This window comes from Arvicanthis niloticus, chromosome 24 (genome assembly GCF_011762505.2).
Source record: "Arvicanthis niloticus isolate mArvNil1 chromosome 24, mArvNil1.pat.X, whole genome shotgun sequence".
Classification (NCBI taxonomy): domain Eukaryota; kingdom Metazoa; phylum Chordata; class Mammalia; order Rodentia; family Muridae; genus Arvicanthis; species Arvicanthis niloticus.
In genome coordinates this window covers 21,340-155,403 of record NC_133432.1, presented here as the reverse complement: position 1 = coordinate 155,403, position 134,064 = coordinate 21,340, and the positions used below count along the sequence as shown (strand labels likewise).

Genomic DNA, 134,064 nt, shown 5'->3' with positions numbered 1-134,064 from the left:
GCTGTGTGCTCAACTTGTTTGTTTAATATTTCTTGAAGAGAATGTTATAACACCCAACCATATTTGACTTAGACTGCCCATGTAATCAACTTTTACAACCTAAAATAGAGCATTAATATTAAGTTACCTAAGCTGACATGAATCTGAATCAAGGGGAGCATGTGTGTGTGTGTGTGTGTTTATATGTGAGTATAATATGGTAATGTTTAGTCCAGTAAACACATTGAAAGCAATCCTAATAAGAAATATCCACGATGGGTACTGCATGCAGCATATAAATATTGCTTGACAGCACATTGCTTAATCATTTGTTTATTATCTGGACAATGGGGCCACTTGGAGTCAGTAAAATTTTCCTAAAGACTTCTGTAAAGTATCCCCTGTTCTTCTAAATGTGATCATTTTTTTAATCTGTTCAACAAATAGCCAAGCTTTTTACTAGGGTCATAGGCACAGGGAGAGACACATATACATTTTCATGTTGAACCACTTGAAATGCGAATGAAAGCATTGACAAACACTTCCCATTATGAGTATCCTCAAATGTAATTGTTGTCCATGAAAGGAGATCTCAGACTAATGGGGAGTTCAAGGAAGAAGCTGATAGAGGAATGTGGGACTGAGGTGAGTTCACAGGTGCCCCCCTGCCCTCACCCATAAAGTAATGTCTTTGCTTAAACCAGTGAAAGAGACAAGAATCTATTTTCCTCTTATGCTTGCCTTCTATAAATCAGTAAACCCTGATTCCTTAAATGGTACAGAATTTACTTTGATTTCAAATTTAAGGTTTTCATTGGTATGAGCTTCTTATTGATATAAAAGTGAGATAAATATTGTTACTCTCATAGTCATTGTGCCTGTATAACACATTTAGGAATACAAAGGTTTCTTTAACTTGTTTAACTGATTTGAGATGGTTAGACTGTGAGTTAAAGGCCTATAGCAAATTCATGGCTTTGAGTTTACTGTTAGGATGTTTTCTATATTTTATTTACAAATAGCTGAGAGAAGTTAACAGAGAACAGTACAGATTACCTAACATGGATAGTTGGTTTTCAAAACATCAGAAGGCCACAGAATTGATGTTACAAACATTTCTGTATTAATGTTCATTTTGATTAGAGACCTGTCTGCTCCTGACAGCTTCCTGTCTTGGATTCTAAGAAGAAATCGAGCATCTTTGGAGTTATTCCAATTGTGGTGAGACAGCCACTAGGTAAGAATTGCCTTTTTCCATCTACAGACAGATTGCTGTCCAGAAAAGGACACACTTGCAGAATAGTCAACTGATTATATCTGCCAAGACAGAGTATTCAGCCCTTAATAATTCTGCATCACTCGGTCTGTCAGATGATCCTGGGCCAGAAGGCTGAAGATCAGATGCTCCAACATTTTATAGAATAGGGACTGTTTATGTGTTCTGCTGTTCCTATAAATTGGGTAAGTTTTAGAAGCTATGCTTTGTACTTCCCATAATTTCAGTTAACTCAGTCATGTTGGATTTCTGATGTGGTTGAAACTTATAGTCTCATAGCCAATCCTGGCTACTTACTTTGAGAGAAAAGATTTGAGAGGATGGTTTTCAGCTGACATTCATTCTAAAACCAAGAAAAAAGCCAGGTTCAGAACTAAGTCTGACCTGGAGAGATGACAGAGTTTCTGCTTAGTCAACAAAGTGATGGACCAGGTATTAGGTCTATCTCGCACCTTACTGACACAAATTAGTATAGTTATTCTCAAATTTTATTTTGAGAGAAAAGTTTCATTTTAACAGGAAGGGTGATATGTAGGAGGAACTAAGGTGGGAGGAGTATGGAGAGGAAGAAGGAGGAGTAAGGATAGGAGGAGGAGAAAGAGAGAAGGAGCTAGGTGATGAGAGAGAGAAAGAGAGAGAAAGAGAGGGGGAACATTGTGGCAGACGTTCACATGTCTCTGCCAGTCAAAAATAGTTGATATATCTAGGCTGGGTATTGGGTTACACTTCTGATTGATATTGAGCACTACCAAATTTATAAAGCCTTTGGTTAACATCAAAAAATTTATATAAAAGCAAAAAAGAGAAGGGGGCATGGGATAGGGGTGTTCTGGGGAGGGGAAATGGAGAAAGGAAATGGCATCTGAAATGTAAATAAAATATCCAATAATAAATAAATAAATAAAAAAAAATAAAACTTACATACACATTAAGACTAAAAAGAGGTCATAATTCTCAGCACTTTACTTTTTATTTTATTCTAGACATTCAAAGAAATTATTTAGAATGACAAAAATTTTGGTGTCCAACCAAATTTCATTCAAAAATGTAATAATAAAAACTAATTCTATTTTATTGTATGACATTAAAAATGTTGTCAGAAAAGAGGCAATGGTAACACACCTTTAATCCCTTCACTCTGGAGATAGACATAGCTTGATTTATTGTGTTTGAGGACAGCTGAATCTACAAACTGAGTGTTCCAGGAAAATCAGGGCTACACAGACAATCCTTGCCAGAAGAAGAAGAAGAAGAAGGAGAAGGAAGAGGATGAGGAGGAGGAGGAAGAGGATGAGGAGGAAGAGGAAGATGAGGAGGAGGAAGAAGAAGATGAGGAGGAGGAAGAAGAAGAGGAGGAGGAGGAAGAGGAAGAGGAGGAAGAGGAAGATGAGGAGGAGGAAGAAGAAGATGAGGAGGAGGAAGAAGAAGAGGAGGAGGAGGAAGAAGAAGAGGAGGAGGAGGAGGAGGAGGAGGAGAAAGAAGAGGAGGAGGAGGAAGAGGAGGAGGAAGAGGAGAAAGAGGAGGAGGAAGAGGAGAAAGAGGAGGAGAGGAGAAGGGGAGAAGAAGGAGGAAAAGAAAGAGAGAGAGACAGAGAGACAAACAGACAATGTTTGTTTGTTTGTTTTCCAAGGGTTGGAGAGAAGACTCATTAAGTCCTTTGCAAGCAGGAGAAACTAAGTCCAGATCCTTATCCACATAAAATCTGATAAAGTGCTGCACATTTCTTTTTAACTCCAACATTTTGTCTCATAAGACACACATCCTAAGAGTCAGCCAATCATGCAAAATGGCAAGCTCGAGATTAAGTGAGAAATGTGGACTCAAAATTAAGGTAGAAAGCAACTGGAAGACATTGAACATAGACCTCTGGCCTCTACACAAAGAACAGAAAACTCAGACCTATGTTCTTTAACATGAATTAACTCAATTACTCACTGTAATGCTATGACATAGATAATACTATAGTTGTCACATATAGCTGAATAAAATGAAGCACCAGAAGTCATTAACTGGTCCAGGGTTGCACAATCAGTAAATTGTAGCAGGCAGGATCTTGACTGAATATGTCAAATGTTCAAATCAACTACACATAAGCCTAATGGGCACATTTCACACTCAAACAATAGGCACAGTTTGAGATTTTGATAGAGAGATGGATAGATAGATAGATAGATAGACAGATAGATGGATAGATAGATAGAGTGCTGGATCTACCTGTAGCAGTGATTCTCAACCTGTGAATTGTGATCCCTTTGGCAAACTTCTGTCTCCAAATCCATTTATATTATGATAGTCAGGAAAGGAAATGATGGAGGGGTGCCCTAATGGTGATGGTCAGTCACTAAGGAGTCCCTACATAGTCACAAACTATCACTGCTAGGAGCATAGTATATACATAGCAGTGTTTTAGAAAGTCCAGTGTGTAGCAACTACAGTAAGCATTAACCTCCAGAGAAAGGGTGCAACCCAGCTTGGGGTTCAGAGCAAGACTTGGCCACTGATCTAAGCAGTGAAAACACTTTACTAAAAAGCATTATTTCTACAAGGAACTCTCTTTTATTTGTTGTGCTTACTTAATGGAATTCTAGAAATAAAAATGGAATACAAAGAGGGACATTTACTATACTTGCAACATTAGAGAGGTCTATAGCTGCTTTCTTCTTCCCCTTTCTCTGGCATTTTCCTTTGTCCTTCCTCTTTCCCTGAACTCATTTACAGACTGCCTAGATACTGGGATAGAAATGCAAATAAACAAGATAAAGTCTTTCTTGTCCTTGGAGTCCAGCTCAGCCTTGTATCAGGGAGTACAGGAGTGGGGCAAATGAAGCTGTGAGCAAAGCACCTTACCAATGTAATGGTTGATTTTTCACAGCTTTACTGGATTTAGAATCACCCAGAAAACATGGCTCTGGACAGGTCTATGAGCACTCCCCCTGAGAATATTAACTTAGTGGGGATGACTCACACTGAATGTGGCTGGCACACTGAATGTGGCTGGCACCTGCCAATGATCTGAAGTTCTAGAATAAACTGTTCCAGAAGCTGTCTTCTCTCTGCTTCCTGCAGTGGATGCAAGTGAGCAGCTATCTCACAGTCCTGCTGCTATGACTCCTTCCTCACCAAGAAGGACTTTGATCTAACAGTTTCCTTTGAGATTTAAGCATAGCATGCTCCAGGAAAGCACTTTAAACAGGGAGGCAAACAACTCAAGATAACTTCAGGAAGTTCCTGAAACTAACCAGCTTCACTAGGCCCCTGCCTGCCTGAATAATAAAGATTCTCTCTTAGACCAGTCAATCTGCAAAGTAGACTCTGAGACCAGATCAGCTGCCTGGAAGAAGCAGTAACAAGTCAAGCTGCCTGGAAAAGGTTTAGGTCAACTGAGTCACTTGGAAAGGGCACTCTTCAATCAGCTGAGCCTGGAGGCTGTGTAGTGTGCTTCAGGTTCCTAGCTTTCATAAGCTGTCCCTATGCTGGGGTAGGCTTTGGTGGCAGAGCTGTCCATGTGTCATTCCTGCTCCTGTAAGTAATCCCTCTTTCTTGCTCCTATAAATAACACTAATAAAACCCATTGTCTCAACAACTATGATTTTGATGGTACCCACATTTTGATCTGTTGGTGTGCTCCCTATCTGAGGAAAGTAGACACATCTCCCCAAAAATGTTTTGTCACACAATGTGAACTATACCCTTCTGAAACCATGAGGCAAAATAAACCATTCTTGGGACTGGAGAAATGATTCAAGAATAGGGAGCTAACCCATGGCAGCGTCTCCTTCTTTCTTTTACCTTCTTCTCTTTGTAGTTCTCCTCTTCCCTCAAGCCTAAAACCCAGCTATGTCTCTTAAACCTCACCTATGTCTCTTCTGCCCACCTATTAGCTGTTGACATCTTTATTTACCAATCAAAAATAACTTCAGAACAAGGTCATATAATGCCACTTGGGTCTATGTGCAGACTCCAGGTCTAGGGGACCCATACTTAGAATTACAATACACAGCAATACCAAACATTAACAACCATAAAGGCCTCTCCTTACAGAGTAAGTTGAGCAGTTCTTAACCTGTGGGTGAAAACTTCCTTGTGGTTTAATGACCCTTTCAACAGTGATTGTTTTAAGACTATTGAAAAACACAGATATTTGTATTAGAATTCATAACTGTACTATATTCACATTTATGATGTAGCAATGAAGATAATCTTATGGTCGGGGGTCACCACTGCAGGAGGAGATATATTAAACTGTTACAGCATGAGGAAATTTTAGAATTACTGGCTTTCTCAGTTATAAGTTTAACACATTACTTTTCTGCTTTCTTTGTCACTGAACTTTCATGTACCATGGGTCCACTAGAATTCTGTGCTCATAAGACACTGACACACTTACCAGTTTTCAAACAAAACAGCAAGGATCATGGCCATGACTATCAGATATGTGACCTGCTCATAGACATAACTCTTTTATCCTCCTGTATTTCACTGACAAATTTAAAGATCATTAAGAATTTCAAAATAATGACAATGGAGCCTGTAAAGTGTTACAGATCATCTGGGTGTAAGGCCTTGTGGGACTACATAAGTCACATGCCCAGGAACCCAGCCCAGCATCTGACCACAAATGCCAATAGTGCTGAGGTTGAGATTTCCTGCTCCTTGAGTTGTCTCTGTTCTAGTTTTGGTTTTGTGCATATCCAGCTGGTAGTCATTGCCCCCAAATTATCCACCTGATGAGTGTCTCCTTTTCTTAGGTCTTGTATTTTTATTATAGTTTCAACCTATGATCATATTATATTATTGTCATGGGAAGTTTTGAAGATGTGATTAAAAATAACAATGACTTGGCATTGAGATAATCAAAGGGGAGGTCATGCAATTGGGCTCAGCCTCATTATGTTCTATTAAAAGCAGAGCATTCTTTATGGCTGGTGACAGATGGAGAGAGGTCAGAAAGATTCGAAGCATGAGACTGACTTAGAGTGCCCTTGCTGACTTTGAAGGTGATGAGCTGCAAAGAAGGGCTTGAGAGAAGGCTCTTCATGCTGAGTGTGACCTCTGATCAACAGCCAGCAAGGAAGCAAGGCCTTTGCCCTATAGCTGCATGAAACAGTTCACTCACTGCCCACACCCAGAAACAATTTAGAAGTGCCATAATCCCCAGCCCTGCCATACCAACACTAGATTTCAGATCACAAGTATAGAACACAATCATCTGTATCGACTTCTGACTCACGGAAACATGAGATGATACAAGGGTGCTATTTTAAATCCTTCTATTTGCAATTCATTAGCTAAAATTAGCAAACAAATATAGCCTATTGAAGTGCCAGCCAGTAACTTCTTAAGTATTTCTTAATTCAGAACTCTGGAGGTAGATGAACCAAAACATGAAAATACATAAGTGTGTGTGACATATAATATAATATAATATAATATAATATAATATAATATAATATAATATATAAGGCCTTGTGGGACTACATAAGTCAAATGCCCAGGAACCCAGCCCAGCATCTGACCACAAATGCCAATAGTGCTGAGGTTGAGATTTCCTGCTCCTTTAGTTGTCTCTGTTCTAGTTTTGGTTTTGTGCATATCCAGCTGGTAGTCATTGCCCCCAAATTGTCCACCTGATGAGTGTCTCCTTTTCTTAGGTCTTGTATTTTTATTATAGTTTCAACCTATGAGCTATCTGGTGGTAGAGGAAAATGACTTGACTTAGAGGATGTGGTTAGCACCCCTTTCTGACAGTTTTAGAAGATATGGGATGCCTCATATACATACAAAAAAGCAAGGAATTTTTTTAAAAAATCTGTCTGGTTGTGATCACTGTTAAGGTTTTAAAAGATCATCTTTATCCTTTTCTTTTTGCTTTATATTACAAGTTCTGGGAATTTTCCACACTATATTTTAAGCATGTGTGAAAATTCACAAACTGTAAAGGGTTTTGTTAAGAGCCATACATAACTCTCATAGGCAAAGGGGCCTGCATATGAGAAAGATGCAGAAAGATGCCACTAAAAATTGTTCTGAGCTACCTAATGACCATCTAAGTGACAAAACACTACACTAGAAGCCGAGTAAATTTAATCTGAAATTCATATTTCAATAGAGACATGTAAAAATGATAACTCTATCAACCAACAGGGAAATGAAACATGTACTGTGGGCTGAAGTTACCCTGGACAAAAACCATTCTGCTTGAATTCAAGAACATTTAGAAAACAGCTGGGATAGTATAGGACAGCACATTCATTCACCATGCCCCATAAATGAGTCTGTTTTCAGGCAAGAATGACAATCCTGTAATCCTTGTGGACTGAAGAAAGACCACAAGGGGAAAGAGAAGAAGGTAGAGAGAGGAAAATATGTCATTGTCGCACCCCACAGGACCAGCAAGGAAGACGTGAACAACTGGATCCTTCTCAACAGCCTTTATTGTAGAAGTGCTTCATCATTCAACAGGGAACCCCAAGCACCCAGAGTGAGCTGCTTATATAGGCTCAGCCCTAGTCGGGGAATGTGCATGGAGGTGCGTGATTGGTCAGAATTGCAGTGCTTCATTAACATATCTCGCTCAGGAGGGGTTGGCACCAAAACTGAGTTGGCCCAAGGGTGATCGCATGCACAGTGCACTTGTTTACTGGTAGATTATACTGGAAGCCGGCGCCATCTTAACCAGCCAAGTCTGGTCAGTGGCCTACATATCCCCCTTTTTAGTTTTATTGTAAACCCTGAGTCACAGAATGGGTACATGATAGATGCCCTATGAGTGTAGTTGTACAGTGAAGGAAAGCAGAGGCCTGATCCCCTGTGCAAAATGAGATATTGTAATGGGTTTCTTCTCTTGTTGTCATGCAATGAGTAATACTTCCCATCCCCATCTCGATGCCTTTTGACAGGGAAAGGAGTGGTTTTTTGCATCAAACCTTTATGCAATCAGACATACTTTTGGGAAATCTATCCACACTCGGGGAACATTCCCTGTCGAGTGCCCACTCGAAAACACCTCAAATTGCCAGTAGTGCATCCTCATGGGCTCGTATCTGCTGAAACCCGCTCATAATTCCTTTAGGGTTGCAAGCCAAACATGGGGAGGTTCACCATCCTCCATGACAGCCAAGGCTTGGTAGATTACAGTTTTGTGCCTGGCATGATCTCTTTGAAGAAAGAAAAGGGATTAGTTATCCAGGAGGTGAGGTTGCCCAGAGAGAGAGGCTCCCGTCTGGTCCCGTTCAGCTGGGCGAACTGAGCAAATAATCTGGTCGTCAATTCTTCTGCTTGTAACTGTTCCAAGCCCCTCCGTGTCCCCTTCGCCCACGAAAAAGGACACGTGAGGCAATGTTCGGGTGGTTACCACAGCAAGGCTTTACTTCTTGTATAAGCAGAAGCAGAAAGACGGAAAGTCTGGAAAAGGCACTGCTTAAATACACCCTAGAGTGACATGTTCACTTCTGATTGGCTGTTCACTCATTACCCATAATACGCCCCGGGATGGGCAGTGACTTTGGCGCGCTTTTTGCCTTTTGCACCTGCGCAGTCAGTTGTTTACTTGTGGAGACAAGGGATGTGAGCGCCATCTTGCAATGGCAGATGTTGACACACTCAATGCGGCTCCCAACATCTCCCCCTATCTATATATTTAAGATGGAACAGCCTATTGCCTATCAAGCGCAGCGCCAACTCAGTGAGGGAAAGCAGAGGCCTGATCCCCTGTGCAAAATGAGATATTGTAATGGGTTTACTTCCCATACTCATCTCGATGCCTTTTGACGGGGAAAGGGAGCCTCCACCCTGGGGCGCCACCAGGGGAGGTTTCTTGGCATTAAACCTTTGTGCAATCAGGCATACTTTTGGGAAATCTATCCACACTCATGGAACATTTCCTGTCGAGTACCCACTCGTAACACCTCTAGATATTCAGGTACCACAGTTATTCAGGCAAGGGCTGGCTGGACTTAGACCTCTCATTGACCCAGTGCAATGGGCTGAACCATTGGGGTGCATCGACTGAGGGTCTCAGTCAACGGCTACTTTCTTAGCCTAGATAGTCAAATTTCAGGGGGAGATGCTTGTTCAAGGCTACAAGTGCTTGGGTGATGGCGACCTTGTCACGTTTTTGTTGGGCTCTGAGCTTACAGACCAACCATCATGAACACTAATCCACAACATAGGGCTGCATCAAACAGGCCTATCCCCACCCTTTAAGAAAGAAGGAAAAAGCAGAGGTAGGCCAAGAAGTAAAATCGCCAGGGGTAACGGGGTCCACTCGTGTTCCATTAAGGCTCAAAATCTGGATCTGCAATTGCTGCTGTATCTGGTCCAGCTCCCTAGTCCACTTCCCTTGTAAATAAGCAGAAAGATTATGGCTTTGAATAAATGTATCATTCACAAATCTCAGAGGTGTAATACCTAGATGTGGGGTTGCTGACACACAGCTCATTTGAACCACATCCGTGAGCTGCTCCACATGGGCTTGGAGCAAATCAACTCTCTGATTTACCAACAGGATGCCTGATATGTATCCACTTTCTGTAGAATGGTCAAAGCCTCAGAGGTCTTTTCTGAAATTTGATTAACAACAGTAGCTGCTGTAACTTTATTAACCATGCCTGTGTCGGCTGTCACAGCTGTAGCTGTGGAGATGGTAATAGCAGTGATAATGGCTACAGTAATGCCAAAGTCTTTTTTATGTCTCAATAATGATGTAGTAGGGAAAGTTTCAGGATCAGCTTCTACTGGGATGGGCACAAAGGTAGGCACGTGCACAACCAAGGCTAGGTCTAGTGATCCATTCCAGCATTGTGCCAAAAGGCATGTAACATTCTTACAATCTAAGATATCAGAATTATTCTGAAAGTTGGTTAACAAAAAGAAAAATTGGGGGTCCACACACACCAACACCGGTTGTGCAGATGCATTCCTAAACACCTTATTAATTTTAATGTTATTCAAATGGCTAGAGATATTAGATCGGTAGCTGAAACATTTTGTACTTCATGAAATATACCATTCAACAAGACAAAGGCAGATATACCTTTTTTAACATTCTAAACAGTGGCTACAACACATAATTTAATTGTGTTGAAGCAGGGTAAACTCAAGAAAATACACATATGATTTAATTACATATACTGTCTTCTCAATAGATGAGGCATCTGTAAATATAGTAAATATAGCAAACATCTTTTCTACGGTCTGCATGCATAGTAAACTTTAGGAAATATAAAAGCATGTATAGAGAAAAACTGTAACATATGATTATCAAATTTGTCTAAAATGTTTGTCATGTAATAGGCCAAATATCACTATTTTTCAATAACCAATTTAATTGCTATTTGGAATAAAGGAATATACCTTTTATCCAAAATGTTTTTAGGATTTTATCATATAATCTTGTATAAATCCACATTAATGGTTTCTTTTATCAAAGGGCTGTTGTGGACATATGAGTAGTAACAACACAAACAGCCAACAATTTATCATAGTCTATATAATTTATCTGTTGATAACTAACAGCTTACTTTATTTTCAGCAAAGCTATCTATCTTTAATTAGTTAATTGTCAAAGGGAATTAGGACTTGCATCCCTTTGAAAATATCAAACAGAGGTTTAAATCCTCCTATGGTAAGCTTAAGATGAGGTTTTAGCCAATTAATATCTCTAAACAACTTTTAAAAATCACTAAGAGCAAATCAAGATTAAAAGTAAACCATTTTCTTTTTGCATGTACACTCACAAGCCTGAAGATGGTGTTAGATCCCCACCACAAATGGTTGTGAGCCACCATGTGGTTGCTGGGAGTTCAGCTTTTATATTTTAAATTACAAGTCTAGCCTTTAACGGCTGAGCCATCTCTCTAGCCCCAACTATCTATTTTTATTAGAATTTTCTGTGTCACAATCTGATTAGGATATAACTGAGGTCTCAAATACTGAAAGACACTGTCTTTGAATCATTTCTGGAGCAACAAGTAGTCCAAAAAAATTTTAAAGCTCGTTATATTGGAGCAATGGCTTGCAGAAAAAACTTCTTTAGAGAAATCCACTAATAAAGTATCACACAACGAATAATATACACTAAAAGATTTAACCTCTTAATTTTTTGTATTAAAGCAACAACATTTATATATATAAAATGTAAAACAATTAACCATTTTCTGAAGCAATTATTTCTAACAAATATCACTTCATGGGCTCTTAAAAATTATGAATAAATTTACTAACTGTAAACCTCTCACCTTTACCAGAAATGGTATAAAAACATCTTTTATATCTATAATAATTCTATAAGCATTTACTGAAATGGCAGCTGGAGTAGGCAAGTTAGGCTGTATAAATCTTAAATTTGAACTTTATTTTGGATTAATTTAATAACCAATCTTTTTTAGTCCAATGAATATATCGGATAAAAGCCAACCTTATTCTCTAATAATTGTTACATATATTAGAGGAATCCAAAGCATCTCATTTTTAACAACTTTGAATATAAAGAAATTAAAACAATTTGAACAATATTTTATCAGCAGGTACAGTTATACTCATGGAGGGAAGTAGACATAATTTTAATTTCTGCAGCATAATTATAACTCTCAGCCCACAGACTGTTATAAAGTCTTTGGGTCTTAGATTTATCCCTCTTCTCACAAGAAACAATGAAGACAAAAGACGGATTCTGGTAAGCATACCTCCAGGACCTGGCAGTGAAGACCCAGAATAAAAGGGATGCTTAGCACCTGGGCTTCTGCAGCTCAGTTTGCAATTCAAATGTAAATGTGCTTAACCTCCCTCCGGCCTGTTCTCTGAGGCTTGGCTAGGCCTGAATTGTGCGATTTTGACTTTAACTTTAACCTTAAACCTTAAATTTAAACTGTAAACCTTAAAAGACACGTGTTGTATCTTTTCTCTATAAACATAGGCAAATCAAAAATTTTCAAACTCTCGGTTGAACTACCAACTGTAGTCAATGGAATATTGGCAGTTTAACTATGTTTTTAAGCCTCTTTTGTAATATTAGAGTATAATCGTATTTTTGAGAAACAAAACCAATCTTTAATGATGTAAGCAATCTATTTTCTCTAAAATCAACACCAAGTAGATTACCTTTATGCTCTAAAGTTTTGCTGCCACAAAACAAAGTGTAAAATTTAATGGAAAACTTGTAGCATTATTTAACTCAGGCTGCTGGCGGGTGCGCCGTGAAGACGGGGCAACCAAGTAACACTCAATAGCTGTAAACAACGGCAGCACTGCAGAATTTGAATGTACTGGCATGGGAACAGGCCAAGATCTAACTATGGCCCATAGTGGTATACTTATCCCCAAATCGAACATCAGTATCAGGAGAATCAGAGCCATAATCTTGCAATCTAGCTTCATTCTTCACAATCTGCACCAGCCACGTAGGGACCCAAATTGAATTGTCTTCACCTGTGGAATAAACACAAACATCTCCCCTCCCTGGGCCACAACAGGCTCTCAGGCAATCTTGTAGCCTCTTGTTCCTACGAGGGACAATGGCTGCACGGCATTCAGCTGTGGCATTTTCAAAGATCATCTGTTCTATCCCTGGCATTGCTTGCTCTGGTTTCCCAAAGATTCTGCCATAAAGGAGGGTCCTTTTGTCCTCCACTCTCTCTCCACCAGCCGGTGGAGGGTCCTTAACCTTAACAGGCCCTGCAGTGGCCCCTGTTCCTTTTGAGTACTCTTTCCTTTCTCCAGGCTCTTTGGCCTGATCTCCAGGCTCCTTGGCCTGATGCCGGCTAACACGCTCTGGTTCTGGTATGCTAGGGTGGCCCTCTCCTGAAACCTCTTGACTTGCACTAATAGCTGAAAGCAAAAGCAATGCGAGCAAGAGGCTAGCTAGTGGAGCTGCAGTGGTGAGTGAAAGTCCGCTTGCAACGAAGGCTTCCACCCCAGGCATATCTCCCAGAGACGAACCTTGTTCCTGTAGTCTTTTAACCCGCCCCAAAACTTGGGGGTTCTCCGCTGCGCCTTGAAATTCCCAGGTTTCGGCGCCAGATGTTCTGAGCCCCTCTGTGTCCCCTTCGCCCGCGAAAAAGGACACGTGAGGCAATGTTCGAGTGGTTACCACAGCGAGGCTTTACTTCTTGTATAAGCAGAAGCGGAAAGACAGAAAGCCTGGAAAAGGCACTGCTTAAATACACCCTAGAGTGACGTGTTCATTTCTGATTGGCTGTTCACTCATTACCCATAATACGCCCCGGGATGGGCAGTGACTTTGGCGCGCTTTTTGCCTTTTGCATCTGCGCAGTCAGTTGTTTACTTGTGGAGACACGGGATGGCAGTGCCATCTTGCAATGGCAGATGTTGACACACTCACTGTGGCTCTCAACATGTAACGACCAATTGCCTCAGAGGTATCCTGACAGCATCCTGGATTGATTGACAGACTGAGAAAAGTTAGCTTGTAGGGGGGTAACACAGAGGCCTCTCATAGAGTATACACAGGAGGCCTGAATGACCCTAAATAATTCTTCCACTTGGTTTTGAACTATATCAATACACTGGTTGGCCAACAGTATCCCAGAGGTAAGATGGTCATTAATTTCCCTCTGGGTAGCCAGTGCAGTGGCTGTCTGTTGCACAACGAAGTTGACTATCTCTGCTGTCTCTATTTGAGAGGCCATAGTGACCGCAGCAGTAGTGGCCACGGCGGCAGACACCACAATAGCAGCCATTATTGCTGCTGTGATACCAAAGTCATACTTATGGCACAACAGGGTAAGTATAGGAAACTATATTTACTAAAACTATAGGAAACTATACTTACTAAACTATCAACTTCAACTGGGATGGGTACAAAGGTTGGTAACCGCACCACCAATGCTGTGGTACTTGTCCCAGTCCAGCACTCAGATATTAAAAAAGCAAACCCAGAGGCATTGCAATTTAGCACTTCCCTTGAGGCATTGGTCAGAATAAAGAAGAAGGGGGGGGGCTTTACACAAACGGGAGCCCCCGTGTAAGAATGGTTCCGTAATTGTTCATTAATCTTGATACCTGTTAAACTCACATTAGGGTGCCTGGTGGCACTAATGTTGACCAAAGAAAAATTGCCCCTTCTCAACCTAGAAAATGGGGTGAGAGAAGTAAAGGCTGACTTATTGTTAGAAAGTAGCCATTGATACCAGGGCCAGATATTACCTGTCCTGGTTGAAATCTTGGACTTATTGATATACTTGGCTTTAAACAAAAGGGGGCTAAATTCAAATCCAGAAGATATCTGGGTGTCCCGATAATCAGGACTCTGGCAAGGGGAATAATCAGGGGGAAAATCTTGGTAAGGTGGACAATTAGGCAGGACTTTACATTTAGTGAAATTGTCTTTGGTGGAATTACTATCAGAGGGTATAATTAGGTACTGAGACATAAGTAAGGTGGTAATATTAAGGGGGGAGCTAGAATGAGTACCCATCTCTCCTGTACCCTGGCTAGAACCGGAGCTCACTTGTGATAGAGCTGCATGTAATACTCCGGTGCTCACTCCCCCTAGATCCATGGGATCTAGCCAATTCACTAAATACTGGGGTGCTAGGAGAATGCATGGAGAGACACTCTTATTAAAGGTAAAACATAAGGTGCCTGCCAAGGTATAATTGGTGGCTGTATAACTTTCGGGGGCCTCCTGAGTGGGAATAGTGCAAGGCATATCTTGCTCACAAGAGGTGGAGAAAAAGGTGGGCAGAACCGGGGAATTACTATGAATGGGCATGGGAACTGGCCAAGTTCTGGCTATTTCCCACAGTTGGATGGCTAATCCCTGAGTTACCAACAGCAGTAGACTTAGCGTCTGGATCCTGCATGTCTAACACATTGTCCCGGTCCTGGGATGGTCCGATGCGTCTGGTGAGGCGTTCAGGGACCCAAGTCAGATCTTCCTGGTCCTGTGGAAAAACACAAACAGCTCCCCTGGATCTGGAAATAACTGGATCCGGACCATGCCATAAGCCTGTTAAGACATCTTTTCATTTCACTTCTTGTTTAATGGTCAGGGTAGACAGTGAATGCCAGTCGGCCGCTGAGCGTCTGTCCACATCAAGTGTCAAGAAATTTAGAGTAAAGAGGGCTAAAGAGAGTTGGTCCTTTGGGAAGTGTCCATGAGCTATTCTCCTTTTTTGTTTTTGTAACAGTTCCTTTACCATACAATGGGCACGTTCCACGATACCTTGACCTTGAGGGTTGTAGGGCAAACCAGTGATATGTTTCACATTCATATTTTGACAAAATGTAGTGAAGGGCCTGGATGCATAGGCTGGTCCATTGTCTGTTTTAATGACATCGGGCTTGCCCTATGCCACCCAGGCCGCAAGGCAGTGACTTATCACGTTGCGGACCTTTTCCCGGCTCAGAGGAGAGGCATAGACAATGCCCAAGCATGTATCTACAGAAAGGTGAACATACTTAAGAGTCCCAAAGTGGAGTATGTAGGTGACATCCATTTACCAGAGTTTGAGAGGCAACAGGCCTCTAGGGTTAATGCCAATATGCGGCGGATGAAGAAATTGTGTACAATCTGGACAATTAATTACAATATCTCTGGCTGACGCTCGCGGCAGGTGGAACATATGACGGAGTGTAGTAGATAGTACATGAAACTGCTTATGAAAAGCAGAGGCTTTGGTGATTGCATCTGGATGGAAGACAAATTCCATGTGGGTAGCGGTGTTACGCTCTGTCATAGAACCTGGCAGCATAGTATGGGCTCTTATGTGTTGGATGAAAAACTTATTTTTCCCTCAGCCAAATAAGCTTCTGGATCTGTTGGAGAAGGTGGCAGACAGGACTACTAGACTTAATAGGTCCCGCAAGTTCCAAAGAAGCTACAGCATTGACTACATAACTGGAATCTGATACCAAGTTAAATAGGCCAGGAAAAGTTTGGAAGACCACCAAAATGATCTGGCACTCCACGAGCTGTGATGTTCCAGGAGTGAACTGGATTTGTACTGGGGGTTCAGAACCAACAACATAACTGCCAACCCCTGTTTTGGAGCCATCCCTGTATATGTGTATGAAGTTTCAAGGAACCCTGAAGTTTTCACTTTAGAGGAGCCAAGGACTTTAACTTGAAAATTCTATGACACATGCCTTTCAAGGCAGCTAGACCAGACTGACTTCATGATTCCCTTCAACTACTTGCACAGCATGCATATCAAAATCTGCCTTAGCCTGGAGAGGCTACCCATTCCTTCTTAAAATTATTCAAGGCACTACTCTGGCATGCTAGCACATGCCTCTAATCCCAGCACTTGGGAGAGAGAGACAGACAGATCTCTGAGTTTAAGGTCATTCTGATCAATAAAGTGAGTTTGAATCTATAGGTACCTATAAAAACTTTGGGGGTGGAGGGTAACAGGGCCCTTAATAAGGTTTAGTTGAATTTCTTGATTTTCATACAAAAGAATTAAGAAAATGGGTGGTCCTTTCTCAGATCCCAAATATATTAATCAAGCAATTGGCTTTTGAAAACACTAATACATTAAAGAAAACCTGTACCAAAAACCAACCAACCAAACAAACAAACAAACAAAAACAAATGAAAAACAGAAAACAAAAACAAAAGAAAGTGTCATGGCCCGAGCAAAATATTGAGGCCCAGGCTGCCCCGAGTTTGGGGGCCACTGTATCCTGGTCCAAGCTGCCTCTCCGGTCTGCGGGTAGGGGTTCAGCAAGAGAGAGGGTGAGGGCAGACTGGAAGAATGGAGACCAGACAGAGTGTGTTTCAGTCTTATTTATTCTTCCTCTCTTCCTCTAAGTGTCTCCTAAAAGTGTCTCCTCTGCTGTGTCTGATTCTCAGTTCTGTTCTGTCTCTGCCTTTTATATGTCTCACTTCTAAGTCATGCCTCTAAGTCACACCTAATCATGCCCTTAGGTCTTGTCTCTAAATCTGATCTCTAGGTCACTCTTAAGTCACACACCTTTAATCTCACACACCTTTAATCTCACACACCCAAGGTATCTAAACCAAGATTATCGGAGTGTGCTCAGCTGTTGTAGGCTATTGTAATCTAAGTCTCATGTCAGAGTATATTGCTCAAGATGGCTGCAAAGCTGATAGCTGCTTTCTGCTAAAAGTTGGCCCCCAACAAGAAAGAAAACACTAATACATACTCTAAACAGGAAAGCAGGTAAGCTAACTGCAGATGTTCACCTCATCTTCTGCTCAAGAAAATCAAAATCCCAAGTCTCATATCCAACGTTGTTACAGAACATCTGCTGCAGCTCTTGTCCTCCCCTGTTTCCCAAATCCAATGGATCCCATCTATCTTCCTATACTCATCTCCATTCTCCAACTTGTTGGTTTGTTCCACACCCAGCACAAGCTTGCACTCCCTGGGATGTTATGGTAATTTCTTACCCCAATGAGCCTGTATTAAAAAACCACATAACCAGCAATTTAATTTATAAGCTATATGCCTAGATTGGGCAGATCTATCACTATACTAATTTATTCCTCTGTTATGAGACCCCCTCTTGCTACTTGTGGCTTCTCTGGGCTATAAGGTTCTGCTTCATCTTCCTTCCACTTTGTCTCCCTCCCTCCTTTGAGACCTCCCCTCATACCTTTTCCTTCCCCTCCCAAATCATTGATTCTACTCTTTGACCAGTCAAATACACACACACACACACACACACACACACACACACACACACACACACACACACACAGTCAAACACATGATAAAGCACTCTGCCATCTGTCCTAATTTAGAAATTTTACAATTTATGTTCTGATTTTTACTTTGCATTACCATCTGAAAACCATCCTTTCAAGTCTGTATCATATTTCTCAATACTAAACAACTTAAGTTCACTTATGAGACTATAACTAATCTACTACAACCCTGTCAGAAATACAAGAATGAATTAAATACTCTCTGAGTATATAACAAGCACAAAACATGGCTTCTAAAACTTAAACAGTCTGTAGAGACAGCTAATGACCTGGAAAACTCCTAATGTCTCATAAGACTGGAGCATCTGTCTTCAACTTTCTGGCCCAGAACCACCTGTTAGAGCTTGAAATGAAGCAGGAACCAGGACTAGCTTACCCTGTTTTGGCAGAGCTTACCAGTTGAGTATCCCACATCTGTTTGTTTTGGACAATATTTTGTCTGCAGATGATATAGGCAATTTCTGCCCAGTGACTATATTGCCATGATAAGCAACCTCTCCTGGAGGTAAAGATGCTCAGTATCTTCTTTGAACCATGAAGGGGAACTGTCAGAGCAGACATGTCTCATGGTCAAATGATCCTTAATAATTAAATACTATTCAATGTCACATTCTGTAATTTCTGTTTTTAAATACTGCTTATCTATGTAAAGTATATCCGAACCTTTAACCCTTTAACTACTCTTAGCCATTTTTATTTGAATAAAGTAAAAATAATTTAGCATAATTAAATCAGAATCTAACATAACCATGAGTTTGCTATCTGGCCCTTAACTTGTGTTACTAATCATTCTAAACAGTGTGTAATAACAGCTATTAGAAGGACTGGGACAAAGCCTCATATTTTTAAATGAGTTGCATAGGCACAGTGTCTAACTAAGAGTTACAATATTAATTTCAAATTTTATATTGAAATATTTTATATTGAATTTTTATCAAATTTTATATTGAATTTTATATTGAAATCAATACGTAGATTTATACCAATGAAAACTTTAATCCTATACCAATTTGAAAATTCTGTACCAGTGTAAGAAGGTATAACTTTAATTTTGCATCAATTATAGAGATTTCTATCAATGTGTAATAATGGCTGTACAATGTTTTGTTTAAGAATAAATTTGATAACATGATATAGCTGTCTCCTTAGAGGTCTGCCATAGACTGACACATTCAGAGGATGATGCTCACACCTAACCACTGATATGATCAAGGGTTTCCCAATGGAGAAATTACAGAGAAGACTGAAGGAGCAGAAAGGGTTTGTGACCCCAGGAGAAAAGCAACAATACCAAACAACCAGAGCCCCCCAGGGTCTAAACCACCAGCCTGGGAGCACATTGGGAGGGACCCATGACTCCAGTGGTATATGTAGGAGAGGATGGCCTTATCGGGCATAGGTGGGAGAGAAGATTCTTGGTCCCATGAAAAAGAAACACAGAGTGGGTGGGGGAATGTGATGGTGGGAAGGGGCTAGTGGAGGCTGGGGTAGGTGGGGGCACAGCCTCATAGAAGCATGAGGAGAGGGGATGGGATAGGAGGTTTCTGGGTGGTGGGAGGACGTGGGGTAAGGGGATAAAGTCTGAAATGTTAATATAATACCCAATTTTTGAAAAAAAAAGAAAAAAGAAAGAGAAAGAAAAGGAAAAAAGGAGAGTTAATAACACAAATGGAAGGATTTAGAAATTTAGGAGGCAGTTTATGTTAATGGAAACAGATCATAGAATCAGGAAAATCACACCCTCATAGAAGCACAAGGAAGGAGGATGGGATAAGGGGTTCCTGGGTGGTGGGAGGAATGGGATAAGGGGATAAAATTTGAAATGTAAAAAGTATAACCAATTTAAAATGGAAAAAAAGAAAAGTTGTTAGAAATAACATCTTTAATAAAATGTCAGCCCTCTAAAAAAAGAATACATTTGATAACCTATCTCTACTTGTCTATTCCTCTAATTTTTATGATATTACTATATTCCCCCTTTTCTCTTCCACTCCTTTTTCCTTTACTTAAGAAAGAAGGATAGAGAAGAAGAAAGGAAAGGGAGAGATCCCTGAGTCTGAGCTCTCTAGTTTCATTCCCGTCCAAAGTGGAAAGTGGAACGTTGGATGTGAAAAATATAGGAATGCAAATAGTCCCTCAGAGGTAGACCTTGACAACAGATTACAACAGATAGAGAATCTCAGACATTGAAGAGATGATAGAAGGAATAGATACATAGATTGAGAAAAATGTTAAATCCAAAAGAAAAAACGTGGGAGGATATAGAAAGGAGCAAAAGCAAGCAAGCAAACAAGAAAGAAAAAAATCCTAGAAGAAAAGATGCAAGAAATATATGATATTTCTACAGAAATAACAAATATAAGAATAATAGCCGGGTGGTGGTGGCACATGCCTTTAATCCTAGCACTTGGGAGGCAGAGGCAGAAGGATTTCTGAGTTTGAGGACAGCCTGGTCTACAGAGTGAGTTGCAGGACAGCTAGGGCTATACAGAGAAACCCTATCTCAAAAAACCAAAAAAAAAAAAAAAACCAATAATAAAGTATAGAGGAAGGAGAAGAAGAAACTCAGGTCAAAAGCAAAGGAAACATTCTCAACAAAATTATAGAAGAAAATAGGTCCTTAACCTAAACCAGAGACTTAACAAAGTAAAAGAAGCACACAGAGTATGAAATAGACCTGACTAGAAAAGAAAGTCCCCTTGGCTGTATTACCCATGACACTAAACCTAGAGAACAAAGAGAGTGTATTTAAAGCTACAAGGGGAAAAAAGCCAAGTAACATATAAAGGCATACCTATTAGAATTACATGTTAATTCTCCATAGAGACTCTAAAAGCCACAAGCGCCTGGACAGATGTGCTGCAGACTAAGAGACCACAAATGCTAGACCAGACTACTAAGTCAGGTGAAACTTACAATCACTATAGATCGAAGAAATAAGATAGTACATGATACAACAAAATTTAAGCAATATCAGTCTACAAATTTAGCTCTATAGAAGGTGCTAGAAGGAAAACTCCAAACTAACAAGATTCACTACAATCCTGAAAAGTCAGGAAATAAATAACCTTAGACCAGCTAAGTCAAAGTAGAGAAGCATACATGTAACACAACAATAAAATCAAAATAACAGGAATCGACAATCATTGTTCATCAATAACTCTCAACATCAATGGTCTTGATTCCCCCCCAAAAAAGATACAGACTAACAGATGAGATATTTAAATTGGATGCATCATCTGGAGTCAGCTGCACTGAAGAAATGCACCTTAAAATCAAGGATAGCCATAACCTTAGGGTAAACAGTTAGAGAAAAAATATTCCAAGCAAATAAACCTAGGAACCATAGCCATTTTAATGTCTGACAAAATAAACTTCAAACCAAAAGTAATGAGAAGAGACAGGGAAGGATACTACATACTCATAGTAGAAAAAATTCATTAAGAAAATGTTCCAATTCTTAAAATCTATGCCCAGTCCCAACTACAGCTCCAATCACATATTGATTGACACTCACACTGAAAGCAGAGACTTCAATGCCCCATTCTCATCACTAGATAGGTCATCTAGACAAAAACTAAATAGAGAAAGGTCGCTGGTCTTTGCTACTTTCTGGGTTCTTTCCTCCACCTTTCTCCACCACCCCCCCTTTCAAGTTTCTAACACTAGGATAGAAGGGAGAGAGGAAAAAAGAGATCCCAGAATCTAATTACTTTTCTTCTTGTTTCTTCATTCAGCATGACAATTAACCAACCCATAACCACAACCAACCCATGTGAGAAAACAACTACCAACAACAAACCAATTCTCACCCTGCCTCTTGGGCCTTGGCATTTCTATACCCTCAGAAAAGTTCCCAGTTTTCCAAACATCACACAACTGAAGAAGTTACCTGCAGTTGGCAAAATCATGAACCTGCTATAGTAAGAGTCAAATCACATTTAGCTGCTGTGGACAATCTGAGGTAGCCCCATATCTTGGACATCTGGGATTAAACTAAAAGCACATTCTTATAATATTTCTGTGTTTTTTAAAGAATTCAGCCAGGCAGTGGTGGCATATGCCTTTAATCCCAGCACTTGGGAGGCAGAGGCAGGCAGATTTCTGAGTTAAAGGCCAGCCTAGTCTACAGAGTGAGTTCCGGGACAGTCAGGGTTACACAGAGAAACCCTGTCTTTAAAAAAAAAAAAACAAAACAAACAAACAAACAAAAAAAAAAAACAAAAAAAAGAAAGAAAGAAAGAAAAAGAAAAAAAGTAAAGAAAAGAAAAAGAAATCCAAATTCCAAAATTCTTCCTACAGAGAAATGCTGTAGTTAACTGATGTGTCTTCTGTCTAGTCCAATGGAAGAAAGCCTCGAAATACCCAGGTAAAAGAATCTTAATTTATAGGTCATGTCAGAGGTCGTGAATCATCTGAACTAATAGCATATTTTATAAAATGCCGTAGTAGGCACTTAATTGTTTGTGGTTGTAGGACATGAAGAAGAAAGTGCCTGTCATGTTGGTGGCCCACTGTTGTTTCAAGAGCTCAAGCAGGAGGGCAGAAGCAGGTAAATGTCAGGGAGTAGAACATCCTTGTTTACATACAGAGTTCCAGGCTAAGTACAAACAGAAACAAACCTTCCATTACCAAATGCCATTTTCAGTAATTGACACCAAAATGACCATGTCATTGCAGATGTGTGTCCATTCTGAGTGCAAAAATGTAAGATTAAACTTTATCCTGCCAACATTCATGAAAAAATAAACTGGAGACACCAGGCAGACTAGAAGAGCAGTAATGGTGCTGGAGAGATAGCTCAGAGTACTGGCATCTGTACTAGAGGTCCTGAGTTCAATTCCCAGGAACCACAAGGCGGCTCACAACCATCTACAGTGAGATCTGGTACCCTCTTCTGGCCTGTATGCATGCATGCAGACAGAATGCTGTATGTGTAATAAATCCTAAATAAAATAGGGCTAAAGAGATGGCTTGGTGACTGCTCTTGCAGAGGTCCTGAGTTCCAGCAGTCACATGGTGGCTCACAACCATTTGTAATGGGATCTGATGCCCTCTTCTGGTGTATCTGAGACAGCAACAGTGTACTCACATATATAAAATAAGTAAACAGTTAAAAATGACTGAAATAAAAATAAATTTGGAATGCTATGTGTATCTAACTCAGAAAGTACAATGACTGCTATTCTACATAGATATCCAGGGTGGGTCCTATAGTGTCCTTCTATTTCTGATAGTCTACCTCTTCAATAGCTGTGATCAGTCTCACTTATAAAATAACTTCAAGTAAGATATATATGTAACATTGTCATTTAAGCCTAGAATGAATAACATGTTTAAGGATTTTATAGAGATTTTTAGTCAGTATGTAGCTTTTCACAAGAAGTGCAGATTTCCCTTCCTACTTTCTATTTTTTTAAGATAGAACCTCTTTGTGTTAAAGAGATTAATCAGTAGTTAAGACTACTGACTGACTCCTTGTTCAGAGGTACTGTGTTTGATTTCCAGCAACCTTAGGGTGGCTCAACACCATCTGTAATGGGATCTAATACCCTCTCCTGATGTGTATGAAAACACTTATAGCATATTCGTTTAAGTAAAAAAAATAAGTCTCCAAAGAAAAAGAAAGGAAAGGAGGATCTCAGTGTAAACTGGCACACATGAACGCCACAAACTTACTATGGGAACAAAATTAACATTAAGCACACAGAGATCAACCTACTTTTTTACCCAAAGTTTTGGAGTCAATCTTTCTCATCACTATGCCCAGCTGTGAAGAGTCATTTTATGGTTGTGGTGAGCAACTTTGCTTATCATTTCCCATAAGTCAGTTCTTTCTATTTAAATACAAACATTTCTGTAGTATCTGATTACAATTAATTCTGACTGGCCTTGTGATTCTGACATTTTTGTTGCTCCAGTTTTCTAGTCTCTGAGTGTTTTGCCTGTTGATTGGGTAGGTGGATCACAAGGTTGTCAGGTGTGGACAGTCCAGAAGACAGCTTTGTCTATCCGGGTGGGTGTACTGGGAGTCAAATCCAGATCGTCTGGAAGAACATCAAGTGATTTGAACTGCTATGATACCTCTCCAGCTTCTTCCTCTATACTTTGATCTTTCTGTAGTCTCTCTGACTTTACCTGCCATTAAAAAAATTCTTCCGTGGTTACAACATCTATTTTTAAGCAATGAAACAAACCAACCAACCAAACTAACTGACTAACTACCCCAAGGAACATCCCTGTAATGCTGGCTGACTCCAGAAATAACTATGGCTGTACATCCATACCATTTCTGTAGAAGGGAGGCAAGTGGAAGAAGTGGAGCTATGGCACTGGTAAGCACACAGATGTCACAGCTGTGATTCATTCTAAGTTTCTTCTTTTTTAAAAAAAATTTCACTGATATTTGACAAACGCCCATACTGCTGAGAACAACATTTACTCATTAAAAATGCATAAAGTTGAAATTGCAGGGGCAGTGGCTTTAGATTTCATTCCTTGAATTGAGACCTTTTGTTTGTTTTCCCTTGTTCATTTGTTTTGCTGATTTTTAAAGTAGTTGCCCTGAACTGACATTGTAAACCAGGTTCTCCTTGAATTCAGAGATAAGCCTGCCTCTGCCTTCTGTGTACTGGCTGCAAAAATCTGGTTTTCGGAGGGTCTAAACAACCACAATGAGAGCTGCTATCCTTTTTTTGGTCAATGTTATCATCAGATACCTCAAGCATGTCAGGAGTTACTCATTTGGAAGGTGTTCAGCAGCATCTGGTTCTATCTGTGCCTATGCCAGGCAGGGAGCACATAGTGGCCATGGAATACTTTCACCAAAGATATATTCCCAGACAATCTATAAGATAAGACAGGTTTTGGGGAGTTTGATGTCGTTGTTGGCATATCTACCTATATCAATTCCTGCCTTTGCATGGTACATTCCAAAATCAGAGAAAGGCAGCACATCTGGAAAAATTAGAGCTATACATGGTATTCAGCTGCTTGTTGGACTAAAACTAAGAGATTGTCTCTGATTAACAAGTTCTAGAGTTTTGTTTTGGTTTCTGTTTTGGTTATTCTCATCAAAGAAAATTGATTTGGTATGGATTAGGATTGTGAGTTTCTTGTGCTCTTGATCCATGGCCACTGTCACATTACATTTAGCAAGCAAAGACAGGGTAGACTCCCTACTATGTGTATTTATATCTTCAGTAAAATACAGTGTAGTAAATAATCCTGGTCCCTGACTCTCCTTGTTTTTGTAGGATCCACTGCTATAGTTTTCTCCAATCTTTCCATAGTCAGACTACTGAGACATGCATAGAAGGCTGTTGAAATTGTTTTGAACTTCCTTTGGTCCTCTGAGGGGAGAAATTGTTTCCAGTTTCCATGTGTCCTCATATGAGAATCCAGTGTTTTGAAAAATAATTAACAATTTTACCCTTAAATGATGCTTGGAAAAAGCAAAACTTCAGTGGACACAAGTCTTCCTGTCTCCTGGTGAATTGCTTCAAGTTTTTCTCAATTTAGGAAAATTTTGGCTGTCAGACTCTCTCTGACTTTCTCTGTCTCTCTTTCTCTGTTTCTATTTCTGTACAATGCCCCTGGTGTTATACATGCACCTAGGACTTCTTGGTACAGGCCCTATCATCAAGTGACTGAGGAAGAAATAATTAGGTCCTGCATTACTAAGGGTTCTGCCTGTTATGCAGACCCTACCAAGAAGTGAACAACTGCAGCATGAAAACATGTTTCTGGAACAATCTTGAAAGACACCAGTAAAGGGAAATCATCACAGTTCAAAGCTTCATGCAGTAGTCATGCTCATACATTTGTTTGGAAATGTGTGATTATTCATTGAATCATCAGCTATAAACAGTGGGATGGCTTAACTGTCAGAGACTTGGAAACAGAACAATTAGAATATTGTTGAGAGAGACTTAAAGGGAAAAATATGTGGATAGATCTCTCACAATGGTCAAAGGCTGTAAAGATATTTATGTCCCATGTAAATACTGATCAAAAGGTAAGTTCAGCTGAGCAAACATTCAATAATCAGTAGTTAGGGTGTTCTATTCTGTGGGAAGTCAGCCATGTCCCCAGCTATATCTGTCATTTTCCAATGGGCCCATAAACATAGTAGCCATGGTGGATGCAGTGGGGTTTATGCATGGGTACAACAGTTGAGTTGTCCTCTCACTAAGCCTGACATGGCCACATCTGCTGGTGACTTCCAGATCTACCAGCAGTAAAGACTAACACTGAGTCCTAGATATGGAACTATATCCTGGGTTGACCAGCCAGTGACTTGGTGGCATGTTACATTGCATCATTTCTCTTGGGCAAAGGACAAAACTTTCTTCTTATTGGAATAGATACATATTCTGCTTGTGATTTTAACCTTCATGCACATTTTGTTTGTGCCAAATCCACTATCCATGGACATATCAAGTGCCTCATTCACCACAATGGCATTTCACACAGTATTGCTTCTGACCAAGGAACTCATTTCACAGCAGAGAGGTAAAAGAGTGGGCCAATGATCATAAATCATAATGATATTAATTACCATTAATACCATGTTCCTTGTTACCCTGAAGGTGCTGAACTGATAGAAAAATAGAATGACCTTTAGAAGGCCCCTTTACACAGCCAATTATGGGACAGCCACCTGAAGAGCTGGGCAGGGTCCTAGGCTGAATGTATTTTGAATCAGCTTCCAGTATTTGGTACAGTTTCGCTCATAGCCAAGATCCATCATTTAAAAACTCAAGGTTGTTGGAAACCTGTGTGAAGGTTGCAGTCCCCCAAATCTGAGTGGAACTAAGCTCAAAATGGAGGACTCCCTTTATTAGAAGGGCTTCAATTTCTCTGCCTTGATTTTCTAGACAATGTCCCTGATCATAGGTGGCTGTCCTTTGTAGGAGGAGCTAAGGTGAGTCGAGAGGTGGAGAAGGGGGGTGGGTAGAAGGAAGAGGTAAAGGAAGATGGGGAGCTAGAGAGGCTGGAGATGTAGGAACCATGGAGAGCCATGAGGGTATGGAGAGCAGTCATAGGTAACAACTTTTATTTAGGTTAGCTAATTGGGAAACAACTCTCTTTGTATGGGAAAATTGTTATTGAGAATTACTAAAGCCTTTGATTAATCTTTAAGCATTAGAGTCTCATTTTCTTACTGGGCCCCCATAGATGGCAGGATGGTCTGGGCACTGCCCAGTCTTGCAGAGACAGCATGGAAGATTGGCAGAGACATCTCCCATGCTGGCATCTCATGGGTGGCAGGGCTGGTTTCTCTGGCTGGCCAATTCTATCTGCAGTGTGCACATGGCCTCTGGCCACAGAACATGGCAGCTGAGCTAGGCAGAGCCATTGCAACCTAGACAGTTGGCGTGACCAGCAGCCACTTTTTAAATATTCACTTCAACAGACCTTATCAAAAGAATGTCCCTGTGTGGAGCTACTTAAACTCAGCACACAAGTTCCATTCTGGCTTCCCTGCCTAGATGATACTTAGATATGCTATTATGACCAATTAATCCTTTCCACCTGTACCCATTAAAACCCTTATATACCTTATTTCTGGAACAATAAAGTAGAGTTGACTCACTGTGCTGGTCTCTGGAGTTAATTTTATAATACTCACAGCCATCTCAAGCCAAATTGCCATGGCTGCTCCATTTGTCCTCATCATTTGGTGGCTAACAACCACCCAAGAATAAAGAAGACCCACACCAAAGCTACCAACCTTAGTGGCCCAGTAAGGAAAATTGCTTCATATTTCACTGATCTTAAGGTCTGTTGGCCTGCAAGTATTAGTTATAGAGAGGTGAGCTCTCCTTCTAGGAATTACAGCAAAAGTTCAGTCTTCCCAGTGGTCAATTTAGGCATCTAAGGCCCTTAACCCAACAAGATAAGAAAGTAATAACAATGTTAGAAAGGCTGATTAATCACCATGGGGAAGTTAAATTGCTTCTCCAAATGGAGTTACAAAGGCTCATGTCTAGACTGCAGAATCTCTTGTGGTGGTTCTCAACCTTCCTGATGCTGGGACCCTTGAATACAGTTTCTCATATTATGGAGACACCCAAAGCATAAAATGAATTATATTGCTGCTTACTAATTGTAGTATTGCAACTGTGATGAACTGTAATACTAATATTTGATTTGCAGTTGGTCTTAGGCAGCACTTGAGAAAAGGTTCTTAGATTCCCACAGGAGTTGTGACCCACACGTTGAGAACTAGTGTTTTATGGTATCCCTTGATGATGCAATGTCTTGTAATTAAAAGCAATGGGAACCTATAGCAGCCTTACCCAGACAGGATGACAAAGGTCATAGACCTATCAAAAATAAGGTATGAATCATTCCTCCAGGAAAAGTTCCAGATCTGCTGAGGTTATTATCAAGGTTGGGGGAAGTACAGCATGGGTAGTAGGGGAAGGTCATTATAAATATAAACAAAGGCCACATGAGTAATTGCAGAAATGAGGATTATAAGTGATGTGAGTGTTTCTGTCATATTTTGTTAATGTTGTATTTCTACAGACAGTTGTGATTTCTTTTCTCAATTTCAGGAAATTAATTAAGAGAATATCAATGATTATCACACTTGAAGATGCTGCACTGAAAAATGTTCCCACAATGCATTATAACATTTTTATGTGTCTGTGCTTGTACAAGGAGTAGTTCAATTGTTTTAGGCATAATTATGACCTGGTCCAATACATAATGGTTTGCCTTTTTGCTGAAATTGTAACATTTAAACATTATTATGACACGTTTTTTTTTTTTCATTTGGAAATTAACCATGACATAAGAAGATATGATTGTGTGTAAAGTTGACATGGGTAGAGTTGGATTGCTGCCTTCATTGTTAACTCTATTACATCTGGAATTAACTAAAACCCCAAAAGTTTCTTTAATCTGAGTCTGGATAGTGGAAGACACAGCATTAATCCAGATGTTTGAGCTGCAAAGCCCCAGCTCTAATCTGAACCATGACTTGTACTGCAAGCCTCTATAATGACATGGAAGGAGAAGGCTATAGGAGTAGCTAAGGTGGGAGGAGTAAAGGAGAGGAGGAGGAGAAGAAAGAGGAGGAGCAAAGGGTGAGACAGAGAATGAGAGAGGGGCACATGGAGGCTGATGTTCCCTTGTCTGTAGCAGTCAAAGGTAGTTGGTATATCTAGGTTGGGTATTTGGTTACAACTTTGATTGTAAGAGCATCTTGTTATTGATAATTACCAAATGTATAAGCCTTTGGATAATCTAAGCATTAGAGTCTCATCTGTACCGAGCCCTCGTGGTTGGCGGGATGGTCCGGGCAATGCCATTCCTTGCTGAGACAGCATGGAAGAATGCAGAGCCACCTCCCACACTGATGTCTCATGGGTGACAGGGCTGGTGTTTCTGCCTGGCTGTGTCTAGCTGGCTATGCAACATGGCAGCTGAGCTAGACAGAGATGCTGCAGCTTAGCCAGTTGGCTTAACCAGTGGCTGCTTTTTTAAATTAATTACTACAACAGAAGGTGTTCGCTCTTTAGCTGCTTGCTTTCACCTTGATAGCAAATCCATTCCTTCACTGACATTAGGGCCACCTTGTTTGGAATTCCAGCTTATTCTAAACTTCTAAGCTGAGACATCAGGCCTTGTGGACTGAGCAACTACTGCATCCTTGCATTTTGCCTTCATAGCTAGTTATTGTTGAATTAACTAGACCATCACAGCCTCTAAGTAATTTTAAACAACACCCTTTAAGTAAAGAGAAATTTATTCTATTAGTTTGGTAGTCTATAGAACTCTAATATACTAGACAAGTACTGAAAACTTTTAGAGCAGTTTGGGCCTCACAACCATCTCAGCTCAGATACAAATTCAAAATGTCCACCTTTCCTTAACCTTTTGTTCAGGTGATGCTTTGATGCTGGGCTTTTACAGCTATTGGAGAAGAAAGTCATTAGCAAAAGTGTAAAGTATCACAATTGTAACACAAATAATACAATTATATGAGGACCTCAGATAGAGAGATTCAAGATTAAGTGAGGAATGGAAAACCAAATGTCTTAGCTTCTGTAGGCCAAGACCTGGCACCCCTACTCACATGAAGATCAGGTGACAGGAGATTCTTTTAATCCTTGATTTTACAGCACCAGTATGGAGACCCATACAGTTTTTTGTCATACACACTGACTTGCTGATTCGATGTCAGGCTCAGAAATCAGATTCTTTCTAGAGATCTTCACAAGAGTAAAGCACTGAAAGAAACAATCAGTTACATCAAAAATATTTTACTTAGTATGTCAGGAGACAAATTCATATTACCTAAATAGTTATTCCACTTCCATATTGTACAAATACTGGACAACCATCTTCATTCTCTCTCTCTCTCTCTCTCTCTCTCTCTCTCTCTCTCTCTCTCTCTCTCTCTCTCTGTCTGTCTCATAGAGGTTTAGCAATATTTAAAAAGCCCTGCTGTGATTATTTTAATTCAACAGAGCCGAAGATATGAAAATGGATGTGGTTTAATTTAGAAGATAAGATAAACCCTGTGCTGGATCTTCCTATCTTTGTGTATTTATCTATTTTTAAAGAGGTTTTCCTAAATGTAAATATCTTTTAAATTATTAACATGTTTATGCCTCCATAAAATTTAAAATATGTATATATCATAATTAAAAACATAGATATGTTATTCTTATATGAGTTAGAACAATGTCTAGTATTAATAATGTCTTCTGGTCTAGGAGTAGTAAACTCTTTAAAAGTAACTTAGAATCTTCAGGAATAGAGACCACATTGTGTAGTAGAAGTAGGATAGGGTTCATAGAGATATCACTGTATGTTTACATGTATCATATTTTTAAAAGTAGATGTTAAAATTTAATTATACATCCTCATGTTACCTATTCCAAGAAAAGATTCAGACTCATATTACCATTATATATTTATTGTACCTGTGTAGATATATTGGCTAAATATATGTGTCTTTTCATATCAATTTTTAAGTTTATTTTCATTAGGAACAAAATGAACTAGGGTCAAGTTAACAAGTTAATTTATTTGTAATTCATTTGCTATTAAGTACATGATGTGAATAACAGACCATGTCTCATGAGTATATTCTACATGTAATTAATAAAAAGTCATTTTTTAATAAGCCATGAATTTGTGTCTATTGCTTCTCTGGGATTCCTGTTTCAGAATTTTCATTGTCAAGTGAAAACTGCACATAGAAACCTTTAGTAAGCCAGGCAGTGGTGGTGCATGCCTTTAATCCTAGCACTTGGGAGGCAGAGGCAGGAAAATTTCTGAGTTCGAGGCCAGCCTGGTCTACAGAGTGAGTTCCAAGACAGCCAGGACTACACAGAGAAACCCTGTCTTGAAAAACAAAACAAAACAAAACAAAACAAAAAAAAACCTTTAGTAAGCATATTTTGAGGTTGGGAAGAAAGTAAACCAGATATGTCTAGAGCAGAAGAGTACTGAGGACATTTTATATCAGAGGAAAATTAACTGCAGAAATAGATGATGGTGAGACTCAGCATAGGGTAGCATAAATGTGCTTTGCTGGCAGCAGTCAGTCTGGCTCTTAACAATTTATTCTTTGATTATCTGTAGAGTTCTGTGAATATCAAAGTCTTTGCTTTTTTGTTAGTATGCTAGTTTTGGAGGCAAATGGCTAGAAAAAACTTTTAGGTTATTTTGAGAAGCCTTTCTATAAGTAAGAGAGAAGCTATCAGAATAAGAATTAAACAAACCATTAAGATATAAAATGAATACCTTGTAGACCTGATATTTCTTCTTTGTGTAATAGGGATAATATTGATTCAGTGGGACCATCAAGAATAATGGTAGCCACCTTAACCTTAACCCTGAATCTAACCTTATCCTAACTCTCACCTCTTAATTTCCAAACCTCCTAAAGCTAATTCTAAAATTCATTATTCTAATTCTAACCATGACTGTCTAATCCCCTAACCCTAACTCAAATCCTGCTTGCTCTGAGGCATATTTTTTAATTACAACTTTTGAAGTGAGAAACCCTTTATTAATCGTGATCTTTTGAGATGTTCAGAGCCACCTTTAATCTGGGCTACAAATTCATTTGACAACATGCATATATAAAATACATTGAACAGGGTGGTGTTTTTGTTTTTTGTACTTGCCCTACATTTTTACAAAACAAAGGTGATTTGTTTGTTTATTTGTGTTTTAAAACTGGCATTAGTAAAGACTTATTTCTTCAGAATCCTGGTATATACTAAATATCAGCTGTAATATCCTGCAACATGAAAAGAACCAGTCCTTGTTTTTCTAATTTACCTTGTCTAACAGCCTTTATTGGGACATTCTATTAAATAGCCTTTTTGTATACAAAGATTCATTCTCTCTATGAATTGAGATATGTTTATCTAGAGAACCTGTACTAATCCAACTATGATTTTTTCTTCACTTTGCCATTGATGAAGATATGCTGGCTAACAATAGTGCTCAACTGACTTTCCCTTATGATTCTGGATTTTTTCCAGGGTTGATTGATATCTATCATCTGGTGAAAGGGAGCTGTAGCTTCCCTGAGCCCAGCATGAAGCTTGTTTTCTAAAACCTCTCTTTAATGTTAATGGTGTTAGCATTCTGTCTAAAACTCTACCTCACAGTTATCTGGTCTCCTCTTCCCCATAGCTACTAAAAGAAAATTTTGAAATAGGCCCAAACTAGTAAGAATATCAGGGCCCTGTGATTCCTTTTCCCTAATCTAAAAAGTTAAAAATGCCTGCCAGCAGGTTTGGGCCCAGTTAATTAGTTACAGAGGATGTAGAGTTACAAGACAAAGGTCTGTTGAATCATCTAAGAAACTGGCTGGACATGAAAGATAAAAATTATGCAATGACATCCTTAAAAGAACAGAGATATGTCCAAATGAGTAATGGGCCATCTGGTGTTCTTCCATCTTTCCTGTTTTGTGCCTGCCTGCACAGCCTACTGATGTTCAGAAATGTAAAGCAATGTGGGTACAATCATGTGTACCCACATGAAAATTTCCCACTTCCCCCACCCCTTGCCTATAAAAGCCCTATTTTTTTTGAGCCTCAGGATCAGCTCCACTGTCTCCTGAGTAATGTACGTGCTGACCCAGAGCTCTGATATTAAACTGCCTCATGTGTTTACATCAAGCCAGTCTCTTGTGAGTCCTTAGGTGTGTGCAGTCCTGAGACTTGAGTGGGGATCTGCCTTTGGAGGTCTTTCACTACCTCTCTTTAAAGACAGATGGAATATATTCTATGGGTGTGGGGGGAGGTGTGGGGGAAGGGGATGTCTCAGCAGGCTCATGCCTCCACTGAGATATTTCTTCCCATGGAGGGGGCATGCCTCATACTGAGACAGCTCTTCCCCAGGAGCAACCCACCATGAGACAGTATAGTATAGAATATAGTTTATTCCAGACATGTGGAGGAAAGTTAAGAGGGTAGTAGAAGCAGAGAAATACAGAGAGAGACAGAGAATAGAGAGATAGAAGCCCAGCATGAGCATGTGGAGAGAGAAGGGGGAAGGGAAGAGCCCAAGTGGGCAAGAGAAAGAGAGAGCAAGAAATCAAGAGTTCAAAAGAGAGAGAAAGGGGCAAGCAGCCACCTTTATAGTGGGTCAGGTCTACCTGGCTGTTGCCAGGTAACTGTGGGGAGGAGCATACCTGGCTGTTGCCAGGTAACTTGGGTGGAGTTTAGACAGAATGCTAAGAAATAACCAGGGTATCCTTCCACTTGTGGGTCAGATTGATACCTCCACTGCACCTTGAGTAATGGGCTATGGAAGCTATTCAACTTGATTATAGGAAGAAGGCAAGTGCTGTGAAGAAAGCTCATACAAGGTCTGAAGTCAGGTCCTGGTAAGTGTAGGATCTTTGCTCTCAGAGGGGAGGAGCAGGCAGCTGAACAGCCAGAGCTGGATTGGTGGGTCCTCCCCCAAGTCTGGGTGGGGTGAGATTTCTCTTTGAAGACAGAAACAAATGCTAATGGAGTGAAAATCACTCCTGAGACCTGAAAAATATCTGACCCTGACCCAGAAACACACTTTAACCTTGAGGAGTAGTAAGACTCACTGATCTATCAAGGCTTCCAGGCACACCTGCCAATCAGACAATGAGGTGGGTTCTTTTAGGTGCCATTCTGCAAGTTCACAGTATCTGTGCAGGCTTGAATGATCATCTGTGCCCTGCTCTGAGCTCTGCTGTCAGGTGCTGTGTGGAGACCTCAGGGAAGCTCTTAAAATCAAGTCATGGTGAGCACAGGATCACTGCTCACAGTAGGTAAGGGCAGGCAGCTGAGAAGTGAGAACTGGGATGCTGGGTCCTCTCTAGGGCTGCATGGGAAGCATCAGCCAGATGTGACCACCTGTGAGGTCCCTGGTGATGCTCCTCACTTGTTAGATCAGGCAGTGGCATCTGAGTAGTGTCACTATCTTGGCTGATTCTGAATCTGCCCAAATCATTTGGACCAGTTGTTTTCTTGTAGAAACACAAGAAATGGGTGGTTTCTCTGACTCTGCAGCACATTTGTCCAAACCCTTTTGTCTTTTATAGTATACATTAAGAAGACAGGTATAGCCAGGCAGTGGTGGTGCACTCTTTTAATCCCAGCACTAGGGAGGCAGAGGCAGGTGGATGACAATGATGCAATAATGATCAATAATCATGTTAATCAATAATCAGTACTAATCAATGGTCAATAATCAATACTAGTCAATAACCAAAAGTGATCAATAATCATGATAATCAATAATTGATAACCAACAGCCAGTACTAATCAACAATCATTACTAATCAGTAGCCAATAATGATCAATAATTGACGGTGCACGCCTTTAATCCCAGCACTTGGGAGGCAGAGGCAGGTGGATTTTTGAGTTCAAGGCCAGCCTGGTCTACTGAGTGAGTTCCTGGACTGCAGGGCTAAGAAGAGATAGCAGCAGGCCCGAGACTACATTTCCCATAAGTGCCAAGATGGTGGTCAGAGAACTAACTGCGCATGAGCAGCAAACTCAATCAAAGATGGCGGTCTGCCTTCAAACTACATATCCCATGATGCCGCAAGGAAAAAGCAAGAAGGCGGCCGGCCTTCAAACTACATATCCCATGATGCCGCAAGGAAAAAGCAAGAAGGCGCCGGCTGGAGACTACATTTCCCATGAAGGATCTGGCCTAATGTACGCACAAGCGTGATGTATAGAAATCCCCACCGGAGCCAACTGACTTCACTGAGGGCCTGAGAGACTGCACCAGGATACCGCCACTGCCATCTCAGTGGTTCAGGAGGAGAGCACCTCCATCTGGGTGGCATCAGTGGGCTTCTTGTGACATCACAGACCTCACACTGCAATCTAATTGTCTGCTGCTGTGCCGTGGCAGACCGGGGAGATGACTGGAGCTTCCAGGTACCATGGTGGGCGGGTGGAAACAGTGGCCCTGGGATGCCCCTGAGCCGGTGGCAGCACCTGTGAATCTGAGGCAGGGGCGTGACAGGAGATGCTTCCAGGTGCCATGAGTAGGGGACCTATGGACATGCCCCCAGAGTTGTAGGAAAGAGAAGTGTATCATGTTGGGTGTTGTTATTGAAAGACCCCCAGGAGGGGAGACCCTCATGCTAGTCTCTAGTAACTAGCAAGACAGCAAGAGGCTTTATTTCAGGAATCAGGCAGCTGAGGTCGAGACTCAGAGCAATCAGTATTGACCTTGAGGCCAGGGGGAGAAGGGTATTTAAAGGAAAAAAAACACAAACCAGAGAAGTTAGGGGGAAACTAAGGAAGAATATCATAAAAATAGTTGAAAGTCCCAGCCCATCATTCAGTTGGTCATGTGGGAAATATCTTGTACGTGTTTTCCTCAGGAATTGAATCTTGCTCAACCATCTATTTTGTGGTCAGCCAGTTCCCAGAACGACCCAGCTGACCTGTATTTTTAATTCTGCTTTCTTTGTGGTCAGCCAGTTCCTGGAACCTGGAGCTAGTGAACTGTTAGGTCTACATTCTTGGTTCAGCTCTAGGGGTCATATAAACTTTCCATACCCTTTATAAAGTTTTATATCTTTCAATTGTCACCTGGTCATCATTTTTATGAGGATACAAGGGTCACCAGTATGTGTGAAACTGACCATCGATGGACTGTGATTACTATTCTGGGCTTTGATTTTAAGATCTAAAATAAAATACTTAAGTACAAACACAGTGGTACATGCCTTAAATCCCAGGAGATGAGCACCAAGCAGATTTCTGATTCAAGTCTTCCTGGTACAGAACATGTTTTAAGTAAAGAAAAGCTTAGATACAGGCAAAGTGTTACACACATATTACCCAGCATTCAGGAGACAGAGCCATGCAGATCTCTGAGTTCAAGGTTTATCTAATGAGTAAGATCCAGGACAGCCAAGCTTAGGCAGTGAAGTTGTTGAAAAATATAAAGCTGGTGATGATGTAATAATAGAATAGGCCATGTTCCAGCCCCAGCAATCAGAGGAACTCAGCAGCTTTGTCCATGTGGCTCTGGGAGGAAAGAATAGAAGGAATGACTGACACAATTGATGCTGGTTAGCTGTAGTTAAAAATTAGTGGGGATGAAGAAGAAACCAGCATTACTGAGGTGAAATCTTCTGGTGAGTGTTTTCTGAGAGGACAAAGAAGCTGTGTTCCAAAGATAGCCAAGGTTGTACCTTGTTGTCCACCTGGAGTTGATCATGTGTGAGAATCACTCAGGTGGTATTGGTTTTTAGACATAAATGAATCTCATGCAGAGCAGCTAAGGCTTAGCATGGTGAAGGGAGTGTATGACAGGAACACAGTGAATCCTAGTCGCAGGGGAAGAACTCAGCATATTGAAGATGTCAGTCCCATGGGATGAGCAGAAAGAACAGCAGCAGCAGTAGAGCAGAGTCAAGCAGAACCTAGAGTGTTATAGATGGAAGAGCTGAAGAAGTGACCCAATCTCTTTTGAGGAGCAAAGATGATCATGTGTGGATCCCAGATACTGGAACAAGAAGCTGTAATATTGAAGTTACCTTTGAAACCCTAATATTTGAGATTCCAGAGCTGTGGAGTACCTGCTCAGGAAAACAGTTTCAGATAGTACAGTAACAGATAGTGAGGTAGGTCTTTGGATGAAGTACCTTTTCAACTGCCATGCATGGCTTGTGCTTGAACAGGAGTACCTTTCAATAATAAGGACCTCAAGCACAAAGATGAGTTTGTAAAGCCCAATCAATTCTGTTTTAGAGAGCTCACAAAGACCACTTGAGAAAACATTCTATGACAATACCCACCCCCTTGTCAACAGCTAGTCAAGGTACAACTTTAGGGTTTAAATAACTAATACACCTTACAGAGAAAAAGGTAGCCTACACATCATGGTTCTCAGATGATTTTGCCACCTTGATTGGTTCCTGCAGATTATGCCAGACATGCAGCTTTTAAAATATTAAGTTGCTGGCCTGCATGTTAATGTCCCAATCTTGCTGTAACTGCAATAAATACCCAGCACCCCTAGACTTGGTCTCTCAGATTCGATCTCATGTCAGGCAGACTGGTGAGAATCCTTATTACAGAGCTCATAATAAAGACCTCCATGTGTTTGCATTACAATAGGCTCCATGTTGGTTGTTGGGGTCTCTGTGACTTGGACATAACATCTTAATGCATTGACTGGAACCCCAAGACCCTCAGAACTCCCAACTAAAAAATTCAAAGGCTGGCTGTTAAGAAAACCATTGTTTCTATGTCAGTGGCTTGTCTGCCAGAATTGTGTCTGTGTGCCTTGGTTTTCAGGCTTTTCTTGATTATATGTGGAGGGAGATGACTAAATTGAACGTGGAACCCTGCTACAGTGGATACGCTGGAGAGTGATAGCCCTGAAGTGCTTTGAAGATGTTCCAGAGCCTGGTATAGTGGACAGATTTTCTGTGGTCTTAATTTCTGGGAAGGTTAGAGTAGACTTGGAACCCTGACAGGGCTCACAGCTGCTGCCATCCTGTCTTCATTTTCTCCTCTGTCCAAGTGGAAGAATCTGCTGGGTAGCCTTTACTGCCCCCTTGTGGCTGGCTATTTTGTGTGTGGAACTTTGTTATTCTCTTACTGAGGAAATAAGACAGATTTCATCCTAATCAATTTAGTTACTAGCCCCACACCTTAGGTTAAATCCTTCTTAACAACAGGACTTAGACCCATTGACTAGTCCATGACAGAGAGCTCTTCCAGACAGCATCCAGGGCAAACTCAGGCTCTGCCTACCTTGATTTACAGGGTAGAAAAACAAAGACCTCATTTTCCACCTCCTGAACTACCCTCTGCCCAGTTCATATGTGACTCTATAGTTTTGAACTTGGAGCTGTCATGAGATGGAAGATCATTCTTCATCGATTCTAACAAATTTAGCATATTCTCCTTGGGTCAGAGATACTGTCCTTTGTGGTGGTCATTTCCAGGTCTGTGAGACAATCTGAGTTTCTGTCCACCTTCCAGCTGTTTTAGTCTCCTCTTTGGTAGCACTGGCTTGAGAACCCGGGGTTAAAGATGCCTCACCCCAGGTCAGCACAGCCTCTCAGCTCCCCATACCAGTATATCCTTCCCTGCTCTGAGCCAGGTGCCCTCTATTTTGTTCTGGCTCAGCCACAACTCCAAGTCCCTCATGGGGTGGCAGGAGCTCCTGTATTGATATGGTTAACTTATTGGTTTGGGGTTTTTACAACTTCCTCATTCATTATTGTGTCTGTGTCAGTTGTTTTCAGTTCTCAACATTTTAGAGCTTAAGTCATCTGAAGGAACCTCAATCGAGGGTTTGTCCTCATCAGAACGGCTGGTTGCTATGTCTGTGATATATAGTTTTGATGATTGATTAGGAAGACTCTTCCACTGAGGGATGCAATATCCCTAAGCAAGTGGCCCTGAGTTGGATGAGAGAGCCAGCTGAGCTTGAGACAGTGACCAAGCAAGTGAGGAAGCCAGGAGACAGTGTTTATCCATGCTTTTTGCCTTCAGTTTCTAATCTTGGCTCCCAAAATGATAGACTGATCTGACAGAACCATGTACATCAACCATTTATTACCCGAGATGATTTTACTTAGAGGATTCAATCACAGCAGCAGAGTAGCAAGTTAGAACAACAACATGGTATCAAAGGCTTATTTTGCTGCTGGACAGAATCTATGTAGTAGATTGCATTCTTGTGGACAGGAACAAATTTTGGGTAGAAAGGTTTTTGGATTGGTTGGTGTCTTTAACTCTCCACTGGGGGTCCTGCCTGACTGCAGATGTTGCCTCTTCAGCATCCACATCTAACTGCTATGAATCTCAGCTAAGATCAACCTCATAGATTCCTTGTCTCCCTCCAATTCATGGTCTCTGCCACATCCTAAATGTAACTCCTCCCCACAGCCAGCTGCAGATTTTGATTCATTTTCCCCCTCTGGCTGTCTCTTTTCTCTCCCTACACCTGTTGCTGGTTCTCCCTGATTCCCCTTTCTTATTTGCTCTCCTATCCAGTGCTCTCTCTTCCATCTGCCTTCTATGACTGTTTTATTCTCCCTTCTGAGTGAAATTCAACCATGCTCATTTGGGCCTTCATTCTTATACAGCTTCTATGGGTCTTTGAAGTCTAGTGTGGGTTTCCTTTATTTTATGATTATTATTCACTTGTAAGTGAGTACATACATGCATGTGCTTTTAGGTCTGGGTTACCTCACTCAGGATAATAGTGTCTAGCTGTATCCATTTGTCTGAAAAATTGTGATGTCCTTGTATTTCATAGCTGAATAGTTTTTCCTTTTGTAAATGAACCACATTTTCTATATCCATATTTTGGTTGAGTGACATCTGGGATTCTTCCAGTTTCAAGCTGTTATAAATAAAATGGCTATAAACTTTGTGAAGTCCCTACTCTAGCTCCCCTGCCTGCACAGAATCCCTCTCTCCAATATCCTCTGTTTCTCTTTTAAGAACGTGTGGGCTCCTGGGTATCTCCACACCGTGCTGCATCAAGTCTCTGCTGGGTTAAGTTCATCTTTTCCATTGATCCAGACATGGCAGCCTAGTTCAGGGATCAGATTCCAAAGATAGAGAGCAGCTTTAGGGACAGCCCCTGCTACATTTGTTGGAGACCATCATGAAGACTGAGCTACACATCTACTACATATGTTCCTGAGGCCTTAGTCTAGACTGTGTGTGTTATTTTGTTTGTGGATCGGTCTGTGAGTGTCCCCAAGGGTCCAGGTTAGTTGGGTCTGTTGGTCTTCCTGTGGAGTTCTTATCCTCTTCAGGGTTATCAATCATTCCTCCAACTCTTCCATAACAGTCCCCAAGGACCAATCAGTGTTTGACTGTAGTTCTCTGCGTCTGTTTCAAGTCAGCTGCTGGGTGGAGCCTCTTAATGGACAATTATGCAGGGCTCCTATGTGGGAGCATAACAGACTATCCCGAATTAATGTCATGGATTCAAGCTTGTTCATAAGGAGGGTCTCCAGTTGGGCAAGTTTTCATTGGCCATTCCCTCACTCTCTGCTCCAGCTTTCCCCCTGTATTTCTTTTTAGACAGGACATATTTTGTTCTGTGTGTCTACTGTGTTGTGGTTGAAACTGATCCTTCAGCTTTCTTCTCATGCTCCCATACATTCCCCATTTGGTCTCAGCCCCTAAATCACGTAAGATACAGTATAAACATTTGGTATTCAATACTAAGTTATTTTGCAAGCCTGGTGGTTTTATATTTTTAACTTTATATCTTTTGTTTATTGTTTTCAAGACAAAATTTCTCTGTGAAGCACTTCCTGTCCTGATTGTAGATATAGAAACCACAGAAGCCACCTGACATGTTTTTGTAAAATAAGTAAAATAAGCACATGCTTCTGTGTACCTCTTCATCCACATCTTTAATTTTAAAATTTGGCAAAATTATATATTATATTATTTTATATTTCTCCAAATGGAACAATGTTGGCTCCTAGGCTGGCCTACTTTGGGTGGCCTAAAATGTTGTGGCCCTCTTCACTCAGCGCTTGGTTGCCACTGTTTCCTGGCCCAAGCTGCTGCTCCCGTCTGCGGGTCAGGGTTCAGCAAGAGAGAGAGTGAGGACAGACTGGAAGAATGGAGACCAGACAGAGTGTGATTCAATCCCACTTATTCTTCAGTCTCTCTTCCTAGTCTAAGTCTTAAGTCTTGAGTTCCTAGTTCCTAGTTGTACTCCTGTTGTTCTCTTCCGAGTGTCTAATGTCTACTCCTACTCCTAGTGTCTTAATCTCTGTTACTCCAAATTGTTCTCTCTAGAGCCAAGTGTCTTCTACCTAATGTCAAGTAATCTGTTGCTTTCTCTGTCTGCCTCTAGCCTTTTATATGTCTCACTTCTAAGCCACGACTTCAGGTCACGCCTTTAATCATGCCCTTAGGTCTTGTCTCTAAATCGGATCTCTCAGTCACACCTTTAAGATACACACCTTTAATCTCACACACCCAAGAAAAGTCCTGGGTATCTAAAGCAAGATGTTATCAGAGTGTGCTCAGCTGTTGTAGGCTATTGTAATCACATCTCTTATCAGGGTATATGGCTCAAGATGGCTGCAAAACTGGTAGCCGCTTTTTGCTAAAAGTCGGCTCCCAACAGAACATGTTCATGATAGCAATACTGCCTGAGGCTTCAAACTCATTGGATTCCAGGTGTATGTGTTTCTGCCTTATTCTTGTGTTTGTTTTAAAATTTTTGAATAAATAAGAGTATTGTGCCTGTGTGTATGAACATGAATATCATGTGTGCCTCATCTTTACTGTTGTCAGAATATGTCCTCAGTCCTCTTGATCTTGAAGAAATGGGTAGTTGTTGATCCCCGTGTAAATACTAGAAATTGACTACCATTATGTGGAAGACCAGCAAGAGTTTTCCAATCCTGAGCTATCTTTCCTGCTCTATGTTCCTTATTTCTGATCAACATATGTATTACTAATATTTTCATCTGTCCATTTTTAACTGTTTAAATATGCATTCCCTTCTAGTAAAATTTATTAATGTTGCTGTTTAAACTGGTTCACTTCATGTTTTTGTAAGATGGATACAGAACTGCAGTGAACGTATATTTCTTTGTAGGAACTTCAGTAAAGGACCCTGAATTCTCTCTATCATTTTTGTTTCCTTGGTAGATTTTTACAGGGGAGTGAGGGTCTTAATATGTAACTTTTGCTATCCTGCAACACATCACATAGACCATGCCAGCATCCAGTTCAATGACATACACCTGCCTGTACCTCTGTTATTAAAGACATGAGCAAATACACGCCGCTTGCTCATCATTTTTGTAGTTAGTAATTGTTCATACAGCTTTTCAGATGTTTGCTGAGTACAGATGATCTGTTTCCCCCTGTATATCCCACTCAGTTGCCATTTGTGTTTCAAGGCTATATCCTATTCCAAGGGATCAGAAGCAACACAGGTGAAACTTATATTTCAATTTCCGTCTAAAATGACAGCATAATTAGATTATAACTTCTGTTTCAGGAAATAAGTAGAGGAAGCACCAGAATTACATTGTAACATTGTCTAGAATGTATCCATTTGTTTACAGTGATGTCACAATCATGCTTTCTCTTGTGCACATGTATGGGGTATTTTAGGATATAGTGACTTATAATGATGTGCATGTGAACTTCACTTCAGAAGAGTGGAATTTGCTGGATCCTTCCCAGAAGAAACTTTATAAAGATGTGATGCTGGAGACCTACCAGAACCTCACTGCTATAGGTAAGACTGTGAATTTTTTTTGCTTTTCAAAATAATGGAACAAGTTATTCTTGGTTATTGATGATCCTCTGTTATTTCAATTGAGAAAAAGGAAGTTTGAGCTGAAGAAATCAGGTTCAGTGATGTCAAAATTTACAGTAACTTGAATTTTACCTAATTTCCAATACTATGTCATTCATTTTCTGGTACTGTGTTTTAGGTTACAGTTGGGAAGATCATCATATTGAAGAACAACATCAAAGTTCTAGAAGGCGTGAAAGGTAGTTTTCATGTGCAAGCTAATACAAATATGCCTGTGAGGAAATTTTAATGTGTTCTGGAAGCTCTAAAGAAAAGCAAGTGTGTTAAAAAAAAAAAAAAAAAAACAAACAAACAAACAAAAAAACCAGTCCTTTAAGTATAGCTATGATTATAATATTCTCAGAAAGCCATGTTCCTCAATGTCAGTTATCTGATTTATGTTTGTAAGGCATTCCTGTAAGGAAGAAGACATGGAAACAATGCCTTAAGAGATACCTTCAATTGTTTTGTAGCTCCATTAGAGCTTTGCTGTGGAACTACCAATTTGAATAGTCTCATAATATTTAGATGTTGCACGTTGAATAGTGATAAATATGTATCCAAAGGCATCTAATAAGCAAATAGTCCATGATAAATTTGGTGATGCTCATATTCTTGTAGTGACATTTCTAAGTTTATTGAGTGGTCAGTTAATGAGAGTGAAGAAAGTCGTTGAGAAACCTTAATCTATATACCACATGTCTACAAAGGACAAATTGTCAAATGATGTAAATTCATTATGGAAACTTTTCACTCGTCCTTCTTTTAATGGGTATATCAATTGTCAGAATGAATAAAACCTTGTGAGCATAGGAATGTTGAAAGAAGCAATGTATCTCTTTCTACTCTAGAAAAATGAGAAGATATGTAGTATTCTGCCTTTGGTAGACTTTCTGAATACGATAGACATTGGCAATTAATTGGTTTTCTGACAGTACTGGGGACATCCCCAAGTCACACTGCAGAAAATCTCTGTGGGTACTAGAAGTTTGGAAATTCTTCTGTTAGTTCTGGCTTACAGTGCTGCTGTGGTGTGATGCACACTACAGGAAAAACTAAGAAAGCAATCAGGGTTTTAATACCTTGATATCATCAGAGATGTGAAATACATCATATAGAAATCTCATATAGAAAAAGTATGTTAAAAATGTGAGACAAATGATCTTACTGTCACAGGTATTTTCAAAGAGGTAAAGCAACCCATAGTCAGCGAGTACAACCATGAACATCAAAGGGATAAAACCTTACAATCTGAGTGTTATTATTAGACCAACTGCAAAATTTATTCATATTGATAAAATGATTAATCCGGATAATGAATGTGGTAAAGCTTTTAAATGTGCCCATTATTGTTGCAGGCATGGAAGAAGTCATACTGGAGAGAAACCACATGAATGTAATCAATGTGGTAAAGCCTTTTCACGAAAGTCTCATCTCAAAATCCATAAAAGGACACATAGTGGAGAAAGACCATATGAATGTAATCTATGTGGTAAAGCCTTTTCACATTGCGGTCATCTCAAAAGACATAAAAGGACACATACTGGAGAGAAACCTTATGAATGTAATCAATGTGGTAAAGCCTTTCCAGGTCACAGTAGTCTCCAATATCATAAAAGGACACATACTGGAGAAAAACCTTATGAATGTAATCAATGTGGTAAAGCCTTTTCACATCAGGATACTCTCCAAAGACATAAAAGCACACATACTGGAGAGAAACCTTATCAATGTAATCAATGTGGTAAAGCCTTTTCACATCAGGATACTCTCCAAAGACATAAAAGCACACATACTAGAGAGAAACCTTATCAATGTCATCAATGTGGTAAAGCCTTTCCATATCAGAGTGGTCTTCAGTATCATAATAGAACACATACTGGAGAAAAACCTTATGAATGTAATCAATGTGGTAAAGCCTTTTCATATCATGGTAGTCTCCAATATCATAAAAGAACACATACTGGAGAAAAACCTTATCAATGTAATCAATGTGGTAAAGCTTTTTCATGTCACGATAGTCTTCAATATCATAAAAGGACACATACTGGAGAGAAACCTTATCAATGTCATCAATGTGGTAAAGCTTTTTCATGTCACAGTAGTCTCCAATATCATAAAATGACACATACTGGAGAGAAACCTTATGAATGTAATCAATGTGATAAAGCCTTTTCATGTCAACGTCGTCTCCAATTACATAAAAGAACACATACTAGAGAGAAACCTTATGAATGTAATCAATGTGGTAAAGCCTTTTCATATCATGGTAGTCTCCAATATCATAAAAGAACACATACTGGAGAAAAACCTTATCAATGTAATCAATGTGGTAAAGCCTTTCCACATCAGAGTGGTCTTCAGTATCATAATAGAACACATACCGGAGAGAAACCTTATCACTGTAATCAATGTGATAAAGCCTTTTCATGTCACAGTGGTCTCCAATATCATAATAGAGCACATACTGGAGAGAAACTGAATGTCATGAATGAGGTAAAGCCTTTCCAGGACACAGTCATCTCTGAATACACAAAAGAAACGTGCAGGAGTGAAACCTTATGATTTTAATGAATGTGGTAAAGCCTTTGCATGTGACTGTACTCTCCAAACACTTAAAGAACCACACGCTTTAGGGAAACCTTACAAACGTAATGAATGTGGTAAAGCCTGTGCATATCTCTGTGGTCTCCAAAGAGCACAAACTGAGTAGAAACTTTTGATTGTACTAAAGTTGGGAAATTGTTTACATGCCACAGTGGTTTCTGAATACAGAAATGAACACATATGAGAGAGAAACCATCTGAAAGTAATCAACATGTTAAAGTCTCTGCATATCATAATCATTTTTGTTTTGTTTTGTTTTGTTTTGAAGCAGGGTTTCTCGGTGTAGCCCTGGCTTTCCTGGAACTCACTCTGAATACTAGGCTGGCCTCAAACTCAGAAATCTGCCTGCCTCTGCCTCCCAAGTGCTGGGATTAAAGGCATGTGCCAACACTGCCCGGCTATCCTAATCATTTTTAAAAGCATGAAAGAATTTATAGTAGAAATAAAGTGGTGATTTAAATATTCTTAACTCTAAAAAGTGGCAATGTTAAGAGATGTGTCTTATGAGAGTAGATGTTACCTTTTTGAAGAAATTGAATTACTATGGTGGTGGTTTTGGAGCTCAGACCAGTACAAAACAGACCCTCCTACCACTTGGATGGAAGACAGTCTCTTCCTGAATGCCTTCTCATGAAGATGCAGAACTCTCAGCTCCTTTTTTAGCACCATAGCTGCCAGCATGTTGACATTCTTCCTGCCATGATGGTAATGGACTAAATATTTGAGACTGTAAGCCAGGCCCAATTAAGTATTTGCCTTTAACACAGATGCCTTGGTTACAGTGTCTTTTCTTAGCAACGGAGATTCTAAGATACAAGTTTGTACTCCAGATTTAAGCATTGCTATAAAAGGCCTGACCATGTTTTGTTTTGTTTTGTTTTGTTTTGTTTTGTTTTGTTTTGTTTTGTTTCATGGAACAATGTGGATTTTTAGATTTGGATTTGTACATGCATTAAGTGGAACTTAATGCACCGCCCTAGTAGAAATATCAAACACATATGTACTGAGGGTGATTTGAACTTTGTATATAGTTTTTATGATGTTTTGCTGAAGAATGTTTCTGTCTTTTGCCCTTGTCTATAGAGTATCCTTGAAGATAAGGTAAAGAGGTTGATCTTCCTTACATTGACAAAGGAATTCTTAGTAAAGCAAGCAAAGCCTTTGACCTATGTTTACTCTTATGATGATTGTTTTGATCAAGCATAGTAATCTTAGAAAGAAAAAATATAAAATGTTAGGTCAAAAGAGAAAAGCCTCACCAGGAAGTTGAATGGAGCTAAATCCTGTGATTAATTATATTAAATGGTATTAAAGGAATGGTGACATTAGGGCAAGATTCCATCCACCTAAACTTATGGATTTGCAGTTGTGCGAAGGAGAACTGTAACATGTTAAGCTTTATTATCACCTGGTTATTGTTTTCATGTGGATGCAAGGGTCACCAGTATGTGTGAAATTGACTACCGATGAACTGTGATTAATATTCTGGGCTTTCATTTTAAGATCTAAAATAAAATACTTCAGTACAGGCATGGAGGTACATGCCTTAAATCCCAGGAGATGAGTGTCAAGCAGATTTCTGATTCAAGTCTTCCTGGGACAGAACATGTTTTAGGTAAAGAAAAGCTTAAGTACAGGCAAACTGTAACACATGTATTACCCAGCATGCAGGAGACAAAGCCATGTAGATCTGAGTTCAAGGTTAACCTACAGAGCAAGTTCAAGGACAGCCAAGCTTAGGCAGTGAAGTTGTTAAAAAATATAAAGCTGGTGATGATGTAATAGATGGGGCCATGTTCCAGCCCCAGCAAGCAGAGGAACTCAGCAGCTTTGTGCATGTGGCTCTGGCTTTAGAGGCAAGAATAGAAAGGACAATTGAGACAACTGATGCTGGTTAGTTGCAGTTAAAAAAATTACTGGGGATGAAGAAGAAATCAGCACCACTGAGGTGACATCTTCTGGTAAGTGTTTTCTGAGAGGAGAAAGAAGTTCTATTCCACAGATAGCCAAGGTTGTCCCTTGTGGTGCAGCTTGACTCAGTACTGTGTAAGACTCACCCTGGTGGCACTGGTTTTTAGGCATGAATGTTTCATGCAGTGTAGCTAAGGCTTGGCACAATGAAGTGAGCATGAGAGGAACACAGTGAAGACTTTGTCAGAGAAGAACCCAATATATTGAATATGTCAGTCCCATGGGATGAGCAGAAAGAACAACAGCAGCAGTTGAGCAGTATCAAGCAGATCCTAGTATACTATAAAGGGAAGAGCTGGAGACAAGACCCTGCTTCTTTCTTTTGAGGAGCGCAGAAGATCATCTCTGGATCCCAGATACTGGAACAAGAAGCTGTAATTTTGAAGTTACTTTGAGACCCCAAGATTTTTAGGTTCTGAAGCTATGGGATACCTTCTCAGGAAAACTACTTTCAGGAAGTAAAATCAGCCAAAGAGAAAGAATTGTGCTGCAGTGAGCAAAGCAGGAAGGAGTTGGAGATCTGAAGAACCCTTTGACATCAGACATGGAGATGCAGAATTTGGAGATTGCCTTGTTGGATTTTGGTCTTCTTTTGGCTCAGTATGTTCTCACAATGGTGATTAGGAATGGGGAAGTAAGTACTGTAAATTTGAACATATATGACGTGCTATTTGTTTTGGAAAGTATAAGGAATTATAGTTACATGATTGGATGAATCTCAAAAGAGACTTTGAACTTTGTAGGGTGATGGACTGTGAGAAGCAGCTGAGTGCTTGGTTGAGACCAAGCTTGGAACTAGGACCATTATTGAATGGTAGGAGTTCCCTCTGCTCCCAAGCCCTAGTTCTTTTCACTTAGCTTTATCCCTGCAACAACCCCTCCCACAGAGAGGTTGCTGACCATCAGTCATGAGGACCAGTGCCTCAGGCTCTCCCACATGCAGATGAGGTATCTCCAATCTCTCAGACTGAGCCAATAGGCATTATCTGATGCCAGACCCTAACCCACCCCAAAACTGTATATAAGGGCTCTAGGGGGGAGTAAAGTGGGTGCTCAGAAATCATCCTGGTGTCCTAGAGTTTTTGACACAAGGGCTGTAACACTTGGGGAGAACTCTGCTCTCCCAGAACCTGCCTGGATCACCAAGTTGCCTCCTTGCCAGATAGCCAGCTCCTTATTGGCCCAGCCCAGGCCTGGACCAGCTCAGTGTGGAGAGACATGTGCAGCATCTGGGAGAGACCTATCAGTGACAGCAGCGGTGGGCAAGCAGAGGCAGCAGCCGGGGCAGGCAACCTCCCCTCCTACTTGCACTCTGTGTCCTTTGGCCTCGACCTCCCACATCAGGCCAGGCCGGAGACCTACAGACAGTGGCGATGCAGGCCGGAGGCAGCACAGAGACAGTAGTGAGCACTTCCTGCTCTCAACTTGTCCCTGTCCCCAGTCAGGAGATCATCGTGAGAAACCCTCCAGCACAAGGGACCCACAGAGCTTTAGACTTTTAACATTTTGAGAATGCTATAAATGATGGAACTTTTTAATTTGAATCTCACATATTTTGAATTGTGCTGTTTTTAAATATGGTCCCCATATACTCATATGTATGCACAATCATATGGGGTCTAGGCAATGGAATGTATTAGTATAAATATGCTTGGCTCAGGGAATGGGAGGAAGTTATTATGAGATGTGGCCTTGTTGGAGGAAGTGCATCACTATGGGACTGGGCTTTGAAGTTCCACCCAGTGCAGAATGGACCCTCCTACTAGCTCCCTGGCAGGCAGTTCCTGGCTGCCTTTTGATCAAGAAGCAGAACTCTCTGCTTCTTCACCAGCATCATGTTTTCTTGCATGCTTGCCATGGTTCCTGCTATGATGAAAAAGGACTAAATCTCTTAAACTGTAAGCCAGTCCCAATTAAATTGTTGCTTTTATAGGAGTTGCCTTGTTCATGATTTCTCTTCATAGCAATGGAAATGTTAAGACAGAAACCCTATGAGTATATTTAATATGGTCAAGCATTTGCACAATTCTCTAGTCTTCATTATTGTGACAGAATATGTGCTAGAGAAAAACCTTATGAATGTGTTTAGTATAATGAAGCCTTTGCACACCTCCGTAGTCTTCATCATTATGAAACTATTCAAACTGGACAGTGGTTATATACTGTGCTAAAATCTTTATGTTATGGGGTCCACTGAGATCCAACACAACTCAAACACATGGCAAGGCAAATGATAAGAATTTATTGCAATCTAGTCACTACTGATGAATCAGGGCCACAAAATTATACTCAGAAGCTCAGCTGTAATACCCCAGCCTCACACCCACCCTGAGCCAGAAAGTTATATATCTTCCAAAAGTCAAAACCACAAAGTCCCGTGCCAAGTTACAGTTACATTTTTCTTCCAATCAGGTTTTTTTTCTTTTGTTACTCTATGTCAAATGATACAAAATATAGGTTGTGTGGTCTACACTATCACAGCCATTTGTTCTTTTGTGGTTAGGAACATGTATTATATTTTGAGGAATAAAACATGAATAACAGAAATCATGGTTAGGAATAGTTGTTATGTTTTAGGTAACAAAACATGAATGATGGAAGCTGGTCAGATATTGTTAAGTACACACGTCCCCTATGACCGGGACTTGAACTTAGTTTCAGTTTATGATTAAGTGGCGGTTAATAACAAAAAGGCAGTCCTTAGGGCAAGTTTCTTTTGCTTCTTCCCAACACTTAGATATCATGGTCATCTTCGAATACATAGCAGAACACATTGAAGACATATCTTACAAATGTAATCAATGAGATAAAACCTTTTCACAACACAGTTATCGATGAACATAAAAGAATACATCCTGGAGAGAAATGCCATGAATAAGCAATGTGGTAAAGCCTTTGCATGTGGCAGTTGTCCTAGAAATGGTGACAAAAAGTCATAATCTGAGAAATCCCATAAACGTAGTCAATGTGTTAAAGTTTTGTACTTTCTGGTATCTTTATAGAAGACTAAACTCTTTGGTAAGTAATCAACCTATTAAAGACTTTGTATATTACAGTAGTCTTTAAGCACCTTCAATAATGTCAAATGAAATCTGTGACTACAAAGAATTTGGTAAGATCTTACCCAACACACTGACACTGAGTTACTCAAGGTTATTTATTATGAGGAAAAAAGTGTGACAAGTATCAACAATCATTTCAAACTTCACGATGTCTCTGTATTTTGTTTGCACTTGCAAACTCATTTGTACAAAGGCCACTGTTTTTTCTTTTTCTTTTTTAGTTAATCATGTATCCAACAACTTTGCTGAAAGGGTTTATAAGCTCTGGGAATTGCCTTTGGAAAGTGTTGGCCCACTTATGCATACTCTCATATCATCTGCAAATAATAATACCTTTACTTCCTCCTTTCTAATCTATATTACCTTCATCTTCAGTTTCATTGCTCTTGCTTATCTTTTAGATGGTATTTTAAATAGATGCAAAGAGAATGGATCAACTTGTCTTGTTTGTGAATTAGTGGAATCAATTAGAATTTCTCTTCATTTAATTTAATGTTGGCTATAGGTTTGCAGTAAAGTGACATTATTATGTTTAGGTTTGTTCCTTGTATCCTTAATCACTCCAACAACTTTATCATGAGGTGTGATTAAATATTGACAGAGAATTATTCATCATCTAATGAGATGATGAGTTGTTTTATTTTCTTACATGTTAATAACATTATGTTAAGCCATTCCTGGATCTCTTTAATGAAGCCCACCTCATTGATCATGGAGGATGATCTTTTGACATGTTTTGTATTTTATTTATTTTTAAGGGAAATTGGTCTGTAATTCTCTCATTCTCTCTCTCTCTCTCTCTCTCTCTCTCTCTCTCTCTCTCTCTCTCTCTCTCTCTGTAGCTGAGTCTTTATATTGATTGGCTATTTGGGTAACCATGGGTTCACAAAATAATCAGCTAAGGTTTCTTCTTTATTGTTGAATACTTTGAGGAGTATTTTTGTGAACTCCTCTTTGGATGTCTGGTAGGAGTCTACCTTGAAACTCATGGACCTGGGAAGTGTTTGTTGGCAGACTTGCAATGACTTCTGATTTCTGGGAGTTTAGGTCTCTTTAAGTTTTTTACCTTAGTTTGATTTAACTTTGGTAAGTGGAACCTATTGAGGAGATTATCCATTTCTTTTTGAATTTCCAATTTGGTGGAGTACAGGCATTTTAAAACTATGTCTTTACTATTCTCTGGATTTCTTCATTGTCTCTTATTTTGTCAACATTATCATTTTAGATTTCATTAATTTGGATATTCTCTATCTTTTAATAAATGTTTTCATTTTGTCTAATTAAAGGCTCAAAGGACCAATTCTGCATTTCATTACTTCTTTGTGTTCTCTTTCAATTTTATGGATTTCAGCTCCCGATTTGATAATATCTTGATGTCTACTTCTGTTCTTCATTGCCCACTCCCTTCTTTCTGTTCTAGACTTTAAAGTGAGCTGTTAAACTGCCAGTGGGAGACCTAGCCAGTGTTTTCATGTAGGGATTTTGTGCTATGAACCTTCATCTCAGAGACAGTTTTGTTTTCTTTTTATTCCATAAGATGTGCTCACAACAGTCTGTAACTCTAGTTCCTGGAATCTTATATCCTTTTCTAGTCTCCATGAGCACCAGACACACACATGGTACAGATATGCATGTAAGAAAATACTCTCATAAACTAAAAGTAATAAAGTCTTGACTCAACCCTTAAAAGTACTTGTCACTCCTGCCAAAGACCCAGGTTCAGTTCCAAACACCCACATGGCAGATAATATTCATCTGTACCTCCAGTTTCGAAGAATCCAATTAATGCTCTTTTCTGACCTCCATGGGCACTTCTTACACATGCTACACAGATAGATATATGTGCAGGCAAAATACCCACACACATGAAAAAAGTAAGTAAACCAATTTTTAAATAATAAAATTAGCCAGACATAGTGGCACACACCTTCAATTCCAGCACTCAGGAGGCAAAGTCAGTCTAGCTGACATACTGAGCCCCAGGACAGCCAAAGCTATATAGTGAGACCCTGTCTTAGAAACTGATAGATAGATAGATAGATAGATAGATAGATAGATAGATAGATAGATAGCACTTGTTCAGGCCATACACAATCTTGTGTTCAATCATCCACATACATGTGAGTATAAATAAATGTCCATTTCCACCCTTTACTTTCTCTTCTGTTTTAAATTATTTTTTATTTACTCTTTGTTCTAGAGACCAACCTGAGGACCTTAGACAAGTTTGCTACTAGTGAGCTACAATCTTAGTCTAAGCCCTGTTTTTTTTCCCTTTTCATTTTTATGTGATTTAAAACAAATGCAAAAACAACTTTTATGGAGACGAGTGATAGCACAGTTTTTAAAGTGTTTGCCCTGCAAGTATGAGGACCTGAGTAATATCCCCAGTACACATGTGAAGAGCAAACAGTGCCTATGTGGGACAAAGCAGAAGACTGGTAAGGAGGAGAGATGACCCTGTAATTAGGAGTACTTGCTACACTTCCAGGGGACCCAAGTCAGGTTCTTTAAAACAAAACAAAACAAAACAGAAAAGGTGGGCATGGTAGTAGGCACACACCTATAATCACAGAAGTGTGGAGACTAAGACAAGCAGTTCCTTGGGGCTCACTAAACAGCCAGCCTGTCCTACATGATGAGTTCCAGGCCACTGAGAGACCTTCTCTCATTAATAAATACAGAAAAGAAAAGAAAGAAAAAGGAAGAAAGAAAGAGAAATGGTGAGAGGCCACTGAGAGACCTCAAATAAATAAATAAAGAAGTAAATAAATAAATAAAGTGGATGGCCAATGGGGAACAACATCAAGGTTGACCTCTGGCCACATGTATACGTGTACATAAATGTTTATACATGCACACACCTAACAAAACAAGCAGAACAAAACCAGCATTTATGGGAGAAGTAATGTTTTGTGTATATTTCATAAAACCCTAAATAATTCTAACTGGCCAGTAAATGGACTTTTAAATGTTTTATTGGCAGGTATTAGTTATACATAATGATTGGTTTCATTGTGACTTTTTATGTGTAAATGTAATGTGTTTTGTTCATATTTATCATTCATCACCCTCTCCCACTGATACTTTCCTCTTCTCAACTAGTTTCTCTTCTACTTTCATACTGCTCTTTCAAAGATTTACTTACTTTATCTGTATGTGTGTATGTACTTACGGGTGCGTGAGCTTGGATAATATATAAAATATATATATATATATATGCACACACATATACAATACACATACATCATGTATGTGCAGATGCAGGAGACAAGGGCATTAGTTCCCCTTGAATTGAAGTTACAGGCAATTGTGAGTTGTCCAATGTGAGTGTTGAAACCTTGGGACCTCTGAAGGAGCAGCAAGTGCTCTAACTGCTGAGCCATCTCTCTAACTGCCATATCTTCTTGTGTCTTTGGGGTTGTTTACTGAGGAATGGGCAATTTACCAATGACTATAGGGCTGAAAAAAAGAATTCCTCTCCCAGTAACTAGCAACTGCCTATAGATCCTCAAATAGGGGCATCCTCTTTGTGAGCTCCTCCTCCTCTTGCTTTTTTCCCAGCATGTTTGTTTTTGTGCTTTGCATGTGCCTGGTGCTGACAAAGGTCAAAAGAGGGCATTAGATTCCCTGGCACTGAAGTTACAGACAATTGTCAGCTACCATGTGGGTGTTTGAGCTGATCTCAGGTCCTCTGCAAGTGCTCTAACTGCTGAGCAATCTCTCCAATCTTCTCTAATCAGATATTTTAAGTATTTAAATCTTGGGAAGCTGAACACTGTTGTGGCACACACCTGAAGCAGGGGCATCATGAGTTTGAGGCCAACCTGGAGTTACATAATGAGACCTAATTCTACATAATAGATTAAGACATTGAATACTCTACTTAAACTTTATTAAATTAATTGTATATCTTCTAATGTTAGAAAAACATTAATTCAATTTTCTAGGCATCTGATAAACTCACTGGGTTTATAACATGGTATAATTTTGTTATTTACCACAGTCATATTTTGGAAAACTTACCATGTGAATATTTATCAACAGAAATCATGGGAAGGGAAACATCAAAGTAGTGTATCCTCTAATCCCAGCCACACAGGTCACTGCTGGGCTAATGTTATGCCAGTTCAAGATCAACCTAAGCAACTTACAAAACCCCACAGGAAAGGAATATTTATCATAGTTTCAACTCTCTTGTGGTGCTGATAGCATACAAACCTAACCCCACTTTTAGAAATTACATAGCATGCAAGTTACTACAGCTACCTCCTTATTGAGCCTCCTCATCCCCCAAAGGAAATAACAGCAAATCTGACAAGAATCTTTTACAGTACTGCCATTATCTATGTGACCTCACAGTCTGTTAATAATGACAAGTAAATTGTAGCTTTATAGGAAATGTTTGTTAGGTCACTTACTAATGAACTTTACACAGTTCTTATCAATGAAATCCTTAGAGGGAAATAGTCAGCATGGAGCCTTAAGCTGTAGAATACACATTTATAGTCACCAGCATTTCTGAGATAAGTTCCTTACCTAGTGTCCATGTAGAGGAGCAATACTCTATTCCAACCCCTGCTGTTACTGATATTAGCAGCAATCAAAACTTTAATTACTAATCCCTCATTACTTCATCTCAAACTGCTCATTTTTCATCTTTTGAAGCTTTAGGACTGTTGTGAGCTGTGAGACCTGATGGCAGTACCTCCTCAGCCATCTGGCTCAGGGCAGAAGGTACCTAATACAGACTACAGAACAAAAAGTCACACATAAGTGAGGGGAGACTAGTATGAGACCTTAAACAACAAACAGGTAAAGAAGAGATGAGGACAGCCTGAATAGCAGCAAAAATATAAACAGTATGAAGAGTTTTAATTTGGGGGGGGAACATATTTTTGCTGAATAAATACCTGCCTTTTGCTTTCTAAAAAGAAAGTAAATTAGTAAATTGTTTCTAATTCCAAATTAAATACTATTGGCTCAAGGAATGAGAAGCTTTATGTTTGTCTTTGTGTCCTTGTTCCTAGCATGCGAGTCTCCTATAAAAAGATATTTTGGGAGCTAGAGAGGTGGCTTCAGAGGTGAACATCACTGGCTGCTCTTCCAAAAGACCTAGATTCAGTTTTCAGGATCTACATGGTGACTTACAACCATTTGTAACTCCTGTTGCATCATATATAACACCTTCTACCGATCTTCATAGGCACATGGTACACACACATATATGTAGGCAAAACACTCATATATATATAACAAATCTACAAACTTTTAATAAGTAAAATATTTTTTAAAATTAAAACTACTTTTGCCCATTCATTTAGATATGAAAGCATATTTCAGCCACTGTTCATCTTAGTAAATCTCTTGTTATTCAGATATGGTGTTTCATGCCTATAATCTCAACACTTGAAGAATTGTTATGAGTTTCATACCGTAAATCAGAGTTACCAGAAAAAGACAGACCCTGGTCTCAAAAAATGGAGGAATGAGAGGGATGTTGAAAGAAGAAAAAGCAAGTCTCATGGACATTAAACTTGAGAGTAGTAAGCTACCTACCTATTTAAGGAAGTGACACTGTCTTGGTTCCTCATGGGAAGACTTTTATCTGCTTAGTTATTTAATCGATGAAATTATGACTGTTTGCTCAATATCTTTTAACTTTTAAATTTGATCTGCTTAGTGGGTGCTGAAATCACATTAATGTGGAAGCTGAAGGTGACTCCCAGCTTTTGGTTGGTTCCCTCTCTACTCTTGGTCAGTACAGGTTTTCTTTCAGCTGATGTGCTGGTTCATTAGTGGAAATGAATGTCATCACAGTACTGTTTCTCACTGCTTTGTAGCAGTTGTTAATGTCAACTTCCATACTGAAACCCCACAGAAATACTAATGTACTGGATTTTGTTGTTGCTTTCTGTTGCTTTAACTTTCCTTCCATATCTTGCTGTCTTGCTTCCTAATGCCTAAGCAGACTACATCATCAGAGTGCAGAGGAGAGTGGGAAATCCAGCCCAGCCAGCAGACCAATACCTCATACCTGACATCTCACTTGGCCACAAACCGCCATGGGGATACAGTACAGGTACCTACTGTCTTCCCTGGCCTTCTTAGTCTGGATAGTAGAATGTTGGCTTGCTCTTGACATTTGGGCTTCTTTCAGATGAATGCTTATAGCAGGGGTGAGTTGCTTCTGTTTAACCGATTATCTCTGTGCTGATTTTCTCTCTATGTAGACATTGATAAAACCATTTTGGGGGATAACTGCTACTTTTTTTGTCATTGACTTAAAAGCATCTGTGTGATTTCTGCATTGAATTAACCTGCCCTACAATCTTGGTCTACTCATTATCTGCAGAATTCCATCAAGATAAAAGTGTGTCAGTATCTAAGTTGTAAAGTCCAGAGACTTAAATGTGGAGCCTTCTAGTACTAGAGGTCTGCGTGTGTAGCTCAGCTGCTGATGATAGATTATTTAGCACCTAATAACCTTGGAATATTGATTGCAGGGATTTTCTGGGTGGATACCCAAGAAGTTGAACTGTTTCCTTTTTTCTCTCTGGAATAAATTTGGTCTTGGAAATTATTTCTGTTTTTATTTAGGCTAGCCTGAATTTTTCTTCTCTTTTTAGTACCAGGAACATCTTCAGTCTCATCAGTTTTCTTATATATAACTTTTAAAGTCATAACCAGAAAAAATGCAGCTGAATATTTTTCTCATACTGATGACCTACTAGTAGAGCCATAGAAATTAACTTCCTTCATGTAGATAAATCATAATAGGCCTGATCTTCTAGAATATGCTTTTATAAGAAAGGACTCATTGAAAGTCTTTTTGTTCATAAAAAATTAACACACATTTAGCCCTATAGAGTACTTCATGGAAACATGAATGTAGAATGATTAATTGACACAGATTTGCTTTTATTTTTTCCTGAAATAGTGGTAAAGGAAGATGATGGCAAAGGCAGGTTCGAGACCAGTCTGGTCTGAACACTGTATAACAAGCCAGCCAAGACTACATAGAGAGACCTTGCCTCAAAAAAAGATAGATAAAAATCAAAAAGAAAAATAAAAGATAAAATAATTGTTTAGAGAATTCTTTACTCAGCCAAACTACCAGTCATATGTGAATAGCAGCAAAAAGATAATTTTTCAAACTCAGTATTTTTGGAGACAGCAAGATAGCTCAACAGTTAAAGGGACCACCAAGGCTTGATGACTTGTTCTCAGAAAGAGAGAACTGACTCCTAAAAGTTGTCTTCAAACTTCTACATATATGCAGAGTCTTACCCTCATAGAAAGCACACACATAACATATGTTTTTAAGAGAGGAGGTACTTAGAAGGAAAGTAAGGCCACTGAGAAGATGAGTGTGGACTTTTAAGGACCATTTTCATGACCCTGGTTTGTTGTTTCGTTTTAACCAACTTAAAATTTCTATGCTTTATAAACCTTTTCATATGAATCCACACAGGATGTATGTTATCAAGATGTGTGAAAGTAAGAAAGAAGCATATATTGGACTTAGGGATCAAGACATCCAACCCAACAAAGAAAAGAGACTCGCCAATATAATGAAAAGTTAGCGATTCCTTGGGTGACACCTGTTGCCAGTACAGAAACCTAGAGTCATGAGTTTGGGGAGGTATGTCACCAGAATGATGAAAATCTAGGATACTGTGATATGTCATAATATTTAAGTAAGTGACAGACCTAGCTCAGTGTATTCTGATTGTCTAGCATGTATATAATTTTCAGTTCAGTCACAAGTATTGCAATAAAAAATTAATGAATGAGCAAATTAGACTTTGGACATAATTAAACATTTGATATAGTTATTAAGTTAGTATATAAAATTATTTTGTTTTTAACTTGATAACAATTATGTTTTAGAAATTGTGTGTCTATATGTATATGTATCACATATTAGTGTGCCCAGAGAGGACAGAAAAGAGCTCAAGATCCCCTCGAGTTGACTGTGGATGTGAGCTTCTAGACATGGGTGGGTGCTCTGGAATGAAATCAGGTCCTTAGGAGGAGCAGTAAGTGCTCTTAATTACTGTGCTCTCTCTCCAGAGAAACTTTGGGTTTTTGAGACAGAAGTGTATATAGTCCTGGATGGCCTTGTACTTATGAAGCCAAGACTATCTTTGACCTCCTAATCTTCCCACATCCATGTCTTGTATAATGCAATTACAGACATATGCTACCACACTTGGCCAAGCATATGCTTTCTAGTGCAACAGATGTCCATGTGTTTTCTTTGTTTGTTTTGTTGGATTTCTTGTTTTTTGTTTAGCAGACAGGATCTCACTATAGTTCTGGCTGTCCTGATCTCACTGTGTAGACCATATTGTCCTGGAACACACAGGGATCTGCTTGTCCAACACACCTGCATCCTGAGTGCTAAGATTAAAGGCATTCACCACTATGCCTGCCTTGGTTTTTCTCTTTTTTCCTCAATGCAGGATCTCTCTGTGAGTTCCACACTAGCCTTCAGGTTGCAGTCATCTGACCTCAGCCTTGAGCACTGGGATTGTTGAGGTCCACTACTGATGTCTGCATTATTTCACTCTGCAGAGGTGTTTGGTGAAGTCATGTTGTGTTTAACCTGTATACTCTGCAACATCATCTCTCTTTGAGGGCAAATTGCCAATGTGAGAACATTTGTCTTATTTAAATTTGATAAATCACACGATGCCTAGGTTGAGGTTGTGTTTTCTCTTTAAGCACCAGCAGAGCCTGATTCTGAGTGAGACACTGACTCTGCTCATTGCAAGAAGAGCTTTGTAGGGTGAAAGCAGAGCTTGAGCACTGGAGTTAGAGCATCTGGATATCAGAAATCAGAAGCCTCTAGAGCAGATTCCAGCCTAGAAGTCAACTGTGTGAAGAACAGAGAAGGGAGGAGTCAGTAAAGTCACAAGGTGAGTGTGTGGCGTCGTTAATTCAGAAGATGAACACATACATTATTACATCACCTGCAGGTACTAACCTAGCAAATGCCTTTTGGTCACTACATCTCCATTAACATCACCAGAAGCAGTTTTTGTTTTATTGGGCATCACCAGCAGTATATGATTACAGTTTTCCCTTGAAGACATATGGTGCTTGCAGCTCTGTTTCCTAACGTAGTCACAAGAGACTTGATCATCTGTGTATTCCATGAAATGCGGTATCAGTGCTAGACCTTGATCATCTGTGTTTTCCATGAAATATGGTATTACTGCGAGACCTTTGTCATCTGTGTATTACATGAAATACGGTATCAGTGCTAGACCTTGATGGTCTGTGTCTTTCATGAAATATGGTATCAGTGCTAGACCTTGATCATCATAGAATTGTTTTCTAAATTCTGTTGCATTTGTTTGGGTGTGACTCCAACAGAACTTTTAAGTGTTAGTTTCTATTAAACAAGCCACAACATTTTTTGGCTTTTTTTTATAGCCTTATAGGTATATGTACTGTTTGCCTCTGCCAAATTCTAATTCATTGGAAGAAATTCATAAACTTCTTTTCTTAGGTAAGACCATAAGTTCCAGTGCTGATTATTTTATATCCACACAGGTTGGATTGAGTCCAGAAGCCTGAAGTTATCTATAAACAGTAGTGTTTTTCCAGAGACTTCAGTCATTTGTTTTTAGATGACCACATTCCTGTGGTGACAAGTCTTTGTTCTCAAATAAGAGTCTAAATTTGTTATGAAGGTACCAAAAGTACTTTATTAAATGCAATCTGCTAACACCTTTAAATAGTTATGTCTATGTAAAGTTCTGATGCTCTTACATACTTAGGATCTTATCCTCAGACTCTAAGGTAGAGGAAGACTGAAGTCTACTGATGAAGCATTAAAATTATTGGGGGAGAAAAAAATAAACCTTTAAATCTCTAACACCTGTATCTATACCCAAATTCTTTACTCACCCACAAAGACCTAACATCAGACTCATGCATTCTTGAATACTGAGGCCCATCTCACCTCATATTCTTTAATTAGGAGTGGGTGGGATTCCAGTTGTGATTTATTCTGGCAAAGTTACTCACTAACTTCACAGCTGCAAAACCATACACATAAACTTCTACCAGCATATAGAGTTGGCACATGCATATAGAGGATTGTTATTACCATTTAAGGAAGAGAATTCAAAATAAAGAAAGCATCCAGGAGCCTGCTGCAGTTAAAAATGTTGGTTGGCAAATATCATCTGATTTTAATACTGGAGAATATTTCTCTTAGTCCTCATGAGGTTGATTCTTGGCCTGCTTTTAGGCAATAATCTTGTTCTGTTCAACATCTTTTCCAGAAGTTAAAGGAAATGATTTCTGTGTTTACCACCCCAGATATATCTTTGTTCTTATATGTTAAATATTTTTTAGAGTTGAGGTCTGATACAGGGAGCCTTACAAAGTCTCACAGAAATACATTTATTATCTCATCTTTTATTAAAGGTATAGGACATAACTGTCTGCAATCCCAAGATTACCCTCCAGAACAAATCAGTATTTCAGAGTGTCTTAAGCCCACATCATTACCATGGAAAAGATCCCCTGTAAGCTCTATGAAAAACAATGAATGCTGAGCAATCACTGCCGATATATTCCAATTGGTGGAAGACTTTTACATGATCTGACATATTCTGAAATTGTTTACCTTTCCTAAACATCTGCAAACCATTAGTAATTATATCTTTTTGTGGATATTAAAACCACACATCTTGCTTTCTTTCATGGCTTGGAAGGAGCTGTACTTAAGGACCAGATCTATCTCATCTGGCTCTAGTTTCTTTCCTAGGAATTCGCAGATCTTCTTTATGGTTCCTCTGGTGTCTTAAAAGAAGATGAAACATAAAAGGAGGGTAATAAAAAGAGAGCTCTGAGAAACATATGCAGAGAAAAAGACTGTGGATGGGGAATGGAAAAGTGGCACCATGAGAAAGCATTGAATGAAGTTGAGGAAAGAATAAGGCCATGGGGAGCATGTAAGAGACATGTACAGCATTTGTGTACTGACTTGACTTTCAACATGACTGATCTTTGGTCCTATGAAAAGAGATGGTAACATTTCTTTGAGGTAGAGAGGATATTAGAGGTTGGGTATAATATAACTGAAGACCTCTTTAACCTTGTTTTGTAGTGGATGAAGACCATGACATTTCTGAACCTTCTAACTTCTTTTCTTTAGTGCTATGTTTACAGGTGGGTGCCAACACATTTCCTAAATTTACAGGGATGATTTTTCTTGAGACTAGTTATGATGGATCCATTTCTGGTAGAATGAAAATTGTTATGTAGACCATACTAAACTTTACCTTGAAGAGATCAGAAACAATCTATCTGGTTTTGCTATATACGTGCTGTTATACTACAGCTGGATTGAGATGTTTAAGGAAACTCATAGAAATACTTCTAAACAGTTATCAATGTGAATGAAGGCAATGTGCATAAAGAACTTGACAGAGGTTAATTCTTACATCAAATAATATTGCTTCCTATGGGTAAAGGAGAATAATATAGTTTTACAAGTTTCATAACAATGTTCTTAATAGTTGTTACTTGGGGATATATCTGGGAGATTTTGTTTTGTTTTGAGCTATAATGTTGTAACTTAGATGGCCATCAACATCACAATCTTCCTGCCTCAGATACACAAGTACTGACATTACAACTGTGCACTACCACAACTGACTTGATTTTAAAATATAGTCATAAGAAGGTAGAATCTTATACTCAATATTTTCCTTTGAGTATAGCGCTTCTACTGGTATTACTATTTCAAAACATTAATTAAATATTTTATTACATATTTGGTTAATATTTTATGTGAAGGTGAACCATGACAATCAATGAAAGAGTGTGTGGAGTAGATGGAAATGAGATTTTTGAGAAACTAGACTAGCTTGCAGCAGAGTCAGCTAGGTAATGAAGTTTCCTGGAAAAAATATTTCATAATGAATAAGTAGATTTTACAATAAGCAAAGGATCATGATTGTTTGTTCCTTGTTTTGTTTGTCAATTTCACACAATATAGACTCATCAGGCTTCTCATTTGGTTATGCCTCCATAAAATCAAGCTGCCATATTTTATCAATTAGTGATCCCTAAAGGAGGGACCAGCACTTGGTGGGTGGTGCCATCCATGTTTGTTACTCATTATTTCTATAAGAAAACAGGCTGAGCAAGCCTAGTGAAGCAAGCCAGTAAGATGCACCCCTTCATGGCCTCTGCATCAGCTCCCACTCCTTGGGTTCCAACTCTGCCTAAGTTCCTGTTCTGAATTTTTCTCTTTTCCTCCAGAATTAATCTCCCAATCCAACCTCCAGTTCGTATCGAAATAATCTATGGCAGCTCCTCCAAATTTTTGAGATCCCACATATTCTCTTCTAAACTTGCTTCTCCAACTCTTTCAGTATCCCAACCGCCACCTCCAATAGGTCCTTCTTAAGAATTCACAGACCACTCTTTCCAGGAAAGTGGGAGGCTAGCAATTGATCTTCACTTCTTATTCTATTCCTATTAGTCAAATCGCCCAGGCAGGCTTAACCCCAGATCTACAGCAGTACACCTGCAGCAGCCACTCCCATCTACTGTATCTCACAGATCTTCCCATCATAACCTTTCTCCTCTTACTCAGTGTTTGGTCTTACACAAAAACTCCATCAGGTACTCCCTGGAAGCCACATGCCAACCCACTCATGAAAGCTAGTAGGCTAAAAGATATCATCACCTCTATGTTTGTTCCTCTAAGTCCAGTCCCCTAGTGTCATCCCCAGCACTGTGCACAACACCAGCTGTAATCTCCCACAAATGCTCTCATCTGCAGTGGATCACTGGTACTGTAACCTGCAAAACTCTTTTCCCCTACTTCTTGCTTTATCCTAGTCCCCACATCCTGAGAATCCACAGGCCACCCTGATCAAGGAAGCACATAGGGTAACTGCAGACATTCACCTCTCCCTCCATTCTTCCAAGTTTTGTACCACAGTATTTTGATATAAACCTAATCCACAGATTTATATCAAAGCATTTTTTATGGCCTTTCCTCTCTTAGTGCCTCTATTTCTGAGTGAATAACTAAGAAAATTCTAGTGAAACATCCATCTTTCTTCCCTTTCATAGATCAACTTATGTTCCTCTCCTAGTTTATCTACATTCTTAAGTGTCAGATCTTGATACCCAGAACAAATTTTACCTGGAACTCTCCAGTGGCTATACATATCAGGATCCCAGAACAATTTCCCATTAGGCAAAACACAGCTACTAAACTCACCTCAGAAGACATTCCCAAATGCCCTTACCTGTTGATTTATAGGCAGTTAATATCAGTTGGGGGGGGGAAGGCTCATGAGACTCTTCCTTCTAATATCTACAGGATGTTAGTGATTGGTTTTGGAGAAAGAAGTCATTTTCCAGAAGGTTAGCTACTAGTATATATCCATATTCCTGCAAATGACTCATGCACTGTGCTCCGGTAAGCAATCCCAATGAAACTCATTGGGTCACACATGAAGAAAATCGGCATGAAGGTAGAAAGGAGATATATTTGGGAAGAGAAAATGGTTAGCAAGTTTAGGAACAAAACAAGAGAGGTTAGGCTGTCATTATTGAGACCAAAATACCTGCATACATGTATATCACAAAAATTATTTATTATATATAACTAATAAATTTCATAAAAGTTAAAATAAAAATAAAGTTTAAAATCTCTGCCCATACACAAACATATTTTGTTTTTTTTGTTGTTGTTGTTGTTTTTTGGGTTTTTTTTTTTTTTTTTGGTTTTTCAAGACAGGGTTTCTCTGTGTAGTCCTGGCTGTCCTGGAACTCACTTTGTAGACCAGGCTGGCCTCGAACTCAGAAATCCGCCTGTCTCTGCCTCCCAAGTGCTGGGATTAAAGGCGTGCGCCACCACTGCCCGGCACACAAACATATTAAAAGCAATATAGAGCAAACCATTAGCCAACATTAAACTAAAGTCAGAGAAACTTGAAGCAATTCAACTAAAATCAGAGACTACACAGGCTACCCACTCTCTCCCTACCTATTCAATATAGTGCTTGAAGTCATAGCCAGAGCAATTAGACAACAAAAGGATGTCAAAGGAATACAAATTGGAAAGAAAGAAGTCAAAACATCACTATTTGCAGATGATATAATAGTTTACATAAGTGATCACAAAAATTCCACCAGAGAACTACTTCAGCTGATAAACAACTTCAGCAAAGTGGCTGGATATAAAATTAACTCAAACAAATCAGTAGCCTTCCTCTACTCATAGGATAAATGGGCTGAGAAAGAAAGTAGAAAAATGACACCCTTCACAATAGTCACAAATAATATAAAATACCTTGGTGTGACTCTAACCAAGCAAGCGAAAGACCTATATGACAAGCACTTCAAATCTCTGAGGAAAGAAATTGAAAAAGAACTCAGAAGATAGAAAGAGCTCCCATGCTCATGGATCAGTAAAATTAATGTAGCAAAAATGGCCATTAACTTCAAGCACTATTCAAATTCAATGGAATCCCCATCAATATTCCAACACAACATTTCACATAAATAGAAAGACTAATTCTGAAATTTATCTGGAATAACAAAACAACAAGGATATAAAAACCACCCTCAACAACAAAAGAACTTCTGGGGGGAATCACCATCCCAAATCTCAAGATATACTACAGAGAAATAGTGATTAAAAAAAACTGCATGGTACTGGTACAGAGACAGACAGGTAGATCAATGGAATAGAATTTAAGACCCAGTAATAAACCCACAAAGCTAAGGTCACTTGAACTTGAATAAAGAACCAAAACCATTCAGTGGGGAAAAGGCAGCAATTTCAACAAATAATGCTGATTCATTGGAGTTCAGCTTATAGAAGAATTCAAATCGATCCATTCTTATCTCCCTATATAAAGCTCAAGTCCAAGTGGATCAAGGACATCCATATAAAATCAGATACACTGAACTAACATAAGAGAAAGGTGATGAGCCTTGAACACATTGGAAAAGGGGACATTTTCCTAAAAATAACATATATGGCTTATGCTCTAAGATCAACCATAGACAAAAGAGACTTCATAAAATCTCAAAGCCTCTGTAAGGCAAGGGACACTGTCAATAGGACAAAACAGCAACCAACATATGTGGCAAATGATTTTTACCAATCCTACATCTGATAGAGGGCTAATATCTAATATATAAAAAGAACTCAAAAAGTTAGACTCTAAAGAACCAAATAACCATATTAAAAACAGGGTACAGAGCTAAACAAAGAGTTCTGAACTGAGGAATATCAAATGGCTGAGAAGCACCTAAAGAAATGTTCAACATCCTTAGTCATCAGGGAAATGCAAATCTAAACAACCCTGAGATTCCACCTCACACCAGTCAGAATAGCTAAGATTATAAAAAAAAAACCACTCTGGTGACAGAGGATGCTGTGAAGGATGTGAAGAAAGCAGAACATTACTCCATTGTTGGTGGGATTGCAAGCAAGTACAACAACTCTGCAATCAGTCTGGCAGTTTCTCAGAAAATTGACAATACTACTACATGTGGACCCAGCTTTACCACTCCTGGGCATATACACAAAAGATGCCCCAACATATAACTAGGACACATCTCCACTATGTTCATAGCAGCCTTATTTATAAGAACCAGAAGCTGGAAAAAACCCAGATGTCCTTCAACAGAGGAATGAATATAGAAATTATGGTACATTTACACAATGGAGTACTACTCAGCTATTAAAAACAATGACTTCATACAATTCTTAAGCAAATGGATGGAACTAGAAAATATCATCCAGAGTAAAGTAACGCAATCACAAAAGAAAACACATGGTATGTACTCACTGAAAAGTGGATATAAACCCAAAAGTTCAAAATATCCAAGATACAATTCACAGGCCACATGAAACTCAAGAAAACAGAAGACCAAAGTGTAGATGCTTCAGTCCTTCTTAGAGATGGGAACAAAATACTCACAGGAGGAAATATGGAGACAGTATGGAGCAGAGACTGAAGGAAAGGCCATCCAGAGACTGCCCCACCTGAGGGATCCATACCATATACAGTCACCAAACTCAGACACTATTGGGGATGCCAAGTAGTGCTTGCTAAAAGGAGCTTGATATAGCTGTCACCTGAGAGGCTCTGCCAGAATCTGACAAATATAGAGGCAGATGATCACAACCAACCATTGGGCTTCCAAATGGAGGAGTTAGAGAAAGGACTGAAGGAGTAGGAGGGGTTTGAACTCCATAGAAAGAACATCAATATCAAAAAACCATACCACCTAGAGCTCCCAGGGAGTAACCCCCAACCAAAGAAGACACATGGAGGAACCCATGGCTCCACCCACATATATAGCAGAGAATGGCTTTTTGGGGCATCAGCAGAAAGAGAGGCCCTTGGTCCTGTGAAGGCATGATGCCCCAGTGTAGGGGAAAGCCAGAGTGGGGAGGCAGGAGTGGGAAGATGGCTGTAGGAGCACCCTCATAGAAGCAGGGACAGAGTGCATTCACTAGGGAGTTTTAGGAGAGGAAACCAGAAAAAGGGATAGCATTTGAAATGTAAATAGAAAATATCCAATAGAAGAAAAGAAAAAATTCTCTGCCAGTGAAAATATTTTTAAACAAATAAGAAAATATGATTTATAATATTTGGAAAAATGCATTTTAATAAATTGGCAGATGGTTATGTAGAGTACTGAAAGCTAATGAAAACAAGACTAATCAAATCCAAAAGTGAGAATTATGGTAGGAAGAAAACTGGATTTTCCAATTTTCTATTGCTGTGATAAAACACCAAGAGCAATGACAATTTGGGAAAATACAGCTTATTTATGGGTAATGATTCTAAAAGGATAACAACCAAAGATGGGTGAAAACAGTCAAAAGCAACAAGTGTTAGGAAGGACTATAGTAGCAGGAAACTACTAGCTTATCTCCTCAACTACAAGCATTAACTAGAGAGGAAATTAGAAGTGCCTGAAAGAATTAACCTCTCATAGTCTACATTCAATGATATACATCCCTCAGCAAATCTGTGCCTCATAAAACTTCTAAAGCCATACCATCAACTGGGAAACACATGTTCAAATGATGGAGTCTCTTTGAGGCATTTCTCATTCAAAACTCTAATATCTACTGTAATACTGGGAAGAGTAGATACTCTATAATCTCTCAGTGTTATATATCATGGAGCAAGTTATGGCCCTTCCCTGTTATGTGGTGTTGTGAGATAGCAGAAAGACTTCACAATTAGGTTCAAAATGCTGAAGAGGCCCAAAGATTGGTTGAATGGAGAGGAATAACATGGAGCCAAATGAAGACCACAGAAGATAATAAAACGCTAGTTGTGAAAGCAAGTTAAATAAAAATTCAGAAAATTGAGGGATTGAGCCCCAAAATCAGATTAACAGAGCATGGAACTAGATGTGCATAGTCCTAGAACTCAGGAGGTATGTCCAGGAGACAAAGACCTTCAATGTCAGCCCTAGCTATACAGAGATTTCAAGGGCAGTCTATGCTATATAGTTCACTTTGTCTTTAGAAACATCTCTCTGAACCTCACTCAGCTCCAGTATTTTACAGGACACTCACCATTTCCTTTAAGGAACTATTAAAAATAAGTTTCCAATGACTCTGGATTCTTCACAAAGTTTGTCTTACCCCCAAAATGATAACCAGACAGAAGAACATCTCTGGGATCTCTGAAGACATAGATAATATTAAAAGGATAAATATACAAATGAAGGTCAATACAATCATTCTTCAATTTTTAGTTAGCACAATTTACAAGTAATGCCAACCAAATATCAGTGAAGTTTCTAAAAACATGCATATTTTTATTTGGACAAAGTACATATGTAAGTGCAAGAAATCCATACTCAGAATTTCCTTTTATAATTTTATTTGATATACCAAAATGAACTAGCAAAATGACTAAGGTGATGAATGCTGTAAAAAAGACTGAATCAACAGCTGTAAAAAACTTTATCTTATAGTGTGATAGAATCATCACTGTAAAAGGCAATCTCATATCATAAGAGTGACACATACAGTGCTGAACCTATCTGCAAAATGACAAAACTGTTTAGTTCCTTTACCTGTAACTACAAATAAAACTCCCAATAAAATCATGCGAGCTCAATGTCAGTGTGTGTTTTTGCAATAGTGAATGTCAGCACCTATAGACAACTACGAACTGCTGAAAATGGAAGAAATAGCCTTCCCTTCGGGAAGCATAATAACTGGTTACCCAGTAACAGATCACTAGTCATGGACATATACATACATGTAACATTGTAGAGACTGAGCAAGTTGTACTGAAGTATTTAGAAATATATATTCTGGTATAAATATTTAGATGTAGATATATACAGATATAACAACATTTAATTCAAAAAAGAATAAATTTGAAAGATGGAAAAAAGAGCATATGATTGGACTTAGAGCAAATAAGAGAAAAAGGAAAATGGTTCATGTCAGTATAATTTCAAGAAATAAAAGAAATGAAAATTAACAATCACCTTTAATAAAAGATAATTTTTATTGTATGGTAATGCTCTTTGTGACATTATTCTAGAACTCATGTCTTTAGGCCACAATTTTTCCAGCCTAGCTCTTATACAGTTCAGATAAAATACATCCATGTAGGTGAATGACCACAACTTTATTGTGATGTTTTCAAGTAAGATTATTTTTCCAATTTTTTTCATTGTAGTTGAAACAAAAACTATTTTTATATTGCATGGTGGAGGGACATCAAGACAAACATATTACTAACAAGGAGAGATGACAGATCAGATACTGGATATCTATGATCACTTCTGGTGGTCCTCTATCAAAGCCATTGAAGATTCCTGTGGGTAGTATTCTTAAAATACAGCTAGGCACAGCAAGACACAGTGTATACAAATAAACCATGACTGTTGAACAATCTCCATAATTAGAGCACTGATGCCTGGTCAGGCTGCTTCCCCTATGAAACAGTGTGCCTTTGAAGACTCACCCACATGGCATGGGATATACGTAGAATCCTGATTGGCTAATAAATTTTAATAACAATAATACAGTAATACCCACAGTACACTATAGTTTGAACTCTGCCTGACCTATGCATGTAGTTTCTGAAGGTTCTAGTATGATATTTCACTTTCTCTTTTAAAGCTGCCTAAAATCACTGTGTGATGGTAGTCTGACATACTCTGAACAGGGGACAAATCAGCAACACCTAGTGCATGAGAATTTCAGCCTCTCTCCCCTAACCTATACAGAGTGAATTTTAGCAAGAGCTCTAGAGCCAGTCAGGTTAGACTAAGTTCAAAGAGGATTTGATCAAATATTGATCAACCACTGGAAACTGACCTTGTTCATGAAACTGAAGAGAGATTTGTGGAAAAGATAGATGGGAAGGTGAGAGCTTATGAGTCGTGGTCCTTCCTTATTGCTTAACATGGAATATCCTGATCCAGTGTCTATCCAGGGTGAGCATTCCCAAATGGGCATAGATTGGATCCACTTGAAATCTTCCTTGGTTTGAATCAAGCAATCTGAATCAACCAGTTTGTTCCTGAACAAGAAGGAAAAGTGACTGTCAGTTATTTCAACAGTATATGTGAAAAAGCCTCAAGTCGAGTACATGCCCCTACAATTTACAGTTCCACTGTTTTCAAGCATCGAGACCAGTGGTATTTATTATATCAACATGGTATATTTTTATTCTCATGACATTTCCCGTCAGTCTTTGAGTCCTTTTCCTGCATTCCCACTTTCCTTGTTTTCTTATGTGCTTTAAATGTCAGAAACATTATACTTATCCAATATTTTCTATTTCTGTCTCTCAGCAAACACTTCTCTCCCAAACATTCATAATAACTATGTGGTTTTTTTGAATTTTCAGATTTTTTACATTACCTGACACTGTCCTCTCCTCCAGTATTCTCACATCCATGCCTTCATCTCTTGATATTTCTTCTATTTATTCTCTGAATTTTCAATCTTTCACTCTCTACTCTCCCCAAAGACAAACCAATGACAGAGTTTGCTTTAAGATCTACTGTCATTGATCTGGTGCCTTAGTTTATCACCTCTGACTACACATGTCAGGGTAGTGAGCTTCCTCTGAATTGAAATGGTCTCATGCACAGATCTCCATTTCAAAAACACCCAAATGACTCAGGATCAAAGCCTTCTTCATAGAGTTCAGCATTATTGTCTCTTAGGAGCCTTACCTGACTTAGGATAAGAGAGTATGACTGTGTCTTCTCTCAAAACAACACTATAACGAATCTTGCCAATGGTTTCTGCATTATACCCCATGGCAGGAAAGGCATTCCTTCAAAGCGAAAGTAGTCTGATGACATTGTAATGAACTCCTTGTGGGTTATACTCCAGGCTTGGCCACCTCTGGAGTTTGTAGCAAATGATGAGAGGTGAAATTTATAGTGCAGGCAAAAGAAATTATTAACATCCCACAGTTTGTTATCAAACTACCTACTGATAGGAAGAATAAAACATCATAACTTAGAGTCAAAGGTTGTATTAAGCAATTATGAATTCATTGGGAGATCTTGCTACAACATTTGTGAGACTGGTTCATGACACAAACCAGAAATTCAATTGTAAGTAGTATGACATACAAATGGGATTTAATTTTAAATGATCTTAAATATAATTTAGCTTTCAGAATGTTTTCAAATGTGTAGTAAAATTACAGGTATTGGATCCAAAATGTTGACATATGCAATTATTTTCCATGAAATTATTATTATTATTATTATTATTATTATTATTATTATTATTATTATTATTATTATTTAACTCGTTTACAATCCAGCCATTGTTCTCCCTCCTGGGCCCCAGTCCCACAGTTTATCCTACCATTCCTTCTTAGACTATCTCCAAGAGAATGCTCTGCCTCCCCCTCCCTTGGGCCTCAAGTCTCTAACAGGACTAGGCACATCTTCTCCCACTGAAACCAAACCAGGAAGACCTTTGCTATATATGCCAGGGATCTTGAACTACCTCTTGTATGGTGCCTGGCTGTTGGCTCAGTGTCTGGCAGATCCCAGAGGTCCAGGTTAATTGAGAATGCTGGTCTTCCTATGGAGGTCCTCTCTTCTTCTGCTTCTTCCATCAGTCTCCTTATTGAACCATAGGTGTCCCCTATGGTTGGGTGTAAGTATCTGTGTCTGTCTCTGTCAGCTGTTTGCTGAGCCCCTCAGAGAAAAGCCATGCTAGGCTCCTGTCCTGTCTTGGCAATGTTTGGTAGGAGACTTCCCTGTGTCTGTTTGTCCTTTCTGGACAGATTTGTTTGTAGTTGAAGCAAAGATATTTTTCCCCTGTGGCTAGTTTCCCACAATTGAACCAATTCGATATGGATGTTATTGATGATCATCATCATCTTCGTAGTCAAATGGGAGTACTGTCAGACACATAACCATATCATAGTCAAAAGATCTTTTAATAATAGTAGAATTTTAAATGCCATTTTCTGTGAATATCTGTTTTTGACTACCAACTATCTATAGTATATCTAAATTGCCAAACATTGTTTATTCTTAGCTATTTACTACTTGAATAACCTTGGATTATTTTATTGCATTTTATTTAAGCATTTTATTGTAATTAACAAAACTATTATCTAATATAACTATTTGTTTGAGTATTGATTTGTGTTTCTTAATGATCCCTAATAGTTCACAAGTTGGCATTTTTTATCATCCTTCACAGTTTATAATAGTTTTCATAAGGACCAGAACTTTATATTACATCTTTAAGAATATGTACAATATCTCAAATAAACATTAAAACATAAAAATATTATGTGTATCAAAAAATCTTATTTCAGTTTCAAGATTATGGCTATAAAATGTTTAATTTTGCTATAAGTTTAGATCCTAGCACTGTATGTCTAATTTCCTATAATATTTATATATCCTCTTTTTTCAACTTTTATTATTTTATTTATTTACATTCCCATTGTGGATTCCCCATTTGGACCCCTCCAAAGTTCTTCATCTCATTCCTCCTCCTCACCCTTGCCTCCAAGAAGGCCCTCCACCTCTAACAATACTCCCTCCTTCCTGCGGTCTCATGTCTCTCAAAGATTAGTTGTGCAATTCTTTTTTAAAAGTAGTTGATGTTTTCTTAAAAAAAAACCTCAGTGCTTTAGCTGAACTAGATGACTCCCTCTCCCCTCACTCCTTCCAACTCCTCCCTCTCCTTTTCATGTTTCTTATCTCCTAATATTCATTGATATTCTTATGAACACACACACACACATTAATTCTGCTTCATAGTGAATAAATACTGAGTTGAGAACACTTGGAATAGGACAGCCAATGTGGGATTTCACTTCCTGTGGCAAATGATTCTTTCTCATTCAGCATCCATTGACATGCTCTGTTTTCATCATTGAGCAGTAAGACCAAGCATATTTTCCCCCTCGCTTCATTTGTGGCCCAATGGTGTCATTATGCTGGTTTGTTTCAGTAACTATACCGTTGAAATTTCATTTATGTGTTTTCACTGCCATGATTAAGGGGTATATTCTATCAACAGGGATTATGTGACTCTAGAGTTTTTCTGCCTCCACTTTTGTGATTTTTCTGAGCCTTATGTTGAAGAGATTAATTTCAGATGCATATGTTGTGTTTGAATGTCATATAGTTCATTATTGTGTGAATTTTGGTTTTGCAGAAATTTGTGATAGTCTCCATATATTGCAAAATTAATCTTCATTGGTGAAGTTTGAGAACTATATTTACTTGTGTATATGAAAATATATATTCAAAAAACAGCTACAAATTATGCTACTTTAGGATACTGGCAGTTGTGGATTCTCCTCTTGGATTTATGCCCTCTCCAATCCCAAGTGTACAGTACCAAGCATGGCTTCCCTCTTGTTGAGAAGGCCTTAAGTCCAAATAAACAGCACTTGATTTTGCAAAGATAAAAATCCCTCTTATTGTACCATTGTGGATGTATCACCAGTAAAGTCATATTTGTGGCTCAAAGACTTCATGTCTCCATATGTTGAGTGATTGCACCTCTCACTTGGCAGTTTGTGCAGTATCTTCTCATTTTATAAAATTCACTTCTTATTAAAGAGATTTCCATATTAGTTCTAGCTTAAGTCCCCCAATTTCTGGGTTTTTAGTTAATGTTACTTTATTACAAGGGTCTAGTTTCCAGGGCCTTTTTTGGAGGTCTCTTGGATTACCCTGATTAACAACTCAAGAGGAGGTTCCTTGTGCATGGTACTGGGAATTTTCTAAGTAGGCAATGACCCTTGAGGGGATCATTATCATTCAAAATGACATAACATAAATTCATGTTAATATATAATACACATAAATGTGTATCATACATGATTTTAGATAAATAAGAAAATATGATTCCCTATGTATTGTCAAAAATATTTGGCATTATTTATCTACCCTTCCTTCCTGTCACTCCACACTACCCTCTAAGAACAACTTCCCAATTAAGGCCCCCTCTCAGTTTTTACTATTTCTTCCTCTATAGCATCTGTGTACTATTCCAATATATAAAGTTCTGTCCCAAGTTAGTTCCTCTTTACATTCATGGTTTGTGCAATTACTCTATGTTATAAACTCACATCTTCAGATTCAAAGCCAGAAAGTACAAATACAAAAGATTATTTCATAGCTATTTTTCTATTTTCTATTTTCTAAAAATAGAAATATTTTCTATTTTTTCTCACTCATTATAATAATATTTATTTCCACATATTTATCTGATAGTCTCATGATTTTTTTCCACAGATAAGTAGAATTCCATTATACATGTGTATTATGTATTTGTTTATTGGTTGAAGGACATTTAAGTTGTTCTCATTTCTTAGCATTATGAATGTTAAGGTACTAGACATGACCAGGAAAATACTTGTGGAGTAGGATATCAAGTCCTTTGGTCACATGCCAAGGAGTATTGTATCAGGGCCATGAGATGGGTATTCCACAATGATTTACAGAGTGTCTGCAATGTTTGCAATCTCAGGAGGGTTAATAAAGATTCCCCTTTCCCCATATCTTTCCCAGCATTTATTCTCACAAACTTTTTTTTTGTTTTCTTAACAGTAGCTCTTCTGTTTAAAATAGGATGAAACCGCAAAATAACATTAATGTTATTTGGGTAAATTTAAATATATTGGGAAATTTATTGTTTAATTTTTGTGATTTTTTTTGTTTTTATTTAATATTTTATTTATTTACATTTCAGATGCCATCCCCCTTCCCCATTCCCCCCACCCATTAACCCCCTATCCCATCACTCCTCCTTCTTTTTTACCTTTATACTGTTTAAATTACATGCAAGTATTAAGGTCAGTTTTAGGTTGAGAAACTAGCAATACAATAGATGCAAATAGTCCAGGAACAAGGAAGGCAATAAACTCAGATAATCAAAGAAAATGCATGACAATAAACAGAGTCCTGTGATCACTATTTCTAAGGACTTATTAGGATTATCAATGTATCTGAGCCGACTTTCCTGTCCTAGCCCAAAGTCATGTTCATGCCCGAAGCCTATTTTTTGTTCTAGCTTAAGAATTAGGTTTCTGGCTACAATTACTTCTTTGTTCAAGCCTAAGATTTAGATTTCTGCCTGAAATTACTTCTTTGTTCCAGCCCAATGTCAGATTCCTGCCTGCAGTCCATTTCCTTATCCTTGGACTATGTCAGATTCCTGCTGGGCAGTCCCCAAAACTGTCCACATTGTCCCCCTTTTCAGTATGGTTTTTACATAAACCATACTGAGCCTATTTAGGACATTCTGACAAGAAAGCCTTTTTTACCCGTTGTGGAATAGGCATCATCATAAGCAAAGCACTTCTGTCTTAGGTTGGTAAGGCTCTGTGCAGAATATTACCCATCCTAGGCTTGCAAGCCTGTTAAATTAACAACTCTGTCTGGTGGTCCATTATCAGTTTCAAGTCACATACTTTGGCTGCCAGCCTGTTGATGTAGTTAGAAACAAGCTTTAACATGATGGGCAAGAGTAAAAGTATTCACAGGACAAGAAGGCATAGCCTGATCAAGCTATTTATGCCATTATTGTGGTTTGACCAAAATGGAAATTCTGACCTCAGGCCATGGATAATTTTATCAGCATTATCTGCAGCATCAAAGCTCAACAGAGCAGCATTATTTAAATGTATAATATCACTATGCAAAGTTAACACAACCAGAGAGGTGTTAGGATTATTCCAAATATCTTACAGGTGTGGTTAAACTTTTTTTCTAATTATAATGACAATCATTGTAAATTTTAGAAGTAACACTACTCCAATGATATTAGTCATGATACTTGGAATGGCTTCTAACTCTTGAATGCTGAACCTCCTTTAGGATAATTTGAATAAGTTATAGAGCCTTATCCGTTGTTCCAGATTCCTATATAAATTCTTTTGTATACTCAATACATTAGTAACATTTTTTGCTAGATGGTTAACAAAAATAATTGTCTTAACTCCTTGTGTCAATGCTATTGTCTTTAATTTCTTTATTTCTTCCTTGACTAGATTATCATTGAGTAGAATGTTGTTCAGTTTCCACGTGAATGTGGGGTTTCCATTGTTTTTGTCATTATTGAAGGCCAGCCTTAATCCATGGTGATCTCATAGGATATATGGGATTATTTCAATCTTTTGTATCTGTTGAGGCCTGTTTTAGTGACCAATTATATGGTCTATTTTGGAGACTGTAATGAGGTGCTGAGAAAAAGGTATATTCTTTTGGATGAAATGTTCTGTAGATATCAGTTAAATCCATTTGGTTCATAACTTCTGTTAGTTTCACTGTATCTCTTTTTAGTTTCTGTTTCCATGATCTGTTCATTGCTGAGAGTGGGGTTTTGAAAGACTCCCACTATTATTGTGTGAGATTCAATGTGTGCTTTGAGCTTTAGTAAGGTTTGTTTTATGAAAGTGGGTGCTCTTGTATATGGTGCATAGATGTTCAGAATTCACAGTTCATGTTGGTGGACTTTTCCTTTGATGAATAGGAAATGTCCTTCCTTATCCTTTTTGATGGCTTTAAGTTGAAAGTCGATTTTATTTAATATTAGAATAACAACTTCAGCTTGTTTCTTAGGACCATTTGCTTGAAAAATTGTTTTCCAGCCTTTTACTCTAAGGTAGAGTCTGTCTTTGTCACTGAGGTGGGTTTCCTGTATACAGGAAAATGCTTGGTCCTTTTGCATATCCACTCCATTAGTCTATGTCTTTTTATTGGGGAACTGAGTCCATTGATGTTAAGAGATATTAAGGAGAGGAGATTGTTGCTTCTTGTTACGTTTGTTATTAGCGGTGGCATTATTTATGTTACTATCTATTTTTGGATTTGTTGGAAGATTACTTTCTTGCTTTTACTGGGGTGTAGTTTCCCTCTGAGTGTTGGTGTTTTCCATCTCTTATCATTTGTAGGGCTGGTGTTTTGGAAAGATATTGTGTAAATTTGGTTTTGTCATGGAATATCGTGGTTTCTCCATCTATGGTGAGAGTTTTGCTGGGTATAGTAGCCTGGGCTGGCATTTGTGTTCTCTTGGGGTCTGTATAACATGTGCCCAGGGTCTTCTAGTTTTAATAGTCTCTGGTGAGGAGTCTGGTGCAATTCTGATAGGTCTGCCTTTATATGTCACTTGACCTTTTTTCCTTACTGCTTTTAATATTCTTTCTTTGTTTTGTGCATTTGGTGTTTTGGCTATTATATGATGGGAGAAATTTTTTTTCTGGTTCAATCTATTTTGAATTGTGTAGGCTTCTTGTTTATGGACATCTCTTTCTTTGGGGTAGGGAAGTTTTCTTCTATAATTTTGTTGAGGATATTTACTGGCCCTTTAAGTTGGGAATCTTCACTGTCTTCTATACCTATTTTTTTTAGGTTTGGTCTTTTCATTGTGCCCTGAATTTCCTGGACGTTTTGGGTTAGGAACTTTTTTGCATTTTGCATTTTCTTTGATTGTTTTGTCAATGTTTTCTATGTTTTATTTTGCACCTGAGATTCTCTCTTCTGTCTCTTGTATTCTGTTGGTGATGCTTGTGGCTATGACTCCTGATCTCTTTCTTATGTTCTCTATCTCTGGGTTTGTCTTTCTTTGTGGTTTCTGTATTGTTTCTGTTTCTATTTTTAGATCCTGGGTGGTTTTGTTCAATTCCTTCACCTGTTTGATTGTTTTTCTGTAATTATTTAAGGATTTTTTTTGTGTTTCCTTTTTAAGAGCTTCTAACTGTTTACCTGTGTTCTCCTGTATTTCTTTAAGGGAGTTACTTATGTCCTTCTTAAAGTGCTCTATTATCATCCTGAGATGTGATTTTAAATCAAACTCTTGCTTTCCAGTGTGTTGGTGTATCAAGGACTTGCTGTGGTGGGAGAACTAGGTTCTGATGATGCCAAGCAGCCTTGGTTTCTGTTGCTTATGTTCTTGCTCTTGCCTCTCACCATCTGGTTATCTCTGGTGTTAGCTGGTCTTGCTGTCTCTAACTGTGGCTTGTCCCTCCTGCAAGCCTATGTGTCAGTACTTCTGGGAGACCACTTCTCTCTGGGAGCAATATGGGTATTAAGAACTGTGTCACAGGGTCAGCTCTGGGGTGCAGGTGGAAACCAAAAGGATCCTATACCCAGTTTTTCCTTGGTGTCTATGTCCTGATAGCTCTGTGCAGGTCCCTCATGGGCCAGAAATTTGAGCATAAGTGGTGGTCTTACCTGTGCTCACAGGTGTGTTGGCACTCCTGGTTAACCAGCTCTCTCCTGGCAGCATTTGCATATGGAGCACTGTGGCACAGGATCAGCTCCAATACATTATTCTTAAAGACATGTAGATGTTAATAGAAATTAATACTCAAAAAAGAAAATAGAAAAATAACAAAAAAGACTTGATGACTGAAATTTGAAACTGTATAGATACTGTCAGTATGATGAAGAACCAGCTAAGCAGACTTAGAAGGATGAACAATTAATAGAAGTAGAAAACAGGAAAACAAAAACAATCTACAAAAGGTTATGATGTTTCAAGGACAAAAATCCTACAGAGTCACATGCTACAGTTAACTCAAAGTAAGTTCTGGAAATGACCAAAGCAATTGACAGTATGAGGTAACTAATTGGATAGGTCCTGTAGAGAAGTAGAGCAAATTCTGGACTGGAACTCTAGAAAATGAAAAACAAAGAAGTAAACTCAGGTGATTATATTAAGCTCTCTTCAGGGCAATCCCTATTCACAAATCCCCAACACAAAACTAACTCAAAGGTATTTTGTAGACTTTTTGGTCTCATTTTGATTTGTTTGGGCATCCTTGTCTTATTGGCATTTTGTTTGTTTATTTTTAACTTCCATTTGTATGTGTGCGTGTGTGTGTGTGTGTGTGTGTTTCTTGGTTTTCTTTACATGTGTGTTTAAAGAGAAAGAAAGAACATAAAGGTGAGTAGGTGGGAATGTAGAGAAGATCCAGAAGAAATTGACAGAGAGGAAAACATGGTCAAAATATATCATGTTTGAAAAGAAAATTTAGTCAGACGGTGGTGGCACACAACTTTAATCCCAACACTTGGGAGGCAGAGGCAGGCAGATTTCTGAGTTCGAGGCCAGCCTAGTCTACAGAGCCTGACAAATAAAGAGGCAGATGCTCACAGCCAGCCAATGGACTAAGCACACAAGGCCCTGATGAAGGAGTCAGAGAAAAGACTGAAAGAGCTAAGGGGATTTGCAACCCCATAGGAAGAACAATAGTATCAACCAACCAGACCTCCTAGAGCTCCAAGGGACTAAACCACCAACCAAAGAATATACATGGAGGGACCCATAGCTCCAGCTGCATATGAAAGAGAGTATGCCTTGTTGTTGGGCACCAGTGGGAGGAGAAGCCCTTATTTCTGTGAAGGCTTATTGCCCCAGTGTAGGGGAATGCCAGGGCAGGGAGACAGGAGTGGGTGAGTGGGGAAACATTCTCATTGAAATGTGGGGGGATGGAATAGAGGATTTACAGGAGTTTGTTTGTGTGGGAGATAGGGTCAGCAACAACCCTTATCCATTTGAAGATGGTCTTTGGCCATTGCCGCCTGGGGTTTGTTGCACTCTCATGACAGTGTGTCTGTGTCTAATTCTGTTTACATTGTTCATTGCTGGTGGTGTTAGAAATCTGTTAGATTTGGTCCAACATAGGCTGACCAAGTCCTCTGAATCTGTTAAATTAAGTCCAGTGAAGGCTGGCCAAATCGACTGTTTATTAGTCTCCCATCAGCAGTTTTTCACTGTCTTAATTGTGTCTTCGACCATGAGAGGTGTGCGCTGTCTGTGTTGTTTTTCTCTGTTTTCTTGGAGAACTGTGTATTGGTTGTCATTCTGTGTGTTCTTGGACTTTGACTGATATTATTTTGGACTGAATCTACTGTGCTAAACTTCCTAAGTTAAAAAGAAAGTTACTTGGCCGAAGACAGAGAAAGAGATAGAGGTGGTGCAAGGGAGCTGCTGCAGAGCAGAGTTAGGCAGGCCCTTTGGTGACCAGGCACCATGGTTTGGGCAGCCTGCCCACTGCACATAGGGTGTTCTCCAGGTAGCACTGCATGAAGAACACGCTCACCCAATCCGCACTCAATGGGCGACAGATGGCAACTCCCCTAGTGCAACGCCCTTGAACCACCAAGCCATGCAAGTTGGCTGCCAAGAGGAAAATGCTCTGTCCATCATCTGTCAGCAGAGGAGGCAGTGATGGAGCTGTGAGTGCCTATTTTGGCATGTATGGCTGGGCTGTGGACCTCGGGGTCACTGCTGTAGCAGCTTGGAGGTTTCCCAACTGCCACCTGTGGGAACCTTGGCCTCTGGCCCCTTCTATTGGCTGCCAGCAGTGGAGGGGAGAAGCACAGGGACTGCAGCTCCTGTTCCCTACTCTCCATAGCTGGTGCTGAGGAATCCGAGTACATCCATAAAAAGATAGTCAGGGCTCAGGTGATTAAGAACCTGACAGAGGAGAAAGACATCTTCTCTGAGCCATGGCAGCTAGACAAAACAGCCCTGGAAAGATTATTCACCTGATATATATATATATATGTATTTAAAACATGTGAGTGAGTAGTGCTGAGACAAGTCCAGTGCTATGTGACTTCAGCATAAAAACTCTGAAACAACAAAACTGCTTGCAGGCAGGTCAGGCAGGTCACCTGCTGTAAAAAGTTACAGGCCGTGCTGAGTCAGAGAGCCAAAAGAATAGACCTCTGTTTTGGTACAGATATAAATTTATAGTAAAAAAGAGTAAATTAGTTACTCTCTGCTTAGGGTAGCCACCCATAAAGACCTTTGTACAAGTGATCAAAGCAATAGATAGACCAGGATCCCTCGGGCACCCAGAACAAGTGCCCAATATAGTCACCTAGATGAATCTAGTAGAGGAACACCCTTCTCCCCATAAAAGCCTTTCTTCCCCAAGACCCCTGTAGGTTCTGGCTATCAGGAGCGAGTTTTCAGTACTAAAGAACAAGAGAAGATTCCAAAAAGAAAGAATGTTCCCTCAGGCACCATCAATAGACCAGGCCTTGGTCAACCGCCTGTTACTTCTTATCAGATCTGACTGAGACCTTCATGTGGCAGAAGGTAAGGGGCACTTAAAAGCCACACCAGATTCCATTGGCAGCTCTTGAGAGAGCTACATGAGATCCCATTAAGTTTGACCAAGGCACGTGAGGTTAAGCAGGGATCAGATGAGTTGCCCACAGCCTTTCTAGAATAGCTCACAGAGACATTCTGTCAGTATAGGCAAGGCTATTAGATACCAGAAAAAAGCTTGAGATGCTAGAGGGACTACAAGATAAGTCATTAAAATGTTTAGTGTAAGTTGGTCAGGAAGACTACCATATCATGGAGAAAGGAAAAGAAAAGAGAAAGAGAAAGAAAGAGGATAAAAGAGAGATGAGGAAAAAGAAAGGTGACAGTAAAGGAACTTACAGAAAAGCTTGGCTATAGTAGTTAAGAGAAAGCAGAGAAAAGAGACTTCAATCAAAGGGAGACAGAAAACTGAGCCAGCTGTGGGGCCCAAGATTGCCCTAAGAAATAGAAGCCAGGGTCAGGAAATCCCAGGCCTTGAGAAAAACACCCCCAGATGGTGAAGGTATTAGCTCTGAGTTAAGACAGCAAATGGGGTAGATGGGGCTTAGACCCACACAACTCTTGGTAGACACAGGGACTCAACACTCAGTCCTCCTCCAAGCCGATGGCCCTATTTCCAAGAAAATATCTTGGTTCCAAAGAGCCACTGGTACCAAAATGTATTCAGGGACTACCAGAAAAATGGTGGACCAAATGTTGGGCTGGGTATGAAGACCCCCATACTCGGGAGACCCTTCCTCAAGCCTCCGGAATCGCGACCACCCAAAGATCACAAGAAACCATACCTGGATGCAATCAGCAGAGGTTTATTAGGGAAAGAGCTGGCAGCCAGCGGTCTGACCAGGTACTCGCGCTGGAGTCAAGGTCCGACCCCCTCGGCCAGTCCTTGGAGGGTTTTAAAGGGAAAAACCACAAACCAGGGGAGTGGGATGGGGTTGTTAAAGATACAAAACATGAAAACAGTGGAACAATTCAGAGGTATTCACTCTAAATGATTAGTGTCATGTGGAAATCGCCCTGCATTCTTCTCAAAAATGTGGTTTTTACCATGCCATTGTGCCCTATCCGGCCATTTCAGATTGCTATCTTTACTTTTTCCGGCTATAGGGCTAGGGCCCCACCTAGGTGGTAGCATCTTTATCTGTAATCAGGAATGCCTTCCTGCCTTGGGCGAGGCTTGAGGAATGTAATCCAGCAAGTGTCCTTCACCTGGAATGTGAAGGCCTGAAATCTTATTTTCAGTTCTGTAAGGCAAAAAATCTACACATATTTCATAAAATGGCCTTTATAATTTTTCACTCTACATTCCTCACTTTTTCCGATTTGGCTATGTTTTTAATCATAAAAACTCAATTATTAATAAGTCTATTCTCACCCCACTTTTTCCGATTAGGATCTTTAGAAAAGTTTAAACTCCAGTGTCATCATAATTACCATTTTCTTGACCCAAAGTCTTATATTGGTGGCGCAACACAAAAAGCTGAACAGCATTTATCCTTTCTCTAACAAAAGTTACTAATCTATTTTAAATGTAGGGGCCTATGGTTAAGAGCAAAAGTAAAATCACAAGGGGTCCAGCAAGGGAGGATTGAACCAACTCTCGAATCAAAGTTGCTGTGCATCTCTATCTTGTCTCTGGTCTAACTTTTTTTTTCTGAATTTACTCTCTGGTCACTCTTGAATGGTCTACATAATAGTAACATTTTTTCTTAGAGCAGCACACAGACTTTCTCCTTTAAGAAACAGCAAGTCTAGTAACAACTTAACTTTGTTACTGACTGTTCTAGGGCTCTCAAATCCACATCAGTGGCAGCTCTCAGCTGATGAAAATAATGAGGTGTCTGTATCAATGTAGTTACACCTGTCTCTATACCTATGGCCACTCCTAGTCACAATGTAACAGCTAGAGTCAAGGAAAATAGGCTGTCTGCAGAATCATCTAGGGTGTATCTCAAACTCAGTTCAAGAGTACCTGCGGGATCTAGATGGACAAGTACACAATAATCTTTGTTTTCATCAAAGATAGCAGTGGAAACACATGGTGTTAACCCGGAGCTGTAAGTCTACCATTTATCAATTTTAGGCACTAGGTATCTGTTAGCAGGGGTTCTTGGGCTCTATTCTATTGACTAGGGGTTTCAAAACATTTCCTTTTCTTTGTAGCACACTTTCAAAGTTGTCTTCTGACTTTTCCACATTTTGTGGCACATAGCTGTCTACATATACATAAAATCACATATATAATAAAGAGAAATTGCAAAAGGAACAAATCTATATAACTCTAGATTCACATTTCAACTTCAATCTTGTAATCACAAGCTGTCATTTAACCTTGGGTGTACACACACTAAGTCCCACCCTCCAAGGCAGCATTTTCCCTGTGCCTCTGGGGTGGTCTCAGGAGTCAAGGCCTGCTGCTTCTTTAGCCTTGTAGAATAGCAGAAGACCTGGAGCCAAAGAGTAGGGGGTTGTTCAGGCATCTGGATCTTCTCCAGTTGACATCAGTCACAGGTGGTGATGGTGAACTTCAAGGAGGTCGGATGGTCCACAGCACCAGGAACAGTCTTTTAGTAGCCTGAAAAATCATTTCTCACACAAAATGGGCATTCTGGGTATGGAGCAAGAACAAGGGACACTCTAGCCAGCGCCAGTTCCCAAGGGTAGTTTAATTTTAGGGTCCTGTATATTCTCTCTACCTGTCCTGAGCTTCGGAGACAATATAAACAGTGGATCTTCAATTCCTGACTTACCTTAAAACTGCTCTCTGATCTAATTACCTAGGACACTTGAAACCTCGGGAAGGTCCCTATTCTAGGCTGTTTTCTCCTAGGTATTTCTTATCTACTCTAAGTCCTATTATTTCTCTGGCTTAGAACCTAAGGTCCCTTATACGCTTTAAGTCTCTTAGCTGCTTGGTTGCACTCATATCTTAAGAGTCCATCTGTGTATTATTTAGCCTGGTAAATCCTTTGCTTTCTGGGGAGTATAGTTCTCCCTTCTTGTGTGCACCATTGTCTCTTTTTCTCTAGATAGTATCTGGCAGGATGGCTAGCAATCTGAGTTCTTTTTCTTACTCTGTGCTTTAAGTGAGGCCATCTCTTAGGCCCACAACTGGAACAGGCTGCCGTATCAAGACACTTGATCTGTCCGGTTATTGCCTCAGGCCACTGAGTCTCCTCCCTTTTGGTGTCCTGGGCAACGAGTACTCACAGTTGCTGGCTTCATCAGGGTTTCCTCTCTTGGCATATAGCCTTGCAGGCATGGACTGTGGCAAAAGCATACCTGTTGTCCATGCAGATGTTGGTCTTCTTGTCAGCCCCAAGTTCCAAGGTTGTTCTCTGCACCGATGATCTCAGGGGTGGGGAGTCAGTCCAGATGGCATGTGTCCACCACAGTAGCGCTGGCTTGTCTCTGACCAGCATGGAGAAAACTGCTCCCGTCTGTAAAGCACGTTACCTCGGCTCCCGGCTGGAGTCAGTAGGAGGAGCCTTTCCTCTACCCGTGAGTTCTTGTCAGTTAGTTGCAGCCTGTCTGGGCCCCAATCCTGGGGAGTAAGTCTCAACCCGACAGAGGGTAGGAACAGTCTAGGATGACCATAAATGAATGGGATACCCAGCCCATCTCTTAGTCCACCATTTTCGGGTAGTCCATGAATACCTTTTGACCCATTGGCCTGGAGGAAGCCCCTGTGTCTATCAAAGGTTGGGTGGCTCCTTTACTTGCAATGCACACACTGGTCTTTTTCAAAGAGTTTTATCTCTCTTTGATTGGAATCCCTTTTTTCTGCTTTCTGTAAATTCTTTCCTGTCACCTTTCTCTTTCTTCACCTCTCTCTAGTCTCCTCTATTCCTCTCTATTCCTGTGGACTCACAGCAACTTATCTCTATTCTTCTTCTCTACTCTTTTCTTCTTGTAGTCTCTGTAGCCTCTGGAGCCTTGTCTACACTGACAGAATGTCTCTATGAGCTAGTCTAGAAAGGCTGTGGGTAACTTATCTGATCTCTGCTTAACCTCATGTGTCCTGATCAAACTTAGTGGGGTCTCATATAATCTTCTCTCTCAAGACCTATCAGCGGAATCTGGCGTGGGCCTCTGGGTGTCCCTTACCTTCTGTCACATGGAGGTCTCAGTCAAATCTGCTCCAAATTGACCTGCTGCTGACCACGGCCTGATCAATTGACGGGGTCCCCAATCTGAAGACCAGAACCTGCAAAGGTCTTGTGAAAGCAAGGCTTTTACCTTATTTATTGCTTTGAACTCTGTGTAGACTGATGCATTTGTGAGGCTGCATGACTGCTGTTCACATCACACTAGAGACCATAACCTAATTCAGTCTGCAAACAGTACCTTGTCCACAGGTGTAATGTGAGCTCACCTCTGAAGCTCTAAGAAAGAAATCAAATCAGAACAAATAGCTTTATCTATAGCATTTCACAGTAAGGACTATTACGATGTTGAAGGTTCATACAGTTATTAACAATTTTTAAAAGGCAACTTGAGTTACATTTGACACTTATCTGAATTTAACTTTTAACAAAATAGAAATTTTGGTCATAGTTCTATAAAAACCTTTTAAAGAGTTATTTCTGATTACAACAAGAACAATAAAGTAAACATTTTTATGTCTAACGTAAGAGCACAAGTCTTCACCACTTCTTTAATTTTATCTTGTCAGAACTCTCATCTTTGAACCAAATCTTAATGAAAATCTCATACAAATAATGAAATTGTCTCAAACAGTAATGGCTAAAAAATTTATATATATATTCCTGACTCATATATATATATATTCTGACTCAGGGCAGCCTATAACTTTTAAGCTGTAATTTTAGAAAAAAGCACTCCTTTACTTATAAAACTGGGAAAAATCATTATCAACTTCCTTATTACATACAGAAGCTAAAAAACTGCTGGCCCCTTTTTTTTTTCTACTTTCTGCTGGTGTCCTTCTCCTAGCCACAGAGCAGGGCGAATTATCAGTTTTTCTTGTGTAAATCAAGACTGCCTCACAAGTAAGTTTTAAACTAAATTAAGTAAGCAGTTTTAACCAGTTCTTGTCTTTTTTAAAAAAAAAATAATTAACTCTCAGGTGAACAATCTTGCTGCGGCTGTTTGTCTAGCTGTCTTGGCTCCACTGCCAGGTTTTTTTCTTTTTTCTTTTATCACCTGGGTTCTCATCTATCTTCATAGGCGGCAGGTGGAAAACCGCCATTTGTTGCACTAGTGACCTCAAGGTACCCAGTACAGCCAGGAATACCAAACTAGGTAGCTGTTGCACGCTGTTGCTGTGCTGGGGAACCACGAGTTGTAGCCCGCCAAGTGGGGGCTGGGTGAGCGGGCTGGGTGAGGGCACCCTCCATGTGCTGTTACCTGAAGCATTCCCTACATGCGGTAGGCGGGCTGTAGGAACACAAACCGCGAGCACGAACCGAGGTAGCTGCCCCTTATTAAAGGACCTGCCCGCCTTTCTGCAGTTGTATTCTTGTACCGGCGGCTTCATTTCTCTCTCTGCCGGCAATCATGTTACCTATTTTTAACTCAAGATGTTTAACACAGTAGATTAACAGCTAACACACAGATGATTTGCCAAGAAAAGACACACACATATAAAAAAACAACACAAATAACTCACCCCTCTCACGGGTAGTACATAAAACACAGATAGCTCACCCCTGCCACGGGTGGCACAAATAACACTTAACTACATTTGGTCACGACCCCAGATGGAGAAGGATTCCACGTCTTCTCCCAAGTAGGAGCGCTCAGTCTCTTGAAACCTGACAGTCAGATCCCCTGACCTTCTGGAAGTCCTCTCGCCTTCCAAGTAAGACTCCAATAACCAGACAACGCGGTCAGTCTTCACAGATTCAGATTTAACAGATTCAGACAACTTGGTCAGCCTATGCTGGACCAAGTCTAACAGATTTCTAACATACCAGCAATGAACAACCCAAAAATAGACACACTGCCATGAGAGCATAACAACCACGGTGGCCATTTCTGACCTTTTCTCTCTAGTTTCATTGTTAACACACAAAAAGACTAACAAAAAACCTGTCTCAATCTCCAGTGCCAGCCAAGAGGGATTCCACGTCCTCTCCGGCCCCTAGATGCAAACCTGTGCCAGCCTAGAGGGATTCCACGTCCTCCCCGGCACCTAGATGAACCCCCAAACGTCTCTGGAGGTGCAGCAGCTAGTGACTCTCTAGCACGTCTGCTAATCACTCATTTGTCCCCTCTCGAAACAAAAATGGTTTACTGCCCCTCACGAGACAGAAACAGCTGCCAGTCCAAACCGAAGTGCACTTTTCAGAAACCAAATAATTCAGACAGACGGGCACAAACAACTTAGAAACCAAATAACTTAAACCTAGACAAAACAGCACACGATTTAGGCAACCCTAGCACACGAGAAATCAGACGATTTAGGCAAACCCGCACATGAAAAACCAGAAATCAGTACATGAAAAACCAGGCAATTTATACAAAAGGTCACACAACAACCAGACAGAAAAAAAAACGCGGTGTCCCTTTACCTCCCAGCGTGGTTCTTGGATTAAGGTGGTCGCATATCCCGGACGAGCCCCCAAATGAAGACCCCCATACTCGGGAGACCCTTCCTCAAGCCTCCGGAATCGCGACCACCCAAAGATCACAAGAAACCATACCTGGATGCAATCAGCAGAGGTTTATTAGGGAAAGAGCTGGCAGCCAGCGGTCTGACCAGGTACTCGCGCTGGAGTCAAGGTCCGACCCCCTCGGCCAGTCCTTGGAGGGTTTTAAAGGGAAAAACCACAAACCAGGGGAGTGGGATGGGGTTGTTAAAGATACAAAACATGAAAACAGTGGAACAATTCAGAGGTATTCACTCTAAATGATTAGTGTCATGTGGAAATCGCCCTGCATTCTTCTCAAAAATGTGGTTTTTACCATGCCATTGTGCCCTATCCGGCCATTTCAGATTGCTATCTTTACTTTTTCCGGCTATAGGGCTAGGGCCCCACCTAGGTGGTAGCATCTTTATCTGTAATCAGGAATGCCTTCCTGCCTTGGGCGAGGCTTGAGGAATGTAATCCAGCAAGTGTCCTTCACCTGGAATGTGAAGGCCTGAAATCTTATTTTCAGTTCTGTAAGGCAAAAAATCTACACATATTTCATAAAATGGCCTTTATAATTTTTCACTCTACAATATCAGAAGAAATCTTAGGTCTCTTGGATGCCCTGATGAAGCCAGCAACTGTGAGTATTCATTGCTCAGGACACCAGAAGGGAGGAGACTCAGTGGCCCAAGGCAATAACTAGACAGATCAAGTGGCTTGAGAAATGGCTATACAAGAGCCTGTCCCAGTTATGGGCCTGCAAGAGACACCCACTGGATATTGAGACTAGATTAAGAGATGGCCTCACTTAAAACACAGAGAAAAAGAAAGAACTCAGATTGCTAGCCATCTTGCCAATTACTACCTAGAGAAAAAGAGGCAATGGTGCACACAAGAAGGGAGAACTATACTCTCCAGAAAACAAACAAAAAACTTACTAGGCTAAATGCACAGATAGACTCTTGAGAAATAAGCACATCCAAGCAATCCAGAGATCTAAGGTGTATAATGAACCTCAGGTTTTGGGCCAGAGAGATAGTAATATATTAGAAGAAGAAATCTCCCCAAAGTTTCAGGTGCCAGAGATAATTAGATCAGATAACAATGTTGCTTTTGTTTCTAAGGTAAGTCAGAATATTGTCAGAGATATTGAGATTAATTGGAAGCTCCATTGTTCTTACTGTCCCCAGAGCTCAGAGCAGGTAGAAAGAATGAACAGTACCCTAAAAACATACCTTAACTAAATTGTCCTCAGCCACTGGCACTGGCTGGGGGTTCCTTGTACTGTCCCTGTTCCAAACCCAGAACACCCCTCTTGTGTAGGACCCAAACTCCTTTGATTCCAGCTCTTGACTCACCACCCCCCCCCCCCCAGAAATGACTTTTCAGGCTAATAAGAGGCTGTTCCTGGTGCTGTTGACTATCCTGACCTCTGTTGAAGTAGATAAAGTAACTGTCTGACTTCACATAACTCAGACCAGCACCTTCAACTGATGCCAACTGGAGAGCATCCAGATACCTGAGACACCCCCTCAAGCTCAAGATCACCAGCTGTTCTACAAGACCAAAGAGCAGCAGGCCTTGACTCCTGAGATATCCCCACCCTAAAAGCACAGGGGTAGAGATTACCCAAATGTCAGAGATAGGAGACTTTTGAATCTAAACCATATCCCAGATGCAGCCTTAGAGGGTGGGGCTTAGGGTAAATGACAGTTTGTGATTCCGTGATTGAAATCACCCACAAGAAAAAGGGGTAATCTAAGACTTTTGAATCTTTTCAGGTTTAAATTTAAGATTAAAAGAATCCCACTGTCCCAGGACACATCCTGGGAGGGGCACAATCCTTAGTCAGAGGACACTTACTGGATTAACATTCAGAAGAGAAAGGGAGAGGCTGATTAACATTCCTCAGACCACAGGGAAGAGAACCAACCTGCAGTTGGGGAAGGTCCAGAGCACAGAGACATGCAAGTTGGCTGCCAAGAGAAAAAAGCTCTATCCCTCTGCTGTCAGCAGAGGAGGCAGTGGTGAAGCAGTGCATGCCTATTTTGGCATGCATGGCTGGCCTGGGGACCTCAGGGTCACTGCTGTAGCAGCTGTGGGTGGGGAAGGCCCAGAGCACAGATACACATTCCAGGATGGGAGGTGGTCAGGAAAAAAATAATGTGTGAATCTGAATCATCTATACATCAGACCTGAGAAGGTCAGCCCTTGGGGTCCTTTGTGGTTGCCCTCATGAGCTCTGTATAAGAACCACTCCTAGCCTTTCTTTGGGGCTCCCTTGAAGGCATGCAAGAGAGTCCTGGTGCACCAGTATCATTAAATCTCATGTTCTTGCAGCAAATCCTCTGTCCATGTGTGATTCTGGGGGAGCACATCCCCTGGTTTGGATCTTAGAATCCAACATTCCAACACTGACTTGCTGTTTGACACATATCTGATCTTTCTGATCTTTCATTTACATACTAAAAAAAAGAACACCTTGTCCTAGCAGTTCACAAAGGTAGGCTTCCTGGAGAGTGGCCACTACTCCACAGGCAGCAGTACTGAAACGAGACAGGCTTCCCTTTTCTTCTGTGGTTAACATTCTACACACAAAAACCAGTGATTTCTTATTCTTGGATCTGTATATTGATGGTCTAATTCAGTCTTGCTGTATTTGTTTGGGATGAGGTCTCACATAACTAAGGCTGGGCTTGGATTTATTATGCAGCTGAGGATGTCCTTGAACTTCTGATTCTCCAAGATTCTAATTCTCAAAGATATGAAACAACATACCAAATTTCTGCAATCCTAGAGTTTAAACTTTTCAGGCAAAAACTCTACTAAGAAACTACAGATCCAGAGCCTCACAGGTGACAGGAAAATGGAGATACCCAAAATGATGGATTTGATTCTTTAGTCTTGGGGTTGGCAGCAGTCATCATCATCATCATGTGATAAACTGAAGTACAACATCAGGAGAAAGGAGTTATAACCAGCAACCTCAGACAAATGGTGTCTCAACACACTTGGCAAAAACATCCAAGTAGCAGCCTAGGCTTGGAACTAGACAAGGTGTCTATTGTAGTACCTCTGTACCAAAACATGACATATACATTCAGGGTCAATGTACTAAGAGACATTAACCAAAAGTTTCAACAGTCCTTCCATCTCCCAAAGACTTCTACATGACTAATATAAAAAAGCAAGTAGCTCTCATAAGCTAGCTGAGCCTGCTAGTTTTCTCCTCCTCAGAGCTGCTATGTGCCCTGATAATACTGGCAGATGATGACATGAATGGCAAGAAATGCACCAGGCCTTGCACTTGAAAATATTTGGGCCCGGCAGTGATGCCACACACCTTTAATCTCAGCACTTGGAAGGCAGAGGCAGAGTTTGAGGCCAGCCTGGTCTACAGAGTGAGTTCCAGGACAGCCAAAGCTATACAGAGAAACCCTGTTTCACAATAAAACAACTTTAAAAATTTAAAAAAATAAGAAAAAGAAAGAAAATAAAATGTTTGGAAAAGCATGCACTTAAAGCAATGTTAACTGTTCTTCATTCTGTTAGAAAGATAAGCCAAATAGTCCTGAGAGGAATGAAATATATCTGTAAAATACAAAGTTAGATGGTTGTTCATGAATAGTGGTCACCTGAAGTGTCATTTATTTTTAAATCACATTTTCTGTTGGAAAATAAGAGATGGGAAAGTATTACTTCTATTCTTATTTACTTCATCTTCAAGTGAAGAAAGCATGAAATTGTTCAGTGGCTATACATTATTGTAATCTTAACAATTGGGGGTCCCAGATGTAGGAGAATCAAGAGTTCAAGGTCATCTTTGGTCATGTAGCCTGTTGTCTAGGATACAAAAGAACTTGACTCTGGTGTCCATATCAGGTGAGGTGTTGATGTGTATACACTCTGCTTAAAAATCAGCACATGTCCAGCTCAGGCTGAAATCTCTTGGTCGACTCAATTTGCTGTGAATGGGAATCTCAGACAGATTAAGTGCTACTTTGGGCAGATAGATAATGAGGAGTTCAACTAGTCACAAACACATTTAAAGAATAAAAACATGTTCAGAACATAGTAAGATTGAGCTAATCCTTTCTGATTCTCTTAGTGCCTGGAGCTGCTAACTGTGGCATTCTGCAACCTTCAGGAGCCAATTTACATTGTAGGCTTAAAACTTACATTTGTTTAAAGAAACAAAACATAAATAAAGAAAAGAAAACATTTGTTTAAACCAATAGGTCACTTCAGTCCGGAACAGTGTTAAGAATTAATATTACAAAAATACTTTAAACATCAAAATTTTAAATGTCCCAGTAGCAGAAGAGGTAAAGAATTAAAATAACAAACAAACAAAACAAAAACAATAGATGCCTCAGGAAAATTCAACTTTTTTTTCTTCCTAAGTTTCACCTCTGTCTTTTATTGGTTACACACTTTCTTGTTATACAATAGTACATAATCATAAGCTTCTTCATTATTTTCTTCAAGCCCATCAATTTTCCTACACTTCTGGGTGTATTAGAGCTCCTGGGAGTACAGCCTCTTCTGAGTTTTGGGGGGTTGAAGCTGAAACCTTAGGGCTGATCCAGGCACAGGCACAGACAGGAAGGCAGGAAAATTCAAATTTATAGTAAGCAATAGATAGAAAGAAATTGAAATGAAGAGCTCCAAACTCCGGAGACCCTTCCTCAAGTCTCAAGAAATCATGACCACCCAAAGATCACAAGAAACCATACCTGGATACAATCAGCAGAGGTTTATTAGGGAAGAAACCTGGCAGCCAGCAGTCTCACCACACACTCACGCAGGAGTGGAGTTCGACGCCCACAGCCAGTCTGTGGAGGGTTTTAAAGGGAAAAACCACAAACCAGAGGAGTGGGAAGGGCGGTGAGGGGTTGCATAGGATAGAAAACATGAAAATAGTGGAGCAATTCAGAGGTACTCACCCTAAATGATTAGTGTCATGTGGAAATCACCCTGCATTCTTCTCAAAAATGTGGTTTTTACCATGCCATTGTGTCCTATCCTGCCATTTCCGATTAACTATCTTTACTTTTTCTGGCTATAGCCCCACCTAGGTGGCAGCATCTTTATCTGAAATCAAGAATGTGTCTTCCTGCCTTGGGCCTCTCCTACCCATAGGTGGGCCTACTGCTTGAGGAATGTAATTCATCCAGCAAGTGTCCTAGAGTACTGAAAAATCTTACATTCAGTTCCTCTTTCTGGAACTTACATTCTTGTTCTGTAGAGTGAAAAATTATAAAGGCTATTTTATGAAATATGTGTAGATTTTTTGCCTTACAGAACTCAGAACTGAAAATAAGATTTCAGGCCTTCACATTCCAGGTGAAGGACACTTGCTGGATTACATTCCCCAAGCCTCGACCAAGGCAGGAAGGCATTCCTGACTACAGATAAAGATGCTACCACCTAGGTGGGGCCATAGCCCTATAGCCGGAAAAAGTAAAGATAGTAATCTGAAATGGCAGGATAGGACACAATAGTATGGTGAAAACCACATTTTTGAGAAGAATGAGTGTGCAGAGTGATCTCACATGACTCTAGATCATTTGGGCTAGTTTCTCTGAAATGTTCCACTGTTCTTGGTTACCCCTCCCTTGGTCTTCCCAGTGCTATGTTCAAAATTTGTAAAACAACCAATCATGTGTAAGCGTGCGAAAATGCCTTCCTCCCCACCCCATGCTATAAAAGACCCTTTAACCTACCACACGAGGCCAAAAACCCTGCTCTTGGAGCTAAAGAGCTTGTCGTTTTTGACCGCCGGCTCCTCCCCTAATAAACCTCTGCTGATTGCATCCAGGTATGGTTTCTTGTGATTTTTGGGTGGTCACGATTCCAGAGGCTTGAGGAAGGGTCTCCCGAGTATGGGGATCTTCATGAGCATAGTATATACATAGCAGTGTTTTAGAAAGTCCAGTGTGTAGCAACTACAGTAAGCATTAACCTCCAGAGAAAGGGTGCAACCCAGCTTGGGGTTCAGAGCAAGGCTTGGCCACTGATCTAAGCAGTGAAAACACTTTACTAAAAAGCATTATTTCTACAAGGAACTTTCTTTTATTTGTTGTGCTTACTTAATGGAATTCTAGAAATAAAAATGGAATACAAAGAGGGACATTTACTACACTTGCAACATTAGAGAGGTCTATAGCTGCTTTCTTCTTCCCCTTTCTCTGGCATTTTCCTTTGTCCTTCCTCTTTCCCTGAACTCATTTACAGACTGCCTAGATACTGGGATAGAAATGCAAATAAACAAGATAAAGTCTTTCTTGTCCTTGGAGTCCAGCTCAGCCTTGTATCAGGGAGTACAGGAGTGGAGCAAATGAAGCTGTGAGCAAAACACCTTACCAATGTAATGGTTGATTTTTCACAGCTTTACTGGATTTAGAATCACCCAGAAAACATGGCTCTGGACAGGTCTATGAGCACTTCCCCTGAGAATATTAACTTAGTGGGGATGACTCACACTGAATGTGGCTGGCACCTGCCAATGATCTGAAGTTCTAGAATAAACTGTTCCAGAAGCTGTCTTCTCTCTGCTTCCTGCAGTGGATGCAAGTGAGCAGCTATCTCACAGTCCTGCTGCTATGACTCCTTCCTCACCAAGAAGGACTTTGATGTAACAGTTTCCTTTGAGATTTAAACATAGCATGCTCCAGGAAAGCACTTTAAACAGGGAGGCAAACTCAAGATAACTTCAAGAAGTTCCTGAAACTAACCAGCTTCACTAGGCCCCTGCCTGCCTGAGTAATAAAGATTCTCTCTTAGACCAGTCAATCTGCAAAGTAGACTCTGAGATCAGATCAGTTGCCTGGAAGAAGCAGTAACAAGTCAAGCTGCCTGGAAAAAGTTTAGGTCAACTGAGTCACTTGGAAAGGACACTCTTCAATCAGCTGAGCCTGGAGACTGTGTAGTGTGCTTCAGGTTCCTAGCTTTCATAAGCTGTCCCTGTTCTGGGGTAGGCTTTGGTGGCAGAGCTGTCCATGTGTCATTCCTGCTCCTGTAAGTAATCCCTCATCCATGCTCCTATAAATAACACCAATAAAACCCATTGGCTCGCCAAGTATGATTTTGATGGTATCCATAATTTGATCTGTTGGTGTGCTCCCTATCTGAGGTAAGTAGACACATCTCCCCAAAAATGTTTTGTCATGCAATGTGAACTATACTCTTCTGAAACCATGAGGCAAAATAAACCATTCTTGGGACTGGAGAGATGATTCAACAATAGGGAGCTAACCCATGGCAGCTTCTCCTTCTTTCTTTTACCTTCTTCTCTTTGTAGTTCTCCTCTTCCCTCAAGCCTAAAACCCAGCTATGTCTCTTAAACCTCACCTATGTCTCTTCTGCCCACCTATTAGCTGTTGACATCTTTATTTACCAATCAAAAATAACTTCAGAACAAGGTCACATAATGCTACTTGGGTCTATGTGCAGACTCCAGGTCTAGGGGGCCCGCACTTAGCATTACAATACACAGCAATACTGAACATTAACAACCATGAAGGGCTCTCCTTACTGAGTAAGTTGAGCAGTTCTCAACCTGTGGGCAAAGACTTCCTTGTGTTTGAGTGACCCTTTCAACAGTGATTGTCTAAGACTATCAGAAAACACGGATATTTACATTAGAATTAATAACTGTACTATATTCACATTTATGATGTAGCACTGAATATAATCTTAGGGTCGGGGTCACCACTGGAGGAAGAGCTATATTAAACTGTTAGAGCATTAGGAAAATTGAGAATTACTGGCTTTTTCACTTATAAGTGTAACACATTACTTTTCTGCTTGCTTTGTCACTGAACTTTCATGTACCATGGGTCCACTAGAATTCTGTGCTCATAAGACACTGAAACACCACTTTTCAAACAAAACATGACTATCAGATATGTGACCTGCTCATAGACATAACTCTTTTGTCCTCCTGTATTTCACTTACAAGTTTAAAGGTCATTAAGAATTTCAAAATAATGACAATAGAGCCCACAAAGTGTTACAGATCCTCTGGGTGTAAGGCCTTGTGGGAGTACATAAGTCACATGCCCAGGAATACAGCCCAGCATCTGACCACAAATTTCAATAGTGCTGAGGTTGAGATTTCCTGCTCCTTGAGTTGTCTCAAGGTTTTGTGCATATCCAGTTGGTAGTCAGTGCCCCCAAATTTTCTACCTCATGAGTGTCTCCTTTTCTTAGGTCTTGTATTTTCATTATAGTTTCAACCTATGATCATATTATATTATTGTCATGGGAAGTTTTGAAGATGTGATTAAAAATAACAATGACTTGGCATTAAGATAATCAAAAGGGAGGTCATGCAATTGGGCTCAGCCTCATTATGTTCTGTTAAAAGCACAGCATTCTTTATGGCTGGTTATAGATGGAGAGAGATCAAAAAAATTCAAATCATGAGACTGACTTAGAGTGCCCTTGCTGACTTAGAAGGTGATGAGCTGCAAAGAAGGGCTTGAGAGAAGGCTCTTCATGCTGAGTGTGACCTCTGATCAACAGCCAGGAAGAAAGCAAGGCCTCTGTCCTATAGCTGCATGAAACAGTTCACTCACTGCCCACACCCAGAAACAATTTAGAAGTGCCATCCTCCCCAGCCCTGCCATACCAACACTAGATTTCAGATCACAAGTAGAGAACACAATCATCTGTATGGAATTCACCCCTTTCTGACAGTTTTAGGAAATATGGGATGCCTCAAATACATACAAATAAAAGCAAGGGTTTTTTTTTTTTAATCTGTCCAATTGTTAAGGTTTTAAAAGATCATCTTCATCCTTTTCTTTTTGCTTTATATTACAAGTTCTGGGAATTCTCCACACTATATTTTAAACATGTGTGAAAATTCACAAACTGTAAAGGGTTTTGTTAAGAGCCATACATAACTCTCATAGGCAAAGGGGACTGCGTATGAGAAATATGCAGAAAGATGTCAATAAAAAATTGTTCTGAGCTACCTAATGACCATCTAAGTGACAAAACACTACACTAGAAGCCGAGTAAATTTAATCTGAAATTCATATTTCAATAGAGGCATGTAAAAATGATGACTCTATCAACCAACAGGGAAATGAAACATGTACTGTGGGCTGAAGTTACCCTGGACAAAAACCATTCTGCCCAAATTCAAGAACATTTAGAAAATGGCTGGGATAGTATAGGACAGTACATTCATTCACCATGCCCCATAAATGAGTCTGTTTTCAGGCAAGAATGACAATCCTGTAATCCTTGTGGACTGAGGCAAGACCACAAGGGGAAAGAGAAGAAGGTAGAGAGAGGAAAAAATGTCATGGGGTAGGAATCTTGAAAACATGGCCATGGGTGCTGGCCAGTTGGAGTCAGAGCAGCCTAGATGAATATGATAAGTCATATTGTGGGATTACTGGCAGGGAAGTAGATGTAATAGCATAGAGGTTAGATATCTGCCCAGTTTTAGTGCTGATTAAGGCTTATTATGAATATAAAAGTTTTATGCCTTTTATCTGAGAACTGAATGGTCAAAGAAGGATTAGAAACACCCAACTGATAATTAAATATTTACTATGACACACTCTATATTTGAGTCTCATGTCCCTGGTTAGTCAGAAGATCATATACAACAGTGCATGTTCCCAAGGATCCACTGCACCAGAAGCCAAGCACACTTGCTTTCACTCTCCCTCTCTCTCTCCTTCTCTCTCTACCATGTTATCATAGTTCTAGGCCATAATATGAGTCCTGCTATTCCATATGCCCTCATCTATTCACACCCATCTGTGATGTCCCCTTTACACTGTATGCCTAAGCATGGCACAGCCATCCTTCCCTCCTCAGGAACTTAAGCAGAAGCCACTATTGCCTTTAATACCTAGGTCTACTTACTCCTCAATAGCAACCCGAGCCAGGCCAGTGCACTGCACACCAATCCATCTTCACTTTTTGGAGCACAGAGAATGGCTGTGCTCTGTCTAGACCTGAGATCACTGACACCAGACACAAGGAAAATACATTCACCTACTACTAATACAGTCCCTTATCTCTGGCATTTTGGCTCCTGGTGATACCCCTCCCCCATGTAAACAGTTGCTCAAAGCCTGAATTGACCTCATGAAGACCACTATCTTATTAGCTGAGTGTCCTGCACACTCAGACTTCAAGCCCACTTTCACGTATTAAAAAACAAAAACAAAAACAAAAACAAACAAAACAAAACAGCAACAAAAGTAACATTTTTCTAGGAGCCTGCAGCTACTGAGAAAGAAAGGCCTCAGGGCACTGGGAAAGCCAAGCTGCCATCTGCCTCAACTGACTGCACCTGCCCCCATTTAAGCCTCTCCATGATGCCTAGGGTTAATCAATGTGTTAATCTCCATCAATGTGTGCACAGGTGGAGATTGGGGAGTGAGCAGTGTGTGACCACCAGGATATAAGAAGTGGCTGTTTGGATGTCTATTTGGACAGCTCAATTGTCTTGTCTTGACGACCATCCCTGTGACCAGGCATGAGGGATGTGGAGGAGGGTAGGAAGAGCAAGCAAACACACATGTACTTCTGGGTGTCCAGTACTTGGACTCTGGCCTTGTTAGACAGAATTCAGTGTCCAATCAGACTTTTCTGGCTAGCAGGGATGCTTAGCTTGCTCTTAGGATTTTGAGACAACTACCCTTCACCTCCCAGAGTGTGATCTACAGGGCAGTTGGGGTGCTTCTGGAGCCCCATCCCTCAGGATGCCTACATGAAAAGAGGAGACCTGAAGCTGTCATTTTTCATGCCAGACACTGGCTGACAGAAGCTGGGCTTTGGCTGGGCTATTCCTTCACACCCCAAAACTCTAGTCTAAGCTTGGGCCTAAGTTGAGGAAGAACTGGCCTGGGGGCTTTGGGAACCAACAAGAAGCACTTCTGTTAACAATGGGAAATCACAGGAACTCAGCTTAGCTTATAGCCCTCTAGCCTGCCTCAGCTGAGGAGCCCAGGGGACTACTGCCACTGTGAACCACTTGTGTAGTAGCTCTGAGGCTCCATACACCTCATAAATTGCCACAACACAGGATTAGAGTGGAAAATCAGTGGTGCTACTCAACCTAGTATACATCCTCACCCATGGGATTTGCTGTTCCCAATATTCTGTTGGCCACCACCATCACCCCACACACCCGAACCCACTGCCAGGTTCCTTGAGTCAGCACTTACTCACCATCCTACTCACAACCCACTGCTCTGTGATAAGATACTTGGAGGCAGCTCTGGTCCCAACAACTATACAGAGTGTTAGCATGTAGGCCAGGACTCCCAGGACTCCCATGGCTGGTGGTGGCATCCCAAATCTCTGAGTGTGGACAACCTACCCATCCCGAAAGGCTACAGAACAAGTGGGAGGGCTCCTCTTGGGAAGTCTGTGGGAGGAGAGCAGTGAGTTACTGGGGTGAGTAATGGGCATGGGGGGAGGAATGGGGAAAGCATGTGGCCTCATTCCTGTACCTGAACCCCAAGCCATCCCACCCACTGTGGTCCCCCACTCCTCTTTCCCTCACAGGCTTCTGCAGAGCTCCCAGCACTCAAGGTTATTTTCCCTAAGTTTTATTTTGTCCTTCAACCCCAAACTCTGGTAAAATTAGGTGAAATTTCATTATGATGTTTGGGTCCATTTTATATTTAAACCCTTCCAGTAGTTTTTTTAAGATGCTTTTGCAATACTTAAGCAGACCTTGAAAGACCATCAAAAGGATGCTTCATTGTATTCTTTTTGAAAAGGCCTTGCCTTTTCCCAGCCCACAGGAGGAGTCTTCCTGCCAAAAATAAACAAGTCCTAACTCTGCAGACGACTACAGAACTAGGTGGGAATCTATTACTGAACTGCACCTTTAGCGTCACTAAAACTATGTCAAAGAACAGGAACAAGTGTAGAGTGAAGGGTGGGGAAGACATGTGTTCCCTCAGAAGCCAGGATCCCCAGCAAGCTTCCACAGGCAAGGATAGGAAAGATGGAGCAGGCTGCCATCTATGGGCACCAGCTTTCCAGTCATGTGCATAGCCAGTCAACAGTTCCTCACACATAAACACAGACCCAAAAAGAAAAAAAATCATCTTCACAAGGAATAAACACTAGTCTTAAATATGTGAAGAAGAGTCCAGAGTAGCTACAGTTGCACTGGCATCTCCCAGAGATGACACAGACCAAGGGAAAATCTGAGGAGAGGGAAGCCTGGCTAGGTCACTTTGACACGAGCAACCCGCTGCCAGGATGGAAAGGCACAAGGCACAAAGACTGAGTAGGACAGGTCCTTGCAGGCTTCAGCATGTGCACCAAGCTCTCCTTCTTGCTCTTCCTGTCTGAGGTAGGAAAGTTCCGGGGCCTCCCCTGGTTGGTCTTAGCTCTCTTTTACTTGTGGGCTGATGCCAAAGTCCCTGGACCCTGTGATCAGCACCCAAGGCAAAGAAGCCACAGAGTGATCTTTCAGGAATTGAGACAGCTGTAGTCATTAACGGTTCTCAAGTGCCTGCCCTAAACCCACTTGGTTCCTCAGTCATTGTCATGAGTCATGGGAGGACCAGAGAAGGGTCTAAGGTGTTGCTAAGCTGCAAGAGCCACTCTAGCTCTAGCATGGAGAACTCTCTGAAGTTAGCTCCCCCGCTCCCATCCTTGGTTTCACTATCCTCAAGAGAGCTTTCAGAGCAGGAGTGGGGATTGGCAAGGCACAGGTGGAGAGGACGTCCTCCTCTCTGCTTCTTATTCCCAAGCAGGCTAAACTACTAATTGGGCAAAAGGGGCTACTGAATTGTTTAGGGAGATTGAAATGAGCCCAGAATCTCAAGGACACGAAAAATGATCAATTCTGAGACTGCATACCTCAAAACCAATGCAATCCATTCTCTTTGGGGGTTTAGAAAGATTTAGATTTCTTTAATGCCTCCCAGGATTAAACTCAGGTCATCAGACTTGGTGACAAGTGCCTAATTTACCAGCTAAACCATCTTGTCAGGTCCTCCATCAGTTTTGAAATTTAGCAATAAGATATATATATATATATATATATATATATATATATATATATATATATATATATATAATTATATATAATAAAATTATATATATATATATATGTATGTATGTATATGTATGTATGTATAATTTTCCTCCCAGCCCCTGCTCCCACATTGATGACTCTGACACTGGTTATTTATTAATAAATGCCCAGGCCATAGCTTTGGCTCATTTCCTTACTAGCTCATAACTTATTTAACCCATTCAAACTATTCTGTCTACCCCATGTTTAGTTACCTCTCCTCAGCTTCATGTGTTCAAGCCCTCCTCCATGTGTCTACTCCTCCTTATTTCATCCTGATTTCAGCTACCTGCTGGTTTACATCCATCTCCTCAATATTCCCAGGCCAGTTTTTTTTACTCTTTCCTGAGTTCATCTGTGTGGCTGCTTACCTCTGCTCAGCTCCCATGCTTCTGGCCTCCTCAGTGTTCCCTGGCAAATCACCCTTTATTCGATCCTGAATTCATCTACCTGCTGGTTAGTTACCTCTCCTAAAGTCCCTGACTGCTTCTTCCTTAGTGTCATCCTTCTTCATCTCCTCCAGTGTGTCTCTTGAATCTCTCTTTATTCTCTCACTATTTCCCAGAATCCTCTCTTCTGCCTGTTTCCCACCTCCTATTTCCTACCTGTGCTCATTAACCATAGGCTTTTTTATTGTTAGGTGATGCATATAAGTGATTTTCTACACAGAAAAACCTTACTTGGAACTTAAATCAAAATGGAAAAACAAAAGAAATTTTTCAAGAAAGAAAGTGCTTTAGTACTAGCAAGGCTTACAAGGGAAAGGCTTTTCAAAGCAGGCCAGAGAATCTGTGTTCAGCCCTGGAATCCCACAAAGTAGCAGGATGGAACAGACTCCCTATGACTTATCATCTTAACTCCTCATTCGTACCTCTCCCCATTCCACATGCTACAAACAGGTAAACTAAGTTAAATTAAGTAATTGATGTGTGTGTGTATGTGTGTGTGTGTATGTGTATGTGTGTATGTATGTATGTATGTAATGTTTGTGAGAATGTAGGCTGAAACATTATTCCTTCCACCCATCACCTATATCTATGTATGTATATGTGTAAAGCTTGTCTGGGTGTGTGTTGGAGCTTGCTCCATCCACCTATTTTGTATATTTATGTATCTATGTGTGAAATGATTGAAGACTACTTGCTGGAGCTTTGCTCTAACCAATCTATGTGTGAATGTATATATGCCTGTCTATAAATCTGTAGGCATGCATGTATGTATGTTTGTATGCATGTATGTTTGTGTGTATGAAGTTTCAAGGAACCCTGAAGTTTCCACTTTAGAGGAGCCAAGGACTCTAACTTGAAAATTCTATGACACATGCCTTTCAAGGCAGCTAGACCAGACTGACTTCATGATTCCCTTAAACCACCTGCACAGCATGCATATCAAAATCTGCCTTAGCCTGGAGAGGCTACCCATTCCTTCTTAAAATTATTCAGGGCACTACCCTGGCATGCTGGCACATGCCTCTAATCCCAGCACTTGGGAGACAGAGGCAGACAGATCTTTGAGTTTAAGGTCATTCTGATCAATAAAGTGAGTTTGAGACTATAGGTACCTATAAAAACCTTGGGGGTGGAGGGTAACAGGGCCCTGAAGAAGGTTTAGTTGAATTTCTTGTTTTTCATACAAAAGAATTAAGAAAATGGGTGGTCCTTTCTCAGATCCCAAATATCTTAATCAAGCAATTGGCAAACACTAATACATTAAAGAAAACCTGTATCAAAAACCAATCAACCAACCAACCAAACAAACAAACAAACAAACAAAAACAAATGAAAAACAGAAAACAAAAACAAAAGAAAGAAAACACTAATACATACTCTAAACAGGAAAGCAGGTAAGCTAACTGCAGATGTTCACCTCACCTTCTGCTCAAGAAAATCAAAATCTCAAGTCTCATATCCAGCGTTGCTACAGAACACCTGCTGCAGCCTCTTGTCCTCCCCTGTTTCCCAACTCCAATGGATCCCATCTATCTTCCTATACTCATCTCCATTCTCCAACTTGTTGGTTTGTTCCACACCCAGCACAAGCTTGCACTCTCTGGGATGTTATGGTAATTTCTTACCCCAATGAGCCTGTATTAAAAAACACATAACCAGCAATTTAATTTGTAAGCTATATGCCTAGATTGGGCAGATCTATCACTATACTAATTTATTCCTCCGTTATGAGACCCCCTTGCTACTTGTGGCTTCTCTGGGCTATAAGGTTCTGCTTCATCTTCCTTCCACTTCCTCTTCCTCTCTCCTCTGAGACCTTCCCTCATACCTTTTCCTTCCCCTCCCAAATCATTGATTCTACCCTTTGACCAGTCAAATACACACACACACACACACACATACACACACAGTCAAACACTTGATAAAGCACTCTGCCATCTGTCGTAATTTAGAAATTTTACAATTTATGTTCTGATTTTACTTTGCATTGCCATCTGAAAACCATCCTTTCAAGTCTGTATCATATCTCTCAATACCAAACAACTTAAGTTCACTTATGAGACTATAACTAATCTACTACAACCCTGTCAGAAGTCCGAGAATGAATTAAATACTCTCTGAGTATATAACAAGCACAAAACATGGCTTCTAAAACTTAAACAGTCTGTAGAGACAGCTAATGACCTGGAAAGCTCCTAATGTCTCATAAGACTGGAGCTTCTGTTTTCAGCTTTCTGGCCCAGAACCACCTGTCAGACCTTGAAATGAAGCAGGAACCAGGACTAGCTTACCCTGTTTTGGCAGAGCTTACCAGTTGAGTATCCCACATCTGTTTGTTTTGGACAATATTTTGTCTGCAGATGATATAGGCAATTTCTGCCCAGTGACTATATTGCCATGATAAGCAACCTCTCCTGGAGGTAAAGATGCTCAGTATCTTCTTTGAACCATGAAGGGGAACTGTCAGAGCAGACATGTCTCATGGTCAAATGATCCTTAATAATGAAATACTATTCAATGTCACATTCTGTAATCTCTGTTTTTAAATACTGCTTATCTATGTAAAGTATATCCGAACCTTTAACCCTTTAACTACTCTTAGCCATTTTTATTTGAATAAATTAAAAATAATTTAGCATAATTAAATCAGAATCTAACATAACCATGAGTTTGTTATCTGGCCCTTAACTTGTGTTACTAATCATTCTAAACAGTGTGTAATAACAGCTATTAGAAGGACTGGGACAAAGCCTCGTATTTTTAAATGAGTTGCATAGGCACAATGTCTAACTAAGAGTTACAATATTAATTTCAAATTTTATATCAATATGCAGATTTATACTAATGAAAACCTTAATCCTATATCAATTTGCAAATTCTGTACCAGTGTAAGAAGGTATAACTTTAATTTTGCATCAATTATAGAGATTTCTATCAATGTGTGATAATGGCTGTACAATGTTTTGTTTAAGAATAAATTTGATAACATGATATAGCTGTCTCCTTAGAGGTCTGCCATAGACTGACACATTCAGAGGATGATGCTCATAGCTAACCACTGATATAATCAAGGGTTTCCCAATGGAGAAATTAGAGAGAAGACTGAAGGAGAAGAAAGAGTTTGTGACCTCAGGAGAAAAGCAACAATACCAAACAACCAGAGCCCCCAGGTCTAAACCACCAGCCTGGGAGCACATTGGGAGGGACCCATGACTCCAGTGGTATATGTAGGAGAGGATGGCCTTGTTGGCCATAGTTGGGAGAGAAGATTCTTGGTCCCATGAAAAAGGAACACAGAGTGGGGGGTGAATGTGATGGTGGGGAGGTGGTAGTGGGTGCTGGGGTAGGTGGGGGCACAGCCTCATAGAAGCATGAGGAGAGGGGATGGGATAGGAGGTTTCTGGGTGGTGGGAGGAAGTGTGGTAAGGGGATAAAATCTGAAATGTTAATATAATACCCAATTTTTGAAAAAAAAAAACAAAAAAGAAAAAAAAGAAAGAGAAAGAAAAGGAAAAAAGGAGAGTTAATAACACAAATGGAAGGATTTAGAAATTTAGGAGGCAGTTTATGTTAATGGAAACAGCATCATAGAATCAGGAAAATCACACCTTCATAGAAGCACAAAGAGGGGGGATGGGATAAGGGGTTCCTGGGTGGTGAGGGGAATGGGATAAGAGGATAAAATTTGAAATGTAAAAAGTATAACCAATTAAAAAAGGGGGAAAAAAGCCGGGCAGTGGTGGCGCACGCCTTTAATCCCAGCACTTGGGAGGCAGAGGCAGGCGGATTTCTGAGTTCGAGGCCAGCCTGGTCTACCGAGTGAGTTCCAGGACAGCCAAGGCTATACAGAGAAACCCTGTCTCAAAAAAAAAAAAAAAAAAAAAAAAAAAAAAAAAAAAACAAAAAACAAAAAACAAAAAAAAAAACCAAAAAAAAAGTGAGAAAAAAAAGGGAAAAAAAGAAAAGTTGTTAGAAATAACATCTTTAATAAAATGTCAGCCCTCTAAAGAAAAAATGCATTTGATAACCTATCTCTACTTGTCTATTCCTCTAATTTTTATGATATTACTATATTCCCCCTTTTCTCTTCCACTCCTTTTTCTTTTACTTAAGAAAGAAGGATAGAGAAGAAGAAAGGAAAGGGAGAGATCCCTGAGTCTGAGCTCTCTAGTTTCATTCCCGTCCAAAGTGGAAAGTGGAACGTTGGATGTGAAAAATATAGGAATGCAAATAGTCCCTCAGAGGCAGACCTTGACAACAGATTACAACAGATAGAGAATCTCAGACATTGAAGAGATGATAGAAGGAATAGATACATTGAGAAAAATGTTAAATCCAAAAGAAAAAACGTGGGAGGATATAGAAAGGAGCAAAAGCAAGCAAGCAAACAAGAAAGAAAAAAAATCCTAGAAGAAAAGATGCAAGAAATATATGATATTTCTACAGAAATAACAAATATAAGAATAATAGCCGGGTGGTGATGGCACATGCCTTTAATCCCAGCACTTGGGAGGCAGAGGCAGGAGGATTTCTGAGTTTGAGGACAGCCTGGTCTACAGAGTGAGTTGCAGGACAGCTAGGGCTATACAGAGAAACCCTATCTCAAAAAAACAAAACAAAAAAAAAACCAATAATAAAGTACAGAGGAAGGAGAAGAAGAAACTCAGGTCAAAAGCAAAGGAAACATTCTCAACAAAATTATAGAAGAAAATAATTAGGTCCTTAACCTAAACCAGAGACTTAACAAAGTAAAAGAAGCATACAGAGTATAAAATAGACCTGACTAGAAAAGAAAGTCCCCTTGGCTATATTAACCACGACACTAAACCTAGAGAACAAAGAGAGTGTATTTAAAGCTACAAGGGGAAAAAGCCAAGTAACATATAAAGGCATACCTATTAGAATTACATGTTAATTCTCCATAGAGACTCTAAAAGCCACAAGCGCCTGGACAGATGTGCTGCAGACTAAGAGACCACAAATGCTAGACCAGACTACTAAGTCAGGTGAAACTTACAATCACTATAGATCGAAGAAATAAGATAGTACATGATACAACAAAATTTAAGCAATATCAGTCTACAAATTTAGCTCTATAGAAGGTGCTAGAAGGAAAACTCCAAACTAACAAGATTCACTACAATCCTGAAAAGTCAGGAAATAAATAACCTTAGACCAGCTAAGTCAAAGTAGAGAAGCATACATGTAACACAACAATAAAATCAAAATAACAGGAATCGACAATCATTGTTCATCAATAACTCTCAACATCAATGGTCTTGATTCCCCCCCAAAAAAGATACAGACTAACAGATGAGATATTTAAATTGGATGCATCATCTGGAGTCAGCTGCACTGAAGAAATGCACCTTAAAATCAAGGATAGCCATCACCTTAGGGTAAACAGTTAGAGAAAATATTCCAAGCAAATAAACCTAGGAACCATAGCCATTTTAATGTCCGACAAAATAAACTTCAAACCAAAAGTAATGAGAAGAGACAGGGAAGGATACTATATACTCATAGTAGAAAAAATTCATTAAGAAAATGTTCCAATTCTTAAAATCTATGCCCAGTCCCAACTACAGCTCCAATCACATATTGATTGACACTCACACTGAAAGCAGAGACTTCAATGCCCCATTCTCATCACTAGATAGGTCATCTAGACAAAAACTAAATGGAGAAAGGTCGCTGGTCTTTGCTACTTTCTGGGTTCTTTCCTCCACCTTTCTCCACCTGCCCCCCTTTCAAGTTTCTAACACTAGGATAGAAGGGAGAGAGGAAAAAAGAGATCCCAGAATCTAATTGCTTTTCTTCTTGTTTCTTCGTTGAGCATGACAACTAACCAACCCATAACCACAACCAACCCATGTGAGAAAATAACTACCAACAACAAATCAACCCTTCCCCTGCCTCTCAGGCCCTGGCATTTCTATACCCTCAAAAAAGCTCCCAGTTTTCCAAACATCACACAACTGAAGAAGTTACCTGCAGTTTGCAAAGACATGAACCTGCATAGTAAGAGTCACGTCACAGTCAGCTGCTGTGGACAATCTGAGGTAGCTCCATATCTTTGGACACCTGGGATTAAAGTGAAAGAACATTCTTATAATGTTTCTGTGTTTTTTTTTTAAAGAAATCCAGCCAGGCAGTGGTGGCATATGCCTTTAATCCCAGCACTTGGGAGGCAGAGGCAGGCAGATTTCTGAGTTAGAGGCCAGCCTAGTCTACAGAGTGAGTTCCAGGACAGCCAGGGCTACACAGAGAAACCTGTCTCGAAAAACTAAAAAAAAAAAAAAAAAAAAAAAAAAAAAAAAAAAAAAAAAAACCAGAAAAAAACAAAAAAGAAATCCAAATTCCAAAATTCTTTCTAAAGTGAAATGCTGTAGTTAACTGAGGTGTCTTCTGTCTAGTCCAATGGAAGAAAGCCTCGAAATACCCAGGTAAAAGAATCTTAATTTATAGGTCATGTCAGAGGTCGTGAATCATCTGAACTAATAGCATATTTTATAAAATGCCGTAGTAGGCACTTAATTGTTTGTGGTTGCAGGACATGAAGAAGAAAGTGCCTGTCATGTTGGTGGCCCACTGTTGTTTCAAGAGCTCAAGCAGGAGGGCAGAAGCAGGTAAATGTCAGGGAGTAGAACATCCTTGTTTACATACAGAGTTCCAGGCTAAATACAAACAGAAACAAACCTTCCATTACCAAATGCCATTTTCAGTAATTGACACCAAAATGACCATGTCATTGCAGATGTGTGTCCATTCTGAGTGCAAAAATGTAAGATTAAACTTTATCCTGCCAACATTCATGAAAAAATAAACTGGAGACACCAGGCAGACTAGAAGAGCAGTAATGGTGCTGGAGAGATAGCTCAGCAGTTAAGAGTACTGGCATCTGTATTAGAGGTCCTGAGTTCAATTCCCAGGAACCACAAGGCGGCTCACAACCATCTACAGTGAGATCTGGTACCCTCTTCTGGCCTGTATGCATGCATGCAGACAGAATGCTGTATGTGTAATAAATCCTAAATAAAATAGGGCTAAAGAGATGGCTTGGTGACTGCTCTTGCAGAGGTCCTGAGTCCCAGCAGTCACATGGTGGCTCACAACCATTTGTAATGGGATCTGATGCCCTCTTCTGGTGTATCTGAGACAGCAACAGTGTACTCACATACATAAAAAACAGTTTAAAAGGACTAAAATTAAAATAGATTTAGAAAGCTATATGTATCTAACTCAGAAAGTACAACTACTGTTATCCTACATAGATATCCAGCATGGGTCCTACAGTGTCCTTCTATTTCTGATAGTCTACCTCTTCAATAGCTGAGATCAGTCTCACTTATAAAATAACTTCAAGTAAGTTATACATGTAACATTGTCATTTAAGTCTAGAATGAATAATGTGTTTAAGGACTTTATAGAGATTTTTAGTCAGTATGTAGCTTTTGGCTAGAAGTGCACTTTCTCTTCCTACTTTCTATTTTTTTAAGATAGAATCTCTTGTGTGTTGAAGAGATTAAGCAGTAGTTAAGACTACTGATTGACTTCTTGTTCAGAGGTACTGTTTGATTTCCAGCAACCTTAGGGTGGCTCAACACCATCTGTAATGGGATCTAATACTCTCCTGGTGGGTATGAAGACAGTTATAGCATATTTGTATAAGTAAAAAAAAAAATAAACCTCCAAAGAAAAAGAAAGGAAAGGAGGATCTCAGTGTAAACTGGCACACATGAATGTCACAGACTTACTATGTGAACAAAACTAACATTGAGCCTACTTTTTTATCCAAAGTTTTGAAGTCAAGCTTTCTCATCACTATGCCCAGCTATGAAGAGTCATTTTATGGTTGTGCTGAGCAACTTTGCTTATCATTTCCCATGAGTCAGTTCTTTCTATGTAAATGAGAACATTTCTGTAGTATCTGGTTACAGTTAATTCTGACTGGCTGTGTGATTCTGACATTTTTGTTGCTCCAGTTTTCTAGTCTCTGAGTGTTTTGCCTGTTGATTGGGTAGGTGAATCACAAGGTTGTCATGTGTGGACAGAGTCCAGAAGACAGCTTTGTCTATCCAGGTGGGTGTACTGAGAGTCAAATTCATATCCTCTGGAAGAACATCAAGTGATTTGAACTGCTATGATATCTCTCCAGCTTCTTCCTCTATACTTTGTTCTTTCTGTAGTCTCTCTGACTCTACCTGCCGTTACAAAAATTCTTCCATGGTTATAACATCTATTTTTAGGAGATGAAACAAACCGACCAACCAAACTAACTGACTAACTACCCCAAGGAACATCCCTGTAATGCTGGCTGACTCCAGAAATAACTATGGCTGTACATCCATACCATTTCTGTAGATGTCTCTAAAAGACCGAAGGGAGGCAAGTGGAAGAAGTGGAGCTATGGCACTGGTAAGCACACAGATGTCACAGCATTCTAAGTTTCTTCCTTTTTTAAAAAAAATTTCACTGATATTTAACAAAAGCCCATCCTGCTGAGAACATTTACTCATTAAAAATGCATAAAGGTGAAATTGCAGAAGTGGTGGCCAAACACTTGCTTTAGATTTCATTCCTTGAATTGAGACCTTTTGTTTGTTTTCCCCTTGTTTGTTTGTTTTGATGATTTTTAAGTAGTTTCCCCTGAACTGACATTGTAAACCAGGTTTGCCTTGAATTCAGAGATAAGCCTGCCTCTGCCTTCTGAGTGCTGGCTGCAAAACGCTGGTCTTGGGAGGGTCTAAACAACCACAATGAGAGCTGCTATCCTTTTTTGGTCAATGTTATCATCAGATACCTCAAGCATGTCAGGAGTTACTCATTTGGAAGGTGTTCAGCAGCATCTGGTTCTATCTGTGCCTATGCCAGGCAGGGAGCACATGGTGGCCATGGAATACTTTCATCAAAGATATATTCCCAGACAATCTATAAGATAAGACAGGTTTTGGGGAGTTTGATGTTGTTGTTGGCATATCTACCTATATCAATTCCTGCCTGTGCATGGTATGTGCCCTTCCCCCCACCATGAGCAAGCCTGAGAGACCTTGTTTACCACAACAAGACCAAGTGATAGGATCTAGGTGGAGTTACCCACCAGGGCTGCCCGGAACACAGAAGCAGAACTGCCCCTGGGCTTGCCTTGAGACATCTCTGGCCATGACCTGGAACGGATTATGGATTTTCCCACCCATCTGAAACCAGGAGGGGTTGTGGGTTGGCTTCCCCTTTAAATTGAGAGCTGAACATTAAAGCTTTGAGCCTTGATCAGAGAACTTTGTCTTGGCTTCATCTCTTCTCGCCCTCCATCCCCTTTCATTCCCAGGCCCCCTTTCAGGTGAACCCAGTTGACTTGTGGCTGCAGGTGGCTACAATGGTACATTTAGAAATCAGAGAAAGGCAGCACATCTAGAAAAATTAGAGCTATACATGATATTCAGCTGCTTGTTGGACTAAAACTAAGAGATTGTCTCTGATTAACAAGTTCTAGAGTTTTGTTTTGGTTTCTGTTTTGGTTATTCTCATCAAAGGAAATTGATTTGGTATGGATTAGGATTGTGAGTTTCTTGTGCTCTTGATCCATGGCCACTGTCACAGTACATTTAGCAAGCAAGGACAGAGTAGACTCCCTAATATCTGTATTTATATCTTCAGTAAAATACAGTGTAGTAAATAATCCTGGTCCCTGACACTCCTTGTTTTTGTAGGATCCACTGCTATAGTTTTCTCCAATCTTTTCATAGTCAGACTACTGAGACATGCATAGAAGGCTGTTGAAATTGTTTTGAACTTCTTTTGGTCCTCTGAGGGGAGAAATTGTTTCCAGTTTCCATGTGTCCTCATATGAGAATCCAGTGTTTTGAAAAATAATTAACAATTTTACCCTTAAATGATGCTTGGAAAAAGCAAAACTTCAGTGGACACAAGTCTTCCTGTCTCCTGGTGAATTGCTTCAAGTTTTTCTCAATTTAGGAAAATTTTGGCTGTCAGACTCTCTCTGACTTTCTCTGTCTCTCTTTCTCTGTTTCTATTTCTGTACAATGCCCCTGGTGTTATACATGCACCTAGGACTTCTTGGTACAGGCCCTATCATCAAGTGACTGAGGAAGAAATAATTAGGTCCTGCATTACTAAGGGTTCTGCCTGTTATGCAGACCCTACCAAGAAGTGAACAACTGCAGCATGAAATCATGTTTCTGGAACAATCTTGAAAGACACCAGTAAAGGGAAATCATCACAGTTCAAAGCTTCATGCAGTAGTCATGCTCATACATTTGTTTGGAAATGTGTGATTATTCATTGAATCATCAGCTATAAACAGTGGGATGGCTTAACTGTCAGAGACTTGGAAACAGAACAATTAGAATATTGTTGAGAGAGACTTAAAGGGAAAAATATGTGGATAGATCTCTCACAATGGTCAAAGGCTGTAAAGATATTTATGTCCCATGTAAATACTGATCAAAAGGTAAGTTCAGCTGAGCAAACTTTCAATAATCAGTAGTTAGGGTGTTCTATTCTGTGGGAAGTCAGCCGTGTCCCTAGCTATATCTGCCATTTTCCAATGGGCCCATGAACATAGTAGCCATGGTGGATGCAGAGGGGTTTACGCATGGGTACAACAGTAAAGTTGTCCTCCCACTAAGCCTGACATGGCCACATCTGCTGGTGATTTCCAGATCTACCAGCAGTAGAGACTAACACTGAGCCCTAGATATGGAACTATATCCTGGGTTTACTAGCCAGTGACTTGGTGGCATGTTACATTGCATCATTTCTCTTGGGCAAAGGACAAAGCTTTCTTCTTCTTGGAATAGATACATATTCTGCTTATGATTTTAACCTTCATGCACATATTGTTTGTGCCAAATCCACTATCCATGGACATACCAAGTGCCTCATTCACCACAATGGCATTTCACACAGTATTGCTTCTGACCAAGGAACTCATTTCACAGCAGAGAGGTGAAACAGTGGGTCAATGATCATAAATCATAATGATATTAATTACCATTAATATTATGTTCCTTGTTACCCTGAAGGTGCTGAATTGATAGAAAAATAGAATGACCTTTAGAAGGCCCCTTTACACAGCCAATTATGGGACAGCCACCTGAAGAGCTAGCCAGGGTCCTAGGCTGAATGTATTTTGAATCAGCTTCCAGTATTTGGTACAGTTTCGCTCATAGCCAAGATCCATCATTTAAAAACTCAAGGCTGTTGGAAACCTGTGTGAAGGTTGCAGTCCCCCAAATCTGAGTGGAACTCAGATCAAAATGGAGGACTCCCTTTATTAGAAGGGCTTCAATTTCTCTGCCTCGATTTTCTAGACAATGTCCCTGAACATAGGTGGCTGTCCTTTGTAGGAGGAGCTAAGGTGAGTGGAGAGGTAGAAAAAGCGGGGGAGAAGGAAGAGGTAAAGTAAGAGGACAAGCTAGGGAGGGTGGAGATGTAGGAACCACGGTGAGCCATGAGGGTATGAAGAGCAGTCATGGGTAACAGCTTTTATTTAGCTTAGCTAATTGGGAAACAGCTCTCTTTGTATGGGCAAATTGTTATTGAGAATTACTAAAGCCTTTGATTAATCTTTAAGCATTAGAGTCTCATGTTCTTACCAGGCCCACATAGATGGCAGGATGGTCTGGGCACTGCCCAGTCTTGCAGAGATGGCATGGAAGATTGGCAGAGACATCTCCCATGCTGGCATCTCGTGGGTGGCAGGGCTGGTGTCTCTGGCTGGCCATTTCTATCTGCAGTGTGCACATGGCCTCTGGCCATAGAACATGGCAGCTGAGCTAGGCAGAGCCATTGCAACCTAGACAGTTGGCGTGACCAGCAGCCACTTTTTAAATATTCACTTCAACAGACCTTATCAAAAGAATGTCCCTGTGTGGAGCTACTTAAACTCAGCACACAAGTTCCATTCTGGCTTCCCTGCTCACATGATACTTAAATATACTATTATGACCAATTAATCCTTTCCACCTGTACCCATTAAAACCCTTATATACCTTATTTCTGGAACAATAGAGTTGACTCACTGTGTTGGTCTCTGGAGTTAATTTTATAATACTCACAGCCATCTCAAGCCAGATTGCCATGGCTGCTCTCTTTGTCCTCACCATTTGGTGGCTAACAACCACCCAAGAATAAAGAAGACCCACACCAAAGCTACCACCCTTAGTGGCCCAGTAGGGTAAAATTGCTTTCTATTCCTCTGATCTTAAGATCGTTTGGCCTGCAAGTATTAGTTATAGAGAGGTGAGCTCTCCTTCCAGGAATTACAGCAAACCTTCAGTCTTCCCAGTGGTCAATTTAGGCATCTAAGGCCCTTAACCCAACAAGATAAGAAAGTAATAACAATGTTAGAAAGGCTGATTAATCACCATGGGGAAGTTAAATTGCTTCTCCAAATGGAGTTACAAAGGCTCATGTCTAGACTGCAGAATCTCTTGTGGTGGTTCTCAACCTTCCTGATGCTGGGACCCTTGAATACAGTTTCTCATATTATGGAGACACCCAAAGCATAAAATGAATTATATTGCTGCTTACTAATTGTAGTATTGCAACTGTGATGAACTGTAATACTAATATTTGATTTGCAGTTGATCTTAGGCAGCACTTGAGAAAAGGTTCTTAGATTCCCACTATAGTTGTGACCCACACGTTGAGAACTAGTGTTTTATGGTATCTCTTGATGATGCAATGTCTTGTAATTAAAAGCCATGGGAACCTATAACAGCCTTACCCAGACAGGATGACAAAGGGCACAGACATATCAAAAATAAAGGTATGAATCACTCCTCCAGGAAAATTTCCAGATCTGCTGAGGTTATTACCAAGGTTGGGGAAAATACAGCATGGGTAGTAGGGAAGATCATTATAAATATAAACAAAGGCCACATGAGTGATTGCAGAAATGAGGATTATAAGTGATTGAGTGTTCCTGTCATGTTTTGTTAATGTTGTATTTTTACAGACAGTTGTGATTTCTTTTCTCAATTTCAGGAAATTAATTGAGAAAATATCAATGATTATCACACTTGAAGATGCTGCACTGAAAAATGTTCCCACGATGTGTTATAACATTTTTATGTGTCTGTGCTTGTACAAAGAGTAGTTCAATCATTTTAGGCATAATTATGACCTGGTCCAATACATAATGGTTTGCCTTTTTGCTGAAATTGTAACATTTAAACATTATTATGACATGTTGTTTTTTCATTTGGAAATTAACCATGACATAAGAAGATATGATTGTGTGTAAAGTTGACATGGGGTAGAGTTGAGATTGCTGCCTTGATTGTTAACTCTATTACATCTGGAATTAACCAAAACCCCCAAAGTGACTTTAATCTGAGTCTTGATAGTGGAAGACACAGCATTAATCCAGATGTTTGAGCTGCAAATCCCCAGCTCTAATCTGAACCATGACTTGTACCACAAGACTCTATAATGACATGGAAGGAGAAGGCTATAGGAGTAGCTAAGGTGGGAGGAGTAAAGAAGAGGAGGAGGAGAAGAAAGAGGAGGAGCTAAGGGTGAGACAGAGAATGAGAGAGGGGCACATGGAGGCTGATGTTCACTTGTCTGTAGCAGTCAAAGGTAGTTGGTATATCTAGGTTGGGTACTTGGTTACACCTTTGATTGTAAGAGCATCTTGTTATTGATAATTACCAAATGTATAAGCCTTTGGATAATCTAAGCATTAGAGTCTCATCTGTACCGAGCCCTCGAGGTTGGTGGGATGGTCCAGGCAATGCAGTGCCTTGCTGAGACAGTATGGAAGAATACAGAGCCACCTCCCACACTGATGTCTTATGGCTGACAGGGCTGGTGTTTCTGCCTGGCTGTGTCTAGCTGGCTATGCAACATGGTGGCTGAGCTAGACAGAGATGCCGCAGCTTAGCCAGTTGGCTTAACCAGTGGCTGCTTTTTTAAATTAATTACTACAACAGAAGGTGTTCGCTCTTTAGCTCATTGCTCTCACCTTGATAGCAAGTCCATTCCTTCACTGACATTAGGGCCACCTTGTTTGGAATTTCAGCTTATTCTAAACTTCTAAGCTGAGACATCAGGCCTTGTGGACTGAGCAACTACTGCATCCTTGCACTTTGCCTTTATAGCTATTTATTGTTGAATTAGCTAGACCATCACAGCCCTAAGTCATTCTAAACAACACTCTTTACGTAAAGAGAAATTTATTCTATTAGTTTGGTAGTCTATAGAACTCTAATATACTAGACAAGTACTGAAAACTTTTAGAGCTGTTTGGGCCTCACAACCATCTCAGCTCAGATACAAATTCAAAATGACCACCTTCCCTTAACCTTTTGTTCAGGTGATGCTTTGATGCTGGGCTTTTACAGCTATTGGAAAAAAGTCAATAGTAAAAGTGTAAAGTATCACAATTGTAACACAAATAATACAATTATATGAGGACCTCAGATAGAGAGATTCAAGATTAAGTGAGGAATGGAAAACCAAATGTCTTAGCTTCTGTAGGCCAAGACCTGGCACCCCTACTCACATGAAGATCAGGTGACAGGAGATTCTTTTAATCCTTGATTTTACAGCACCAGTATGGAGACCCATACAGTTTTTTGTCACACACACTGACTTGCTGATTCAATGTCAAGCTCAGAAATCAGATTCTTTCTAGAGATCTTCACAAGAATAAAGCACTGGAAGAAACAATCAGTCACATCAAAAATATTTTACTTAGTATGTCAGGAGACAAATTCACATTACCTAAATAGTTATTCCACTTCCATATTGTACAAATACTGGCCAACCATGTTCATTCATTCTCTCTCTCTCTCTCTCTCTCTCTCTCTTTTTTTTCTTTCCCTCTCTCTCTCTCTCTCTCTTTCTCTCTCTCATAGAGGTTTAGCAATATTTAAAAAGCCCTGCTGTGATTATTTTAATTCAACAGAGTGGACAATATGAAAATGGTTGTGGTTTAATTTAGAAGATGAGCCCTGTGCTGGATCTTCCTATCTTTGTGTATTTATCAGTTTTTAAAGAGGTTTTGCTAAATATAAACATCTTTTAAATTATTAACATGTTTATGCCTCCATAAAATTTAAAATATGTATATATCATAATTAAAAACATAGATATGTTATTCTTATATGAGTTAGAACAATGTCCAGTATTAATAATGTCTTCTGGTCTAGGAGTAGTAAACTCTTTAAAAGTAACTTAGAATCTTCAGGAATAGAGACCACATTGTGTAGTAGAAGTAGGATAGGGTTCATAGAGATATCACTGTATGTTTACATGTATCATATTTTTAAAAGTAGATGTTAAAATTTAATTATACATCCTCATGTTACCTATTCCAAGAAAAGATTCAGACTCATATTACCATTATATATTTATTGTACCTGTGTAGATATATTGGCTAAATATATGTGTCTTTTCATATCAATTTTTAAGTTTATTTTCATTAGGAACAAAATGAACTAGGGTCAAGTTAACAAGTTAATTTATTTGTAATTCATTTGCTATTAAGTACATGATGTGAATAACAAACCATGTCTCATGAGTATATTCTACATGTAATTAATAAAAAGTCATTTTTTAATAAGCCATGAATTTGTGTCTATTGCTTCTCTGGGATTCCTGTTTCAGAATTTTCATTGTCAAGTGAAAACTGCACATAGAAACCTTTAGTAAGCCAGGCAGTGGTGGCACATGCCTTTAATCCTAGCACTTGGGAGGCAGAGGCAGGAAAATTTCTGAGTTCGAGGCTAGCCTGGTCTACAGAGCGAGTTCCAAGACAGCCAGGACTACACAGAGAAACCCTGTCTTGAAAAACCAAAAAAAAAAAAATCTTTAGTAAGCATATTTTGAGGTTGGGAAGAAAGTAAACCAGACATGTCTAAAGCAGAAGAGTTCTGAGGGCATTTTATCTCAGAGGAAAATTAACTGCAGAAATAGATGATGGTGAGACTCAGCATAGGGTAGCATAAATGTTCTTTGCCGGCAGCAGTCAGTCTGGCTCTTAGCAACTTATTCTTTGATTATCTGTAGAGTTCTGTGAATATCAAAGTCTTTGCTTTTTTGTTAGTATGCTAGTTTTGGAGGCAAATGCCTGGAAAAAACTTTTAGGTTGTTTTGAGAAGCCTTTCTATAAGTAAGAGAGAAGCTATCAGAATAAGAATTAACAAACCATTAAGATATAAAATGAATACCTTGTAGGCCTGATATTTCTTCTTTGTGTAATAGGGATAATGTTGATTCAGTGGGACCATCAAGAATAATGGTAGCCACCTTAACCTTAACCCTGAGCCTAACCTTATCCTAACCCTCACCTCTTAATTTCCAAACCTCCTAAAGCTAATTCTCAAATCCATTATCCTAATTCTAACCATGAATGTCTAATCCCCTAACCCTAACTCAAATCCTGCTTGCTCTGAGGCATATTTTTTAATTACAACTTTTGAAGTGAGAAACCCTTTATTAATCTTGATCTTTTGAGATGTTCAGAGCCACCTTTAATCTGGGCTACAAATTCTTTTGACAACATTTATATATAAAATACATTAACAGGGTGGTGTTTTTGTTTTTTGTACTTGTCCTACATTTTTTACAAAACAAAGGTGATTTGTTTGTTTATTTGTGTTTTAAAACTGGCATTAGTAAAGACTTATTTCTTCATAATCCTGGTATATACTGAATATCAGCTGTAATATCCTGCAACATGAAAAGAACCAGTCCTTGTTTTTCTAATTTACCTTGTCTAATAGCCTTTATTGGGACATTCTATTAAATAGCCTTTCTGTATACAAAGATTCATTCTCTCTATGATTTGAGATATGTTTATCTAGAGAACATGTACTAATCCAACTATGATTTTTTCTTCACTTTATCATTGATGAAGATATGCTGGCTAACAATAGTGCTCAACTGTCTTTCCCTTATGATTCTGGATTTTCTCCAGGGTTGATTGATACCTATCATCTGGTGAAAGGGGGCTGTAGTTTCCCTGAGCCCAGTATGAAGCTTGTTTTCTAAAACCCCTCTTTAATGTTAATGGTGTTAGCATTCTGTCTAAAATTCTACCTCACAGTTATCTGGTGACAGCCAGGTATCCTCCTCCCCATAGCTACTGGAAGAAAATTTTGAAATAGGCCCAAACTAGTAAGAATAACAGGGCCCTGTGATTCCTTTTCCCTAACCTAAATAGTTTAAAATGCCTGTCAGCTTATTTGGGCCCAGTTAATTAGTTACAGAAGATGTAGAGTTACAAGACAAAGGTCTGTTGAATCATCCAAGAAACTGGCTGGACATGAAAGATAAAAATTATGCAATGACATTTTTAAAAGAACAGAGGTATGTCCAAATGAGTAATGGGCTATCTGGTGTTCTTCCACCTTTCCCCATTTTGGGCCCGCCTGGCCTGCACAGCCTACCGATGTTCAAAAATGTAAAGCATCCAATCATGTGTACCCATGTGAAAATTTCCCACTTCCCCCACCCCTTGCCTATAAAAGTCCTATTCCTTTGAGCCTCAGGATCAGCTCCACTGTCTCCTGAGTAAGGTACATGCTGACCCAGAGCTCTGATATTAAACTGCCTCATGTGTTTACATCAAGCCGGTCTCTCGTGAGTTCTTAGGTGTGTGCAGTCCTGAGACGTGAGTGGGGATCTGCCTTTGGAGGTCTTTCACTACCTCTCTTTAAAGACAGATGGAATATATTCTATGGGTGTGGGGGGTGTGGGGGAAGGGGATGTCTCAGCATGCTCATGCCTTCTGCTGAGATATTTCTTCCTGGGGGGGGGGCATGCCTCATACTGAGACAGCTCATCCCCAGGAGCAACCCACCACGAGACAGTATAATATAGAATATAGTTTATTCCAGACATGGGGAGGAAAGTTAAGAGGGTAGTAGAAGCAGAGAAATACAGAGAGAGACAGAGAATAGAGAGATAGAAGCTGGGCATGAGCATGTGGAGAGAGAAGGGGGAAGGGAAGAGCCCAAGTGGGCAAGAGAAAGAGAGAGCAAGAAATCAAGAGTTCAAAAGAGAGAGGAAGGGGCAAGCAGCCACCTTTATAGTGGGTCAGGCCTACCTGGCTGTTGCCAGGTAACTGTGGGGAGGAGCATACCTGGCTATTGCCAGGTAACTTGGGTGGAGTTTAGACAGGATGCTAAGAAATAACCAGGGTATCCTTCCACTTGTGTGTCAGATTGATACCTCCACTGCACCTTGAGTAATGGGCTATGGAAGCTATTCAACTTGATTACAGGAAGAAGGCAAGTGCTGTGAAGAAAGCTCATACAAGGTCTGAAGTCAGGTCCTGGTAAGTGTAGGATCTTTGCTCTCAGAGGGGAGGAGCAGGCAGCTGAACAGCCAGAGCTGGAATGTTGGGTCCTTCCCCCAAGTCTGGGTGGGGTGAGATTTCTCTTTGAAGACAGAAACAAATGCTAATGGAGTGCAAACCACTCCTGAGACCTGAAAAATATCTGACCCTGGCCCAGAAGCACACTTTAACCTTGAGGAGTAGTAAGACTCACTGGTCTATCAAGGCTTCCAGGCACACATGCCAATCAGACAATGTGGTGGGTTCTTTTAGGTGCCATTCTGCAAGTTCACAGTATCTGTGCAGGCTTGAATGATCATCTGTGCCCTGCTCTGAGCTCTGCTGTCAGGTGCTGTGTGGAGACCTCAGGGAAGCTCTAAAATCAAGTCATGGTGTACACAGGATCACTGCCCACAGTAGGTAAGAGCAGGCGGCTGAGCAGTGGGAACTAGGGTGCTGGGTCCTCTCTAGGGCTGCATGGGAAGCACCAGCCAGATGTGACCACCTGTGAGGTCCCTGGTGATGCTCCTCACTTGTTAGATCAGGCAGTGACCTCTGAGTAATGTCACTATCTTGGCCGATTCTGAATCTGCCCAAAACATTTGGACCAGTTGCTTTCTTGTAGAAACACAAGAAACGGGTGGTTTCTCTGACTCTGGAGCACATTTGTCCAAACCCTTTTGTCCTTTATAGTATACATTAAGAAGACAGGTATAGCCAGGCAGTGGTAGCACACTCTTTTAATCCCAGCATTCGGGAGGCAGAGGCAGGTGGATAACGATGATGGAATAACGATCAATAATCATGGAAATCAATAATTAGTACTAATCAACGGCCAATAATCAATACTAGTCAATAACCAAAAGTGATCAATAATCACGATAATCAATAATTGATAATCAACAGCCAGTACTAATCAATAATCATTACTAATCAGTAGCCAATAATGATCAATAATTGATGGCGCACGCCTTTAATCCCAGGACTTGGGAGGCAGAGGCAGTTGGATTTCTGAGTTCAAGGCCAGCCTAGTCTACAGATTGAGTTCCTGGACTGCAGGGCTAAAAAGAGATAGAAGTAGGTGGGAGACTACATTTCCCATAAGGAATCGTGCCAAGATGGTGGTTGGAGAACTAACTGCGCATGAGCAGAAAACTCAATCAAAGATGGCGGCCGGCCTTCAAACTACATATCCCATGATGCCGCAAGGAAAATCAATTATGTGGTCGGCTGGAGACTACATTTCCCATGAAGGATCTGAAACAGCGCGCACACAAGCATGATGTAAAGAAATCCCCATAGGAGCCAATTGACTTCACTGAGGGCCCGAGAGACTGCACCAGGAGATCGGCGCTGCTGCCTCTGTGGTTCCGAAAGGAGCACCTCCGTCTGGGTGGCATCAGTGGGCATCAGACCTCACACTGCAATCCAATTGTCTGCTGCCGTGCCGCGGCAGACCAGGGAGATGACTGGAGCTTCCAGGTACCGTGGTGGGCGGGTGGAAACAGAGGCCCTGGGATGCCCCTGAGCCGGTGGCTGCGCCTGTGAATCTGAGGCAGGGGTGTGACAGGAGCTGCTTCCAGGTTCCATGAGTAGGGGACCTATGGATATGCCCCCAGACTTGTAGGAAAGAGAAGTGTATCATGTTGGGCGTTGTTATTGAAAGACCCCCAGGAGGGGAGACCCTCACGCTAGTCTCCAATTATTGGCAAGACAGCAAGAGGCTTTATTTCAGGAATCAGGCAGCTGAGGTCGAGACTCAGAGCAAGGAGTGTGGACCTTGAGGCCAGGGGGAAGAAGGGTATTTAAAGGAAAAAACAAACCAGGGAAGTTAGGGGGAAACCAAGGAAGGATATCATAAAAATAGTTGAAAGTCCCAGCCCATCATTCAGTTGGTCATGTGGGAAACATCTTGTACATGTTTTTCTCAGGAATTGAATCTTGCTCAACCATCTATTTTGTGGTCAGCCAGTTCCCAGAGCAACCCAGATGACCTGTATTTTTAATTCTGCTTTCTTTGTGGTCAGCCAGTTCCTGGAACCTGGAGCTAGTGAACTGTTTGGTCTACATTCTTGGCTCAGCTCTAGGGGTCATATAAACTTTCCATACCCTTTATAAATTTTTATATCTTTCAATTGTCACCTGGTCATCATTTTTATGAGGATACAAGGGTCACCAGTATGTGTGAAACTGACCATCGATGGACTGTGATTACTATTCTGGGCTTTGATTTTAAGATCTAAAATAAAATACTTAAGTACAGACACAGTGGTACATGCCTTAAATCCCAGGGGATGAACACCAAGCAGATTTATGATTCAAGTCTTACTAGTACAGAACATGTTTTAGGTAAAGAAAAGCTTAGATACAGGCAAAGTGTTACACACATATTACCCAGCATTCAGGAGACAGAGCCATGCAGATCTCTGAGTTCAAGGTTTATCTAATGAGTAAGATCCAGGACAGCCAAGCTTCGGCAGTGAAGTTGTTGAAAAATATAAAGCTGGTGATGATGTAATAATAGAAGGGGCCATGTTCCAGCCCCAGCAAGCAGAGGAACTCAGCAGCTTTGTCCATGTGGCTCTGGGAGGAAAGAATAGAAGGAATGACTGGCACAATTGATGCTGGTTAGCTGTAGTTAAAAAATTAGTGGGGATGAAGAAGAAACCAGCATCACTGAGGTGAAATCTTCTGGTGAGTGTTTTCTGAGAGGACAAAGAAGCTGTGTTCCAGAGATAGCCAAGGTTGTACCTTGTTGTGCACCTGGAGTTGATCATGTGTGAGAATCACTCAGGTGGTATTGGTTTTTAGGCATAAATGAATCTCATGCAGAGCAGCTAAGGCTTGCCATGGTGAAGGGAGTGTATGACAGGAACACAGTGAATCCTAGTCGCAGGGGAAGAACTCAGCATATTGAAGATGTTAGTCCCATGGGATGAGCAGAAAGAACAGCAGCAACAGTAGAGCAGAGTCAAGCAGAACCTAGAGTGCTATAGATGGAAGAACTGGAGAAGTGACCCAATCTCTTTTGAGGAGCAAAGATGATCATGTGTGGATCTCAGATACTGGAACAAGAAGCTGTAATATTGAAGTTACCTTTGAAACCCTAATATTTTGAGATTCCAGAGCTGTGGGGTACCTGCTCAGGAAAACAGTTTCAGATAGTACAGTAACAGATAGTGAGGTAGGTCTTTGGATGAAGTACCCTTTCAACTGCCAAGCATGGCTTGTGCTTGAACAGGAGTATCTTTCAATAATAAGGACCTCAAGCACAAAGATGAGTTTGTAAAGCCCAATCAATTCTGTTTTAAGCTCACAAAGACCACTTGAGCAAACATTCTGTGAGAACCTCCACCCCCTTGTCAAGGTACAACTGCAGGGTGTAAATAACTAATACACCTTACAGAGAAAAAGGTAGCCTACCCATCATGGTTGTCAGATGATTTTGCCACCTTGATTGGTTCCTGCAGATTATGCCAGACATGCAGCTTTTAAAATATTAAGTTCCTGGCCGGCATGTTAATGTCCCAATCTTGCTGTAACTGCAATAAATACCCAGCACCCCTAGACTTGGTCTCTCAGATTCGATCTCATGTGAGACAGACTGGTGAGAATCCTTATTACAGAGCTCATAATAAAGACCTCCATGTGTTTGCATTGCAATAGGCTCCATGTTGGTTGTTGGATCTCTGAATTGGACATAACATCTTCATGCATTGACTGGAACCCCAAGACCCTCAGAACTCCCAACTAAAAAACTGAAAGGCCGGCTGTTAAGAAAACTATTGTTTCTATGTCAGTGGCTTGTCTGCCAGATTAGTGTCTGTGTGCCTTGGTTTTCAGGCTTTTCTTGAGTATATGTGGAGGGAGATGACTAAATTGAACGTGGAACCCTGCTACAGTGGATACGCTGGAGAGTGATAGCCCTGAAGTGCTTTGAAGATGTTCCAGAGCCTGGTATAGTGGACGGATTTTCTGTGGTCTTAATTTCTGGGAAGGTTAGAGCAGACTTGGAACCCTGACAGAGCTCACAGCTGCTGCCATCCTGTCTTCATTTTCTCCTCTGTCCAAGTGGAGGAATCTGCTGGGTAGCCTTTACTGCCCCCTTGTGGCTGGCTATTTTGTGCGTGGAACTTTGTTATTCTCTCACTGAGGAAATGAGACAGATTTCATCCTAATCAATTTAGTTACTAGCCCCACACCTTGGGTTAAATCCTTCTTAACAACAGGACTTAGACCCATTGACTAGTCCATGACAGAGAGCTCTTCCAGACAGCATCCAGGGCAAACTCAGGCTCTGCCTACCTTGATTTACAGGGTAGAAAAACAAAGACCTCATTTTCCACCTCCTGAACTACCCTCTGCCCAGTTCATATGTGACTCTATAGTTTTGAACTTGGAGCTGTCATGAGATGGAAGATCATTCTTCATCGATTCTAACAAATTTAGCATATTCTCCTTGGGTCAGAGATCCTGTCCTTTGTTGGTGGTCATTTCCAGGTCTGTGAGACAATCTGCTTTTCTGTCCACCCTCCAGCTGTTTTAGTCTCCTCTTTGGTAGCACTGGCTTGAGAACCCAGGGTTAAAGTTGCCTCACCCAGGTCAGCACAGCCTCTCAGCTCCCCATTCCAGTGTATCCTTCCCTGCTCTGAGCCAAGTGCCCTCTATTTTGTTCTGGCTCAGCCACAACTCCAAGTCCCTCATGGGGTGGCAGGAGCTCCTGTATTGACATGATTAGCTCATTGGTTTGGGGTTTTTACAACTTCCTCATTTATTATTGTGTCTCTGTCAGTTGTTTTCAGTTCTCAACATTTTAGAGCTACGGTCATCTGAAGGAGCCTCAATTGAGGGTTTGCCCTCATCAGAATGGCTGGTTGCTATGTTTGTGAGATATAGTGTTGATGATTGATTAGGAAGACTCTTCTACTGAGGGATGCAATATCCGTAAGCAAGTGGCCCTGAGTTGGATGAGAGAGCCAGCTGAGCTTGAGACAGTGACCAAGCAAGTGAGGAAGCCAGGAGACAGTGTTTATCCATGCTTTTTGCCTTCAGTTTCTAATCTTGGCTCCCAAAATGATGGACTGATCTGACAGAACCATGTACAACAACCATTTATTACCTGAGATGCTTTTACTTAGAGGATTCAATCACAGCAGCAGAGTAGCAAGTTAGAACAACAACATGGTATCAGAGGCTTATTTTGCTGCTGGACAGAATCTATGTTGTAGATTGCATTCTTGTGGACAGGAACAAATTTTGGGTAGAAAGGTTTTTGGATTGGTTGGTGTCTTTAACTCTCCACTGGGGGTCCTGCCTGACTGCAGATGTTGCCTCTTCAGTGTCCATATCTAACTGCTATGAATCTCAGCTAAGATCAACCTCATAGATTCCTTGTCTCCCTCCAATTCATGGTCTCTGCCACATCCTAAATGTAACTCCTCCCCACAGCCAGCTGCAGATTTTGATTCATTTTTCCCCTCTGGCCCTCGCTTTTCTCTCTCCACACCTGTTGCTGGTTCTCCCTGATTCCCCTTTCTTATTTGCTCTCCTATCCAGTTCTCTCTCTTCCATCTGCCTTCTATGACTGTTTTATTCCCCCTTCTGAGTGAAATTCAACCATGCTCATTTGGGCCTTCCTTCTTATACAGCTTCTATGGGTCTTTGAAGTGTAGTGTGGGTTTCCTTTATTTTATGATTATTATTCACTTGTAAGTGAGTACATACATGCATGTGCTTTTAGGTCTGGGTTACCTCACTCGGGATAATAGTTTCTAGCTGTATCCATTTGCCTACAAAATTCATGATGTCCTCATATTTTATAGCTGAATAGTTTTTCCTTTTGTAAATGAACCACATTTTCTATATCCATATTTTGGCTGAGTGACATCTGGGATTCTTCCAGTTTCAAGCTGTTATAAATAAAATGGCTATGAACTTGGTGAAGTCCCTACTCTAGCTCCCCTGCCTCCACGGAATCCCTCTCTCCAATATCCTCTGTTACTCTTTTGAGAATGTGTGGGCCCCTGGCATCTCCACACCGTGGTGCATCAAGTCTCTGCTGGGTTAAGTTCATCCTTTCCATTAAATCCAGACATGGTAGCCTAGTTCAGGGATCAGATTCCAAAGATAGAGAGCAGCTTTAGGGACAGCCCCTGCTACATTTGTTGGAGGACCATCATGAAGACTGATCTACACATCTGCTACATATGTTTTAGGGACCTTAGTCTAGACTGTGTGTGTTATTTTGTTTGTGGATCAGTCTGTGAGTGCCCCCAAGGGTCCAGGTTAGTTGAGTCTGTTGGTCTTCCTGTGAAGTTCCTATCCTCTTCAGGGCCATCAATCCTTCCTCCAACTCTTCCATAACAGTCCCCAAGGCCCAATCAATGTTTGACTGTAGTTCTCTGCATCTGTTTCAAGTCAGCTGCAGGGTAGAGCCTCTTAATGGACAATTATGCAAGGCTCCTATGTGAGATCATAACAGACTACCCCTAATTAATGTCATGGATTAGTGCTTTTTCATAAGGAGGGTCTCTAGTTGGGCAAATTTCCATTGGCCATTCCTTCACTCTCTGCTCCAGCTTTACCCCTGTATTTCTTTTTAGACAGGACATATTTTGTTCTGTGTGACTACTGTGTTGTGTTTGAAACTGATCCTTCAGCTTTCTTCTCATGCTCCCATACATTCCCCATTTGGTCTCAGCCCCTAAATCACGTAAGATACAGTATAAACATTTGGTATTCAATACTAAGCTATTTTGCAAGCCTGGTGGTTTTATATTTTTAACTTTATATCTTTTGATTATTGTTTTCAAGACAAAATTTCTCTTTGAAGCACTTCCTGTCCTGATTGTAGATATAGAAACCACAGAAGCCACCTGACATGTTTTTGTAAAATAAGTAAAATAAGCACATGCTTCTGTGTACCTCTTCATCCACATCTTTAATTTTAAAATTTGGCAAAATTATATATTATATTATTTTATATTTCTCCAAATGGAACATTGTTGGGGCCTAGGCTGGCCTACTTTGGGTGGCCTAAAATGTTGTGGCCCTCTTCACTCAGCGCTTGGTTGCCACTGTTTCCTGGCCCAAGCTGCTGCTCCCGTCTGCGGGTCAGGGTTCAGCAAGAGAGAGAGTGAGGACAGAAGAATGGAAGAATGGAGACCAGACAGAGTGTGATTCAATCCCACCTACTCTTCAGTCTCTCTTCCTAGTCCAAGTCTTAAGTCTTGAGTTCCTAGTTCCTAGTTGTACTCCTGTTGTTCTCTTCCGAGTGTCTAATGTCTACTCCTACTCCTAGTGTCTGAATCTCTGTTACTCCAAATTGTTTTCTCAAGAGCCAAGTGTCTTCTACCTAATGTCAAGTAATCTGTTGCTTTCTCTGTCTGCCTCTAGCCTTTTATATGTCTCACTTCTAAGCCACGACTTCAGGTCATGCCTTTAATCATGCCCTTAGGTCTTGTCTCTAAATCGGATCTCTAAGTCACACTCTTAAGTTACACACCTTTAATCTCACACACCTTTAATCTCATACACCATTAATCTCACACACCCAAGGAAAGTCCTGGGTATCTAAAGCAAGATGTTATCAGAGTGTGCTCAGCTGTTGTAGGCTATTGTAATCACATCTCTTATCAGGGTATATGCCTCAAGATGGCTACAAAGCTGATAGCCACTTTCTTGTAAAAGTCAGCTCCCAACAGAACATGTTCATGATAACAATACTGCCTAAGGCTTCAAACTCATTGGATTCCAGGTGTATGTGTTTCTGCCTTATTCTTGTGTTTGTTTTAAAATTTTTGAATAAATAAGAGTATTATGCCTGTGTGGATGAATATCATGTGTGCCTCATCTTTACTGTTGTCAGAAGATGTCCTCAGTCCTCTTGATCTTGAAGAAATGGGTAGTTGTTGATCCCCATGTAAATACTAGAAATTGACTACCATTATGTGGAAGACCAGCAAGAGCTTTCCAATCCTGAGCTCTCTTTCCTGCTCTATGTTCCTTATTCCTGATCAACATATATATTACTAATATTTTCATCTGTCCATTTTAACTGTTTAAATATGCATTCTCTTCTAGTAAAATTTATTAATGTTGATGTTTAAACTGGTTCACTTCATGTTTTTGTAAGATGGATACAGAACTGCAGTGAACATATATTTCTTTGTAGGAACTTCAGTAAAGAACCCTGAATTCTCTCTATCACTTTTGTTTCCTTGGTTGATTTTTACAGGGGAGTGAGGGTCTTAGTATGTAACTTTTGCTATCCTGCAACACATCACATAGACCATGCCAGCATCCAGTTCAATGACATACACCTGCCTGTACCTCTGTTATTAAAGACATGAACAAATACACACAGCTTGCTCATCATTTTTGTAGTTAGTAATTGTTTATACAACTTTTCAGATGTTTGCTGAGTACAGTTGATCAGTTTCCCCTGTATATTCCTCTCAGTTGCCATTTGTGTTGCAAGGCTATATCCTATTCACAGGGATCAGAAGCAACACAGATAAAACTTATAATTCAATTTCCTTCTAAAAATGACAGAATTATTAGATTATAACTTCTGTTTTCTGAAATAAGTAGAGGAAGCACCAGAATTACATTATTACATTGTCTTGAAAGTATCCATTTATTTACAGTCATGTCACAATCATGCTTTCTGTTGTACACATGTATGGAATATTTTAGGATGCAGTGACTTATGATGATGTGCATGTGAACTTCACTGCAGAAGAGTGGAATTTGCTGGATCATTTCCAGAAGAAACTCTATAAAGATGTGATGCTGGAGACCTACCGGAACCTCACTGATATAGGTAAGACTGTGAATTTTTTTTGCTTTTCAAAATAATGGAACTAGTGATTCTTGGTTATTGATGATCCTCTGTTATTTCAATTGAGAAAAAGGAAGTTTGAGCTGAAGAAATCAGGTTCAGTGCTGTCAAAATTTACAGTAACTTGAATTTTACCTAATTTCTAATACTATATCATTCATTTTCTGGTACTGTGTTTTAGGTTACAGTTGGGAAGATGATCATATTGAAGAACAACATCAAAGTCCTAGAAGGCATGAAAGGTAGTTTTCATGTGCAAGCTAATACAAATATGCCTGTGAGGAAATTTTAATGTGTTCTGGAAGCTCTAAAGAAAAGCAAGTGTGTTAAAAAAAACAAACAAACAAACAAACAAACAAAAAAACCAGTCCTTTAAGTATAGCTATGATTATAATATTCTCAGAAAGCCATGTTCCTCAATGTCAGTTATCTGATTTATGTTTGTAAGGCATTCCTGTAAGGAAGAAGACATGGAAACAATGCCTTAAGAGATACCTTTAATGATTTTGTAGCTCCATTAGAGCTTTGCTGTGGAACTACCAATCTGAATAGTCTCATAATATTTAGATGTTGCACATTGAATAGTGATAAATATGTATCCAAAGCCATCTAATAAGCAAATAGTCCATGGTAAATTTGGTGATACTCATTATTGTAGTGACATTTCTAAGTTTATTGAGTGGTCAGTTAATGAGAGTGAAGAAAGTCATTGAGAAACCTTAATCTATATACCACATGTCTACAAAGAACAAATTGTCAAATGGTGTAAATTCAGTATGGAAACTTTTCACTCGTCCTTCTTCTTTTAATGGGTATATCAATTGTCAGAATGAATAAAACCTTGTGAGCATAGGACTGTTGAAAGAAGCAATGTACCTCTTTCTACTCCAGAAAAATGAGAGGATATGTAGTATTCTGCCTTTGGTAGACTTTTTGAATATGATAGGTATTTGCAATTAATTGGTTTTCTGACAGTACTGGGGACATCCCCTAGTCACACTGCAGAAAATCTCTGTGGGTACTAGAATTTTGGAAGTTCTTCTGTTTGTCCCGGCTGTGGTGTGATGCACACTACAGGAAAAACTAAGAAAGCAATCAGGGTTTTAATACCTTGATATCATGAGACATGTGAAATACATCATATAGAAATCTCATATAGAAAAAGTATGTTAAAAATGTGAGACAAATGATCTTACCATCACAGGTATTTTCAAAGAGGTAAAGTAACCCATACTCAGTGAGTACAACCATGAACATCAAAGGGATAAAACTTTACAATCTGAGTGTTCTTTATTATTAGACCAACTGCAAAATTTATTCATATTGATAAAATGATTAATCAGGATAATGAATGTGGTAAAGCTTTTACATGTGCCCATTATTGTTGCAGGCATGAAAGAAGTCATACTGGAGAGAAACCACATGAATGTAACCAATGTGGTAAAGCTTTTTCATGTCAACGTAGTCTCCAATATCATAAAAGAACACATACTGGAGAGAAACCTTATGAATGTAATCAATGTGGTAAAGCCTTTTCAGGTCACAGTGGTCTCCGATATCATAAAAGGACACATACTGGAGAGAAACCTTATGAATGTAATCAATGTGGTAAAGCCTTTTCATGTCACCGTAGTCTCCAATGTCATAAAAGGACACATACTGGAGAGAAACCTTATGAATGTAACCAATGTGGTAAAGCCTTTTCATGTCAACGTAGTCTCCAATGTCATAAAAGGACACATACTGGAGAAAAACCTTATGAATGTAATCAATGTGGTAAAGCCTTTTCACAACAGTCTCATCTCAAAATCCATAAAAGGACACATAGTGGAGAAAGACCATATGAATGTAATCTATGTGGTAAAGCCTTTTCACATCGCAGTCATCTCAAAAGACATAAAAGGACACATACTGGAGAGAAACCTTATGAATGTAATCAATGTGGTAAAGCCTTTTCAGGTCACAGTAGTCTCCAAGATCATAAAAGGACACATACTGGAGAAAAACCTTATGAATGTAATCAATGTGGTAAAGCCTTTTCACATCAGAATACTCTCCAAAGACATAAAAGGACACATACTGGAGAGAAACCTTATCAATGTAATCAATGTGGTAAAGCCTTTTCAAGTCATGGTAGTCTCCAATATCATAAAAAAACACATACTAGAGAGAAACCTTATGAATGTAATCAATGTGGTAAAGCCTTTTCATGTCACAGTTATCTCCAATATCATAAAAGGACACATACTGGAGAAAAACCTTATCAATGTAATCAATGTGGTAAAGCCTTTTCACATCAGAGTACTCTCCAAAGACATAAAAGGACACATACTGGAGAGAAACCTTATCAATGTAATCAATGTGGTAAAGCTTTTTCATGTCATGGTAGTCTCCAATATCATAAAAGGACACATACTGGAGAGAAACCTTATCAATGTCATCAATGTGGTAAAGCTTTTTCATGTCACAGTAGTCTCCAATATCATAAAATGACACATACTGGAGAGAAACCTTATGAATGTAGTCAATGTGATAAAGCCTTTTCATGTCAACGTCGTCTCCAATTACATAAAAGAACACATACTAGAGAGAAACCTTATGAATGTAATCAATGTGGTAAAGCCTTTTCATATCATGGTAGTCTCCAATATCATAAAAGAACACATACTGGAGAAAAACCTTATCAATGTAATCAATGTGGTAAAGCCTTTCCACATCAGAGTGGTCTTCAGTATCATAATAGAACACATACCGGAGAGAAACCTTATCACTGTAACCAATGTGATAAAGCCTTTTCATGTCACAGTAGTCTCCAATATCATAAAAGCACACATACTGGAGAGAAACCTTATCAATGTGGTAAAGACTTTACACATCACAGTGGTCTCCAATATTATAATAGAGCACGTACTGGAGAGAAACTGAATGTCATGAATGAGGTAAAGCCTTTCCAGGACACAGTCATCTCTGAATACACAAAAGAAATGTGCAGGAGTGAAACCTTATGATTTTAATAAATGTGGTAAAGCCTTTACATGTCACTGTACTCTCCAAACACTTAAAGAAACACACGCTTTAGGGAAACCTTACAAACGTAATGAATGTGGTAAAGCCTGTGCATATCTCTGTGGTCTCCAAAGAACACAAACTGAGTAGAAACTTTTGATTGTACTAAAGTTGGGAAATTGTTTACATGCCACAGTGGTTTCTGAATACAGAAATGAACACATATGAGAGAGAAACCATCTGAAAGTAATCGACATGTTAAAGCCTCTGCATATCATAATCATTTGTTTTGTTTTGTTTTGAAGCAGGGTTTCTCTGTGTAGCCCTGCCTGTCCTGGAAATCACTTTGAAGACCAGGCTGGCCTCAAACTCAGAAATCTGCCTGCCTCTGCCTCCCAAGTGCTGGGATTAAAGGCGTGCACCAACACTGCCCGGCTATCCTAATCATTTTTAAAAAGCATGAAAGACTTTATAGTACAAATAAATTGGTGATTTAAATATTCTTGACCCTAAAAAGTGGCAATATTAAGAGATGTGTCTTGTGGGAGTAGATGTTACCTTTTTGAAGAAATTGAATTACCATGGTGGTGGTTTTGGAGCTCAGGCCAGTACAAAACAGACCCTCCTACCACTTGGATGGAAGACAGTCTCTTCCTGAATGCCTTCTCATGAAGATGCAGAACTCTCAGCTCCTTTTCCAGCATCATAGCTGCCAGCATGTTGACATTCTTCCTGCCATGATGGTAATGGACTAAACATTTGAGACTGTAAGCCAGGCCCAATTAAATATTTGCCTTTAACACAGATGCCTTGGTTACAGTGTCTTTTCTTAGCAATGGAGATTCTAAGACACAAGTTTGTACTCCAGACTTAAGCATTGCTATAAAAGGCCTGACCATGTTTTTTTGTTTTGTTTGTTTTGTTTCATGGAACAATGTGGAGTTTTAGATTTGGATTTGAACATGGAACTTAATGCACTGCCCTAGTAGAAATATCAAACACATATGTACTGAGGGTGATTTGAACTTTGTATATAGTTTTTATGATGTTTTGCTGAAGAATGTTTCTGTCTTTTGCCCTTGTCTGTAGAGTATCCTTGAAGATAAGGTAAAGAGGTTGATCTTCATTACATTGACAAAGGAATTCTTAGTAAAGCAAGTAAAGCCTTTGACCTATGTTTAGTCTCATGATGATTGTTTTGAGCAAGCATAGTTGTTGGGCCTTGGACGAGGTAACTTCATTTAACCTGCCACCTTCAGTCACATAGGACACAGGTAGAGGGCTTGATTAACAAGTCTCCACCTCCAGAGATTTAAATATTAATGAATTATCAAAAGGCCAGGGGCGTAGCTAATTAAGTTATTCCCACCCCTTTCCACCCTCCCTATAAAATTGGTCTCCCCTGGCTTTTGGCGGGGGAAGCGCTTACCACCTACATCCATTTACCACCCCATGAACAATAAAAGCTTTGGAAAACCGGACTCCACGTGTCACCTGATGTGCCTGATCTGCCACCGCCAGGTTCCCATCCTTTGGAAACTTGAGCCACCCACCGCCAGCCTGAGGTGCTGCCCTGGGACCCGGCCGCCTGACTCCCTCTTCCAACCTCCCGTGAGATTTCTTCCCCACACATAGTAATCTTAGAAAGAAAAAAATATAAAATGTTAGGTCAGAAGAGAAAAGCCTCACCAGGAAGTTGAATAGAGCAAGATTCTGTGATTAATTATATTAAATGGTATTAAAGGAATGGTGACTTTAGGGCAAGATTCCATCCACCTAAACTTATGGATTTGCAGTTGTGCAAAGGAGAACTGTAACATGTTAAGCTTTATTATCATCTGGTAATTGTTTTCATGTGGATGCAAGGGTCACCAGTATGTGTGAAATTGACTACCGATGAACTGTGATTAATATTCTGGGCTTTCATTTTAAGATCTAAAATAAAATACTTCAGTACAGGCATGGAGGTACATGCCTTAAATCCCAGGAGATGAGCGTCAAGCAGATTTCTGATTCAAGTCTTCCTGGGACAGAACATGTTTTAGGTAAAGAAAAGCTTAGGTACAGGCAAACTGTAACACATGTATTACCCAGCATGCAGGAGACAAAGCCATGTAGATCTGAGTTCAAGGTTAACCTACAGAGCAAGTTCAAGGACAGCCAAGCTTAGGCAGTGAAGTTGTTGAAAAATATAAAGCTGGTGATGTTGTAATAAATGGGGCCATATTCCAGCCCCAGCAAGCAGAGGAACTCAGCAGCTTTGTGCATGTGGCTCTGGCTTTAGAGGCAAGAATAGAAAGGACAATTGAGATAACTGATGCTGGTTAGTTGTAGTTAAAAAAATTACTGGGGATGAAGAAGAAATCAGCACCACTGAGGTGACATCTTCTGGTAAGTGTTTTCTGAGAGGAGAAAGAAGTTTTATTTCAGAGATAGCCAAGGTTGTCCCTCTTGGTGCAGCTTGACTCAGTACTGTGTAAGACTCACCCTGGTGGCACTGGTTTTTAGGCATGAATGTTTCATGCAGTGCAGCTAAGGCTTGGCACAATGAAGTGAGCATGAGAGGAACACAGTGAAGACTTTGTCAGAGAAGAACCCAGTATATTGAATATGTCAGTCCCATGGGATGAGCAGAAAGAACAGCAGCAGCAGTTGAGCAGTATCAAGCAGATCCTAGTGTACTGTAAAGGGAAGAGCTGGAGACAAGACCCTGCTTCTTTCTCTTGAGGAGTGCAGAAGATCATCTCTGGATCCCAG

At 40.0% G+C, this 134,064-nt stretch overlaps 2 protein-coding genes and 1 long non-coding RNA gene across 8 annotated transcripts; 2 read left to right on the top strand and 1 right to left on the bottom strand.

The window, feature by feature from the left end:
- The first annotated feature begins 35,097 nt into the window (after positions 1-35,097).
- Positions 35,098-49,950, top strand: LOC143437511 (uncharacterized). 2 transcript variants are annotated; one of them, XM_076922288.1, is made up of 5 exons: positions 35,098-35,368; positions 37,748-37,861; positions 42,572-42,698; positions 42,898-42,958; positions 44,117-49,950. In XM_076922288.1, the coding sequence occupies exons 2-5, from the start codon at positions 37,847-37,849 to the stop codon at positions 45,321-45,323; spliced, it is 1,410 nt and encodes a 469-aa protein (XP_076778403.1). In that variant the 5' UTR covers positions 35,098-35,368; positions 37,748-37,846; the 3' UTR covers positions 45,324-49,950. The 2 variants fall into 2 exon arrangements, with proteins under 2 accessions (XP_076778403.1, XP_076778405.1); XM_076922290.1 differs by lacking the exon at positions 37,748-37,861.
- Positions 49,951-69,579: 19,629 nt separating this feature from the next.
- On the bottom strand, positions 69,580-71,040 carry LOC143437512 (uncharacterized). The gene is made up of 2 exons (XR_013106943.1): positions 70,634-71,040; positions 69,580-69,972 (listed from the first exon to the last, which is right to left on the bottom strand). It is a non-coding gene; the product is annotated as an uncharacterized LOC143437512 (long non-coding RNA).
- Positions 71,041-118,673: 47,633 nt separating this feature from the next.
- LOC143437510 (uncharacterized) lies at positions 118,674-132,788 on the top strand. 5 transcript variants are annotated; one of them, XM_076922285.1, is made up of 8 exons: positions 118,674-118,774; positions 119,346-119,459; positions 119,733-119,879; positions 120,762-120,941; positions 123,303-123,416; positions 128,157-128,283; positions 128,483-128,543; positions 129,692-132,788. In XM_076922285.1, the coding sequence occupies exons 5-8, from the start codon at positions 123,402-123,404 to the stop codon at positions 131,307-131,309; spliced, it is 1,821 nt and encodes a 606-aa protein (XP_076778400.1). In that variant the 5' UTR covers positions 118,674-118,774; positions 119,346-119,459; positions 119,733-119,879; positions 120,762-120,941; positions 123,303-123,401; the 3' UTR covers positions 131,310-132,788. The 5 variants fall into 5 exon arrangements, with proteins under 5 accessions (XP_076778400.1, XP_076778399.1, XP_076778398.1 ...); XM_076922284.1 differs by having other exon boundaries at positions 120,669-120,941; XM_076922283.1 differs by having other exon boundaries at positions 120,443-120,941.
- Positions 132,789-134,064: the final 1,276 nt, after the last annotated feature.

Coding starts and splice junctions, on each gene's coding strand:
- LOC143437511 (XM_076922288.1), top strand. Junction 42,699..42,897: donor CCAGAACCTCACTGCTATAG/GTAAGACTGTGA, acceptor ACTGTGTTTTAG/GTTACAGTTGGGAAGATCAT. Junction 42,959..44,116: donor AGTTCTAGAAGGCGTGAAAG/GTAGTTTTCATG, acceptor TTATTGTTGCAG/GCATGGAAGAAGTCATACTG.
- LOC143437510 (XM_076922285.1), top strand. Junction 128,284..128,482: donor CCGGAACCTCACTGATATAG/GTAAGACTGTGA, acceptor ACTGTGTTTTAG/GTTACAGTTGGGAAGATGAT. Junction 128,544..129,691: donor AGTCCTAGAAGGCATGAAAG/GTAGTTTTCATG, acceptor TTATTGTTGCAG/GCATGAAAGAAGTCATACTG.